The 144,179-nt window shown below is 39.3% G+C and overlaps 6 protein-coding genes across 8 annotated transcripts in view; 3 read left to right on the forward strand and 3 right to left on the reverse strand.

The window, feature by feature from the left end:
- The first annotated feature begins 38,049 nt into the window (after positions 1-38,049).
- Positions 38,050-90,923, forward strand: exoc2 (exocyst complex component 2). 2 transcript variants are annotated; one of them, XM_073476303.1, is made up of 28 exons: positions 38,050-38,104; positions 49,938-50,095; positions 52,140-52,316; positions 53,563-53,689; positions 56,265-56,378; positions 58,689-58,813; positions 64,900-64,980; positions 66,369-66,514; positions 67,793-67,874; positions 67,987-68,089; positions 70,298-70,416; positions 75,501-75,614; positions 76,363-76,487; positions 76,901-76,969; positions 77,056-77,213; positions 77,321-77,442; positions 78,905-78,966; positions 79,333-79,413; positions 80,179-80,238; positions 80,998-81,059; positions 81,144-81,213; positions 83,036-83,152; positions 83,934-84,075; positions 88,133-88,188; positions 88,298-88,420; positions 88,643-88,704; positions 90,197-90,256; positions 90,373-90,923. In XM_073476303.1, the coding sequence occupies exons 2-28, from the start codon at positions 49,978-49,980 to the stop codon at positions 90,464-90,466; spliced, it is 2,769 nt and encodes a 922-aa protein (XP_073332404.1). In that variant the 5' UTR covers positions 38,050-38,104; positions 49,938-49,977; the 3' UTR covers positions 90,467-90,923. The 2 variants fall into 2 exon arrangements, with proteins under 2 accessions (XP_073332404.1, XP_073332405.1); XM_073476304.1 differs by lacking the exon at positions 38,050-38,104 and adding an exon at positions 46,878-46,924.
- A 4,307-nt stretch (positions 90,924-95,230) lies between these two features.
- irf4b (interferon regulatory factor 4b) lies at positions 95,231-105,420 on the reverse strand. 2 transcript variants are annotated; one of them, XM_073476476.1, is made up of 9 exons: positions 105,173-105,420; positions 104,874-105,073; positions 103,560-103,746; positions 103,245-103,321; positions 101,503-101,647; positions 101,301-101,402; positions 99,617-99,994; positions 98,862-98,974; positions 95,239-96,918 (listed from the first exon to the last, which is right to left on the reverse strand). In XM_073476476.1, the coding sequence occupies exons 2-9, from the start codon at positions 105,069-105,071 to the stop codon at positions 96,757-96,759; spliced, it is 1,362 nt and encodes a 453-aa protein (XP_073332577.1). In that variant the 5' UTR covers positions 105,072-105,073; positions 105,173-105,420; the 3' UTR covers positions 95,239-96,756. The 2 variants fall into 2 exon arrangements, with proteins under 2 accessions (XP_073332579.1, XP_073332577.1); XM_073476478.1 differs by lacking the exon at positions 105,173-105,420 and having other exon boundaries at positions 95,231-96,918; positions 104,874-105,114.
- Positions 105,421-109,770: 4,350 nt separating this feature from the next.
- On the reverse strand, positions 109,771-118,639 carry LOC141004310 (dual specificity protein phosphatase 22-B-like). Its single transcript, XM_073475740.1, has 7 exons — positions 118,619-118,639; positions 118,476-118,509; positions 116,282-116,364; positions 113,807-113,856; positions 112,708-112,782; positions 111,966-112,137; positions 109,771-109,932 (listed from the first exon to the last, which is right to left on the reverse strand). Exons 1-7 carry the CDS (start codon positions 118,637-118,639, stop codon positions 109,771-109,773), a joined length of 597 nt encoding a protein of 198 aa, XP_073331841.1.
- A 4,046-nt stretch (positions 118,640-122,685) lies between these two features.
- Positions 122,686-127,376, forward strand: bphl (biphenyl hydrolase like). Its single transcript, XM_073476301.1, has 7 exons — positions 122,686-122,893; positions 125,279-125,382; positions 125,484-125,650; positions 125,843-125,996; positions 126,113-126,244; positions 126,575-126,698; positions 127,133-127,376. Exons 1-7 carry the CDS (start codon positions 122,805-122,807, stop codon positions 127,221-127,223), a joined length of 861 nt encoding a protein of 286 aa, XP_073332402.1. The 5' UTR covers positions 122,686-122,804; the 3' UTR covers positions 127,224-127,376.
- Positions 127,377-128,241: 865 nt separating this feature from the next.
- psmg4 (proteasome (prosome, macropain) assembly chaperone 4) lies at positions 128,242-133,360 on the forward strand. Its single transcript, XM_073476605.1, has 3 exons — positions 128,242-128,509; positions 131,800-131,875; positions 133,064-133,360. Exons 1-3 carry the CDS (start codon positions 128,333-128,335, stop codon positions 133,183-133,185), a joined length of 375 nt encoding a protein of 124 aa, XP_073332706.1. The 5' UTR covers positions 128,242-128,332; the 3' UTR covers positions 133,186-133,360.
- A 1,549-nt stretch (positions 133,361-134,909) lies between these two features.
- The window catches only part of LOC141005282 (solute carrier family 22 member 23), a 24,395-nt gene continuing 15,125 nt past the window's right edge, over positions 134,910-144,179 (reverse strand). The window contains exons 4-10 of the mRNA XM_073477090.1: positions 140,353-140,539; positions 139,970-140,097; positions 139,027-139,129; positions 138,577-138,803; positions 136,722-136,754; positions 136,382-136,505; positions 134,910-135,330 (exon numbers count right to left, since the gene is read on the reverse strand). Of these exons, the coding sequence (XP_073333191.1) occupies positions 134,910-135,330; positions 136,382-136,505; positions 136,722-136,754; positions 138,577-138,803; positions 139,027-139,129; positions 139,970-140,097; positions 140,353-140,539 (1,223 nt within the window). The remainder of the gene's footprint in view (positions 135,331-136,381; positions 136,506-136,721; positions 136,755-138,576; positions 138,804-139,026; positions 139,130-139,969; positions 140,098-140,352; positions 140,540-144,179) is intronic.

Below are 144,179 nucleotides of genomic sequence, written 5' to 3' on the forward strand. Positions count from 1 at the left end.
AGATCAAAGCCGAGGTGATAAAAACCTGTATCTACTGCAGAGTCAATTGACCCGGGTGTAAATGCCGATTGTACACATTCCCATTGCACGCAAAAGCCTGATCTTAGCGGGTTTAAGTGGGATTTTTGACCATTGGAAAAGGGGTATAAGTTAATTTACTTCTGATCATAGTCAGTCTTTTCCTATCAACTGAGGCTCTGCTGTTCCTCAGGCCTGATAACTCAGAGGGGGTTTAGCTTAGTGTTGAAAATACCACCTGGCTGTTGGGCCAACAACAGTATAGCACACTTAAAAACAGCAGCTCGTTCACCGACATGGAGATTCTTTCTAAAGGTCGGCATGTCAGTCTTTTAGGTACTTTGCTAAGTTTGTTGTGTTAGCGCCTTTCATTAGCACTGCTCTGTAGCATCGATTGTGTATAAGCATGCTATCCTTTGCCTTTCTTTGTTCATTTGCCTCAAAAGCAGAATGTGTGTCAACTCGCTGTCGGACAGAAGAGAGTGGAGAAGCGCAGCTGGTACTGGTGTAACTATACTGCAGAAAATGAGCATTGAACAATTCCAATATTCAGAATCCATTTGCCTCAGTAAATCAGTATTTTTGATAACACTATTAGGCACATGACTCAATCATATCAGGTAATGTGTTGCACTTTTTAAAAATAATTTGAACCTACAACTTGTCATAAAACAATAATTTTGTGAGTCTGCTAAATACTTGTTATAATATTTGGAAAAGAAATAAATGGTTCCCTGGATAGAGTAAAAATATTAAAATATCTGAGTCTCTATGTATTTGGAAATGGCCAGGACTCATGATTTGTATTTACAGAGAAAAAAATAAATAGTAAGTACGTTTAGTAAGTAATGATATCTTTAATGTTAATGCTCACTTCTTCTATTTCCTTTTCACAATGTAAACAATTACTTTCTATAGACCACTATTTCCATTATTATCATAATAACCATGGTAGTACAATAAGTTTCGAATACTGTATATATGCCTATTTGCTGTATATATAGTTACGTTGCAGAAACCTTTTAGAGTCCACATGCACTGGTGACTGAACGTCATAATAACCCTGAGTGAATCTATAATGGCTGCATTTTGAACTGTAAACTAAAGCGAGGCGAAGCTCTGTTTCACATTTCACATGTTCAATTACAAGCTGCATTTTTCATAACTCCTTGACTTAGGTTTTCCCTGGGTGTAGATGGAAATACAGAGAACAGTCCACCTAAAATGTAAACAGCAGTTTCTCATTTCTCTGCCTTAATTTCAATGTAAACCAAACCAATCGCTCCCCCTGCTCGCACTCAAACCACCAAACTTGATGGTTTCTTGGTGTTCCTTGCCCCAGGCCACCCATTTGGCACATCGTCCCACACTGTGTGGCTCATTATGGAGGTCCCAGACGAAGGGAAGAGACACACAAAAAGCACTGCAGTGTGCTCTCTTTGTCAGGTTTGCTTTTGGAAAGCAGGAAGTTCTTCAGTGATCAAGATATTTCTTTTGCATGGGTCAGATTTAGCCTGGTTAAAACTGAAGTGTTTACTGAGGGAGGATTTATACATTATATTCACACTATATTCAGATGGATTGCACAATACAAAGTTCTTATGTAGTGACTAGTTGTTACTCAATATGTACATCCTGTAACTGCCAGTGTAACTGCTGTGTGGCTGAATGAATCAACTAAGAAAACTAATGTTATTGTGCTAATATGCAGTATGACCTGTGAGTGAAGAGTCATAATGGAATATGGGCAACTTATCTGACTCGACACTTGATCAAAATGCTGTTTGATGTTCCAGCTCACAATGCTAACAGATTTCTTCTTTCCACAGTTGAGTGCTTAAGCCCAATTAATATTTTACTAGCTTAAACATTATTAAGGTTTTATGGGGCAACCCAGTTAAGTAAATCAGTTAGTAAAAAGAATCTACAAAGGACTTCACTCATGATGGATTGACGAATACCTGGTGAAACCAGATCCAGCAGAGGATGAGGGGTTCACTGAACACACTGTACTCTCACTTCTCACTTTCGACCCCTGCTTTAATTTCTTCCCTCAGCTCAGATAATAGACATCAGAGCTCTCTGGGGACAGTGTGTACTGGGTATGTGACACGTCCTGCTTCACACGGCAACACAATTAAAACAGGATGTGGTCTGTTACATAAACTGCCGTATATCACACCTTGTAATGCAACATCCTTTGTATGGATGAGTGTACAGTGAATCCAGGATGTTTATTGTGAAGCAACATTATAGTGTGATCAACTGGTGCTTGTATTGAAAGCTGCAGACTGTACCTGGAATCTTTATTGCTGTTAAAACAATCTTTATTGGTCACTAACCTTTCCATCATTTCTATTTGTACAGAATATAAGATCAATACACAATGAGAATTCATGCTCTTGTAAAAAATGATAAAATAAACATGGATGGCTGCAGTGACATTCAGCCATATTTGTACACCTAAGCTCTAAAACAAACTGTCCCTGGATTACACAGCAATAAAGCAATCAGCAGGAGATACCATGAGCTGCATTATCAGCTCATTGAGCAATTCTTCCCCTCAGCGGGTGTGTTGCCACTGTGTTGGCCTGAGCCTGTGGGTCATCTGTTGCGTTGTCAACACTGATAGCGGACGTTTTCACAAGGCCAAAAGCTGCCTGGCGCTTGTCAACCAGTCCATAATGGGAGACAGGCGGAAGAGGATTGACACTGTAAAGCCATGGCACACACACATATACAGCTACTGGGTCTGATAAGCTTATAGCAAGGCTGGTATTGATTTATGTGTGGGTTTATTGTACAGCAAATCTTAATTGATCTTAAATTACTTTTAAACTATGACAAAACAAAATAAATGTTCAGGGACACTGAATAACAGTCCCACTGAAATTATTATTGCTACTTTTAAAGGGACATAAATTGAAAGGGAAGCTATGGAAATACCTTGGTCTCTCATTGGATGACAAGCTGAGCTTCTAAGAACACATTGCTGAACTGACAAAGTTTTTTTTTGATAGAAATACGGAATGTATGAGTCTAAACTGTATTTATTGTGAATGCTGAAAGCACAAACATACAGATCTTAGATATTTTCATTTATTCAACTTTTCACTCCCAATCATAGCAAGTGACTTTGTCCCACTATTACTGCTCTTCATACTACTTCATCAGCTTGTGCATGCAAATTCAAGTCAGACATGCAGTTTAGCTCCCAGCCATTACTCAAGCCACACAGTTTAGCTCCCAGCCTATGGTACATTTTGCATCGCTTATCTCTTTCCCACTTTTCCAGCCATCTATACATTTTTTTTTATTTAAGCCAGATATACCATTTGAATATAATGTTCCCCATCTGTGAAAATGTTTTAGATTTATTCAACTTTCCAGTGCCATTCATAGTAATTGATCTGTTCCCACTGTAACAAGTCTTCAAACTCCTTCAGCTGCTTCTCTTTACAAATTCAAACCGGCAGTACAGTTTAATTTAGTTTCCATCTCAAACAATGCAGTTCAGCTCCCGGACTTTAGTATATTTTGAATCCTTCATTCTCACCCCATTATTATAACACTTAGCAGCAATGTGGTTTAGCGTCACCTTTCTTAACAACCAGCCTTCACAACCACCACTTCTTCAGAAAATGCCTTCTTTACATATCCAATCTCTTGCTTCCACTCTTAAACCTCTCATGCAGTCTGTCATTCCCCCCTCAGGTTCATAAGGGATGGCTTTATACTGCATTGTTACAGAAGGTTGGGTGGCTGTCATTGGCAGTGAGAGGAGAACATCACTGTAATTCATACATTTACAAGACATCCTTGGCCAACTACCTGAATATACTCCATGCCTTCTATAGAGCACGTAAGCACTGTACTAGATCCTAAGATTATTTAGGCTCAATCCCGTTTCTAACAACATTGAAATATGTCAAAATACGGGACCATCAAGCACAAATCAGCACTAACAATGTAAGGCTTGCTAGATTTTTAACCTTTATTTTTTTTAGAATTGGTTTGAAAGTTCAAAAGCATGAAAATACAGAATTTTAAATATTGGTGTTTCTTTTTAATTTTACTGTAAATTATATAAATCCAAAATTACATGTCAGATCAATGATGGGGAAAAGAAAAGGAGATAATTTACAGACATGTCGTACAATAAAACAAGCATGTATAGACTGTGTGGTCACGATATGTGTCAGCTTTATCGATTGTGGATGATAAATGGGTTTAATTGCTGTCTGTAAATGAATTAGCTTGAGGCCACACATGACAAAGTTCACAACTTTATCAAAAAGTGATATTACTTTACAACAGCAGTTCTTAGTCTGTGCAGACAAAAATTCAACAATACATAAAAACTCTGGTCATTTTAGGTGGTTTGAAATTTTCTATAATTTCTTTAAAAAATTTCCAAATGTAAATAAAGTTTTTTCATGTTGCATTTGACCTTAAATTTCCTCTTCCCTCTTATTGCCTCAGACACACCCAGACCTCAAAGGCACACAGTAGCTCTGTGCCAGCAGATTGATTGATAACATTCACTTTAAGAAAACTATCTTTTACCTCTTTTACCAAAGGTCAACATGCACGGAAATATATTTGGGTGGAGTTTAAAATGTACTTAATGCTACTAAGACAGTTGCAAAGGCATCAGAACTGCAGGGAAATATCTAAAGGTGGTTAAAACAGAAAAAAAACAAACTAAAATCACATTAATTTTATAGCTATTCAGCTCCAATCAGCACAAACCCTTAAACACAGATTACGTGTTTGTTGGACAAACATTCATTTCCAAACCGCAAATTGGTTTACGTGATGATAACAGGTGAAAATGGACGTGACACATTCACCATTAAAAGGTTAGCTAATGATTAAGTTAAAGCAGCTTAAACGAGCTTGATTAATCAGGGTGTGGTAGAGGTCTAATACAAATTGTAGTCAGATGTGAATCATCAGAGGTGTAGTTCACTATGGTGTGATTCACTGATGGAAAGTGCTGTTGTGTATGTCATTCTTTAATCAGATTTTTATCATTTATTAGCAACTGGATAACTAATAGTTAACTTTGCTTATTGAGCAGAGAATGGCTGCACTTATTTTTATATTATGATGTATCACTGAGTGTCAGAATCAGACAGAGGTTACAGCTCATATCGTATCCTCTAACAGTTGCAAAATTGGCCTCCTTGGTGTGAGTGTTGGCCTAGAAAATCTCAAGCAAAATTGGGTTATTATGCAACATCACAAAAATGTAAACAAAACAACTTGAGCAACGGGACGAGGTTGCAAAATTCATTCATAAGCTCGGTTGCTAGAGATCAGCAGCAAGACAAACATTAGGGAGATGATTCAAGTAACAAGAGCCTTGTGGTTCTGAGTGTCACTTCAGCTGCTGCTTAATCACACGAGGTGTGAATCACACAGCCGGTAAGATTTATGTTTTGTTACATAGTTCAAGTTTTCCAGTTTTCACTACATTAACTTTTCTTTAGGAACTCAGACATGTTGCCTGCTTTTTTAGCCGCAGGGACCAGTTTTGGTTCTGATGACCCAGGAACAGTGATGGAATTTAAGTACATTTACTCGAGTATTGTACTGAAGTACAATTTTGAGGTACTTGTGCTTTACTTGAATATTTTCCATTACCTGCCATTGTGTACTCAACTACATTTATTTGATAACTTTAGTTACAAGTTATTTTGCACATTGTGTGCTGCATCAGAGCCAAGTAGCACATTGTTATGTTAAGTAATTTAATTGGGAAATCAAGCCTCTATATGCCTCTTTCTTTCACTTGCTTCCAAAAGAAAAATGCACACACTAGCAAGATCAAGATCTTTATGAAATGAGGTGGTGGTGCTCATACTGCTTTTGTCCACAGGGGCCACCAGAATCAACAAAAATGAAAGTTCCTTGAAACTGCTTTAACTGAAGCAGCACTTATTTTCGATCTTTCAACCATCTGACGGTGGTTGAAATGAGATGTGGGTTCAATTTTGACCCCAATTACCGCCTGTTGTCATGTGAGAACGAGGTTGAAATCTCCGAAAAAGCTGGTAAATGGACCTAGATTTGTCTTTATATTTGTCCAACATGTTCTTTCTTTTTTAACTATGAACATTTTTTAAGAGGACTAGTCTAAAACTAATTGGTTAAAGTTGGAAAGTTTTCCAGCATGGTTAAGGAAGAGTTTGCTGTCATGTTCAAGACACCAAAAATTGCTGTAGGTAGGTCAAAGGACACAAAGGTCACTTTTTATTACTTTATCAGTCTGTCTGTATTCTTCACAATGTTCTTATATGTTAAGCTCCTGTTATTGTACATATTATAAAGTGAAATCTGTTTAGTGAAAAAACTGTGGAAAATCTGCTGAGTTGCTGTTTATCATCTTCTAAATGTTTTAACTGTATTTTTGATGAGGTATAAGGTCGAGGTACCGGGTGCTGTGCTGGCATTTGTTAGAACTTTTCTCTAACCTCTTGTCAAGTTGATTCTGCTCAAAACAATGAGTCAATCAGATACTTCAGTCAGCGAGTTGACTAACACAAGTGTTTCAAACGTTTGTCTTTCCATGCTGTTGTCTGGGAGCTGGATTAATGAAGATGGGATACTCCCAGGTTTCACAATGCCTGGCTAGATATTGAATATGAATGCCTGAGCAGAAGAAAACAAGAGGAAAACACACTGTAAGCATCAAGCTGCAGCCAAGCTGAATGAGTCACTGTACTCTGGAACTTTTCTGAGCCGCAGGAGCTCGACACAAACATGGGCGGTTGATTAATTGGTTAGAGTGGTTGCACACACTCATAATGTACACTCCATGTGTTGGCCCGGCGCTGCCAGTGACAGGCTGCTGTTTGACTGCACGTCGAGAGCCGAGGCTACTGTGAGGTCAGTGATCAGAAGCAGAGTTTTGCATCAGAAAACACGGACATTTTTATTTTGTGTTGCTCCTACAGAAGCACACTGGTGAAGTAAATTGGGGTAAACAATTACAGGGTAAATTCACTCAAATTATGAGAAAACATTCTCACTTAACCCAAGCAGTGTCTATCCGATACTTTGTGGTGCTCACAGAATTGAAATAATATGTGTCCTTTCAGAAACAGTCCTTGTGAGTCTGTGTAATCAACAGAACACACTGTTAGCAGCTTTCACTGGGAGTTTTCTGGTAAAAAAAACAAACAAATGTTTACATCTAGTGTTTCGCTAAAACACGCTCTACTTGACAGTATTAAAGTAGAAGTAATACCTAATGTCTTGATTAAGATATGGCTAATCAATATATTGATCAGATTGATCACAAACTGTAAACAGGCTTTGAAAGCAAAGCTAATTGTACCAAACCAAAATGAAACATATCGATGAATTCATTAAACATACAAGCTTAAATGAATGTAAATAGGAGATAAATATAATATTGGCAGAATCATTGGTCACCTGTTTGGTTTGATGGATGACCTGCAGTGTGTCTACTTAGTGATCCATTTTCAGATTTTTTCTCCATGCACTACACATCAAAAATATACATCCATGTCACAATACCACCCTGCCTCTATATAATCGTGCAAGTCACACTCACTGAGATACACTGAGATCAGAAGCACTTTTTCTCAGTTACATTCTCCCTGTGTGAACAGGGATGCTGCTGTTGATTTTTTCAAAATCATATTTTCACTGTAAGCACCAACAATTACTATATTACATTCACCTCCCAGCGGTCGCACGAGGCTAGACGAATAAAACCAAAACTATCTGTATGGTTAGATACTCCTAGAAGTTAATGTAATGTGCACAACTCTTTACTTCTTATTGATTCCCAACCACCAAGGAGGATATAAACAGAAACAGACAAGGACTTTAAAGCTTTTAAACATGAGATTTGGATCATACAAAAGGTGCAGCAACTTAATATCAACAAGAAGCTCCTGATGTTCAGCACATTCAGAGTGTACACAGCTGTAAATAGTAGTTTTTGTTGTTGGAGCACCACAATGCACTCAGTCAGTTTAAGAGGGATGAAACTTTAATGATCCCCACGAGGAAATTGCCAAAATCACATTGTAAATATGAAAGGATGTTTTTCCGACTTTATGAGGGTGCATCACGGCAACAACATAAAAAGCAAGTTTGCAGCCTTTGTCATTGTAATATGGCTTGGCGGTGTGTGTTGGGGTTTTGGAGTTTGAGAACAAATTTCACTCGTTGTCATCGCTGTTGTCTGTTTCCCCTCTCGCTGCTCCTTCGCCGCTGACTTCTGTTTATGCAGAAGCGAGGGCTCGGCTTCATCTGCCCCTCACAAAGGAGAGCGGCTCGTGTCGTTCTCTATGTTAATCGAGCCCCCTTTGTGTGTGTGCTGCACATGTCGATAACTCCCAGCTTTAATCCAAGCCTGTGTCTTGGGAGTGGAACATTCCGGGTGGCGTGCGTGCAAGGATTAGCCGCAAGGGTCGCTGTAACGGCGTTTAATCTACAGCAGGCCTGTTCTTCAGCTACTCAATGCTTTGAATGCATCTGTATAGAAAACACAATAAGGGTGCTAGACTTCCTCGCTCTGCATATGCACAGCTTTATTACCTTGCACAATAAGAGGCAGGTTTCTGAGGGACATATAGCTTGTCATGCATTCCCCAAAACCAGCAGGTATTTGTGTGTCTCTCGCACAGTTAGCTGCATGTGTTCAGGTGCTTTCTGGACTGCTGAGAGTGAGATATCAAACAAGAAGGCTGTTTATCTGCGCAAACAATCCTTCCGTGACTGGATTCAGTGATATAATGCATGAGCACATGCACATTCTCCCAGTAACAACAGCTAAGGTCAGGGCTCTTGTGTTAGCAGCAGCAGATAGGCCTGAGTAATGACTGCAGATACACTTCATATAAGCTGTGGGTGTTACCTCCAGCCTTTGTTTGCCCAGTCACTCAAACACTTGCAGGTTAAGTGGAGGTACATGTGGGTTTTGGTGCCCTGATTTCCCCCCTTCTTGACTGATCAACCCAAGAGCAGGAGTTCACAGCTGCCCTGTCCTGCAGGTGAACCATGAAAACTGCTCTTGTATGAGAGTGTTTTACATTGTAGAGATATTAGGTGTGTCTGAGGGCATCTGGAGTGTGAAAACCTCAGACTGACAGACAGAGAAAGACAGTAGAGAGAACACGTCGTCCCAGCCTTTATGCAGCTCGGTAGTTCAGCAAGTTCACCCTTTACCCTCAGGCCAGGAGTGTGAGGAGAGTGGAGCTGGAGGTCAAGAGGATCAGGGAAGGAATCAAAAAGAAGAAATAAAAGATTGTCTGTGTGTTCTACATGAACCTGATCATATTAAGAATCATTCCCCTTTTCCAAGTAAAAGTAGCAAGAATACTTCTAGTAGTCACATGTAATTAAGTTTCTCTCTATTCAATGACTTTATGAACTTGTTTTTTCATCTACAGTACATTTAAAATGCTTAGATAACATTATTAATTGTTTGGCTCTTTTTTAATGCCATTCACTGTTTCTTATAGCCAAACAAAAAGCAGCAAATTTGAGTGTTTTTCTGTAAAATTTTTAAAATTGATTGTATACAACTGTGTTTTATATGTCAATCAAATCATGAATCCATAATCATTTTAGCTTGAATTGTGGTAATTTAACTAAAATAAAGAATCAGAAGGATCTCTTTTTCTAACTGTGACTACTACAGTAAAATACACAGTAAAAAGAGTCTAAAATACTAATGGTGAAGGAGAACAGTTTGCTCTTGCTGTAACACAAAAAACTTGTTTCTACAGTTTTAGGGGATTTTTCTGCATTCAGATCAGCTGATGAAGGAAACAAACAAACAAAAGAAGGGGAAAAACAGAAGGAAATAATGCTGATATTTACAATGGTATAAACGCTGATCTAATGTTGACAGTAAAACCTGAAAGTAAAGCTGTCTGATAATTAATGTAGGAGAGTAAAAAGTACAAAGTTTCACAATGTTTGGGTAGAACACACCATGGAGGTAAACAGAGAAGCAGAAAGGCTGGAGGGGAGGGACGGAGTAAAAATGAGCAGAGAGAACTTTTCGACACCTCTAAAGCAGCTGGCTCTGCCAGACACGCCATCCTGCGTGGGTTCACTGACATGCATTACTTCACCTGCCCTGCAGTGGTTACCCAGCAGAGACCGAACACACTCACACAGTCTCAGTCTTTACTGTGTAATCCTGCTGCATTAAGAATCGGCATCAAGCGGTCAGAATCCTGGGAGATTCGCCAGAGACAAAAGATTAATTTTAAAGATCCTGAAAAGTTTTGACAGTCTTTAACAAAGCATTAGGAAAACTTAACTTTACAGTTTTTCTTACAGGATACAGGACCTACTGCCAAATGTAAGTGCCATGAGAAAGTAAGGCAGAATAACAGATTTTTTATCAAGTCAGGGCATTAAATTCTTGAAATTCTAACAGAAATTAATAAAGGTCTAGTTGTTTTCATTTATTTGAAACAAAAGTTAATTTGTATGCGAAAATAGATTTTAGATACATTTTCTCCCCATTTTTGTGTTTTTATATCCAGAAAGCACTTCGGCTTTTCTTCTGAAAATTAAATTTTAGACGTTTGCTCCATGCAGGACTCTGACTATGTAAAACATATTTTTGTACAAATTATTTGACATATTTAAGTTCCTTCAGAAGATGTTTTTGCTAGTAAAGAATTTGTAAAAGACTTTGTAAAAAATCACATCAAACAGATCACATCAATTTAATGCATTAGCATTCTTAAATTTCTAATCAAGAAACTAAAAAAGGCCTAATTGTTTGATAAATTTAGTGCAACTGTAAACCTTTTTTAAAAATTTCCATTTTTGCAAACACCAAAAATTTGAACTCTGGGCTGAAAATTGTTTTTTCCCCATTTTGGTATTTTTATGTTTAAAAAACATCACAACTCATGTCATTTATGGAGGGAGGTCCCATTGAGATACAAAATCTCTTCTTCCAGGTAGCCCTGGACACAAACATAAGCAGTTTCACATAAAAAAAACAAAAAAACTAATCACTTAAAGAACAGTTACACATTAGGAAACATACAGTACATAAAAGCAACATAAAAGAGAAGAGGAATATAGACCACAACAGCAATAACACTGACACATTCCACCTCGACTCATAGATTATTTTCCCTTAGGGCCATTTGTAAAAGACTGTCATGTGTTCAAAGACGGGCTTGTTCTCAGGTATTTTGGAATTCAATTAATTCACTTATTATTTTTAAATGTATGTTATTGAAATGCAGTAAATCTGAATACACTGCTCAATGTCACCCAGACAAATAGCATTTCCTGTCTTTGTTTCATGATGCCTGTTGGGTTTGTGGAGAAAGTGATATAAATAGAAATGGTTATTTCACAGGTGGTGGCCTCGGGACATGTGGCAGTTACACAATATACAGACACAGACACTCTCAGGAGACATTACAAGCAAAGACAGCCTCTCTGGGAACATGACAGTTACACAATCCAGCTTCTGAGTGACTCCAGAGGTGTCTGTTACATGTCATATTGTGTACACGGTTATATAAATCATCCCCATTACATAAAAAACAACACATTTGAGAACAGACTGTGTCATATACGTTACCATATCACTAACACGCTGACTTACATATATGAGCATCACCCAACTCAAACGGACTCCCAGGGGAATCAATAAGGCGTCATCAGGGTGATCTGACAGTATCATGTTCACCCTGTTCACACCATAAACACATCATGGTTTAGGTGTCAGTGATAAAGATCTGCTGCATTTTAAATATTACCATCACAAACTGTGACACAACTATACATAATGTAATACATTATGGAATTTGCACACCAATCATTATTTCCAAAAATGTTTTTTAACATTCTAACTCAACTTTTATCTGTCACTAATCAGTGAACAGTTGTTGCAAAAGCTGAAGCAGCAGGAGAACAAGAGTTTTTTATATCAGAAAAATGTTTCCCCGCGCAATATGCAGTGTAGCTGTAAATGTGATTGTGTGTCTATCTTTGGCGGCTGTTTTGGATCAATTCAGTCAAAACTTTGACCAAACTAGTGTCCTGGTATGTACAGTAGATCTAGAAGCTCTGCAGCTTGCCTTTTTTCTCATGAGGGACAGAATCATCAGTGAACCCCTGTGCTTTATTTTTTTACTATAAACTTTTACTAGAAATCTTTAAAGATGTAAGAGATTTGTCGTGCAAGGTTTATGTGCTTAACAAGTGACAGTTTTTTGGGGGGTTTTTCTCATATGAAAAAAATCACAGAGTGTGCAAAATTTCTTTAAAGAGTTTAAGGGATACGAGTTATGGTTGAATCTCCCCCCAGCTGCACCGACAGTAAATAAGTGTTCATTGTTCAGGGACATTTTGTGGCTTCCCCCATTTTTATACTTGTATATATTTTGAGTGCAACATATTGTTTCTACTGTACTCCATTACAAACCACTCAACTGGAGGGGGATCAACCAACCAGGTGTGCACCACATCTTCTGTAAGCCCCTGTGACCTACAGTTTACCCTTAATGATTTAACATCTAACATTTCTGCATAAAAAAAATGATTAGACCTGTATTTTTTTGGGTTGTGTACTTATTATCCCAAATATTTCCAACAATGTTCAAACCAAAGAAACCCACAAGTTCTTGGTGATGGTGCGTTTCATTTGGTTGCCTGTAACTTCTCAGAGAGTCAGAGAGTGAGGAAGGAAGCTGGCAAACAAGGCTGAATGTAACAAATAGAAACAATTAAAAACATCAACTTTTCTGTGAACATCTGTGCCTGAGTCACGTCACATTTTCATCAGCGATGGTGGTTTGTTAAATGGTGTGTTCACCTCTACCGCAGCAAATTCTATTTATTCGCTCGAGGTAAGCTCCGTGGATCACTGCTGTAGTCAAGTTGATAAACAGGAGTGAAGAGAAATCCACTTTATAAACCTAAAAGGTAAAAAGTAACCTCTGAGCTCTCCTCTTAAAGGGTGAACGGCTCTGGATCAGAGCAAACTCTGATCTGACTACAGGTGTTTATTCCTCCAGAGCTGGCTAGCTCTGCCCATCTGGCTTCCCCACAAGACATATTGTGCTTTTAAAATGTTTTCTGCTTAGAACCAAGGGAATATTTATGTGTCTCTTCAGATAACCATAATTCCAGCCTTAGGCCCCACTGCTGATATAGCCTGTATTTTAGCAAGGACTACAGGTCATGGAAATCAGTGACTTCCCAGCCCGCTCGTGTCCAGCCATGATACAATTAACAACAGCAAACACGGGCAGGTTAACCGAAAATATTTAATCTACAGGTTCAGGTTTTTTAATCAATTCATTGTTTCTTTCTTTCTTGCATCAATGCAACCAAATGTCTGTTTTGATAATATTAGCTAACGTGTTAAGCAGCCTTCTCATTTACATTACATGTATAAGCTGCTCTGTGTCCTTAACTGCACTACGAGTGTTTGTACATACGTGTGAATGAGGTGTAAATCATTAAATGAGAACATCAGCAGAATTATCTCCTAATGGGTATGTGGCCTTAGGGTGAGGCGGTGAACCATGAGAAAAAGGCACAGCCGTTACTGTGTAGGTTATCCCTGCCATAATGGTGACGTGTATACAATGTAGGTGTCACTATCTGAAGTACCAGGGTATGAAAACCATCCACAGACTGCTAAACTTTTCACAAATGACATTTAACCCAGAACAGGACTTTATTTTGGTAAATTCAAATAAGGTCTTTGAGATTAATGCAACACAGTTTGTGACCTATGATGGACATTTTTATTTGCTTACAATACATCTGTAATACTGCGTGTGTCAGTTTGTCTGTACAACGTTCCCAAGTATATATTTTCCAATAAAGTTGAGTATATTTTCGGTATGTCTTAAGTTCTCAAATTTTATTTTGACAGTCAGTAGGCTTAATCTAATATGTTTTTTACAGAATAGAATTACGTGATCCCTTTGATTGTTGTACTCTGACATACTAAATTGGTGTGCCACTCTCAATGTGCTTTTTATTCTTTATTGAGGTACATCAGTGCTCTGATGCAGCCCCCTCTCACTGTCTTCAGTCAGTCAGTACGTTTACATGATGTTAGAAAAAGTCAGACTATTGTGTTAGTCGAAGGTATTAATACAATATATATTATGTAATGTACAGCACCGAAAAGTCATCCATGTTTTCACCGTTCGCTGTGCAGCCTGTTTGCAGCTTCTTAACTTGTTTGGTATGTGACGTTATAGGTCAACTGGATGAAGGTCCAGTGGCAACTAGCAGAAACTGTGCATATCACCACCTACCGTGGTGAAGTCGGACATACTTCCGTCAATAAATCGATTGTCCCTTCATGCTTGTATACTGGGACAATGGCAGTGGTCCAATTAAATGGCCTAATCGAGCTGACCATAGCTCGACTTAAGTGTGCATGGAAATGTACTGAGTGATGCCACTTGCCTGCCACCTGACACAACACTAGCTGATTAGATACTAGAGGTGTGAATCTTCGCTGGCCTCACGATTTGATTCGATTAGTATTCAGCTGTCAACGATGCAAATGCAAAACGATTCTCGATGCATCGCGATGCATCTCGATGCATCTCAGTGTATGGCATCCTCAGTGATCTATATTACTGCACATGGCTACTTTTTCATCATTTAAATTCTCCTTTAATTCAGAAAGTCCTTCCAATAATCAGACTATAGCAGTCTACAAAATAAAAGCTGCATCTTTTCAGTACATAAACATTACAAAATCAATACATGTATCCATCTGCAGTGCCTTACACGTTTGTGGTAGTATATAGTACATATATTGGACAATAATATTGTTTTCACATGGCAGCTTTAAGATAAGGCATTTATTGACTCTGCTGCACACACCTCTCTCAGAGTTGGACGGCAGCGTTGACAGTGCCTCCTCAGATCTTGGCTGATTAGCTGGGCTTGCTGTAACAGTTATTATTTATGGCTGCAGAGTTAGCTCCAGGTGAAAATTTTGTTTTTAGTAATCGTTGTGAGGCAGAAGTCACGCTCAGCGTGGGTCTTGTCCAGCTTGTACTTCCTAGCAAGTTAATAAAATCAGCCATGTGCCCCGAGATGTCTGTTTAAAAAAATACTCAGCAAAGTTTTTTTTTTCACTTGCAGATGATCTCTGCCTCCCTCCAACATACCTCCTACATAAGTAACGTTAGCCTAATGTCCGCCCACAGTTCAAAGCATGGGAGCAACACCGCAACATAACTTTATTGTCCAGCTGAGGCCGGACAATCAACAATCAACATAAGCTGCAGATTCTCGATTATGCTCTGTCTCTGCATCGATGCAGAATCTTCCACGTCCGCATCGCGATGCATCTTATAATCGAGAAATTTCCGCACCTCTATTAGATACACGTCACGAGTAATAGCCTGTCAATGTTAAAAATCTGAATCTGCAAAATAACTTGTAGCCTAAATAAATTAAAAAATATAGTGGAGTAGAAGTAAAAGTAGCAAGCTATCCCAATCACCATAACAAATGTTGTCAATGTATGTTTCTGCAAAACCGCAGATACGTTCAAATGTCTTTGTGTTGCAATTTTGTAGTTTGTTAGGTTCAATTTTCAATTTCCCTCTCGTCACAATGCTGTCTTTATTATCAGGTTAGGATTAGGGTTTGGAAAAAATCATGTTTGGCTGAAAATACCTGTTTTTGTCGCCACAAACAAGGCTGGAAATTGTCCTGTTTTCTCAAAAGTATCCAGAGGAGTCGTGCTTAAAAATCTTAAAAAGCAGACTTGAACTGGGGTCACTGGTTTGGCAGCCTTGTCACCTGCAACACCACCACTCCCAACATGAAAGTCAGGTCATAAACATGTAATGTGGACATGATATCGATATGCATTTGACTCGGCTGAAAGAAGGCAAAAATGGAAATACTCAAGCACCTTAATAAAAGTAAAACTTTATTTTGATTTAGTTAAATCATCACCATCACTGTTATTCTAAATGAAGACACAAGATTTACACTTTTACTGGCAATTTAATATCAGTTCCAAAGTTCAATTATTGGTCTCCTTGTATACTAATAATCAGTATAAGCACAGTGCTTAATACAATGTACTTGTAACACTCTTTAACAAACTTTTACATTTTCAGTTTACTAATTTGTAACACATACAAGGTATCATATGGGAAGTATGAATTACTTTCAGCAAATACATGTATGTGTACTTTTTTGACATAATGGTTAACTTACCATGTTACAGACCTGTTACAATAATAATGTCATTATAATGTAATAAAAATGCCGAACTGTAATTATTCATCTGATGTTTCCTTTGGTCGTAAGCACTTTATCCTCATCTGTCAACATGTGATAAATACTGCGTTGGTTTTATAAGTTTACAAAAGCAAAGACGAATTGAAACTGAAGGTGGACCACTCAAAGAGTTTTCACCTTTTTCCAGATTGCCTGACTGCAGACTCTAGAAGTGCTCTGACTGTAAACTGAGGTCATCCTCTCTGTTCAAGGACCTGGGCCTTTGCCAAGTGGTGGAGAATTCGGCAATACCTGTGGCCAACGGCATTCGGGGCCATTATCGCAGGGTGTGTCTGCAAACTGTCCAATTTTCTGCTTTGTGTGAATGACTAAGCATTCACATTAACCTAAATTAAATGACAGCTTTATGGTTGTCGAACGGAGGGTAAAATATTGATGTAATGTGGCCGACAGCTCTCAGGTGGAATGGTTATGTAGTTCCAAAGATCACCTTTTTTGTTTGCTGTCACAGAGAACTGAACAAAGTCTGATACTGAAACTACATTTTGGATTGAGTTGAGATTACTCAAGTTTCCACTGTTGCTTTAGAACACAATGCAGAAAATAGTTTATGTGTGACTATAGTTCAAGAGAACAATGGTAGATAAGCTTTGGATCAATGTTGTTTCTTGTTTCTAGGTGTGAACATGGCTGTCTATCGACAATCAGAACTGTTTAAACGAGATAAAGCGAGTCCATTACCAACTCAGGTGTGTAACCATTCACATTCGAGGCTTCCAGTCAACATGTGTAACACCTGTACTGATAAGAGCAGCTCAAAAGTTTACCTACAAAAATCTTCAGACAAAGACTGAGAGATGAAAAAGGCGTTCTTATCAGCATGTGAAATGACATCCATTTTTATTCTAGAGGCAGTTGATACAGTCTTTTAAATACAACCAGCATTCCTTAAATAACCTTTGCCCTTGGCTAATTACTGCAGTACAGTCATTATTGCTTTGTTCCTATGGTTGTGCATTTAAGAGCATTTTACATTCCTTTCTTTTCACCTGACGTGCAGGTACATAGGAGTGCGTGCTATAGATGGACAGACAGCCTCTTCAAATAGATCTCATTCAGGAATTATGTCTGCATACTTGAGTGTTTTCCCCATAGACTGAACAGTTTTAAGTTGCTGTAAGGCCCATAGCTAATTACACCCATATGTCATCTCATCAATCAACTGTTAGCTTCATTATCTCTGCAAGTTTTTCTGATCTGAGCTGAACTTTTACATGACAGTTAATCACAGTACGTGGATTATTTGTATACGATGCACACGAACCCACTTTTAATATCAGGCATGTATTATCAGCATGAAACATCTCACTAGTACATTCAAATACATGTTTAACAGCTCATTTCAACAGGTATTACCTGCCGTTCAGGAGAACACAGACCCCCACTTTCCATCCATGCCTGAAACAAGGCAGTTAGGTGTTTAGCTCCATGGAGAGATGATTATATTCAAAGTGAGGAAGAAAGGACCTCTGAAAAATGAATAGATAGATAGATAGAAAGAAAGAAAGAAAAACAGCTAAAAAGGGAACTGCATGCGTTAAGAAGAGGGCTGGATCCTTTGATAAGAGAAACCGAAAAAGAAAGGCTCATAATGGGACATTTTAGGCGTGCTACTCGGCACTGAGGGTTTGCATACATTGTATTGAGAGACAACAGCGTTGCAGAGTGTGCCTGTGCATGCTTGTATGAGCCACTGTATCGGAATGCTGGCCTCGGGCACTCAGCAGCTCACAGCTTTAACTTCTGTAAACAAACTAATAGCAGGAGACTGGAGGACCACACAGCCTCTCTGGTGAAACTGCAGCCTGTAGTCCCACACTGCTGCTGCTGCTGCTTCTGCTGCTGGGGACACTGGTGTTTTAACTGATTTACATAACTGAAGGGGGCTTTGAGTACTCACTTTCAATATTATCCATACTTCAGCTCAATATTTATTATTGCATTTGAATGTCCATCATGTACACTAAAGGCAGTATCTGCTTACTGCTTCATGAAATTCACTTGGTCTATATTGTACAAACAAATTACCTAGTTGAATGTAGTCATTGAATCAACCCCATTGCCGATGTTGCAAACCAAGGATATGTTGCATCTTTGTGTTTCTTAAGGCTCAATTTTCAATTTTGTGTTGTGACAACACTAGGCTTATGGTCTGGTTAAGTTTAGGCCAAAAAACACTTGGTTAGGTTAGGAAAAGATCATGTTGTGGCTTTAAATACCCATTTTGTTGCCACAAACATGGCTGAAAAATTTCCAGACGGCTCGTTAAAGATATCAAATGCTTTCACATTTTGCCAAATGTTTAAATGCAATCTTGAACAGCCAACATACTCATACCTAAACAACATGACCACTGCATAGCAGCAGTTTGTCCCACAGTTGCAGTTGGTTAGGTTTAGGCAAGAAAACTACTTGGTTAGGGTCAGGAAATCATTGTGGTTTGGGTTAAAATAACTATATTGCTTATGTAAATTCAGTCAGGAATGTACCAACTTAAGTTATGTTACATATGTGACATAACTTAACTATGTTAGTAAGTTAAAACACCACCATTGACTTGTGGTGTGGTGGACTTTCACACTCTTTACTACATCACCTGACTTCCTCCTTTGCTGCTATAATAATTATTTCAGTTGCCAGAGGTCACTGCCTAACAACACAGGTCAATATGGGTCATAATAAGCTGCTTTCACAATCGACCTACAGTATATGGTCGTTTTCCTGACAAGGACAAGCTGGGATGACTGTCACTGGCTTAACAGCCTTCTCACCTGCCTGTAACACCACCAACATCCCCTCCACTTCCAAACATGAAAGTCAGCTCATATAAATGTATTACGAATGCAATATGGCATGTATTGTTGAAATCAATAGGATGCTTATGACAAAATGATGATAAAATGGTCATACTGGCCGATCAACCACATGTTGATAGTCACTGTACTTTTTGGCTATTTTTGTTTAAACACTCCACCTTAAAAATATAACTGATTTTTGTATTTTGCAGTCAGTTTGGATTTGATGATTCTCTTTGATGATTTTGAGCTGAAAGCCAGGCTGATCCCAGGTCATTGAGCGGCCCACTGAGGTGTCAGCCTGCCTCAATCCTGCCTTTGTTTGGCTCCCTGATAACAATCCAACTGTCGCCTCATTATGAGCCGAAACAGGTTGGATGACATGTTAAACATCCAAGAAACCTCCCTGTGCACTCACCTTCTGCACAGCAGTCACACGCGATGGGCAACCCATGGGTGTTGAAAGATCACAACACGGCTCTGCCTCTGTATCACCGCACGCGCGCGTGTGTGTGCGTGTGTGTGTGTGTAAACTGAATGCTCATAGTTACACCCACATTGTTCTAAGGAATTCTCTGTGCCAGTGTCTAACATTACTTATTTGATTGAGTGTGTGTTTGTGTGTATATGTTTTGCCTCCACGTGTGTGTGTGTGTGTGTGTGTGTGTGTGTAGAGCAGGATCATTGTCTACTGGCTATAGCCATGATGGATGTGCGTTGAGGAAATCGTTAATCTACAGTGATACTCTGATTGTTGCGCTTATGAAATGTATTAACCGATGCAAATGCTTCACACTCCATTTCCTGCTGCACACCGGGGGGTTGGGGGTGGGGTGTGTGGGAGCTGGAGGTAATTAAATTTGGAGTAGGAGATTGATTTTGGAGTTTCCTACCTTTCCCTTTCCATCATACGTACACTTACGTGAGTCTTAAGTGATCTTGTTCAACCCAATCACTAGAATTTCTGCAAACCACAGATTTGTTGAAACTTAATTTGATTCATTGAAACGTCATTGAAACATTTCTTTAGGTCCAATTTTGAATTCTATGTTGTGACAATGCTGTGCATATGTTCTGGTTAGGTTTTGGCAGAAAACCCACTTAGTTAGGGTTAGGAAAAGATCCCACCTGACACATGGTTCTGTCGCTGCAGGCACAGCTGGAAAATGTCCCAGTATCTCACCAAAAATACCCAGTGGTTTCATGCTTACAAATGTTGAAACGCCATCTCAAACACCACCACAGTCACCTACACCTTCTGACATTAAAGCAACACTAGGTAGTTTGGACTCATTACTACCGCCGGCTGGTTGAGAAGCGCAATTATCTGTTACTAATGTCGTAAATACTGTCACTGTATGAGCATCCCTGGGGAAAATGAATACACGTGAATTTGTTGACGGAGCCGGCGAATCACCAAGCCTCGTTTGGAAACATCAAAAACATGAAACCTCACTCGAGTGCCAACAACAAGCTAGATTCAGATATAGCAGTTGGTAGTTTGTTAGCATATAGGCTGCACAGCACATTAGCATGCTAGAATTATTCTCATACCGAGTTGGTTATAGTGATTGCACCGCCCAAGTTACTTCCAAAACACGACGCTTGGGCGTGAATGTGTTTAGTAACGTCTGAAAATATAACTATGTTTTTGGGAGTTACTAAATACAATCGCAAGTTGTGACGTTGTGTTCGGCGAAATAACTACAACCAACTCAGTACGACAACAGTAAGTAGCATGCTAACGTCACCTCCCGACCACACAGTTCAACAATTACGCTGATTATCTGCATGAACCAAGGATTCTGCAACTTTTCAAGACAAGACGTTCATAGTGTTTTAGTAAGTTAGTCATCGTTTACAGTCACTACATGAAGACATGCAAGCTGACGTTGTGTTTGGTGTAATAACTACAACCAACTCGGTACGACAACAGTAGCTAAGTAGCATGCTAACGTTACAGATAACAACAACAGCCTAACGTTACCTCCCGACCACACTGTTCAACAATTACATTGATTATCTGCATGAACTAAGGAATCTGCAACTTTTCAAGACAAGACGTTCATAGTGTTTTAGTAAGTTAGTCATCGTTTACATTCACTACATGAAGACGTGCAAGCTATCAAAATGGACAGCATTAGATTATCTCCCGGCTTTATTATGGTTATAAACTGTGGACAAATAGTGCCCCAATGAACACCACGTAACAACAAATCAACTCAAAGTAAAAGTCGGTAAGATAATAAATATGTATATATGTAATATATGACTTACAAATCCAGTAGCATCAAGGCTAGGTCGCCATCAGTCTTGAAAACCTTTTCTTCTCTCAGCTCCACCGAGTGTAAGCTGGTCTAATATTTATCCGTGTCCGGCTCTGTTCTATCACAGATAGATCATCATATTTATTTATATAGCATTTTATATATGTCTGTCAAAGATTATGATAAAACAAACAAACAGTAAAAGCCTAATGAGAGATGACAGCAAAATATAAATATTATATACCAATACCAAACTTCTATGGTAAAACAGTATAATGAACAGTATAATTAGATATAGGCCTTCTTGTAAAAATTGATTTTTAGACAATTTAGACAACACTTAACAATTAGGATATATTGATTAATATTAGTTAATGCAGTAACAAGTATCAACTAACAGTTAATTAACACTAATGTGTGTAGTTATCGTTTACCTGTGTTCATGTGACATTATTTAATAGTTTACGAAGATCATTAGCTCAAATAAACCTTTATAAACAGTTTTCTCTGATAGAAATAGCTTAGCTGTGAAGTTCAACCATATATTATTAGTAAGTACCTTAATTAACATGTAAACCCTTTAGACATTTTAACAGTTACTTAAAGCTCTGGTCTACGTTCTGAGAAAGATTTGAAAAAAGCATCCCCCCCACACACACCCCTCCCCTCTGTGCTCCTTAATCCCTCCCCTCCGAGCTCGTATCGCCCTCCCCTCGGAGCCTCCCGCGACACACCCCCTCCAGGAACAAGCAACAAGAGCAACAAGCCGGCAGAAACCAAATACAGCGCCAGCTTTGAATGCGGAGTAACGATGTCGGATTCACAGGTAAAGTTACTACAATGCACGTTGAAACTAACGTAAATCTTGTAAGTCATTACAATGTCCACAGCTAAGCTCCACAGCCAAGCTAGCGTAACGTCATTAGCATGTTACAGCTACGTTACAAGTTACAGCTAGGTAATAAGTTACTATTTATCAACAGCTAAGTTAGCTCTGGTACTGGGATAACAAGGAGAAAGCTAACAATATCAGTCATGTCGGTCACTACAGCAGGAATTAGGTAATGTCGTAAGCTTGTGTATCGGGATGACTCGTTGTATATAAATCGTTATTTTTGCTTTTTTAGAGTTCCCCTGATAGCATGCCCGAGTCTCCGGTGCCGGGTACTTCCACGGGCCGAGCTCGAGCAAGGGGGGCCAGACGGTCTGCAGCAGGCAGGGACGAGACGTGACCAGGAGCAGGGGAGTGAGCGAGGGGATCAGACGGATGGTCCGAGAGAGAGAGTGCAAATTGGAGCAAGGGGAAACTTCCATCCGGACCGGATGGCTGCTATTGGTCATATTGCAGTTTTGCAGGCGCTAGAGAGAATGGATTTATTTGGTTCCTTTTGCTCTTCACATTGTGTAGGTCGTACTATTGGGCCATAACCACCATCTAAATAATGTTAATAATAACGATCAATCTTTCACATCGTAGACCATAGCTTTAATGCTTATGATTGTGTTGGACACAAAAGCGAAGCCCAAAGGCAGGGCAAAGGTTTACAGGATTTTATTGTAGAAGCACAATTTGTTTGTGGTAGCGGAGGCTGCCGTGTGGCTGGGTTACAGACTTACCTGGGAATCCAGGTGCAGGTTCTGCACATCTTGAAGATTTCGGGAAGCAGCAATTGCAAGTGTATTTTTGGACCTCACTGCTTCCCAGAGATCCAGGGTCGCCTGTGTGACGTCAGCCAGTTGTCAGTTGGCAGCTTCGCCACGACTCCATAACAACACCACATGGAAGCGAAAAGGGAATAATGTCTTCTGAGACGGTAATTATATCACTTACTATTTACTGAATAAATAATGATTGCTATAAAGTAACGTTTTGTACATAGGGTTGGGTGATGTCTGCTGAATTGGCATATGACGATCGTTGTTTATGAATTTGAGGCAGCGTGTCCCCTTAGTGTTGTCCCCTCAGGATACAGTTGCGTATTAGCTCACCACTGTAGCAGCCGCTGTTTCCCACAGTTGCTCTGACATGAATCTCCAACTGTCTCACCCTGCAGAGGAAACTATTTCCCGTTACCACCGACATACATCCCTGTGCCAGGTTTAAAAGCGTCCTCATCTCTGCACCACATGTCTGTAACTTAGCTTTGTTCAGCCTCATATGCATAAAACAACGTTGACTAGCCAAGGAAGCTAAGCTAAGAAAACCGTGTGTAAAAACGGCACGACTGAGAGAAACAGCGGCCCGCGGGTAAAGAAACACTGCTGCCACAAATTAAACCAAGTGTCTTGGGTTCGCCTAAATGAGCTGGTTAAATAAGAAAATAATAAACGGGACATGGAGACTTAGCAGCAACATACTTCTTTTCATTTCCTCTCCCCACATATCACAAACAACAACTGTTGTCCTCAACAACTCTGAGGGGACACGCCACTTCATTGTGCTCTCTGGTGGGACGCCTTTTACATCAGGATGTTACGATGGTCAGGGATTAGTATTCCATGGCTGTCAGCCATCGCCCAACCCTAGTACATACTCATTCTTTGTCTAACATTAGGCTAACTTATTCGGGACATTACGATGCATAACTGGGCGCCACTTGTGATATTTTGCGGGAAAGTCGCCACCAACACCGAGTGTACATCTTTGCTATTACAGCAAATATAAGGGCTTTCATCAGATGTTACCTCATTCGGCGATAGATAGTGACTTAACACGTTTATTTACATGAAAATCTTATTATTAGATTATCACTTTAAGTGCCCGAATATTATGCATATACTGCGTAGTGGTTAAAATAGTCTTCTCCACCTGCTACAACATGTGTTAAGGCATATAGAGTAACTCTCTGAGAGGGCATTTCTGCACTTTGATTTGTCCGTATTGGAAAAAAAAAGAAAAGAAAAACTGTTACATAAAATGTTGACTTCAACTTTTATGTAATATTTTTGCATTGATGTTTATCTTTGTTTACTAATCCGTTGTAGAAGAACCTGTTTCTCAGTTCATTGAATAAGGTGTTTTCCTGACTGCGAAGTTGTCAGGGAAGATTAGTTTAGAGAGTCAGAGAGATCCCCAACTGTCAGATCTTGTCTCATTATGCAATACAGTGGTGATTCCATCTCCATTCTAAGAAGCGATGGCACATTAGCATCAGGGTGTGAGACGTCAACCTCCCCATCAATCAAAGCTGAGCTCTGAATTAGCACCCTGGTAAACAGCTCAGAACTATAAATCTTGTTTGCTTTCGTTTCTTGATTTGGATTGTTTATGCTAACACTAATCATGCATTGTGAAGGAGACTATTCTGAAATCACATTCCACGTGTGCATGTGTCCATACTGCATGTGACCCATCTGTACTTTGAAGGTTTGTTAAAGTTGCTTTTGTTGTATAACCAGGTTATCTAACAAGTATTTACAAAGTAATCTAAGGAGATCAGCCTCTTCTCAGAGGCTCTGTCACTGATGCACTGTGAAGATAATGTGTGTTCCCAGTGTTAATGGGTTCAGGCTGACTGGGTGGAAGATCAACTCAGTTATTCCCATCTTGTCACATCAGCACAGATTATCTCTTCAGATTTGTTTGTAGTTCCATTTTATTTCACAGACGTCATTTGCATCCTCCCACTTCTCTAATGGACCTCCACGCTGGCACGCACACTTCCCATAATGTCCTGAAATGTTATTGTACATCTGCTTTTTGTTCTATTAGTGATAAATTAACTTCAGCTCTCCAAACTCTATTTCCAGTTCATAGTTTTCCTTGTTTCTACATTTATACACTCCGCTCTGACATGAATAAATAAATGAAGAACACACTGCTCCAGTGTCAAACACAGGAAAGTGTCCCTCTATTAATCCTCTTTGTTCCTGAGCTCTATTGCATTTGAACTTATAGTTCCATCCTGTCATTTATTCTCCATGTGTGTCTGCGCTGTCCAGCGTGAAGAAACACTTTGAAGTATTTCAGCTCAGAGCAGAAATGTGAAGACAAAGAGATAATGTAAAATGGGAAACGACAACAAGCTAATTGAAAACAAGATAAGGTGAGAGCTGGACAGTTTTCATAGTTGAAGCCATCATCTCTATTGATATTCATTATAATAACATTTTATTCACTAAGTTAAAGGTACCCTTTGGAGGTTTTGATTGCTAGTTGTACTAACAGGCAATGTTTTTATGAGTGGGTCCCTGTTTTATTTGTAATGTATCACATCACCTCACCAACATCAGTGTCACTGCCCCATGTATGGCCTGCTATTAAAGTCTTCTATCCAATGAAGCTCCCACATTTCGTTTCACTTGTATTGTCTCTGCTGATTGAACTACGGTAAGTACAGTAGATCAAATTTGAAAGCTAGTCTGTAAATTGTGATGGGCGTTTTCGACAAACACTTTGGGCAATAATTTTGTCTCCAAAATAAGTTTGGGTTTATCTTCAACTTCTTCCGATCACCTGACTGCCAGGGTTGGTTTACAGATTTCATGTAAACAGGATTTTATCAAAATAGACTATAAAATTTTAATTATAATTACATTGTCAAGGATTACTTGATGAAATTTTGATTGTCTTTAAAATGTCTTTTATTAATTATATATTTATTAACTTTTATTCGTGAATATGAATCTGCCGAATATGTTCTTCTGTATATCAAAGTTAGTTACTCCGCTCAGGTCGGCAGTTTTGTTAATGGTGACTTAATTATTGTTTGTTTGTTTTCTCAAATCATGATTTCCTGATAATAGAGTTTTTATTTATTTATTTTTTTTACATTGAAAATGAAAGATGATCATTTTGAGTAGCATCTCCTCTTGTGTTACAAGAGCAAAATCGTTCATGTGGCAAAAACAAAACACAAAAGATAAAGATTCTCACATGTTGTGAAATACAAATTGTAGTTTGTGTCAGTGCTGTTTTTGTAAGGCTAATTCAATTTGACCAGCTGTATGTGCTTAATATGCAAAATGCTTTTTTTTAAGGATGCACGATATATATAGGACAGATACATTTTTGGCCTGATAATGGAAAATTTACATCATCGGTTATTGGCAGAAAAAGAAATTATAGCTGATAAATAAATCTAGCCGATAATACAAAGCCAAATTGTTTTTGTTGACTTAACAAGTGCAGCAACTACACACAAGTAGGTGGTGGTATGCACCTTTAAAGTTGTTTTGTGAGCAGCCAATAAACACAGACATGTTGTTGCGCTCATAACGCCAAACTGCTGCACCTGTGTAGAGCCACGCATTGTAGACATGAGCCACACATGTCATCACTATTGTGAACGTTTTTTTACAAGAAGAACACAACACGAGGGGAGAATCTGATCACAGCTATGGAATATCAAATAAACCATCTTTGCTGGCTACATTTTAGCCTTTCTTACACTCAGGTATGCATATAGTACAGGTTAGTGATACATTTTTCAAATATAAAGTCGTTATATTCTATATTCTATTATCGCTTATGTTATCGGTATCGGCCATGAGAGTCAGGAAGTTATCAGCTGTCGTATCAGCTGAAAAAAATCCATGTCATGCATCCCTATTTTTTCTTTTTTTTCTCCTCTTTTTTTTTTGCTCTAGAAATGTGAGATTTTTGCACACAAAAAATTAATTGTGGAACTAAATTTCTTTGGGTCCATTTTTTGTATAGGATTCAATATATTCAATGTCAGATATTAAAGTAATTAAAAATTATTCAGATAAGATTCATTTTTTTCCACAGTTGAATGGATAATGTTGCTAATTCCAAATGTCCAAACGCAAATATTGCCATGACGTTTGCATTTAGTAATTGACTACATTTCAAGTAATCTGACCCAACCCCTCTGAATGCTTCTTGCCATGTTGGTCTGTCCCTGACTTCCCTCAGAATGTATTATGTTATCTAAACTAATGAAGTCTAACTAATGATGCTCAAAACCAGAGACATAAGACCCAATATGTAATAACCTGAAATGATCCAATAGTCCACCAGATTTCTCATGAACATAACGGTTACAATGTCTCACTGGAGGCAGCAGCAATCCACAATAGAACTTTTTTCGTGCCACTATGTAACATACATTGTTGAGACACAGTAGTGACACAGTGAATCAAGTCTTAACACCATAATCCCATTAAGTAATTATTTTTTGATCACACCACAGTGAATGACATGTACTCAGGTGCTTCTGCAGCAGAAGGCCACACACACACGCAAACAGCAGATTGCTCCAGGCTTCAGGTCTGCTGTCTGACAGGCCGTGGGAGGATCAAAGTTCAGATTTTGAATGCTCTATAAAGGACAACAAGAGAAGAGAGGGAGTCAGGGAAGAACAGATAGAGAGACAAAGCATTGATAAAGCCCATCAGGATTTATATTAGCAGGAACAAGAGGGGGATGATTTAAGCTACAGAAAGGCGTGGGCGAGGACGCGACCGGAGTTTGGCAGAGGAGAGGCGAGACAGATGAAAATGAGAGATTATCTGTGTAATAGAGGAAACAGTTTATGCTGCATCAAGCCATATTTGTCAGGTGGAAAACTGAGGTCCTCCCCCAGCTCTGCTCCTCGCCTCCCCTTCCTCCCGTCCTTGGCGAGGGAAGCAGGATGTCTTTCATCCAGTTTAGCTGAGGGATCAAAGCTAAAAGGCTACTCGGCTGAAACTGACCTCAATTTGCACTGCTGCGCACTCCACACCTCTCCAACATACACAACCTATAGTTCTCCTTACATCCCCTCCACCACCTACCACTGAACTACACACAAGCTATTTCCCTTCCTGTATGCAACACTACCTCATCCACTTAACACGGGAAATCTCGCGCAGCCTCCAGCCCATTAATAGGACAATTTATAGCCTCCACATTAACACTTCGACATATTACCTTTAATCTGCACTGTTTATACAGTACTGTAGCATATATCACATATTATCAGATGTACAGATGATCAGATACGTCCCAGGATAACATATAAGTTGTGTTTGTGTTGGTTAAATAACCTGTTCACAATAGTGTTAGCCTGCTGTACTTCAAAGAGCAGCCTGTGTTTAGCTTCCTCTCTGTGTCTTCTTTCTCACTGTTTTCACTACAAACAGCCTCTCTGCTTCAACTCCCCACCCACACACACACTGTCATGTATACACATACAGTATTTGTGTACACGTATACACACACTCTAAACCATTTATATTTAGGCCCCTGATAAAAGTCAGATATTTTTATTTTTTGCTGAGTTAAAGGCAAGTGAGTGTGTTAGCATTATTTTTCTTTTGCAGACAATCTGCTTATTTTAAAATATGGATTCTGAGACCAAAAATAAGCACCTACACACCTCTAAATGTTTTACATAAGATCACGTAAAATAAAATGTAAGAATTAACGAAAAAAATACCCAAAAACATAGCATTCCTACAATTAAAAACATCTCTTTGTGTTCAGTCTCTAATGAGTCTCCATCAGAGATATGTGGTTGTTGTTTGCTCTGTATAATTATTTGACCTTTTCAGCCTGGTTTTTAAAAAATATATTTCTATTGCCGTCATTTAATTGTGTCTGAATTGTTATTGTTTTCTATTTGTTCCGCTTTTACTTTGATGCTACTCTTCCAAGTACCATGTATCTTGTTATTACCTCCGCACAGGAGGTGTCTGTTTGTTTTTGTTTATTGGTTGGTTTGTAGGTAGGATTACACAAAAACTACTCAACAGTTTTCCACAAAACTAGGATGGAGGATGGGTCTTGGCCCAGAATAAACCCCATTAACTTTTGGTACGGATTCAAATTATTTTCACTCTTTTAAACATTATGAGTTAGATAGTCTTTCAACATTTTTGTTAATATCTCAGGGAATAATGCATGGATCATGATGAAAAAAATCTGGAAAAATTAGGTGGCTGGTATCTTTGAGTGTGTACATTTTGATGTGGATCCACATAAAAATCCGGATTCTAGTAGATTTAAGTAGGTTTTTATTGAAGGTAGTCTTTTTTCCAGCCGCCTTGCGGTAACAAATAGGGGTAGTCACTTGCAACTAACAGCAATGTGCAGCTGAAATAATGGGGATTCAGAAAGGTACCAACGGTAATTGCTTGGTTGAATTAAAGGGGACTTTTGGGCCTTGGTGAAGGTAACTACTGAGTTCCACTCTAGTTGGACTTCATTTTCCCCTCCAAAGGATGGCCCTTTGTGCTCCTCGTTTGAAAGGAAGGAGGGCTGTTGGACTATAATAACTGATTCATAGGAGAGACATTCAACCAGATGCATCGGGCAGAACCCCAGTATTCATTCACTGCACTTTATTAACTTAGGCTGAAGACTCAACAATGCACAGGGCACATATCCTCAAGAAGTAACTCAGACAAGTTATGTAAAACTGTGGTTCTGTAAACAGGAAATGCAGATACAGTGTTTAAGGCACATATTAACAATAAATGAGTAGGTTTCACATACTTTGATTAACTAAGGACTATTTTATTGCATTTGGACTTTTATTTTTAACATCTTAGAGTGTTGGCTTCTTTATCAAATATTATTAGAGAGGTTTTGTCAAAAGATGTTAATATTTCTCAGTGTAAGTTATGAATAAAATAGTGTTTTGGTATCATGACAAACTGATGACATGACAAACATCTCAACAATACCCACTAAATGTCAGTGTTGTTAAATACTACTCAGTTTTTTCTTTTATCGGATTGCAGATCAGATCAATTAATTTAAAAATGTGCTATCTTGGCTGTGATGTAGCAGTAATCTGCAGAGTAACTAGTAAATAAAGTTATCACATAAATGTGTTGGAGTAAAAGAAATAAAATATTTGCCTCCAAAATGTAGTGGAGTGGAAGCATAATTGAAGTAACAGATAATGAAAAAGTATCTCAAAATTGTACAGTACTTCAGTAAATGTACTTCTATTCAATCACTGCTGATTGGCCATTTTTGAGGGTATGTTGTGGTGCTGTTGTTAGCATCCTTTATTAATTAATTTAATTAATTGTAAGGCATTTTTTTTGTCCACCCCCTTGTGTAGGCTTTTTTAAGACATTCCCACTGAGGCTACGTAACTTAATTTCATGTAACCATAATATGATATCTATAATATTAAATATTAAACACTTTATTTTTAGGAAAGATCACCACTTTTTCATTTCATACCAACCAGCTGATGTCTTGTTTCTTTAAGGCAGCTGTCTTTCATTTTAGAATGCTTTTATGAGGTTTTTATTATGTTTCTGTTTTTGAGGTAAAATGTATCTGCAAAAATAAATATATTTTCCTATTAAGAATATATATTTTATTTAAGTTAAATGTATATGTAAATACAGGGATAAAGTTCTCATCCCTACAGTCATCAGTGTCTCATTCACATTTGCCTTTTTTAACCTTTCTTTTTTCACTGCTCACCTCTAGCAACTGAACATCTGTAGCAATCCTCCTCCGCAAACAACACCACAGAGAGGCCAAATTCATAAATGACATTCTTGGGCGCCCCCTTCTGGGCTGTAGCCTCAGCTTTTTCTGTCTGGAAATATTTGGACTGCACAGACGCAGGGAAAAACTTGAGGAGACAGAAAGGCTGCCGGCCAAGGCCTGAATCCTCACTGTCATTGATTTAACAAAGGAAATGAAGACATATTATGAAATCATTTGTGGGCCAATATGCTGCAACATTAAGTCCAGTTAATATTCACTGAGGCCAAATGAGTTCCTCCTGAGTGTGTTAAATCCTTACAAACTGATCCGTGGGATCGAAAACCCATGTGTAGCATTAGAGGGGCTCATTCAAGTTAAGACCCTCTCTTCCTTTCACACAGTGGAAAATAAGATTTAATGTTATTTCAGTTTGTGACATGTGGTATTTTTAATCCATGATGTCCCCTTTAAACCCCTAATTTCTAAATAGGTCCCATATTTTTCAAATTATACTGTTCTTTGTGATTTAGTTCGAGTTTCTCGTCACTTGTTCACACTTTGTAATATTTTATTAAATCTTCCATACATGTCTTTCTCTTCTCTCAGCATTTCATTTGAATTTAACTTAAATAAAATGTATTTTCTCATAAAGGAAATGTGATTATTCTCTTTTTGGATAGGTTTTATTACTATAACACATAATTAAAACCTTTTAAAAAAATTTTTTACTAAAGACCTTAAAAACACAATCAGCAGCCAAGGTCAAACAGAAAAATAAAGTTTTAATTTTAGTATGATAAACTGTCTTTTGATGGTTATATTGTGAGGGAATGTCTCAAAACAATGATATAATCTCACTAATGAAAATGTGGCTGCATCAGACCAATAACAAAGTATCAAAACATCTGACCAATGACGACAGAAAACAGAGCGTATAACATCAGCCGGGTGAGTGTATGATTTTATTATGTTCTCTTGATTGCGATTGGCTTGGGCCCATCCTGCACACAAATAACCCCGAGCTGTAACCAACTCCACCTGTTCATAAACACAAACAGTTCTGAACACACTCTGACCTGTCTCATCTCATCAGAGACAGAACACGCAGTGCAGCACGCATCAACGGCTTCAGCTGGCCTCTGTGGACCAAAGCTGTTTCCTCTCAAAGTTATGTTACACGTTCAAGGAGGGACGAACATGTTACAGTAAAGTAAAAGGCGGTGTTACACAACAACCTTTTGGAAGATAATATGTGTCAGAGGAAGTCATTCTGGTTCTCCTTCAGCACCCTTGTGGATCTTTCCAGACTGTTCCCAGAGAGTGTTTCTCCACAGTTCTCAGGGCCGATCCTGTCTGCGCCTCCTGAGACACAGTAGCCTGTTATCTGGCCTGGGGGGCTGAAGGAGTCGTGTTATGAGAAGGCAAGGAACATGTTATGTTAACCTGGGTGGTAAAAGCCCTGACATATTTGGGAAAATGCCCCTTTATACCCTGTCACACCCACTCCTTATCCTTAGATTCTTACATCTAACTGTGGGAATTCTCGAATCTTCCCCATGTCTTCATACTTAAGGGTAAAAACATATTTGTTCTTGCGATTTTTTAGCCTTTTTAATAGTTTTGGTGAATGGAAATTCAGTTGGAGTGAAGTGTCTTTTCAGAAGCAACATCTCTGTCACTGTGTGTGTAGTCCACCCAAAGAAAGGTTTGACTTGTTATCAAAAACCTCATCAACAACTTTCATAATAATATTTTTTTTTTTGACTGTTGAATTTATCTAATCTCCACACACAATTATCTAATGCTGTTTCAGATCCATTAAATCTGCATGATGCCAGAATATACTGTAAATCTTTTATTTTAGATATATAAAATGTAACATTTCTGCATTAAAACAGGCTAGAATGACTTGACCTTTGTTATATATTCTGTTGAGTTGTGTACTTACAATGCTCAAACCCAGAGAATTGCATTATTTTATTGTAGGTATGTGTGCATTTCATTTGGTCTCCAGCTGTTATAACTTTCATGAAAAAGAAAGTGATGGAGGAAGTCAGCAAACGAGACTGAACATAACATGAATAAAACTTGAAACCATCACCGCAAACATTTCTGCTTGGGTCATGTCAGAAGACAATGAAGATAACAACGCCAATGATCCCACACTACTTACATCTTTTGTTTTGTTTTGGTTAAGAGACCACTGGTGACAGAAATTACATACTGGTCTTTTAACATATTCATTTTTTTTTCTCAAATAAATTGATTGCACTTTGGTTCAGCACAACAGGCAGTTAACATTTACACAAAGTAGACAAAGAGCAACCTTAGCAGTCACCTGAAGTCAGGTTTATGTTGGCCTGATGAATTTGTTCTCCACCAACTTCTGAGGGAAGTCTAACAACCTCTAAATACTCCACTATGTTCACCAGCTAGTTTTTATGTTTTCTGTACATTTGGTGTTGGACAGAAAATGTCCAAAGGGTTTTATAGAGCTTTTTTGCTGAAAAGAGCTGCCTAATGTGACTGAAAATTGCCATGTTGGGAGTAGCGAGACAGTAAAGTCATAACCCCTAAAACCAAACAAATGAGCTGAAAGACACTGAAACACGCTGCAGAGTTTGGTGATTAGTCTTTGTGACTTTGTTCCTACGAGTGAATCAGTTGATCCATTGTTAATATGAAAACATATTAAAATTGGTTAATATTGACTGGGACAGTTTTAGAGATTAGGCAAATATTCACCATGTGTACCTGATGCACAGGTGGTTAAAACTCTGAAATTTCCAAAGATAATACCTGGAAGATCTGTCTTGTGTTCTCATTGGTAGTAGTCTGTATGGTCTTTGTACACAGACACAGCTATAAATAGTTTTCATTGGAACTACTTTTAACAGGAGAAATGGTTCCTGTGAAAACTGTTAACAGTAACAAGGGCACTGTTTCTAGAGAATCGTTGTTACTCATAGCTCAACATCTATGAATTTGGTGATCACCTGACTTCTTCTCATGCTGCCATGAGGTAGACTGTTGTGGTTTTAAGTGACAACCATAGGATGAATCGCCATGATATTTGGTACAGATATTTATACCCTCCCTCAGAATGAATCATAATCACTTTGGTGATCCCTTAACATTTCATTTGGTTAAACTTTCAATTTGTTCAAAACTTTGGTTCATGACCAGATACCTCCAGAACTGATGACATTCTCCTCATACGTTGGGAATGTTGTGTTTAGTGCTTACTGGCAAATGTTAGCATGCTAACTTTCTAACACCTAATTTTGGTGAGCTAACCCTGAAAGCCATGGAAGAGATCATCTGAGGTGTATCAGATTGTTTTTCGCCACCTTGTAAAATCATCCCCCCCTTAATCGCTCCATCCATTTATCGGTCATGTTATCCTGCCACTGTGTCAAGCAATGTGTCAGCACTCAAACTGAAAGGATCTCTGTTCCCCTTAACTCTCCCTCTTCCATTGTGTTCATCTGGATGCTTTTCCAAGCTAAGCCTGGCACAGGCCTGGATTTCCGGATCCCAAAATGTGAGCCCCGGGAACTGGACTCCTCCGGGAAAGGGGAGCAGCGGGAGATGGAGCGCCACTCAGAAGCAAAACAAACCCAAATATCAGGGGTTTATTTAAGATCTCCCTGTCTTATATTAACAGCAGTGCTACAGGCTAGTGATTAGCCACACATGGGTCAGAGGTTGCTCTCTTAATTTCCCTTGGAATCCATATTTTGTGTACTTTATGAGATGTAAAATACAGACAGGGATTGGATTCATGCCTACTCATTCATAACATATTAGTGCTCATTTTACAGTTACAGACAGGTGTGCTTACTCTTATTCTAATGAGAAAACATGGAAATATTTTACTCCAGTTTTCTTGATAAATTGCAGCTTTTTGATGACACATGGAGCTAAATATGTAGATACTATGCTATCTGATGTACAAAGAGCCAAGACCTGCCCAGGTTATTGTAATGTCAACACTGAGCATATGATCTCACTGCAGCGATCTTTGACATTGAGGGATTCATACTTGTTTGATGTCTTACAGTTGAAATGCCCTGCGCAGGAAGGAAGTGCTCACCCACTGGTCGCCTGTTCCATCTTCAGGAGCTCTATGGGAGGGAGGGAGGATTTCAGTGCAATATTTACAGTGACCTTTTCCTCTCACTGGCCAGGGGCCCATGGGAAAAAACTGGAGAAGACAAACAATGAACAATGGGGTTCAGGGATGAGCAATGGTGCCAGCGCAGCATGTGCCATTACGGGATGTGAATTACAGGGGGTTGGGGGGTCACAGCAAGGATCAAGGAACCAGCAGTGTCCCGCAGGAGCACACCTGGGACACCTGCTCAGACAGCCTGTGCTATTTAAATCACAACATGTCTTCTCGTGTTCTCCTGCTAAATGAGAATATTTTCAGCAGTGGGTTGTTTGAAGGAAATGTTTGTCAATTTTGTTAAATCTGATTGTTTGCTCTCTTGCCAAGCATTATTTAAAAAGGTCGATACCACTCTAATATTTGTCCTTTAAATGAATGAAGCAGCAGCCAGTTAGCTTAGCTTAGCATAAAGACTGGAAACAGGGAGAGCTAGCAAGTTACTGCCACTAGCCAAGAGATTGTGCATTACATCACCCCAAGTAAAACCACTTGTTACACTTCAGTTTTTGTGCAATTTAAGCAAATAAAAGAGATGTAAAGGTGTTGATTGGTGAGCTCTAGGGATGCTGGGTGGATTTTGATGTTGTCTTTATGCTCAGTTAGACTAACTGTCTCCTGGCTTGACCTTCAAATTTAATGAACAGATTTGAAAATGTAACAACAAGTGTCTCATACTGTATAACTCTTGGCAAGAAACCAAATGAGTGCTTTTACCAAACTGTCAAGCTATTCCTTTAAAGATGTAGTATGTACCATTTCAGCATTAAAACGTCTGTAAACGAGTAGATCTTTTAGTATATTTCGTTGAGTTTTGGTCTTACATGATCTCAAATCTTTCCAACAATGTTCAAACCAGAGAAATCTGCAAGTTTTAAAGAAAGTAACAGTGTGTTTAATTTAGATGCCATAACTTCTGGAAAATCATTAGACGATATGTCAGAGAGTGAGGAAGAAAGTCAGTGAAAGTTACCATAAAGTGAATAAAACTTACAAAATTGAAGACTTAAAAATATCGACAACAGGGCGGTTACGACCCCTTGGGGGTCCTCAGAAATACTGCAGGAGTGGCACCAAATTATCCAAGAATCCAAGATATTATCAGCAAAATAAATGTACACCTTTTCTAAACAACATTTATAATAGTCTAGCGTACCACCAGAGAAATTGCAGAGGGTGAAGCTAATGGGCCTAACATTAGCCATACTACAACTGCTGCTGACTTGTTTATACATGGCACAATGTTGCATGCCGTCCCACTTGGTATTGTAGGCCCATTTAAAAATGCGACAAGAAATGTACACAATATACAGTATGTAGAAGGGGTCCCTGTTCTATCTCTCTATCAGCTATGGGATCCTTGGCCAAAAACATTGAAGACCCCTGCTTTAAAACATTACCTTCTTACATCTGCAGATCTTCATTCACAGCGATGGTTTTTTAACAATGTAGACAGCAACTCCCATGATCCAACGCTGCTCACGTCTTTTGTTTTTTTTGTTTTGATTTAGAGACCTCTTGTGGCAGAAATGACATACTGTAGATTTAACTAAAAACAAGACTCTGAGTGGCTGACTCTGCAAGAATATTCTCCTAAGCGTTACATTAATATCTCTCAAAATGACACATATAATGCTCCAGAGAACCTATTGATCTGTAGATTCACCAGTTTTTATGTGTGATACGCCACTAATGTTCTCGTTCAGTGGCAAAGGCTGTAGCACTGAGACTGAGATCAAAATCTTCCAGCGTCATTGCTGTTAGTTGATGTTTATACAGACAAACAGCCCCTGTGTTGCATCAGCATCTGTGCAAACTCCCAAGTCACAGTTTGATCCCTCAATTATCAGATTACCCCGTCTAATTGGACAATATGGTTTCCCCGGGGAGTGGGCCTTGCCTTATCACAGAAATTCTTTCTGCCCTGCACAATTTGGTGAGATAAATGTAATGGTATCGGTGTTCTAGTGTGTGCCTGGGTGGTCTCTGTTGCATTTCTAATGATGCTGCGCCTTTCCCAGAACAAGTGGAAATACCTCAGTGATGCACCGTGAAAAGGGAGATGAGGAAAGAGGCAAAGCTCCCACTGGGCCTCAGAATTCTCACACAAAGGACATCTAACACTTCAGAGGAGGATACAGGCTATTAACGCATTTTTTCTGCATATAGTCTTACATCCACTCTGAGCATAAACTAGATAGCTCATAGATCAAACTGATCATTAGATGTTGGTACAGTGCAGCAATATCTTTCATTAATTCTACCTTCAAGACAGAGGTGCACAACCAACAACACACCAAACAAGAAATTCTGTCAAGTCAGTCCTTTCAGGTAATTATCCGGCTACTGCACAGAAGGATGTCTGCTCCAGACAGGCTCCAGTAGAAAGAGTATTCAGATCTCTACCAATACCACAATGCGAAAATACACTCACAAATAAAAGCCCAATGTTCAAAATTTGCGCTCAGTAAAATGTTAATGTGCAGAAGTATTGTCATTACCAGAAAAATGCACTTTAGGTACTAATTCTGCAGAATACAGCCTTGCAATGTGTCCTTCTATAATGTATGTTGTGCTGTTGGATTATTATTTCGATGCAACAACATATAAGCAGCATTTTAATGCTGTTGCTGTTGGTAATCTATAACGGCACATCATATCTTATGAGATGATCACGTTTTGTATGTAGACCTAAATTCTTAAGCTGCAAAGTAACTATAACTGTTACACTCTGTGCTAAATAATGTACTTTTTACTCCAACTACAACTCCAACTCCAACTGTTACACAACTGTATACACTCTGTGGTAAATAATGTACTTTTTACTCCATTACACTCATGTGTAATCATAATCAATTAGTTAAAATTTTGCAAAATAACCAAATCAACATCTTTAATCACTCATTTGTTTTATTTTATTTTATTTTATTTTATTTTATTTTATTTTATTTTATTTTGTGTTGTGTTGTTTTGTTTTATTGTTTCTTATTTTTAATTATATATTATTATTATATATTTTATTTTGTATTTCATTTCATTTTATTCTGAAGGCCGTGGCTGCGAACGGAAAGCCGGAAGTAGTGACAGGATACAGGAAACGGTCGCTGCAGTCCAGCCGCTGTAAACTGTAAGTTACCCTTTTCTTTAAGATATTTTTTATCCCAAATGCTTATGGTAGAGTCAACGTAACTATGGTGGGACAAGTGATAATATAGGCGGTTTGTAAAATTGAGACGAACACAAATGACAGCTACTCCCAACCCTTCCGGAAAAAGGAATAACGTTAGCTGGCTAGCGAAAGGAGGTTAGCAAAGGCTAACTGCAGATGTCAAATTTGTCAACAAAGCGGATATTCCTTTCTCTAAAATCACTAATGGGTTGTTCTGTATCTTACAACGGTCGACTGTAACGAAGGAACGACAGTCGATGATAGAAACAGCTGAAAGACGTACTTAATGTTGGCATTTTGCACCTTTTTAACAGATTCGATTAGTTAAACCAAACTCCATTGAAATATCTGTTGATTTAAAGCTGATGTTGCCTTGTTTGTGGAGTGGAGCGTATTTAAAAACCTCTGGTTAGCCGTATACTTCTAGTTAATTCTTCTGTTTAATTATGCCCGTCATTTCCACAATGGTACTAATGTCTTGTCTAATTGTGGTCATAACTGCTTAATTTTGACCAACGTATCCAAGTCAAATCCCTCTTCATCTTTCCTTTTCTGTATTTACGTCATTGTTTTTTGTTTGTCTTCAAGTTACGAGTCATATAGAGGGTGAGAGTTTACATGTAGAGGGATAGGTCCGTTCGGGTAAGTTTATATGGAGCTATTCATATAGTAAGCATGAAATCAAACATTATCTGTGATACTCAAAGGACTACAAAATGAGCACTTGACTCAACAGCAGCTTGCGTTTCCCAAAACTATGCCCCGATCACTCTGGCTAATCCACAGACCTTTAACATTTGGTATTTTCCTAAAACTGAAATGAAGGCATTCCTTGTAACTACACCAAATCTGAATCAGAATCCTCTATCCTCTAACCAGCGTTGGGTACATGTCTCACATCAAGTGAAGCAATACAATGATATGTTTGTGATAACTTTAAACAGCACAGTTCAGTTAAGGAGTGTTGTATGCATGAGAAAACCTGCAGTAGTTACTCATTGCCAGGTGGCAAGATTTCTCTCCCAATTTCTATAAACACTGTGCAATTGATTCCAATATTTAGATTAAGTAACTGACTTTTAATGCAGAATGAGCGCCTATGAAGGGCTCTATAAAAACAAAGAAAAAGTACTCGACTTTACACCATGCTTATACTTGGAAAACATAAACTGTAATGTATACAGATGGTAATGAGCAAAAAAGAAACAAATGAGCAGCCTTCCGCTGATTGGAAAACACTTAGATAGGTAAACATTAGCCGAGAATGCTGTAAATTACGTCTAAAACAAAAGGTGTTAGTTTATAAAATCCTTTTATTGTAGATGACAAATTATTGCTTGGTATTTAAGGTCTAATCAAGCAAAGAGGTTTTCAACCTCACTGCCATGATTTTGTCATACAGAGATAAATTATTATCTGTACTGATCCATCAATTCGTTGGTTTGTTTGCAAACTGGGTATCAGTCCTCATTTCTGGAATCATCTTCTTATTTTTAAGTGTAACATTCTCTTAGTCTGCTGATTTATGCTATGTTAAGATGGAAACGATATCCCTTCTTTTCCCCTCACACAGTGTGCTTATCTTTCATGCACAACTTGAAGAGGCAGAATTAAATTTCAGTTTGATGCTTGAGTGAAAAAGCTTAGAATTGTAGAAAAAGACACTGTATTATCTCTATAGTTCTTGTTTTAAGTTCCCATTAATTCTCATTTCAGTAAATTCCTGCATCTGTAAGACTTACAGGATTTTTATGACCAACTAATGACTTTTTTGATTATTGATATTGATCAATTTGCAGATAGTTTCTTTATTACTCAGTTGATAGTTTTGTCTTTAAATGACAGAAAATAATGAAAATACCAGTTTTATTCCTTACAACTTAAGGAGGTGTAATCAAATTGCTTACTTTATTTGACCAACATATTAAGTTTGCTGTCATGTATGACAAATAAGCAACAAATCTGGAAGCTGGAACAAATTTATGGTTGGTATTTTTTGCTTGAAATGAATGGATTAAAATTTTTCCCTCCATTGTATCTTTAAAACCCACTGATAAGATTGTAGGATGAACTGAAGTGAGGGGTCGCATTTTGTGAAGCATGATTCTGATTGACCTTCATCAACAACTAACTTAATGCAAAAATGTGATATGTTAGGAAAGAATACAGTGATTCCATCATTTAGCTATGAATATTGCAATTAGATTTGAAACATCCGGGCCGACATCAGACTGTGATGGAACTGATCAGAGTCACGTTGGGCGTTTGGTCCTTAAAGTTCTTTTTGATAGAAACCAGATTTAGGTGCAGTAAACAGTCATAATGTGAGATCAGCTTCTTTAGTTTCAGAAATGTTAGATTAAGCCTACATTACTCTCACATAGGAAAGCACAATTTCTGCTCTGGTGGCTCATACAGTTGTTTTCGAGTAGGTCTTAATGTTAAGATGTTACTTACTTAAATAACTTTAAGTCTTCCTCGTTGTGACATAGATCCTTCTCTCAGCTCAGCCTCATTAAGTGGAGTGTTTTCAAACAGAACAGAGTCCAAGCCTCTTTAATCCCGACTCTTGTGTACTTTTGTCAAATATTGTTATAACACACTTTCTTTAAATAGGCTTTTTCAGGGGAAACAGTACCTTACCATGTGTGTTTGTTCAACTGATTGATTATATGAGAGAGCGAATGAGAGGAATTGATTGACAGGTGGATTGCAGACAGGACAGGCGCCATGTCGCAGGACTAAGTTTGTCATTGAGCTCCTCCATCATTTGTGTCGACATCCATGCTAGCAGGTCGTCAGGCTTTCAGTGAGAGCCTGCTGAGCTCTGTGCTGCTCCTTCTCTTCCCCAGAGTCAGCACTGCCTGGCTGGGGGATGGCGGGGGCCAGGCTACACTGATCCATTTCCTGCCCCCCTCTCAGGGCTCTAATTGAAAAATTTGGGTGGCCCTGCTTGTTTGTTTTGGTGGAATGTGGTGGGTTGTGTTTTTTGAGGCTTGTCCTCAGTGCCGCTGCTCCATAGACTTTCGGGGTGAGTCGAGCGACGGGGGTCAGGCCGAGCCTTGTTTGTGAAGCGGCACTTCTCTCTCACCCCTGTCTGCTCTCTGCAGTCTGCCCCACCTGGTAGCCTCCCCCCTGCTGACAGGCTTGCTGGACCACTGGTTTTCACAGTATGGTTTCTCTGACCCAGTCAGACCTGGACAGACAGAGGAGCGCTGAGCTGGGAAAACAGGTCGCAGCACAGCTCGAAGAGGCGAGCTCAGTACTAATGGAGTCAGTGTATGTAGTGTGGATCCTTCAAGACTTCTTAAAACTACTAGTTGATTATAAAGTGACACTATTTGAAAATTAATGTGAAGTCAATTCATTGTTTAAGTACATTTTTCCTTAATTTTCCTGCTGTTAACTTCTGTCTGATGATCGGATCTATATCTGATAATTAACTGAATATTTAAGGTTTTAGACTGTTAGGGCTGCAATTATGATTATTTTCATTATTGATTACCCTGCCGATCATTTTTTAAGATTAATTGATTTATTGTTTAATCTATGAAATGACAAAAAAAATTGTAAATTGGTCATCACAATTTCCCAGAGTGCAAAGTTACGTCTTTAGATTACTTCTTTTGTCCAACCAACAAGTCCAAAACCCAAAGATTCTTCGTATAGTATCATAAATGACTAAAAGCAAGCACCTAACATATTATAATGTAAGGTGCAAAATATTACTGTATGGAAGCCCTGATAGCCATTTGAGGAAAAAAAACATTTCTGGTGATCCACAAGTCTGATTTATGACTTAAGAACATATGAAAAAAAGTTTTGCCAGATTAATCTTTCTAAATTCCCTTAAAAAATGTTTTAACTTTTAACTAACTATCAGGGCTGTCATATTGCTATCTTTATCTTTTTATTAAGGATCCCTGTTAGCACCTGCATAAGCATTGGCTATTCTTCCTGGGGTCCACCCCACATATAGTCATACACATTTATACACAATACAGCCACATAAAAACAACACAACAAACAAACTTTTCATTTCATCAAATTAATAGTTCATACATAAGAGGAACAACATTGTCATCCTTTCAGTAAACACAGAATAATAAATCAACCACAATTCCTCAAAAGATTTGTTTCTGCATGAAGACAAATAAATGTAATAAATGGTAATAAATGTAACTCTCTCTGTGATTGACCATCTTAAAATTATATAGTTAGCATCATATGCCTTCACATATTTGATTTCAGGAAAATAATGGTCTTATATTACATTTCTCTGTCAAGAGCAATTTCACTTGATTTTACCAAGATTAACACACTAGAAGCCCAAGTTTCTTGGATTTAGGATTTGGACTGTTGGACTTTAAAATGTCACTTTTCTGTTATTATTAAATTGTACTATTTTATGGGCATTTTATAACACCTACTGTGCTGCTACTTCTTGAATGTATTGTTTGTACTTTTTGTATTGTTTGCACACTGATTGTTTCCCTTTGCTGCTGTGCCAAATTGTATTTCTCCTATGGGGGATCAGTAAAGGTACATCTTTTGTAAGATCAGATAAAATAAGTTATAAGATATCTTATCTAAATTTGTTTTTGGTCCTCAGTGATAGTAAAAAAAATATTTTGGGGTTCTGGACTGTTGGCCAGACAAAACAACTTCAGCATGGGCATTTTTATGTGTTATTGAATTAACAATTTATGATAAATTGGGAATATAATTGGCAGATTAGTTGCATACTTTGAACAGTTAAATCAGTAGATTAATTTATAGTTGAATGGTCGATTGCACGTCACAGTGTTGCTAGTATGTGACTGTGCGGATGGTTCTCACGCTGGTGATGTGTTTTCTGTGTAAAGCAGCCGGGGCAGCAGTGTTATAGCCTGGCTCATGAAGGTTCAAATCTCTCCGTTTCTCCATGTCATTGGGCAAAGCCGCCTGTCTCCAGTCTCTTAATCCTCTGAAAACATCTTCCTGCATTTGCAGGCCGATACTTCATATTTCTGTTTATTGTTGCAGGATTTTTATATGGGAAATTGGGGACTTGACTTCGTTAGGCCTTATTCTAAAAAGCACTGGAGACTGACAAACAAACAAACAGACAGGCCTAAAGATAACAAAGCCTGTGGGCAGACATCATGATGGTCGGATAGTGAGCCAGAGGCACACATCTGATCACTCTGTCCTCCTTCTCTGTCACGAAAGACTCTGTGAACGCAGGAGAAGCTGACTCATTGTGGGAGAACTGACTGGACAGTGGTCGCAGCATCTGTTTTCAAACAGAACCGGCACGGTTCATGTTATTTATGATCCATTTGTTTGAAATATGATACAGTTGACACATATTATGATTCATGTCTTCATTGCCCTCTCCACATTAGAGGCGTGTGGTGGTCTGGGTGTGAGCGAACACTGTGGAGGATTGTTCAGAGCTTCACCCAGCTCTTGTGATCAGACCACTCATCTCAGGCTGAGGCTGGCTGATGTTTGGCTCGCTCTGTCCATTCAGAGGAGCCAGGGGGGATCTTTGATGGAATCTGGTGTTTGTGTAATGTTGGGGAGCACCGAGTGAAATGGTGTTAGTGTGAGCCGCCAGCATAGCGAGTTAGCTGCTCTGATGGAAGACGGAGTGGGTGAGGGTGATGAACTGTCTAAATGGGTCTCTTTGTGCCCCCTAAACCCATTACACTCACACATATTCACACACATACAGACACACACACACACATACTTGCCAATCACTGCCATATGCGAGTCACCTTTGAGCTCAGAGCGGCATATGATCTAAGGTATGAACGCCTTATTCATGAGATAGTCATGTGACGCTGTGTGTGTTGATCTGGTGGGACAAGATTCTCATGTCTGTGGTGCTGCAGGGATTCAATTCAAAATGTCAAAATTAAAAAGCTAACCAAAGGTCAGAGTTGGAGAAACTTGGGTGTGATCAAAGTGGGGTTTACACCCGTGTCAATTGTTTTTGTTACATTATTTTAAAGACAATTAAGATTTTCGTTTTCCAGATCAGATTTTTCTTTTAGGTATACGTCCTTTCCTTTATTTGTTAGTGGAGAAAGAGGCGGTGTGAAATGCAGCAAAGCTCCCTGACTTGAACTAGGACATTGCAGTTATGTGGCTTGAGTCTTTGATGAAGTGAGGTGATAATTACCTCCGCCAAGGAGGTTATGTTTTCACCCAGGTCCGTTTGTTGGTTGGTTTGTCAGCAGAATTACACAAAAATTATTGAACAGATTTCCACAAAACTTGGATGGAGAATCAGTCTCAGCCCAGAATAAGCCCCATTAACTTTTGTACAGATCCAGATTAAGGGTTAGATCTGTGAGGGGCGATAGATATGTGACGTAGGGCATTTTTCAACATTTTGTTTATTTATAAGGAATAATGCATGGATCTTGATGATAAAAAAGCTGGCAAATTTAGGTGGCTGGTATCTGTGAGTGAGTACAATTTGATGTTGATCCACATAAAACAGATCAATTGGATTTATTTATTTGATTTTGGATTAGGCTTGATTGAATTAAAGAGGACTGTTGGGCCTTGATGGAGGTATGCGCTCTACTGGGTGCCATTCTAGTTTTAGCAACTGACAAATATTATCATTTCTGATTATCTGAAGAATATCTTTTCTGTATAACTTATTTTGTAAAAGATGTCAATTGAAATTTGTCAGAGCCCAATGTGATGCTTTCTCATGTCAGGTATTTTGTCTGGCAAGCAAAAATACTTAATTTTAACGATATAGAAGTGAGAAAAGTAGAAAATCTTGACATTGGAAAATTTGGAATCAGCAAATTCTTTGCATTTTTGCCTTTTAAATGACTAATAAATGATGATTCATTTCCTGTGTGTTTTGGGATTCTAGATAATTTAATGTTATTAATTAACTTTTAGTGGAATCATATTTTCGTGATAACGTTATTGTTTTTGTGAAATTCTGTTGTCCAAATTAATGATTTCAAACAGATTTGTAATTAAAACCCTTTACAAATGATCTAATGTGGATTTTGTCTGAAACACAATTAATGGCAATCAATGTGTTTTATATTATTTGATTTGATTTAAAATTTCCTATTGGCATTGATTTCAATTACTGATTTCAACCATAATCAGTAAATCTTTATTTGCTATTTTGTGTTTGACACAAACACTTGTGATTGGTGATTGTACCAGTGAATAGAGAACCCTTGATTTGATGCATCAGAGCATGTACTCATATCACAAGCTTAATTCATTTTTCAAGGTAAAATCATAATTGTGAATTTGAAATGATTTCGTAGCTTTTACCGATGTGTGCTGTCGCCGTATGTCTAAAAACCCCAGTAGGGGGGAAATCAACCACATATCCTAATCTGTCTCCATGACACTATCCAGTCATCAGCAAGCACAGTGGTACTGAACTCAGTTTTCCTTTTTTTTATGAAAAAGAAATCCATTGCCATCTAGCCCAGAGCACTGAACATTTTTGGGTTGTTCTGCGGTATTTGGAAATTAAATGGTTTCATGTAACAAAAAGATTTGTTTAGAGTTTTAATGAAAAGTTTTTCCTTTGTGCCCTCGTACTCCAGCTAAAAGCCAAGGAGGGGTTGTCACTTATTAGCAGTGCTGCAAGAAGATCCCCAAGCCTCAGACTTCCACAGCTACCACACAGATTAGAGCCAACCCTGCTGTTTGTTAGTCAGCCTCCAAGGAAAACAAACCTGCCTTTTTAGCCCCATTACCAGAGAGAGAGGTTGGGGTTGGGGCTGGGGGCTAACAGCATCATGGCTGGAAGACAATCGAGTGAGAAAAAAAAGGCTAAATCTGGTTGTGTGTTGTCATTGATTAAATTTAGCCTTCACAGTTCGACATGGCTCAACACATGTTGGAAGAAAGTGACCTTATGGGGATCCTCTGATGCCCCCTAGAGGTTAATACCTTTATCCCTCTTGTGGAAAATGCAGCCTACCTTGTAATTTTCCAGTTGGAGATTCAGAAACGTCTTCTTTTGTTTTCCTCTTCATGCAACTTCAAGGAAAAATTCATTCATTCAGTCTGCATAAAGTTATAGTTTCTCTTTCCTAGTTTACAGGGTATTTTTTATAGTGTGCGAGATGAAACTTGTGCAAGAGTCCCCTTAGTTTGTGCGTGACTTGGTGAATGTGTGTGTGTGCGCGCCGGTGTTATAGAGAGGGGTCTGGGCAGTGTTCCCGTGTCCATGCACAGCCCCCAGAGTAAAGTAAACACAGCGGCTCTTTTCTCATCCCAGCCGTCAGCAGGCTCTCCCCAGGCCCGCGCCAGAGACCACACACCCAGACCACACACGCACACACACACATATACACATACATACACACACACACTGCCCAGACCTCTCCGCAGATCCTTCCACATACTCGAATACACACAGACCACACAACACCAGCTCGGGCCCCTCGCACGCAACCTAGCTGAGCTGTCATTCTGCCCAGCGTGTATATGTGTGTTTGAGAGAGTGTGTGTGTGTGTGTGTGGGGGGGGCTATCTGTGTGTTTATGCACGTGTATTTCCAAGATGGGGGGGTGGGATAGGCTAGAAACACTCCTAGAAGAAGCAGAATCAGAATTGTAGAAAATAAAGATCCCTCTGCCCCTCGCCGCTCTCACTCTAAACATATGGGATTGATGAAGGATATGCCAAGCTCTTGTTTTAGGCCTGTTAACCTCTTATCTTCTTCATGTCACATACATAGGCCCTCCATTTCCTCTGACAAGCGCAGGGCTGCAGCAACAACATGAGGTAAATCCTGTTGGAGTTTTCTTGTTAACTCCGGGATGTCAGGGCGACTGAGGGGGCCCTGTGGCAGAGAAGTTTCCCAGAAAGGTTCCTCCTCTCTGAGGTTTCTAGGTCAATACATGTGCTCCTGTCCCAGTGTAGCTTTTTATGCTTCTGGGTTGTTGTTGTGCCATGTGCCACTTTTCCTTCAGTAAATTTCCACAGTTTCAAAATTGTTCAAGGAAATTGTACTGAAAATCTGAGTTCTGAAGTTTTGTGATCTTTACTTGGTGCCATGAGGCAAATATTGAGCAGCTGATCAATTGTGAGCTGATTGACCTCAGTGCTCAGGAGGTTACATGGTAACTACTGAAACTTTTCATCTCTTAAGAGAATGACAATAAGTCTGGTAACTGATTAATCCAGAGATGTTTCAAAACATTTTTACCTCTGGACACTAGTTTATTTTGTTATTTTTGTGGCCCCAGTTATTTAAAGTTAAGTTTTGTCTTTGCCTTTAGATGCAACATGTATTTTAATGAACAACATTTTAATCTAATGACCACTATGCTACCTAAGAGTCCTACAATCAGTGGCAACTTTATTAGGTACACCTATACAATCTATTGCAATTAATACGGTGATATTCTACCTTAACAAAGTTTATAATATTACATTATCTGTGATGTTAGAAAAAAATATGTAACTTCATATGTTTGTGGTGGTGCTGTTGTACTAGACTACATTATATCAAAAGATATTCCTTATTCTTTGTTTTTCCCATTTACATCTATCCATCACTAACTATGACCTCAATGTCAAAAACACATTTTTCAGTTAAAACCTCTATGACCATGTCAACCAAAACTGATTATTATAAGCATCATAAAAGTAGACTTCATAGGACAACAGTTGCATTAGGTTGTACAGGTGTATCTAATTAAGTGCCCACTAAGTGTAAAGCATAATATGTTGACAGTGTTGTTTATTTGAACTCACCATGGCAATTGAGATACTTGTGTTTTGCGTACAACGCTGCAGCCTAGTTCACTGAGGTTACATCAAAGTGCTGTCCTGTGAAATACGGTTTGCAACTGATAATTTTTTTCATTATCGAATAGAGAATAATTTGATTAATGAATTAATCATTTGGTCCATAAAATCTCAGAAAATATAGAAAGATGTCCTACAGTCCAAGATGACGTATTTAAATGTCTTGATTGTCCTACTGAACAGTTCATAACCCCAAAATATTCAAACTATAAAGAAAAGCACCGATGTGAAGCTAAAACTAGACCAAGTTAAACATTTGTGCGTCAGAAATTACTTAAACTATTAATCAAAAATGCCTAAATTAATTTTCTGTCAATAGATTAATCAATATATAATCTATAATAAAGGTGAAGGTCCATTCAACTCAAGGTTCATGCAACATATGCAATTCAAGTAAACCATGTTTTTAAATATGTTTTTTCATTTTTGTTTTAATTTTGAGTGAGACTTTGTAAAAAAAAAAAAAAAAAAAAAGAAAAGAAAAGACTTCAGTTCAAGTTAACTGAATATTTACTGCTAAAATATCTTTTCAATTATTTTCATAAAACCCTGTTTGCATATCAGGTGACCCCATGAGGGTGTTGACCCCAAGGTTGGGAAAGGACATACTAATTGTTTTAGTCACTTTTCAAAGAAAACATGCCAAACGCTACATGTCCCAGCTTCTAATATGTGATGATTATCTTCTTTTCTCTGTTTTTATGACAATCTAAACTTAAATATGTTTGGGTTTTACACTGCAAACTACCAATTTGAAGATGTACTGTGAAATTTCCAAACAATTGTTATTTAAAATCTTCATAAGATGGAGCCCTGGTTTTTAACTCTTGATGCTTACACTGGCTGCTGCAGGGGTTAAAACTGAGGTTCTTTTTCCAGGAAGGTCTCTCTAACAAGTAGACTAATCAATGTTGTGCTCTGTCAGTTTTGATTTCCTTTGATATCAGCGCCCCCGTTGGCTCTTGGAAGTCATCTTGCACCTCAGTTGTACGCCTACACGTAATTAGTGACCATATAACTGTGCGAAGGGTGAACTTGTTGCAGGTCTGGTCCGTGTGAACTCCTGCATTGTTTGTGGAGAACGTGTTTTGGCTGCGGAGCAAAAGGGCGGAAGCCTCTCTCAAACTGCTTCAGAGAGTCTCGATTGGTCAGCCTTTTTGAGACCTGGCAGTAATTTATTAGCAAACATCTGTGCTGCTGAAATCCATCCTTTCATTTTTTCATTTGGAACGATTCCCTCTCTTCCTTCTCTCAGCCCCAACATGAACTGATTTGCATGGGTGCTCCTTCGTTGGTACCATAATCTGTACAGTATTGTGTGGGCTTATGTGGAATGATTGGGGAGTCCAGGTTTATTTATCCTTCGCTGTGAGGTTTACATTCTTCCCTTCCTCCCTGCTCTCTGTCTGCTCCTTCATTCTTGGCTCCCTTCTCTATTTTTCCTATTATCTGAGAGATAACTGCTGCAATGCATACATTGTTTGGAGACCTACAGGGTGGGAAATTAACGCTAGCTGCCAGCCAAGCGCTGCTCATATTTTGCTGTCCCCATTTAATTAAAGAAATTGGAATATTAGGCTGTCTGGTAATTCAGTAAACGTGTATGGTGACTTTTAAAAAATAATTCACCATATTTATTATTCAGAGAGGTTTGTGGGTTCACCAGCTATGGTTCCATGTTGACATAAAGATTTTTTCTTCATCCCCTTTTTAAGACCTGGTGGTACTGTTTTCAGTACAGCAGCATATAAGTGTAATATGTAACTGTTTAAAAATGCTTCATTCATTTATCTGATTATAAAAACCCTTTATTAATTCTTTGTAAATAGACACATCTAATGATACTCTAATAATTTTAGGAAAAAATGCTTCATCATTAGATGTTGTTAACCTTTCTGTCAGTGCATGGAGTTTGATGAGGTTTATGTTAATTATCATGTCCTCTAACGTATACCTCTGTCTGCCCGTCTTTTTCCACATCCAGGTACAGATTGACCCAGCATTCCTGTCTGCCCTAGGCCACCATGTCTCGTGCCCGTCAGCCCCCGCTGGTCACGGGCATCTCGCCCAAGGAAGGTGCGGCTTGGACCAAAGTCACCATTCGTGGAGAAAACCTGGGCACGGGCCCAGCCGACCTCATCGGTAATATATTTATAACCACATAACTAACCGCACACGCAGCTCTGTCTCAGTAAAATGTTGTCATTTCTATGTTTGTTTAATTTTTCAAATAAATTTCTCTTTAGCAATATTAATTTTAATGGAGAATGAAGACCTCCGTATTAATCCTTTACATGTCCCCCTCTTGATATTTTTTCTGTCTTCTTTTTTCTTAAGAAAATACACGTAGGCATAAATTAATACATCAAGATAAATATACAGTATGTAGATATTTTTTACATCAGCAAACAGATAGAAATATACCGGCATAAGATGTCATCACATTATGTAATTATCATTTATTTGTTTTGTCCTTAATAATAATTCAATATGATTTATTTCTAATTTTACATCTCTCTGTGTTAGTCACCTTTGTTAAAAGAAGGAGACTGATGTTGAGTAAATGTAAATCTATTTTGTTATTTAATTTCTGCTCTTGTATGTAGAGTATTTTGTATTAACTGATTTTATTAACTCATCCATCAACAAACCACAGCGACCCCTTTTTTAAACAGGCTGGTGTAAAGTTTGTTTTTGTTTATATGATTCGTAAGTGGACGGGACGCCTGATTCTTTTCCCCCCGCTGGAGAAAGAATTGCATCACTTTTTAACCATTGAGGTTTTATATTCATGACAATTAAATAAGTTGAGTAAAAAAAAACTTGAAAAAACTGAACTCAAGCAAGTTAAATACTAAATAAGGTCAAGCATTTTGTAGAGAAAATATGTTTCACATTTCAGCAATAAAAAAAAACTTTATCTTTTACTTTACTCTAATTAACTTGACTGCATACAGAAATATTTAAAATGTTCGAGTAAGTGTTGTGTTAAAATAAGTGTTTTCTAAATAAAGGCAATTTGGTTCTTAAAAGTTACTAAAATTATTGTTGAGAAATTTCATTTTAAAATAAAACAAACAAACATTTAATATGTCCATTGTGGATTTATTGTACATGTAAATTTTATCTTTGAAGTGCTCTTTAAAGGTTACACTAAATAAAAGCCCTCCAGGACTTATTAGAGAAAAAACCAAACCAAATAAAATATTGAGATATTTTACTGCTATGCTGCTAAATTCTGCTAACTTTCTCCACAAAACACTGAAGACACAAATGTTAGTTTCTGTAAATATTTGGATTACTGTATCTCTACTTTGAGAAACTCCAAAGCTTATCAACATGTATTAGTGTGAAAATACAGTTGTTCTTGCTGTGTTTTTTTTTTTTTAAGAATTACAAGAGCCACACAGATGGACTTCCGCCATCTTGTTCTCATTATGTGTTTGAACGTCACACTTTTTCTATACTGATATTTTCCTTCATGTTGGCCAATTCCTCCTCTGTCCAATTTCTTGGACTCTCTTACTGCTCCATGGCATGCCGTGCTCTGGCCCATGATGCAGGTCTATTCCTGACTTTGAATGTCCCTGGGGCCTGGAATTAGACAATTAGATATGCACAAATGTGTGTGAGTGCTTATGTATTCAAACAAAGTGGCCAGTAGAGAACAGAGGCAGGAAATGGGGCTCTAATGGGCATATTATTCACGGTTTTATAGGCTATTTGTTGATCAGCTTTCACAAGCTTTTATGATGTTTGATTATAGACACATGAAGCTTGCTGAATCCCCTCAGCTGGAAATGTCAAAGTAATCTTTGTGTCTGTCTTCTAGTGTCCAAATAGTTTTCAAGAGGGTTTAAAAAGAAGACGACAGATGTAGAGGCAGAGTGTACATTGTGCCAGTAATGGGCCACTTAGCACTCAAGTGACACACGTTAGCTTAAAGGAGCTGAGTGAGAGGAAGGAAGGTCACGGCCACCCACACCCGGCCTGACCCCAACTTGAACTCTGACCCCAGGTGACAGTTCGACTAAACTTGCTAATAGACGCCAATTCAGTCTGAGTGAGCTCCTCTTGTTATAGATTGTCTGTGTGTGTGTCGGTGCTACAGTCTGTTTATTTGTGCTGTCACTGTGTGTCTATATCTCTCACCCTTTTCACCTTTTCCTTCTCTCTTCGGTCTCAGGTCTGTCGATCTGCGGCCATAACTGCCTGCTGACAGCCGAGTGGATGTCAGCCAGCAAGATAGTGTGCCGCGTGGGTCCTGCCAAAGATGACAAGGGCGAGATCATTGTCACCACCAAGTCTGGAGGTCTCGGCACTTCCACAGTCTCATTCAAACTGCTCCGGCCAGAGAGGATTGGTAAGACTCAGGAGAGTGAAAATATATTTTATTTGGTATCATGGATAACAAGAGCATTTTATAAAATGCATCAAATGTCAGAATATTGTGAAAGCTTCACATTACAAGTTCCTAGAGCTCAAGCTGATCTCTTCATGTTCTTTTTTTCCAACCAACAACTGAATCCAAAGATATTCTAAAAGATAGAATATTAAAAGATATTAAATTTACAGCAAACTGCAATTTCTGCAGGGTTGTGGACAAAAAAAACATATGAGGATGTCATCTTGGGCTCGGGGAAACTCTGATCAACATTTTTCACCATTTTCTGACATTTTAAACACCAAACATCTAACTGATTTAAAAGAGAAAATTATTGATGGGCAAAAAGTTGTCCAGTTGGATGTGTTTTCTGACATTACAGAAAACACATGCACTTTACCAGGACTTGCAAACGTGAAATAGGTGCTGCATGTACAGTTTCTACTAGTTTAATTACAATATGGAGAAACAGTTAAAATATTAAATAAAGATAAAATAAAGTATAATATATGGTGCTGCTTGAACGTGCAGGTTTGTTTGCACACTGTGACCTAGTCCACACATTAATGGGTATTTTGGAAAACAGGGTTCAAAAGCAGGAACGATCTCCTTCCAGAAGAGCGTTTTAGCACTGATCTATAATACAATAATCTCCATTCATACAAACGCACCTGAAACTCATAACCATTCATATTCACTCGGCATGCAACACTATGAACAATTTTAACTTTAACTTTTTTAACTTACCTACTTTTATTTTTGTTTCTGTTATATATTTTTAGCAGGTCATTTTTCCTGAAAACAGGGCAAAATGATTTGGCAGTAAAACGTGACTGCTCTTCACAGAATCTTTCCGGGTAATGCTGTTTTTATTAAAACATTGCCAAGAGCCATCTTTGTCTCCGTTAAGACACTGAGAAGACCCAATTAGGAAGCGGACATGGATGTCTCCATCATTGTTTCCAAAAACCTCAGTTTCTGCCCATCTAAATGTAAAACAGAATAAGGCATTTCTGAATATCTTCATACTGGAAAGAGTTTTCCTAAAATGGCCTTTAAGTGTGTACGCAAACCCGAAATGCCTGGAAAAGGTTCCGTTTTAAGAAATACCCGTATATGTGTGGATAGTGCCTGTTTGAGAGAGTACACGTCTGTGTGTGTGAGTGCACATCTGGGATGTGTTGTCGAGCTCAGTGACGTGTGTCTTGCCTCTCCTGTCCTGTAGGTATCCTGGACCAGTCGGCTGTGTGGGTTGATGAGATGAACTACTACGACATGAGGACCGACCGCAACAAAGGCATCTCCCCCCTCTCCCTGCGACCAAGCAATCCACTGGGCATCGAGTTAGACAAGTATGGGCCCAGAACATACGAACACACATGCAGAAAAAAATCGCTCAGCACAATCACACCACCATAAACACACGCGCTCTAGTTATTGAGTCATGTTTTACATCCCTAAACAGAAACAAACTCTCCCCATATGCAGGCATTTGAAATATTATGCCAACACAGCGATGGCTGAACTGCCTGTAACCGCTGCTCACAGGGAGTGGAAACAGAATAATTGTGTATAAAGCAGAGAGGACGACGATAGGAAGGGATTTGGAAAGAACTAAAGCAGCGACCCACACACACGTTTGTATACGGCCTGAGAGCAGGCAGCGTGGTGCTGCCTCCCACGCGCCTGGCAGGGAATGCAGAACTTGTAATATATAGTTTGTGTTGTCAGGTTCTGGCATTTCTAGCTTAGTGTTTGTTTGGTTTAGAGGGGCCGGGGGCAAGTGACCGCTCGTGGCCAGAGACGAGACCCCCATAAACAAGCTGTACCATTCACCCGTCTCTCAGGGTTGCATTAAACATCCAGCATAAGTCTACCTATTCTCTTCTATTTGAAACTAATATGTGGACACACTTTCATCTGTGCATCTTAATAGTTTGTGTTGATGTGACACAGGGAGAGTTTCAGAATAAAATACTCCTTTAAGCATTTAATCATAGGAGCGGTTTGTTAAGGATCATCACTCTGCGTGTATCTGTATGATGATCTCATTGGATGGTTATTCAGCTGTAGCTGTTTGCACCAGCTGTTTGTAACATCATATTGGTCTATATATGATGTAATTGTTCGATAAGTGGAGATTAAAAAGTTACTAGATCAACACCGGTTGTACCACACAAACTAGTTTGTATGTAGAGCTCAATTGTAACTAAATAATTCCTACAAGGTAACAATTAAGCAGCTGACAAAATAAAACAAACAAAAACACAATTTGTTGCGTTTACAATGAGCAGAGTTATCATAGATATCATATTTGAGCTGACAATCGTATTGAAATACGAATTGAAATAATAATAAATGTGTTAAATGGAGATATAATGTACAGACTCAACTCATCAAAATCAGTGAGTGATTACAGTGACTTACCTCCAGCAGTGTTAAGAAACTGTCTGAGTTCAATGTTAAGTTTTATTTTACTTGCCCAGTTGGGTTTACTTCTTTCTTTTTTTTTTACCACTTGCCTGATTGGCAGATATGGAGAAATAAATCTAATATATATAAACAATACATCCAGATAATCCTGGTTATCTTCAGTAAATTACTTGTTACAGACAGAGTTTATATTGTTGATTCCTCTGTGGACAGCGCCATAGGTGTTTCTTAGCAGCCACGCATGACTAAGGGCTTTTTCAGCTAAGAAATTGAAGTTTTACCAGTGTAACCCACTTCAGTGAATCACACCACTAGGTTAGTACTTTTTTATTTACTATAGGTATATTCTCTGTTAGAGTTACAAACCTGTCTGATTGGTGTCCTCTACAAACTGAACACTTACCGAGACAAGAGAGTAATATTAGGACGCAGGGGAGTTCCCTCAGCTACCCTCATTTACTTTCATTCTATCGCAGTACTTGAAGGTGCAGAAAAGGATCATTAAATGTAAGATTAGAGAGTTGACAGCTGTTGTTTGGTACTGTCTTCAGTAATAGTCTTAGTTTGGTATCTCCCGAGCTAAACTGAAAACAATGAGGATTACAAAGGAAACACGACAAGGAGCGTTTTATCCTGTATTTCCCTCAAAAACACTTTTTCTTGAGCATGAATTTCACCACACATAAAAAACTGAAGGGTTTTAAAACACTAATTAACAGTGTGATCTTTAATACAGATTGCAACATCTCTACCCGGTAGTAATAATATTCAGTGCCCAAAATATTATATGTTCATATACAGTGAATGTGTGTTTCTACCTGCATATATTTCCTGTAATTATGAGGAAACTTGCACTTTCACTCTTGAACTATAGTCTAATTTTACAATTTCAAGAACTCTGAAGTAATATGAATGAGTGTACAGTGTGCAGTATGTGTCGTACTTAACAACGTACTAAGTGCTTCTGGTCTGTGTTTGTGTGTGCGTACGTCACCAAGTGTTTTCTTTTATATGGATTTTCTGTTACACAGACCGTAGACCCTAATACTGTACCGTCCATGCATCAGTTTTTCTACATATGTGTGTGTAACTGCAGAGTGGGTGGTGGTGGTGGAGGGGTTAGGTTTGTGTAGGCCACGGGTCATTAGTAGAGATCAAGCTTCCCTAATGAGTGCTGGGTCCTCCAGGGGCACCCAGGCGTCACACACTGCACTTCCCACGCCAAGCTCTCTCAGTCTGGGTACTTTTTGGCTGCACACTGCCCCCTGCTGGCACATCTGACTCCAAGATGACATAAAAATTATTTTGCCATGGCCTCCTCATTCACAAGTTGTCATATAGTACAATAAATTTATACATTCATTTTTCTTAATCTTAGTGTAATTACGTAATCCTTAGTGTTCTATTGTTTACATACTGTATATCTGTACACTGTGCATCTTTTACAGTGGGGTTCTTCCTTGTGTTCATGTTTGTTTATGTGTCTTCTCCCAGAGGTAAAATCCCACAGAAAGACATGGAGCTGACATTTCCTGGAATGACTGGAGACTTCACCAGTGAGAACTTCTCTGCAACCTGGTACCTCATCGAAAACCATTCAGGCTCCAGGTACTTCCTTTGTTATCACTAAAAGATTGCTACTATCCCTTATAACTACTAGTAAGAAGAGTGAACAAAGGCAAGGCTTAAACAACTTTAAAACTTCCTTTTTCCTCAAGCTCTCCGGAAAACACTAGAGCTCAGCAGTGACTGCCCATATTTTGAACTTCTCCGGTTTATTAAGTGTATTTCCCATTCATCACTCCATTAACATTTTAGAAAATCCTTATACAGAGCCTGCAACCAAGCCAGCCAACTACGAGATGAATTCACGTGTCATAAAAGAGACATTACCTTCTACAGTGTACCCTCACCAAGATCAACAGATTATGATCCAGCATATATTTGGAGACTCTGACTCTGACTCTGACACATTCTGATGGGCTTTTTTCACAAACCAAACACCTAGTTAATAGTCAATTAATTGAGAAAACAATCAATAGATTAATTGAGCATGAAATATGATTGTTTTAGCTAGGCCTGTCATGATAATTATTTCATTGACTTATTAATAAACATGACCTCAATATTGCCAATTATGTTTTCATGCAATTTTTGTTAATAGAGCCCAAGAGTCCATGTTATTTATTGTTTTGGTTATGTTGTTTTATTTTATTTATGTTCTATTTATTTATGATATTTCAATATTTGTTTCACATTCCAATTACAGTATCTTTTTTTTTTGCCATTTGTTTTTTATTACGACAGCAGCATATTATATACAAGACATGCAATGAAGTTACTTTGTCGCAACAAAATTTTTCAATTACAGTATTTGAATATTTGTAAGAATTTAAAGTTCATTGCTCTTTTAAAGTGTACTTTTATTATGCTATTATATTGTCATTATATCAGTGGCATAAATGGTAATAAAATATTATTATTTTCTGGACAATATATAATCCAACAAGAGTAGTTATCGTGAAAGGCCTAGTTACAGCCCTACTGTATGATACATACTGTGAGAAGGAAATGACTAAATCGAAAGTCAAGATGAGTTAGATAGAATGCATGGGGGAAAGACAGTATGACGTTATGCATTCATTTTGAAGTTGTAGTTTTCTTGGCTGAATCTTCACATGGTCATTTGGTCCTTCAGAAAACAGTTCAGTATGTAGACGAGGCAGCCCGCTGACCCATCAGCCCTGAGCCCAGTTGACAGAGGAGAGTTATTTTGGACTCTCCTGGCTTCCTCTCCCCCTTCTTAGCCTTTCAATAACCCAGACCCCAGGATCCAGCATGACCAGGGGCCTCTGTTTGGACCCCGCCGGGTGACTGTTTCTTCCTGCGGAGGAAACCTCAGTCAAGACACTGACACACACGCACTCACATTGGCCAAAAATGTGTGTATGATTGTCTTTCTGAGATAGATGCTTCTGTTTGAGCTGTGCAGAAACACAAGTGTCTCCTGAGAAAGAAAAGGCCAAATATTGTGAATGTAATATTATGCTGAAATGACTTGATTAACTGATTAGACAGTTCAATCAGAAAATGTATTAACAACAACTTTAATAATACATCGCTGGTTATCTAGTAAAAATGCCAAACATTTGTGGGCTCTGGCTTTTTAGATACAATGATTTTTTTGCACTTTGTATGGCATTGTAAACTGGACTGTTGGACCAATTTGAAGACGTGATCTTGGATCCTTGTAATGGGCAGTTTTTAAAATTTTGTGACATTTATTACAGGGTGTCTCTAGGTCCTTAAAAGTCATAAAATGTCTTAAATTCAATTTTTATAAATATTGGCCTTAAACATCATTAAATATTACTACATTTGAATTTGTGAGTTCTTAATTGCCACAAACATTTTCATCTAATTTAATTTATCCATCTTTTAATTTCTTTTTCTCAAAATAAGTTAAGCTCTTCTGCAAGATAGTCCACATTTTAAAGTTACAAATCTTTACCATACCACTGAACCTAATCCTGTCTTTTTACTATATACTTGCACTTACCTGTTGGAAATGAATGAATGAATGTATGAATGAATCCACTCACTCTAATAACCATATTCCTGTGTAAAACCTACCTCTGCACAGGACCACATATATACCACATAATACTAAAATACATTTGTATTTACCTGCAATGCTTGAATAAGAAAAAGCTGATTTTTGTAATGATCTGTCTCAAATTTGGTTAAAGAATTTCTTTAAAAGGTTCAATTTAAGTGTCTAATACCTGTAGAAAACTCTGTTATAGATTAAACAATCAATCAATCAATTAACTGGACAAATAATAACACTAATAAAAGTAATCACAAGTTGCCGGCTGATTTAATGCCATTTTTTTGTTTTTGTTTTTGTTTCATCAGTTTTGAGCAGTTGAAGATGGCAGCCAGTAACCTGAAGAAGCAGGCCACTAAGAAGAATGAGGGGAGTCTGGCCTATGTGAAAGGAGGCCTCAGTACGTTCTTTGAGGCCCAGGACGCTCTGGCAGGTGAGAGGGATTAACATATTTTTGTGTGCTGTGGAACTGCACCACATGCTCCACAATTAATACACAAACTTGCAAATCATCACTCTTCATCTCTGCTCAGAAAAGGAGCTCTTGATTTTTGGAAAGTGTTCGTGTCTTGGGTATTTCTCTCCGTCTACATGCGGTTTAGCAGCGGTTGATTAAAGAGGCTCATTTGGATGCTGTGTGAAAACGCTCCACTCTCTGCTACAGTAACACCAGCCAACTACAACACGGCTAATTCACCTTCATCAAAATGAGATCAGCTCTCACCTGTCACACACAGTCTCACTTGAGTCTCTCTAGAGCCTGGAAGAAGAGGACGCACACATGCACACACTTGGCTACATTGACTCTCATAAATGTTTCAAGGTAGCAGAGACTGACTGCTGTCCCTCTGCCAGGTACCTCAAATCAATTGTTTGCTTCATCATTCATACTTTTGTCTGTTTACTCTCTCCTCCCGCCGTAGCCGCTCAGTTACTTCCCCTTACTATTTATACGTACACTTTTCTGCCTCCATCATTATTATTATTGCTTTCCGTATGTTTGTGCCCCGGTTGGGAGAGAGGCGATGTTTTCATTGTTAGTGGCTGAATCTAAATAAACGGAGCAGACCAACACAATGCAGGCCAGAGTATTAGGACTGATAGTGCTGATAACAGACCCAATATGACCAATGGGAACAATGAACAGCCATTCTCACGTTCAGGCTGAGCGTGCCTACTATGTGCCCGCTGCTCCAATGGGAAATGTACAGTCGCTACAGACGGAGGAAGCAGTACAGCATGGAAGAACTCAAGTGACCTGTGAACTTAGAGGGCATAATGATGTTTGACCTGTCCTACCAGACATGGTTAACTGTATTGAATATAAGACAACCCTTAAAATAACCCCACTTGCTTTGCGTCACTTATTTTTTGGATTAAGACTTTTAGAAAATAAAGAACACTTGTAATTATTTTTTTATTATTTATTTATTTTATGTTAAGTTTGCCACATATAGCATATTTAACAAACTTTAAATGTAGTATTGAATTTATATAAAATTCATTAAATCATTCAAAACAAAACAACCAACAAACGATAGTCAGGAGAATCGACAATAACCAGTGAAAGGTTTGTTTTTTCACCTTATTAACAGCTCTGCAAATAAGCAATGTTTTGAAAAGGTTTGCTCATTATACATGTGTCAAAGTCATCAGTTAGTCCTCATCCTTACAGCCATTTCCCCTTCAAAAGTGAAAATGAAATACTTCAATTAAGGCTGCACTAATATATTATTTATCATTTTTAAAACTGAGCTTAAAAGGAGAGTTAATATTTTGCCTTAAACATGACTCCAAATTAATAGTAACATTGCTTTGTGTCGGCTGGATGAACAGTTATAAATACATCAGCATAACAATAGTATATAGAAATATATGCAATCGTACACCAATAAAACTTCATATGGTGTTTACAGCAACCAAAGAATCATTTTATCCTGCTTTAAACATTAATATTACACGTAGGGCTGCACTATTTGATAAAAGAAATAATTTTGCCATTATTTTTGGCAGCTATCGCTATAGCAATATGATTCATGATTAGAGGGAATGATCATTTTTTCATCAAAATGTTCATATTTACTGAAAATAACATAGATGTTGACGTTAAAAATCATGATGATGTAACATTTGTTAGGGTCTGTAGCAACACGCACATTCAAACCGACCTGAATCTGTAATTACAATAAGTAGTTCCAAACAATCAATATTAAGCACATGATCAAATCATTTCAGCAGATATCTTCGTTACAACATTGAGCTACAAGGGCAGTTGTGTTTATATGAGTGGTATTTATTCAGTTTGGGAAATCCCACGATCTCTGGAAAGCATTAACGTCAGCACAGGGCTGACTCAACATGGACCAGAAATCAACTCTGCTGCTAGGTCGTTATTAAGGGTCAGCCTACTTGCTGGAGTAGTAAACTAGGTTTCATTACGTTGGAGTCTACTGATGTGACTGATGTTATTAGTCAGACCGCTAAATTTCCAGGGAAATGGCGATAACACTTACAAAGTTTTAAAGTTAAGAGTGAATTGCCCCACAGTAAGAATACGTTTTGATTATATCTTTTATTATGTTGGTAACCGTTGTTATAATCACAATCACATATAATATATTACACTCGAAGGTGAGCTTTATTGTCATTATTTGTACTTCAATGATGTGATCTGTAAGCAGCACACCATCTTGCTTAAATGTTTACTCTTTAAGAGTCGTACCACTGCCCTTTTTAAATGGAATTTTCATTTTAAAAAAAGCACATTCTCGTGTTCGGAGCAGCAACTTGGCTTAAAAGTTCATTTTTAAACTTCCTGACTCCCGTCTTCTCACCATGACTCATTACAGCACTAAAACATCCTTTCTCGGCCAACATTTGGCTCCCAGTCATAGAAAATGAAGTGGTAGCCCAGAATGGATAGCTCAAGTGGAGATATTCTGTACACTCGGGATGGTCAGCCAAACCGACATACCAGCCGGCATGCCGCCAGCAGCCAGCCAGCTCAAGACAGCTCTGCAATAGCTCACTGCCAGGCCTAGTTAGTACAGCTGTCTGAGCGACCGTGAATCCTTTCTTTGTCCCTTAGCAGCATTTGGCAGATCTCTGTTGTTCTGACTCGTTCCAAATGAACCTCACCTGAGATGTAGCTGTGAAAGTTTAAAAGAAATGAGCTGTGGAAAAAACAGAAATTAACAGGCTGGTGTGTTCTCCTTGTTCAGAATTAGCCTTGTTGGACGTTGCTGTAGTGCTTCCAGCCCTCTCAATCATCATCAAGTCAGTTTTGTCTCCTCTTGTGTTTATTTTCAGTTCTGCTTGCATGTGAGATTTTTATTGATGACTTTAATAGAAGTCTGGAGTTATTTTTAATGCAAGTGTACTGCTGAAGGCAAGGTGGAAACATTGAAGAGAAGCCAAATCTGGGAAAAGAAATGAGGCGGACAGAAAATATTTAGAGCAAACAGCAGGACTTTGACTTCAGTATCCGTGGGGTTTCTCTCTCTCCCTCTTTTTCTTGCCCCTGCTAATTGCCTCTTAATTGCTCTCTAGTATAGCAAACTGTCTCTGACAGAAATAGAAAAACAAAATCCCATGTCTCTTTTTGATGAACTATGAACTCAGTGCTTAAGAACACAGTTTAGACTTTTGCATCTGCAAACCACAAATCTTGTTAATTACGGTGCTGTTTGGGTTCGTTAGCTAATGTTGGCTTTCGGCAAATGAAGACTGGGGAGTTGAGCCAGTTTTATACGTTGTATGAAGGTTGTATTCTCAAGGCTGGATTAGAAGTGCATCATCAAGTTACATGGCCTCAAATGTTGGTAATAGTAATGTTCTGCATGCAAATCATTTTTTTATTAACACGATAAAAGATCTCGACAGGGTTCATTCACATGATGGATGTACGTGTCTCGTTACTGGGGGTAGAAAGTCGGAAGTAAAACCCTGATTCCAGTAAAGTTGGGAAGCTGTGTTAAACATAAATAAAAACAGAATGCAATCATTTGCAAATGAGTGGTGTTTAATGACAACAGTTTTCCAAAGTGTTCCTGAGCCCATGTAATAATATCCTTTATACAGGCATGGGTTTCACAAAATGGTTAACCTTGCCCCATCCTTGCTTGTCAATGACTGAGCCTTTCAAGGATGCCGCTTCTATGCCCAATCATAATACTATGACCTGTTACCAATGAACCTGTTTACCTGTGGAATGTACCAAACAGGTGTTTTTGGAGCATTCCACAACTTTCACAGTCTTTTGTTGCCCCTGTCCCAACTTATCTGAAACATGTTGCTGGCATGGAATTCAGAATAAGCAGATATTTACAAAAATCAATGAAGTTGATGAGTTAAAGCATTACATAATTTGTACTGGTTTCAACTGAGTATAGGTCAAGAAGGATTAGCAAATTATCACATTCTGATTTATTTATGTTTGTCACTGCGTCCCAACGTTTTTGGAGTTGAGGTTGTATATTTTGAGGCCACATGGGCATTTAATCCAATAATGTAGTTTAAATCAAGTGTCATGGCTTACATCAAGTCCTTCTAGTTTTGAGATCAGACATTTGCAGTGGGTCTAATTCTTTTTATGTAAGTTTCAAGAAATCCCATCAAGTCATTTTTTCCGTTCGCCAAATTTTTAGTTTGTTATAATATTTTAATTGTTTGCAGAAAGGAATTTTTTGCAGTGTGGTCGTGTAAACAGTCCATGTGAACCACCACAGACTGGTGAAAGAAATGGAAGATTTTGGGCATGGAGACTGAGGTCATGAAGCCTCTGTGACGAATCGAGCCACGCTGCTGAGACCGAGATGCTCCGGCTGATTGACTGACTGACGGTCAGTCAGGGAGTCCGGGGTTTGTTTCTTCTAAAATGTTGAAATTTGTGGTTTTTCATTGTTGTGTGAAAAGGAAGTCTCCCAGTGATGCAGGAAACGGAACGGCTACCGTGTTCCAAAAATGCCAGATTCCCAGGGCCTATTCCCTGAGCCCCCAGCCCCGGCAGGAGTCAAAACATCTCCAGCTTTAGAATCCAGGGACACTGTATTTTTATTCTTATTCATTTTTTTCCCCTCCTCGATGGTTCCAGGAAGTGAAGCGGGAGCTGCAGCTCTTCCTCAGGTCCTGACTGCGTGTGTTATCCGGACTCTGACCTGATGTTTAGGTTAGCTGTTGCGTCATCAGCCCTTCAGTGTGTGACAGATGCAGAGGACACACAGATGGCAACAGGGCAAAGGGGGAGCGTGGAGACGTGAAGCAGACCTGCAGTGTGTGTGTGTGCGTGTGCGTGTGAGACTTAGTCTTCCTGTGTGTTCAGCCCTATCAATCCTGTGCTCTCCCATATACACTCCCACGTCTACGTGCCTTTGTCCAAACCTGCATCGGCGAGCAGTGAGAGGTCCTCGTAAGGGCCGGTGACGTCAAAGCATGTTTGAACAGTGTGTTTTAGGAATACCTCAATCTCTGCCTTGAGGCTTCTGTCTGTCAAAATGGACCCACATATTTATTTACAGAACTCTCCCCCTTCACTTTGCCTCCCTCTGCTGTGTCCGAGCTCTGCTAACAGCCAGAATTTGTAGCGGGAGAAGAGAGAAGGCAGGCAAGTGGAGAGAGTAGAAGAGAGAGGATTGTTATCCTTTTTTTCCCATGTTTCTGTCTCTTGACTTCATTCTTGAGATGTCTGCTTGTTGCATATTTGAATCGCTCCACAAGTATGTATGAGAAGGTCTGCTAAGCCTTCTCCACCTCTCCTCCACTCTGTCAATAAACCCACACTGCAGCTCTCAGCACCCAGCTGCCCACTACCCCACACCATTTATTTATTCACTGGGGCAGCCACACCGCTCACTCTGCCTCTCTTTCTCTTTCTCTGTTTTCTCCCCTCATTCCCTCTTTTCAAATTCCCTCTCCCGCGTAAAGCTCTTCACGCTAAGTGATGGATACAAGCCATCAGAGAGTTCCTCCCACTTCCCCCTCAGCAACAGTAATTTTTGGCATCCAGACCTCCTGCTCCGCTCTCCCAACTGTTATTTTTCAGAGAGTTGAAACATTTTAGATTCGCATTACCTCCAGGTCAGAGGGCTCCAAATGTCCCAAGACCACAAAACTGTGCTGCTAATGGCTTTGCTGAGGTGAATTGATCCAGTACAGTCACCGCTGAACCAGGTCAGGTCCTCTGTTGCGTGGGAACCAGCACATGGGGGGTGGGGGTGGGGGGCTTCAATAGCAGCATCTGTGGGCGGAGATCAGCAAGGTTATCTCCCATCTACCACTGGGGTAGGGCCTGTTTATTGTTTTACCTTCAGTTCCTGAAATTGAAAATGTTCCTGTCTCAGGGGAGTGCACGTTGGTTTCTCCACAATTAAGAGAACCTTTTTATGTTTTTTTTTTCTTTTCCCACATTTCTTCCCACTTCAACATTTATACTTATATTTGTGATTTATCTGATTTTATTTCAGTGGATTTCTCCATCACAGTCTTTTACAGTACTTATTAATTCTGACTTTTGTGTTACAGCCATCCACCAGAAGCTGGAGTCTGATGGTACAGAGAGAGTGGAGGGATCAATGACCCAAAGATTAGAAAACATCCTCAACAGTAAGAATCTTTTCATTTAACAACAGTCCAACAACAAGAGAAACTGCAGATGGTGTGTTTTTATTGCATGTTATTGTACGGGTTGAGTTTTTGTTCTCTCAGCACATAAAAGCCCCATTTCATGTGTCATTTCATACACTGACAGATGATGACAAAGACATCTTATTGAATCCCAAGTTGGTTTGAGAAATCAGGATTGAATTTGGACACAACGCTAAATACTGCCATCTTGGGTGCAGTTAGATTTTTACTAGTTTGAAAGCTTTCCAGTAGAGGAAGAAAAAAAGAAGCCAATTTTCACTGATAAGAGCAAATTATGTCAGTTGAAAAGTAACTAAATCTATCAATCTTTGATTTATGTTTGCAATTCATACTGCAACATAGAATGGACGAGCACATTTTCATACCATACATATTAAAAAACTTTTAAACTCTGTCACTCAATATTGACACAAATTCAGCGTTTTTAGGTAGATGTAATAAAAAGCCCATTTTGGCTTGTTTTCGCTCCCTGCACATTACCTTGAATTGTTATATTTTACAGTATGTCCTTATCTTGATTTTAAAATGAAAATAAAACTTGAAGAGCAAACTAGTCGAAGAGACAGTCTGATGCTGTGCTATCTAATTTCACCATTCACCAGTCATCACATACTGATACGCCATCAATTGACCAAACACACTGTGTACATTCAGTCGCCTTTGTAGATCTTCCCCTTTTTAGCGAGCAGATCTCTAAGCAGATTCTGTGTTCCCACCCTCTCATCTCATACATGATAATGTGACTTTTCTAATGGAGGGTCAATAAGCAGGTCCTTTTCCCGGAGTCTAGAGTAAATAAACCCTTCAGCCGGACGTAGCTTTCATCCCCACAGCCCCAGACTTGTGGGCCCATGGCCCAGTGGGCCCAGGCCACCGTTTACCCCCAAAAACCCATGCGTCAAACATGCAACACTAATCAGCCAATCACAAAATAGGAATATTGCTCTCATGACAACTCAGATTTGCGAGTGAAAAATGTGAACTATTCCTCTGTTCAGTCCCATGCTGGTTTTCCTTCAGGGATTTTGTTTTGGGGGTGGGGTTTTGTTTTGATTAGAGGAACTTTTTTTTCCTATTTGACGGCACATCCAGGGCCACCCACGAAGCCAGTTAGCTGTGCAAAGGTTCCACGAAGCTGTCTCAGTAAGAGATAGCTGTCACTTTCTCCTTAGCAGGAGAAGGAGCTCTACTGTGTCAGATAGCAGACAGAGCAGGAAGAAAACCAGAGACCGACATTAAAAGGGAAATGTGGTATCAACATTTATTTTTATAGTATCCCAGTTTCTCATTTTCTCCTGCCTCTCTCCCTCTCACTCACTCTCTGTCTCTCTCCGTCCTTCTCACAGGAGCGAGTGATACTGCAGATACTCTTTTCCAGGAGGTCTTGGGTCGGAAAGACAAAGCCGACTCCACACGCAATGCACTCAATGTCCTGCAGCGTTTCAAGTTTCTCTTCAACCTGCCACTCAACATTGAACGCAACATCCAAAAGGTACTGAATAACAATAGAAACACCAGCACATGTATGACTATTAAGTACCCAATACAAAATAAATATAGCTTCCCTTTGCCCCCACACCAGCATACTTGTAATGCTGTCATTTGAGTCCTAAGCTGTGTGTAGTGAGACTTTGGATCATTCATCAACAGGGAAAGCCTTCAGCTCTCTGTGAGGTGACAGAGGAGGTGAAAATGTGTTTTGCTGTTTAACTCTCAGAACTTTTCTCAGGATAGTGTTTAGGTCTTCTTATTTGTGAGGCTGTTGTCTTTAACTTGGTGTACATGAAACTAATCTTGAGTTCATTTTGCTGTCATAACAGAACATTGTCATTGCAAATTATGGTAATATTGTCAGAGAACAGTGTTGCACTGTCGGGTACACGGAATGTGTGGGTTAATATTCCTGAGTTAGGATAAAACACCGCAGAGCAATCAGAAAACCTAATGGCCCCCATGAGAAACAATTACAGGTCCATGAGTGTGTTTACTTTCACCTCATTTCACTTTACTTCAGTTTATTGTCCCTCCACAGGGAAACTTTGCTGTCCAAACAGCAGCCTTTAAAAATACAACAGCAAAAAAGTAGCACATAAATACATAATATAACCCAAGAAAAGCAGCAACCATAAAACACTTATAAACAAAGATCCTAGCTACAACTACTTAACAAATTTAGAAATCATAGAATCTCTAGTAATTGTTTTTGCCACTTTTTTGTCTTAGAATTTACTGGTTGGGGGAAGTGAGCAAGGCCCGTAACTCCAACCACTCCTGGTGTGAATGTGATTGGAGCGTTCCTGAAAAAGAGAGTATTGCTCTTAGTGAAACAAATAAATAAAGGTTAAAACACACTTCATGTGTCTCTGTTTGTGAGCTTTAACTTATTACATTATATTGCTGTCAGCCCATGTAGCTGTTGTTTGTAGCATAGTTGATTCATGCAATGCTCCTATAGCAAAAACTGTTCGAAAATATGCTGGTCTCTTGGTTGAGCACACTGTCTGAAAATCTCACAGCCCTACGACCAAAAGAACATTCAACTTTGTGGGGTTCTTGTGAAGTTTAATTATTAATTGTTACTTCAAAGTTAAAGTCTTCTTTAATGCAGTGTTTCCTAGTATTTATATTTAAGTATATTTGTTTTATGGCATATGTTGAATTGCTGTGATCCAGAGGATCGACCTAGAGAGGCTTAAATATTTAGTGTCTGTCATGACTGATCAGTTATTTTAAATTTAAATAATTAACCTAGCTGACTTCTCTCTCTCAGGGAGATTACGACGTGGTGATCAATGACTATGAAAAAGCCAAGTCTCTTTTTGGCAATACCGAGGTCCCTGTTTTCAAAAAAGGTAAAATAATTTTTTTATTGTTCTTATTTTAAAAAATAAATGAAATTAAGTAAAATCTAATGTTTTTTCAGTTATTTTTGAATAAAACTGTTTTCCCGTTACTCCACTTTAGTGTATGCCGAGGTTGAGACGAGGATCGGAGCTCTGAGGAGTCTCTTATTGGAGAAACTGCTGCAGACCCCATCAACACTGCACGACCAGAAGAGATACATCAGGTCTCTTTACAGTTATTTCATCTGTATTCCTTCCAGCCATCATTTTGTTTGCTGTACACAGCCCATACTCTTTGATAACCGTAATCTACATGTTAAGCAGTGTTTTCCACATTTCACAGTCTTTACACGTGTCACACGCTCCCTACACGTTGCGAACAGTCCGTGTACATTAAATATAAAGTCTGATACTCCTTCATTAGACTCGTTTTGGTTTCTTTGATGTCTGTCTGTGTCATCGTTTACCAGAACTTCATCCTCCAACTTCTTTCGTCTGTCTGCCTCTCACTTTTCTCTGAATGTTCACTCTCCTTCTCAGCTTTCCGTTGTCCCGTTCTCTTCTTTCTGTTTCTATTTTTCTCTCTTTTCTTGCCTTTCTTTCCCTCTTTTTGCCCTCTATCCATCTGTCCATTCATACTTGTGGTCTCTCCCGATTTATTATTGTTAAGACCGACCCGTCAGGATCACAGAGACCAGTTCTCAACCACACGGCAACATCTTTCATCCTGCTGCATTAGGCACGGCTCTGAACGCCCACTCAGCTCCTGTTTACTCTTGCCAAAGGATGGTGAATGGTGGGAGCTGTGTGCGTGTGTGTGTGTATGTTTTGTGCCCTTGAGTGCTCAGACCTCTGAAAGATGCCACCTAATAAGAAACAAATGAGCAGTCAGTTCAGAGGATGACAGTAGAGGGAGCCAGCCCACAGCTCAGAGAGTGAGTCATCTGTCACCCCACAGGTCACTGACTGATGCCCAGGAAGTAAAGGGTAAGGAGAGACGTTAGATGGATGAGAAGGTGACGTGTTCAAGAGGAGGGCAAGAGGATTGAAATGGCCTTTTTTACAACATTCATGCAGAGAGCAAAAACATTCAATTGTGCTTTGAGTTTGTTAGCATCTATATTTACACACTGACTTAAAACGCCTATGGAATTCTTATGCGATTATGTCATGAATTCAAAAAACACATCCACACACTCGAAATCCTGCACATATTTGGTGTGTACATGCTTTTTTTCATTCAGTTTGACCCCAGCAAAGTCTGATACTGAGTGAGCAGTGATTTCTCTATGTGATTATAACATCACACACATACCAGGCCAGTACAGGTGTTGAAGATCAATAAAATAAGCAAACATTTTATTCACATTTTACAACTAATTACCTCAATCGTAGGAGTTGTGATTCTATGATAAGCTAAAGTTGTCAAAAAGTAACAGCCCAACTAAAAGTATTGATGGTTCTGTTTTTTTTGTTCTGCTTCCACTTCCGGGAACCAAAGATAGAAAACTTTAAAAGTGGCTTTAAAGGCGCATTGCAGAGTTTTTATTTGCCTTCAGTTCTACTCACCAAAATACACTCTGTGTGTCTTGGAGATCTGACAAAAATTTTTTGATTGAGTGGATTTACTTCCTTATTTGCTCTGCTGATTTCTAAATTATTTTCAATCTTGAACATGCTAGTTTTCTTCTTCTTCACTGCTTTGATATGTGCTTTGCCACATATCTTTGCACTTTACCGGCACGTGTAGATCATCCGTGTTGCTTGTGTGCCAGCATGATAACATACAAAACAGCCTAACTCCTGCTCAAAAACTTGACAGGGTACCTTTTTTAAATGATTTTTTTAATCTTCTTTTTGTAATTTCAATGTAAGCGTCCATGTTTTTCTACTTCTTGATCTTTACTTTACTTGGTTTAACCTTTTCAGTTATCCAAAATGTGGATAAGTGGATGCTGAAAGCCTTTTTCGGCTATGATTGACCTCTCTATGAAATTTATATCTGAGCTAATTGTGAATTAATGCACTCTATACAGATTGAGGACAAATTAAATGAATATAAATGAATGTGGACATATAGCAAATGCAGATGCCACGAGGTATCTCTGATGAGTGATGAGCTTGGAGAGCAGAGTTTCCAAGACTTGGAGAATCTTTGCCAATGAGCATGAAGCTGTCCTAGTGTCTTGCGGTGGAATACCATACTAAGACACATTATATGCTGTATTAAATTATTTATTTGCCTTTATCCTTCAAGAGTCGATAGTCAAATGTTGCTTCATTGAATTCTGAGTGTTCTGCTCCCTCCTCTTTCCTCTGATATCTACTGTACCTGCAAGCCAGCACCTCACCACAATAGGAGTATGTTTTCCTATTTTTTTTCTTCTTCAACTGTAAATTTAACACACCTGTGTGCTTTGTACGTTGTGTAGGTACCTGTCTGACCTGCATGCTCCAGGCGACCCAGCATGGCTGTGCATCTACGCTCAGCACAAGTGGATCCTGCAGCTGATGCAGAACTGCAGAGATGAGTTCATCGGTGGCCAGAGAGGTGACTAACTCACACAAGCACGCACATGTCTGAGCTAACTCGCTTTACACATGAAGTGAAAAGCCTCTATTTAGCGTTTCCAATCAAGCGGCTGGTGGATGTCATGTGAGTCTGAAGGTAGCTGAGGGAAGAGAGAGAGCCAGCTGCCTCTCCGTCGTACCAGCTCTCTGCCTGCGCCCCCCCCTCCATCACCGCCCGCCCCTGCCTGAGGCCCAACTGTTTATTTTTTCATGAATGTATGAATAAGATGAAAGTGAGGGAGCATTGGCTTTGGATTTGGATTTCAGGGCTTGACATGTTACTGCACACGCACACATACAAACTCTATTTCTCACTCACACACAGCTTCACAGATGGATTGGAACAATTAACCCCAATTAAGCTGTTTCTCTGTTAAATCAGCCAGCAGAAAAATGTGAACGTGAAACCGTCCGCTCAGGAAGAACAGCGATTCACCAGACGCACACGCACACTCACACTCACACTCCTACACCCATACTTACACAAAGGCACCCATACAGATACATTGTGAGTGGGTGGCTGCTTCACATAGTGCAGCTGGAACATAAACATGTCTAATGCTAAGGGTAACAGTGGTTTCCGGGGCTCAGGCTTGATGGATCTGGGGGTTGGTTTGCTCCCTGCCTCTCCACAGTTAAATATCATCTTGATTATCATGTCAGGGATGGCCCCTTTTCACTCCACACGTGCATTCCACAGCAGAGCAACATGTGGCAGGGAGTGAAGCTGCAATTGCATGCAAATCATATGCAACCCAGGTATTTGAAAATTGCTGCTTTGCAAAAATGCACTGAAACACAGTGAGAAATGCACATTTACAGTTAGTTTATTTACTTTAGTATAACAGTAAAAGCCATATAAAATGCAACTTTTTAGTTCAAGAGGAACATTAGGTCAAACAATATTCTATATACTATACAATGCTGACAATATATAAATAAACAAAATAAACATTTGTCAGTGTCTTCCAAAATGACTTCTCCAAACAAGTCTCCTGAACTGCCACATCTCTGGGTAAGCTCATTTAGGTTTAGCCAACTAAAGCTTCTTGGTTAAGATGAGAGAAAGATCACCTTCATATTTAAAAGAAACCAAACTTGACTGTTTCTAGCAGTCAGGACCTGAGTTTGAGTTTGCTAAGGCTTTTCTGCGGTGGTGTTAATAACATCACACTACCTCCGCCTCTGCCACCAAGAGAGGACAGACATCATCCGCACAACCACATGAGTTCACTTGTAATGAAAATGTAAATGAAGGTTGTTTTAAAGGTACCCTGTGAAGTTTTCTCCTAAATAAACACAATTCTGTTTACTTTTGGTGTTTCTCATCAAAACATTTGCAAAACAGAATTTTTTGAGAGTGACACAGAAGGTTTTTCAGGCTTCCAACTTTTGGGGCACATAGAGCATGCTCAGCAGAGTCGTTCTCTTGGAAACGTTTTCATTTTTATTGGACCAAATATAACTTCTAATAACACAAAAAGTCATGTTGAAGTGTTTGTAAGCTCTGAAAATTGAATTCAATGTTTGCCAGCTGTTTCTTTTGGGGGAAAAAGTATTTTCGGTCCAGTGGTCATCAGGGCTGCAACTCATTTATTATGATTATTTTGATTTTTGATTAATCTGTTGATTATTTTAATGATTATTGGTTTAGCCTATGAAATATCAAAAAACTGAAAAATGCTCATCTTCAAAATTCCTCTTTTGTCCAACTAACAGTCCAAATCCCAAAAACTGTTCATTCACTATCATAGATGAAAAAGACAAGCAGCAAATCCTCACATTTAAGGAGCTGGAACCAGCAAATATTTTATGCTTTTGCTTGAAAACTACTTAAAAGATGAATTGATTATGAATATATCTGACAACAAATTTTCTTTCATTTGACTAGTCAATTAATCTGCTAATCAACTATTCCACTAATCATTGCAGCTCTAGTAATTGTCATGTGGTCTGCAATTCTGACTGTGGCCACTAGGCTAGAAACACCTTATAGCCCAGTGTTGTTCCTGGGATGGTGGCCTGGGTGCTAGTAAGGGCACACAATCCAAACACAATGGGGACCTCATCTAAACAGCATGACTACTAGTCAAAAACTCCAAGGGTACCCTGACATATTTCAGCAGTTGACCAACAATGTCATCTTTCTGTGAAAATAGCACACAATCCTTCTCTTTTTCTGTCATTTCCTCTCTTTTTGTTTGCCACAGCCTGCTGTCTCCTGTCCCCTCTGCTGTCACACTTTACAGAGAGCCCCTCTATCCCCACCTCTTCCCCTCACGCACACACACACACACCTGGTAGCTATTTACCATCCCCGCTCTTTGCTGCTCACCTCTCGCCCATCTACGAAACCTGTGCCTCTTGAAACATCCCTCCACCCAGGCAGCCCTTGAACAGCCACCATCATGAAACCACATCCACTACATTCCCCCAACCCCAGTCTTCCTCCCCCTCCCTCCCACCCTCATCCCCCTCTCTCAAATAGCCAGAATCCCCCTTACGGGTACCTCACAGCCTCCCCCTCTGCAGGCGGCCTCCTGCTCTTCCTCCTCGTATCACATGTACCAGCTCAGTGTATTTATAAACCTTCTTTTATGCTATTGTCAGCTTCACACGTGGCAGGGATTATTCCTCTGTGATGGATCACTCATGTTTGCACAAACTAATGTCATATTATGTCTCTTGTGTTTCTCAGTCCAGAATATGAGGTCATCAGTCGTTCTGGTGTAGTTACGATTCCATTAACTACCATATAAATTGTCTTAAATGTGAAATAGACCCATCCGTCTCTGTTGGAACAAAAGCCTGAAGTTTTCTGGTGAGGAAGCAAAGCAGCGCAAGTTGCTTCCGTATGTCTAAACACTCCCGTCGCGCCCCGGTGCTGCAATCTGACTCTGCCCGATTCAATTACAAACTGCAGTGCTCTTACTTCCTGAACAGCGCTTCTTCTGCCAATATCAATACAATTATCAGGAAATTTTGTTCATAGGAAAATAGGTTTGTCAGTGAACAATTAGAGGGGTTTGAGTGTTCGTATATGAAACATGCGGTTGTGATTTTAGGCTCAGTCAGTACCATTCTAGGAGAAACGTGTTAATTATTATACTTAAATTAGAATTGTAATCATGTGTTTGCATGTGTATTGGAGCAGGCAGGTATATTTAATTTTTCAGACTTTTTTTTCTCCTCAAAGAGCAAAAAAGCTGGTGAAAGAAAGCAGTAAAAAAAACAAGCTGAAATAAAATGCTAACACAGTTTGTAGGGTAAAACTGATAGTTATCCCCTTTTATGTCTTTACTTTTGTTTACCAGACACATCTTCTCAGCTGTCAATGCTTCAAAGGAACTTTAATTGCCATTTAATCTGGTGGTTCTCTAGTATTTAGCAGCAGGAAGCATAAAAACTTTTGGCTCTGTGAGGACAAAAAAATATGAATGGGAAGTTTAGTTTTATTTTTGCGTAAATTACAAAATAAACAAATTACAAGAATAACAAATGATATACAGTGCAAGAAGAGGCAGAAGAGCCTGAATCATATGAAAAATGTGAAAAATGATGTGTGTTCTATTTTCGTTTGCGTGGGTAGTAAGCTAAATTTAAACAGGAGTCAGTAAGGTGTGTGTGTGTGTGTGTGTGTGTGTGTGTGTGTGTGTGTGTGTGTGTGTGTGTGTGTGTGTGTTTAGAGAGAAGCATGCATGTGTGTGGTCAGGGTAAGTGACCCCTCGAGGAACAGGAACTCCTCCGACCTGCGGAGAAGCATCAGACCTGATGAGGAAGTGAGCAGGTGACACACATTGTCTCAGTGTCTTCAACACACGCACACACAGCGGTTCCTGTATTTTAACCTTCAGACTTTTAGTGAGAAACAACACAGCAGCATGAATATTAGTTTGAACACGTAAAGCTGCCCTGCACACACATAAACACTCACACCTAAACTGTCACACACACACATACACATTCTAAGACCGGCGGGGGTTCAGCTGACACCTGGATCAACAGCAGCTCTCATCCCTGTAAAAAGAGAGGAAAACATCACAGAGACAGACGGCACAGCTCTATAAGGGCTGTGTGTGTGTGTGTGTGTGTGTGTGCGCCCGTGTGTGCATGTGTGTGTGTGTGTGTGTGCCCATCTGCATGTGTCGGAGTGTGTGTGTCTGTGTGTGTGTGTGTGTGTGTGTGTGTGTGTAACGTGAGAACGCTTAGTGTGTTTACAGATTCAAATGACTCAAATGAAAATTTCCTTACATTTTCTTGTCTGGAGGTCTGTGTTGTGTGCACAGCCGGCTCAACCACATTTGCTCCTTTGCTTGGGGATTTCTCAATACTTGCTTACACACTGCGTTCAGTCTGTGACTCACCAGAACGCTCTTCTCCGTGTGTGTCAGACACATGTTTTGGAAATGTGGCCATCCGTTTCTCTTCGTTCAGACAAACAACATGTAGGCGTATTGCAGTGTTGCACGAACTCGTCTGCAGAGTTTCATTTTCATTGTAGTAAGTTTGACCCCCTCTCTGTGCTGCACTGTTTCACTTTCATTCCTCTTTGTCGACTTTCACCCCCTCTTCAGTTATCTTAAAGTCATCTCATGGAGTCATTGCACTGTAGTTATCATCTCACTTGCCGAGATAGGAGTGTGTGGTTGCAGAACGACTCGCTCATTCGTCGCTGCTGCAAAGCTCCCTGTTGCCATCTAGTGGAGCTCTGGTTTTTGCCTGAGGATCAGACGCAACTGAGCCCAGTGTGGCCGACGTAAACCCACTTAACCCCGTTGCTCACAAAGCCCAGAGCTCTGTTTCCTCACCCTGGAAACAACGGGACATTCTCTCAGCTGCGGGCCACGGCAGAGACAGATCAGAACACAAATAAAGAAAGGCCGAGAGGGGCGAGGGAGGATTGTTTGGTGTGAAAGCCTGCTGAGCTTATTGAGGAATGTGGAATTATGAAAATGGCTTATTTGATTATTTGATATCTCAAGTATGTGTTTCTCTTTCCTCCGAGTTCATTTCTCATATCTCGCCCCCTCCCTCCCTTTCTCCTCCTTTCGTTCTGTCTGTCAGTGGGTGTCGGAGCCGTGGACTCGGAGGGGGATACCCGTCCGTCGGCCCTAGGCAGGCTCAGCCACACGGCGTCTCTGAAGAGAGGGGGCAGTCTACGAACACCTCGACCCAGCAGTGAGCACCACAATCATCCTACACCTCACCAACACATACAGTGCTGAGGAGGGGCTTCCCTGTTTTAGGCTCCCTCTGACTGTGCCTTTGTTTGTTTGTGTGTGTAACACTTCTTGTCATATACAGTGCTTAGGGGAATCACAGTAAATGAGTCGTGCGTAAGGGAGCTGCAGTAAACGTACAAACATAAACAAAGCTGTTGTACCTGGAAGTTAAATATTTCCTCCTGCGATTCTTTGAAGCACTCTGACATTTTAAGTCAGTGCGGTTTGCTGGTTCATCCTTTAAAACCCCTAGCACCTTCCAGTACATCATAGATGAGTATTTAGTGTCAGTGGATTTGTGTTAGGGTTGGGCAATATGACCTTGAAATAATCCTGCAGTATTTTTAGGCTTGTTGTGTTTACAGTACAGTATATATTTTGATATTCTGAAATCTCCTCAAAGGCACTTCATAAATGCTAGGAATGGATGACCAAATCAAGTATCTTAATGTTTTTGAACAAATACCTCATTTTCGATTTTGCGACAATATTGTAAAGATGGCTATTGGTACTAAAATATTAACACAATAAGATTTTTGATAAATACTCATCAGTAATGTGGATATAATGATTAGTGGGTAAAGACAAGTATTAGAACAAGAAGACAGATGATGTATAGCCTCACATCAGAGTAACGATATAATATTGTATATATTGCCCAGCCCTTGTTTGTGTAATACAGTATGTTGCTGTCTTTGTTGCAGCCTGGCGTTTTGAAACCCCGCAGCAGGTGCAGTTTGTGGAGAAGCTGTCGGATGTGGTGATCGGTCAGTTGCCCAACTTCTGGAAGCTTTGGATCTCTTATGTTAACGGAAGTCTTTTTAGTGAGGTAAATACTAGTGACAATGTTTACCAGTGACAAAAAACACATAAAGGCTGTTCATACCTGACATTAACATGCATCCTTGGTGATCCGATCACAAGTGGACAGCTCTGAGTCCACTTCAGATGGATTCACCCTAATCACAAACAATTTTTTCCCCCTTACCTCTCGAGGTACATAACCCTTCAGATACAGGGTTTGTACATGCAAGTCGAACATTGAGGGGATAGTCTGTCTCTATACTGGGTTCTCGTTTCTGGAACTTTAATTTGATCGGTCTCACAAAAGTACTAACAATAGTGCGGTGTCAGCTTTGGAATGAAGGCAAAAAAACATATTTACAAAATAGAAACATTTAGGGATGATGTGCCTGGATGATTTGTTTGAATTGCGGATGATAATATTTTTTTCTTCTGCAGACTGGAGAGAAATCTGGGCAGGTGGAAAAATCCAAGAAGAATGCCAGACAGAGACAGAACGACTTTAAAGTATGAATCATTGGGACTGTCATACTCACTTTAGTTTTTAAAATAAACATCACATTTAGTTTGTATGTATGCTGTGTGTTTTATAGAAAATGATCGAGGAGATGACTCATAGGCTGGTGAAGCTCGTTCGGGGGGCTCTTCTCCCGACCACCCTGCCACAGACGGAGCTGAATCTTTACGGAGGCTGGGAGAACAAGACAGAGCTCACTGGAGCCTGGCTGACACAAATCATCCACACCGTCAGGTTGAACATGTGTCTCATTGATTATGTGCAGTTCTGATATCACTCCAATCCTACCATACCATTTAATGACCTATCTCTCTCTGCTGCCTCTGCTGTTTCTCATCCAGGGGTTGCCATGATGCTCTGTCTGCTCTGGAGATCCCAAATGATTTGCTGCAGGTGATCCAGGATCTGCTGCTGGAGATGAGAGTTCACTGCCTCATGGTGACTCTGCTGCACACTACAGAAGGTGAGGGAGGACTATGTGAGATGGAACAGTCACGCAGGGAAGAGGGCATAAGTACAGCTTAGACATTTAAAGGCTAAGTTCTCCCAAAAATGAAAATGTAATCATTATGTACACACCCCCACACGGACTTTCCATCTCAACTGTTCCTTTAAGCTCTGAGTGCGAGTGATCATCTAAAATTAACAAGATTTTCGAATGATTAGTTTCTTTCGAAGTTCATGGATTTTGTCCCCAGGCACGTTATGATATGTTTTGTCATGTCATGTCATTTTATGAACAAAATACAGATGAGCTGCTGATTATGCACCGCAGTCATCTTAAACACTTCATGGCAACAACAGAATTTTTGCTGCCAATAATATTTTTATCATCCATTATCACCTCGATTTTGGTATTTTAGATTTTTGAATATGTTTTCTCTTTCCATCTATTATTTTAAATACTAAAAAGAAATTGAGTAAATGCTAAATAACATAGTAGTAAAATTAAGCAGAATATTGTTTTTACGACTTGTTCACACTGAAAAACTAAAGAATAAATGTTAAACTTTTGAAGCACCGTATATGTTTCTACTGTTGAATTTAATGATGCAGAGAACAATATTCACACTAAACAATATTTTAAATTCCGAAACTACTTTTTCCACCATACGATATGGTGGAAAAAGTAGTTTCGGAATTTAAAATCAAAGATTCAAAAGTAAAATGGTGGCGTATATATTTAAGATTGACAAATGACATGGAATGATAAAAAACATAAATAACAAACACCATATGCAAAGGCTGGCCCCATGAATGTTTTTCAGGGCAAGTTTGGAGAGGATTGAAGAAATGTGGACTGCAAGCATTATATCAATTCTTGTTAGCACAGAATGGTCAAGTATATTAGTTTCTTGTGTACTACTACTGTAACAATTGGTGTATATTAGTATATAATACACACTGTATACAAGCAGTATGTCTTGTGGAATTGGAACACAGTCACAGATCATAAGTGCAGATTTATAACAACACCATTCTTAAATGCAAGCACAGCACAGGGAGTAAAGAGACGTACCTGTTTTGGCTGCATTCCTTTTTTGAGTATTTTGCGGTCAGTGTCCTCAACTGTCACCTTTTACCTCTTACAACTTCCAGGGAAGTAATGGAGAAAGTGTTATGAGACTAAAACCAGACATGCCAGTTTCACTTGTGGTTAGTCATGGTCATTTTTAGAAGAGTGACTGGTTTTCACTTAACTTTCCACCTCACTCGCATCAAATTGTGGTCTCGACACAAAGAGTTTGATTTTATATCCTGTTGGTGCTTTCCCTCAGAAATCCTTAATTCTGCTTAATTTCAATTCATTGTAACAAGCCTGTATGAAAGTGATCACACTTCAAATGTTGAAAGGCTTCGGTAAACTGCAGAAAGGTTTCAGGTAATTGTCTCTTGATTTATTTTTGTGCTTTTTACACACTCAGATGTCAAGAGGCTCGCTGAGAAGGAGGACTGGGTGGTTGATAATGAGGGAATCACCAGCCTGGTAAGGATGTGTTATCATATCAAGAAGCATGTCATATCATAATGAGAAATGATAGCTACTCCAGCAAACTGTCAGTCCCATGTCAGATATTCCCTCAGAGACACACATCCATATCAGTATTGCACTTTAAATGATTGTTTTTGTAGCTAGGTCTCTTTCTATCCAAAAACAAGAAAGAAAATATTTTAAAAAAAAGATTTCAATTGATTTTTGTGTCGTAGAGCATTCCCTCTGACCTTTAAAGATAAAGTATAATGTGTTTGTGTTGCTGTCAAGATTGAGGTTGCCAACCTCATATGAAGAAGTTGAAATGGATATCTTCAGAAGGCAGTTTTCATAATCTGTGTGTTCTTGTTTTATGTACAGCCTTCACAGTTTGAACAGTGCATGGTCCAGATGCTGCAGTCACTCAAAGAGCCTCTGGAGATCAAACCAGGAGAAATAAATGTGAGAAAATCGCCTGCAGTCATCAATACAAATAACTAGAGTAGCAGAAGAATCTGTTGGATCATAACCACAACTTGCCTTGTGACGCTTCATGGTTTAAGGGCTTGCTCTGCTACGTCAGTGTCTGTCATCTGTTTGGCCAGTCACAAACATTTGTTTCTAACACACTTTGAATATCCCATACTTGAACATCTTCCATTGCAAAGGGCACTGGTGTCAAAACGTGCACTGTCAGTACATACTGCTTCCTTTTAGGATGTGTCAAAGCTGAGAACGAATAACTAACATTTTTAAAAATTGGTCAAATTAATTCTTTATTCTCATCATTTGCATAAAGCAAGCATATTTGTCCACTCCCATGTTGATAACAGTATTAAAAACTTGAAAAATATCCCTTTTAGGTAAATTTAGAACAGATAAAAAATGTGTGATTAATTTGTGATTAATTGCAAGTTAATGAAAGACAATAATGTGATTAATCGTGATTTAATATTTTAATCAGTTGACAGACCTAGGTATAATATAAATTCAGAAATACTTATTTATTTATTTCCATTACTGAATAAACAAGCCATTCTCAGAGGAGAGTAAGGTCCCCAGAACACATGGTGCACCTTTCATAAAGAAACTGGAAAGAAATCGATGAGATCGTGCTCAATAAACACAACATATCATTGCAATAAAAACACACACCATTTAATACCAGGTTGACTTGAACAGGATAGTGGGACTTTTCTGATGTTGTTTCACTGTGTTTTTGATCAGGTGCTGCAGTTGGATCAGGTCCAGGATCAGGCCACAGAGCTCAGTGTGAGCATCATGAAGGTAAGATCTATCAGCCTGCAGCCAAACTGACAGATATGGTCACATTGTGGATGCTTTGAACAGCACACTAAAAGCATGGAAAGCAGTATTTACATTCACGTTTTTATTATGGGACGTCTTTCCTTACTTGAATCGAGGTCTAAGAACAGAGGAGGTCCTTCACCGTTCACTGTACAGATTGTGAAGCCCACTGAGGCAATGTGACTGTGATCTTGGGTTATGAAAATGAAATTGATTTGATTTGACAAACTAACTTGCACACAGTTGAATCATCTTTTTCCATGATGTTTTTTTAAAGTGTGCATATGTCAGTCATGTAAAATGCATGTTTGATGCTCTCATATCTCGATTATAACAACACTTTCACTAACATTAGGTTGGAGACCTAATTTCCCTGTCGGACCACAGACTACAAAAAAAAAATATTTTGCCTAATAAAATAAGCACACCAGGAATGTCAGCTATGTCGAAGCTACATGTTTCTAAATGTTACAGTTACAGCTGAAAATGAAAACAGAAATAAACAAATTTGCAGATTTCACATAGCTCCGCAACGCAAATCAACCAGTTGTCTACCCAGAAGTGACTGCTGCTGTTAGTGCAACATCGTACTGATTTGTCCTTTCATAAAGGAATAAACGCTCCACTGAAGCACTGACTCACCTTTTGTTACCTAACATCTAAATCTGCCCTGAGCTGACAGAGTTCATCATATAGAATAAGATGAGGTCATGATCTGTTTTCATTTGTTTGACTCAGGTTTTCATAAACTGCTTGGAGCAGCTGAGCACTAAAACAGATGGAGACATTGATACATCTCAGTAAGTATTTTCACTGTATGATGTCTTTGGTTCTAATGTGCTCAACTGTGAAAATATGTTAAAATCTCTTATGTTTGTGTGCAGCAACATTTCAGTGGACCTGTCCTCTCCAGATCGGTTTCCTGGCGTTCAAGAAGGCTTCAGTCCAACATCTGTAAGCGTGATGTTTTTTTAATATTATTTCCTCTAAACTGTTTGGCGTTTATGCACCTGAAATCCTCCATGTGGCGTCAACAAAGCGTGGGCTCTCTCCTCCACACAGCCAGACAAACACGTGTGTCACTCATTCAAACCACAAAATGTTATCAGGCTGTTTCCTGGTTGTGGACAAGAAGCAGATACATCCTCATTTCCTGTAACTTGTATGAGATGCTAGAGAAGGGGGTTAAGCGCAGGGGAGGAGGACGAGGAGGACGATGAGGAGGAGGAAGAGCAGGGTGTAGAGTGCTTCTGGTAAAGGGAAATGGAGCAAGATGCAGACGGGGTTTCCCCAGCCTGAATATCTGTAGCTGGGTTAGGCAGCCCGACTCGAGTGAGTGCAGCTGACCAGAGTTAAAACTGGTGTCAGTTATGATATAACTGTTTGTGTTTGTCCATTTGTCAAGCTAGAGACCACCACATACAAATGAGGACAGTGGTACCTGTCTGCCATGACTTCATCAGCCCTCTAAAGTCTCCTATCTTGTCTGTAGGTCTGCCATCTTTGTTAGACCAAGTGTGAAAATTGCTGCCGATGATGACATCATTTGTGGTTGTCAATATGTAGGCTAACCATTCTGTCATCACTCTTCAGTGTTTGTGTTTGTTCATTTGTATGAAGTGTTGTGTGTTTGTGCTCTTCTGTGTATTGTTTGGGAGCACCAATTTTAGTATAAGACTTTGAGAGCGAGGACATTTTAGAAAATGAGGACATTTCATTTTCAGAACATTTAAGATTAAATTTAGAGATTCATTTTGAAGATTTGTGGTAAATTTTGACATTTTAGAAAGTTGGGCATTTTTGCAAAGGGTATTTTAGGACATGAAGAATGTTTGAGGAAAGTGAGGACATATTTGCAAAGAAGTAAAGACACTTGCCAAGAAATATTATAAAATGTCCCTTTTTAAGAAAATTAAGATGTTTTGGGAAAAGGAGGACAGTGGAATAGAGAGAACAATTTTGAGGACTGAAAATAATTATAAGTGAGGACAAGTTTGAAAATGTGAGCCATTTCAGGAAACTGAGAACATTTCATTGAAGTATTTTAGTTAACTAAAGACATTCAGAAAAGTGAGGACATTTTGGGAAAGGGGGTTTGTTATGAAAAGTGCAGATATTTCAGAAAAATTAAAGACAGTTTCAGAATGTGAGGACATTTGTGGAAAGAGAACACATATTAAGAAGATGTGGACAAGTTTAAGATGTGAAGACACTTGCAAAGATAGAGCCTTTTAGAAGGTGAAGTATTTTTGGAAAGGACATTTTAAGAAAGTGAAGAAGTTTTTTACGAAGTGAATGCAATAGTGGAAAGGAGGGGACAATTTTGGAGAGTGAAAATATTTAGAAAGTGTGGACAAGTTTGGATATTGGAGCTATTTTTGGAATTCTGCAAGAGACAGAAAGGCAAAGGTATTTCTCCAAGTGATAAAAGTTTTAATTGAGGACATTTTTTGGTAAGTGAACTAATGTATGGACATTTTACATAGTGGAGAGTGTGGACATTTAGAAAAGTAAAGACAAGTTTGGAAGTGAGGAAAATGAGAACATTTTAGTTGAAATGGGATATTCAGAAAAGCTCATAGGTATTTGAGAACAGGGGACATTTTAGGACAATGAGGACATTTTGTGCAGTCTTCACTTCTTCTAATAATGTTGTAGCCAGGTTAAAGGTAAGGTTTGGTGTCAGGCCTGTAGTTGTGATGGTCAAGGTCAGGGACTGGTGAACACATTCAGTCTCTGAGAGTCCTCACAAGTTTAAACCTGTTTTTGTGTACAGGAGCAGCGTCTACTGATCATCCTCAGTAACTGCCAATACCTAGAGAGACGCACCTTCCTGAACCTGGCCGATCACTTTGAGAAACACGGCTTCATGGGGACCGAGAAGATCACACAGGTCAGCGCCACACTATGTTAATTATCATGTCACATTTACAGCTGTGTTTTAAAATAACTGTGGAGACTTCAGGTAAAGAAAGAAGTACTCTGTGTCACTCTGCTGATGAGAAGTGTGTTGTGTTGTCATTTAAAATAAAGCTGATGAGAGATGCTCACTCTCTTCTGAGCAGAGATATGACTCCTCTTTAAAAAGAAAGTAAAGGTCATGGATGTATTAGAAGCTCAGCTCAACTTCTTCACCCCTTTCTCTTCTTCACACATACACTGACACACACTCACACAACCGAACACAATGACTAATGGCTGAATCACAAAGAAGTGTTCAGTTGGTTTTCCTGTAAAAACAAGTGAACATCATTTTCTTTGAAAGATTGATTTTGACTTTTACTTATCTTGTGTTTCTCTTTTTTTTTTCTTTTTAATTTGATTTTAATCTTCAGATATCAACTCCGCTGTTAATAGAGCTTTGAATTCCCGTTATGTCTGTACCATACAACACAGTGAAAACTGTGAAAGATTGCAAATTTTAGAAAATAAAGTCACAAATGCTACAAACAGGTTTTTTTCATTAAAAGTTCTCCCATCACATATAGGCCTGCCTGACAACTGAGTATTAGCATTTATTTATCATTTGACTTTAATCAGAAAAACATATTGATGACGCATCATGAGACACAAAATTATTTTTTAAAAAACAGTTAATATTTCTAGGAAAGTGATTACGTTCATTTAAAAAAATCATTTACTTGTGGTAACATTATGTGTCATTGACCTGCCAGGTGAGTGTGGACGCTGTACGACAGCTGGACAGAAATCTCTTCGAGGCCTACATTGAGAGACGAGCCGACCCAATCGCAGGCTCTCTGGAGCCGGGCATCTACGCTGGATACTTTGATTGGAGAGACTGTCAAACACCTACAGGTACTGTTCACCACACTCACTGAGAGCTTCTGAGTCTGCATACTGTCCTTGTGATAAAACCTGGGATATATGTCTGAGATGATGAAGGGAAATCACCTGCAGCAACCACTAACTGACCCTGGTATTATCAGACATTAGCCTGTGGCATGGGAACTTGACATATCTGGTGTGATCTGTGTTGTTGTGGTTCTCATGTGTCATGTGTGGAGTACAGCTCTTTGATGGCTTACTGTCAACACCCCTGCCAACATCGCTCTTTTGGTCCCCCCAAGAGTCTCGTGGCCTTTGTGTTCAGCTGTGGGTGTGCAGCGATATGTGTGTGTGTGTACACATGAGTTTAATTTGACTTTTTGCTCACCAGATGCACTCCAAACCCAGGTGAAACTTAAATGTGTATATGTGGTTTACCTTCGCACAGGATGTGAAGCAACATGTCAGAGTGTGTGTGAGAGCTCTGGGTGAGTCCTCAGATGGGCAGCAGCTTGTTACACAGCTTTAAGATGCAGCATTGATCGAAAGTCAGGCCTTGCTCTGGTTTGTTCCTGTCGCTGTGAGTTTGTGTGTTTGGGCTGCATGTGAAAGAGGAACATTTTGGACACTAAACCACAGATCTAGGATATGAGACTTTCACTTGTTGCTCTTGTGTGTGGGACTGATGTTGGTGTGTGGGTGCTGCAAGGCATTAGAAATCCAGTTTCAGTACTTTCAGTCTGTTGTTGTCTCTTTTTGTTTCACTGTTTGATGCAACACATTAACTTTAGTCTGTCCTTTATATCTTTATCTCATCACAGAACTGAGTAAAGTAAAAAATAATATTGATCTTAATAAGAAAACTCATGCATAGTCACACTTCCAGCTCCATCTATTTACATTATTTTGATCATTGGGGGCACCTTATTGGTAATCATTTTAGAGACAAACATGTCATGAAGCAAGAATGAAGGAATTAAGTTGTCTCGCACACATTTCTATCACAAATGACAGTGGTCCAGATATTTTTTAAAGGAGCAGTTCCACCAAAAATGATAATTCAGTCATAACTTACTCACCCCCATGCTGATGGAAAGTCAGGTGAAGTTTTATAGTCCACAAAACATTTCTGGAGCTTCATAGCCAAACAGTGTTTCAGCATTCTCCTAAACAACTGAAGTAGCTGGGGAATTTTTTTAAACTTAAAAACAACTGACAAAACAAAAAATCTCTACGTACAGCTCATCCCAAATCGATAAGAAAAAACATAATTTACACCCATTTTCAACCCAGAATCTTCACTGTAGTGCTAAAAGCGCCAGCACGCACCCTGTCTGGTTGGTGCACAAGCTCAACCGTGTGTCGAGAGTGTAAATAAAGTCTTTTCGAATCAGTTCCAGAGACTTGGATTACACCAGACTAGCTGTATGGAGCCATTTTTTATATTTTTTTGCTGTGAAGCTCCAGAAATGTTTTGTGGACTAAGAAACTTCACCTGACTTTCCATCAGCATGAGGTTGAAGACATAAAGACTGAACTTTCATTTTTGGGTGAATTGTTCTTCCCTCATTAAAACTTTGAAGATTTCACTGAATAGCCTCTTAAATTCATCCATTTGTCTTTGTATATACAGTTCAATCAATAAAGTATTTCTGATTCATGTATGCTTGGAACAATGTGTGTCTGACTTGTTATTTTCCACATGAAAAGTATCATTTCCACATTAAAATGATCATAAATCTATTCGTAACTCATTAAAAATTCCAGAATATATGCAAATGCCAATTTTTTTCATTTATTAAGTTTTCCTGCTGGACACAAGGGGCTCTATCTTACGCTTGGCACAAAGCGGTGCACAGCACAGCGCAAGTGTCATTTTCAAGCCCAGCACCCACGTTGTGTAAATAGCAAATGTACCTGCACCTAGATGTGCGCCCCTGGGTGTGTTGGTCTTAAAGTGAGGTGTGGTCAGGTGCACTGATGGCCGATTGGCTATCTTGAGACACCAGATAGTGACAGCGCCATAGACTGACAAAAAGCTGGTCTAAAGTCAAAAGAGCACGGTCTGTTTCCTGGTATTTAAAGGTCGCATTAGATGCGCCTACACAGGTGGGTTCACACCGTTCATACACTCTGATTTTATGATTTGAGAGGTTGCTTTCAATTAATTTAAACATTTCTATGAACAGTCATGTCACTGTAACAAATGTCGTGGCTCATTTAATCAGCAAAACTAAAAGCTGCAGTTATAAACTCTCCAAAGGAAACGAGTCAGGAGTTTTAAATAATCAATGAAGTTCATCAGCTGTTCCTCGTGCACAAATACGCATGTTAATGTAGAGATACACATATTATTTCTGCTGCTAGAGGCTTGCTGCAGGTAATGTCATTAATATTTTCCTCATTAAGGACGTATTTCTCCCCTCATCCCACCTCTTAGTGATCAGGACTTTTTATGACCCGTCCCATGTAAAGGAAATTCTCCTTTTTGAGGTAGATAGTTGCTAATTCGCCAAAGAATTTTAGACTCAGCATGTGAATCAGATCTCTTTAATACATGCAGCATGGAGAGAAGACCCAAAGAGTTCTCTCCAGTCTTCCAAATGTTTCAGACTTGACCCATCTGATCCACGGACTGAGATCTGCATACAGAGGGACGCAGCAGCTCCTCCTCCTCCTCAGTTAAATATCAGTGTATTTTTTCATATGCAGTCAAACAGAGTTGTTGATGTGACTGATGATTGTGAAATGGCGGGGCAGAGGGTCCAGCAGCCGAGGATCACATCCCTTTCCCTCAGCGAAGACGAGTGCCACTGTTTAATATGTGTCAGGTCCTGGCGCACCTGGCTCTTAAAGGGAATGGGAGCCGACACTCGGATTGGTTTTGTTTATGTTCCACCCAAAACACACCCACAACTAATTCAGTTTTAAATACAACCCCTTTGTGCTGCACTAGCACAATGGACTTAGACACACCCTAAACGCACTTGCGCTTTGTGTTATAGACCATGTGCTATAGACCTTCTAAATAATGTCTCCCACTTCAGCCCATTCTCAGTGTTTGTGGACTGGAGGCTTCAAGTTTCCATATCACACTTGTGTTTGCTGAGTATTGGAACAGGATTGGCTTCTAAACTTTTTGTGATGTCACAAACCATGGTTTTATATCCGCCTCGTAAAATCTTTTGGATTATCAGTGAGCTCAGAGAAAATGTACGCTTCGAGCAGTGAATGTGAAAACAGCCTTCTAATGGTGTCAAATGGTGAACATAAATCATTCCATACAGTGAAGCTCAAACATTCAACTGTAGGAACAAGAAGAAAAACACAGTTTTGACTGGAGGTGGACACAATACTGGTGTTAGCAGAGCCCATTAAGACCTACACTATAATACCTTTACATTATTTACCTTCACTGTGGACAACTACTTGTCTTCTCCCTGGATCAATACAACTCACAACTACAACAAAGATTAGATTTTTCTTAATCATGAATAATCAGAGATGGCTCTTTTTTTTTATCCTGTGATTTTTAAAGACTATAAAGATTTGTTTTTTGCTGTATACCAAAACTCTTGGTATCAATAGAAACAACTACTACAACTTCGATCATTTTCATCTAGAGATTCTATAATGTATAAAATCTGTTCACCAAAAGAAGCAAAAGGCCATGTGTGTCAGAGCAGACCTTACACTGCAAATTTCTTTAAATCTTCTCAAAACACATTGGCAGCTTATGATGCACATCGAAACACCCTCACCCGTTGTTTCCCGTACAGGCCCACATACCAGCGGCAGGGTTCACCACTGTCCTATTTCACACTGCAGTCACACAAGTGTGTTCTCTGGGCATCAGTCGAGTCAAATGACGCAACTATGCGTGATGCAGCTGGTGTGTTTTACACTCCTGACCTGCCTGCAGTTTCACACACTTTCTGTTATTTCACATTTTCTTCTCAACAAATGTTGAAAGTGTCCGCGTGGTGAAGGAAAATGTATTAATTATTTGGTTTGATTTAGCTTTCTCAGCATCTCATCATCACATTTATTTTTATTTTTGTTCATGTTGTTCCTTCCTCTCCCTCAGGTGTGAGGAACTACCTGAAGGAAGCTCTGGTCAACATCATCACAGTTCATGCTGAGGTACAAAAAGCCTACACACCATGAACACTACTGTGTGCTCCTTTTTATCCAACCCTGCATTAACCAGGTGTGTTTCTGTCTCCTCTGTCTTCTCGTTCATGTGTCTCAGGTCTTTACAGTCTCTAAGGACCTGGTTCCTCGGGTTTTGTCTAGGATTGTTGAGTCAGTTGCAGACGAGATGTGTCGCCTTATGCAGTGTGTGTCCTCCTTCAGCAAAAACGGAGCGCTGCAGGTACTCACTGACACGAACACAGAGCAGTTTCTCACTCATACTAAGACCCTGACTCATAAGTCGACCCCCACACTTGTCGGGGATTTACCTGTTGTTTCTGATAAGGCCAGATTTCAGTTCAAGCTGCCAACTGCTGACAGTTGAAGATGTTCATTTGATTTCATCTGCTCCTTTTTTTTTTTTTTAAACCCCCCTCCCCCCATCACCCTGCATTGTCCTCAGGCTCGACTTGAACTCTGTGCACTGAGAGATGCCATAGCTGCATACCTAAATTCTGAAAGCAAGTAAGTTCAGCACACAAACACGCATTCGCATTGTGGCACAGACGGGAACTCACATACGTGCCTGGTGATTTATGGCAGCGAGTGTCACAAACATAAATCTTAGCAGTCGCACATCCCTCACTACAATCCCTATTTATGTTACTTGGTGGGTTTTGGAAAGGAAGTGAAAGTAATCTGGTTCTGCTGTGTGCATGCACTGTGGTGTGTGTGTGTGTGTGTGTGTGTGTGTGCGTGTGTGTGTGCATGTATGTGTGTGTACATGTATGTGTTCATGTGGGGAGGTCAGTGTTGAAGCCTGGAAACACACTCAGACGTAAGGCCTTTACACACAAGGACGAGACGAATAAACGTTGCATATATGTGAAATACTCGCCTGTGAATATGCCGAAACAAACAAATATCAAACTGTGCACACCAGCAGCGACATGAATTTGCAGCACTGGTTTTATCACTATAAACTGATACTTACCACAGACCAAACAGGACAGGGACTGGGGTCGCACTACAGCACTGATCAGCTCGCTGACAGTTTGAGAGAGGACTCTTTCAGCGGGTTCATCTCAGCTGACTGTCCCGGGGCTCCACTCTGGTCCGTAATGAAGTATTAATACATTAAAACATCAAAGTTACAAACCAACCAACCCTTCGAAGCAGCGGTAGATTTTTTTTTTTTTTTAACCATTGTTGTAGCAGGAATATTCCCATTGATGTTCAGAATCTCTTTTACATGGGAGTCCTGGCCAAGACAGCAGCACAAAAAGTTTCGCATAAAAGAAACAAGCGACTGACTTGAAACAATCAGCAGATTACATCAAGACAATGAGCTCAGCAGCTCCTATGTTCTGTGGGCTAAAAGTGCTGTTATCAAAGCAGTCTGTTGGATTTGAAGAGAGCACAGGTAGTCATAACTTTAGTTCCTCTTTTGTAAATCCCACATATGTAGCAGCAATCGAGGTCACCTTTGTCACATTTCCTTTATAATTTTGTGTCCTTTGTCATAGAATACACGTTGATGACGAATATAAACAATCAACAGGACTGCCGTTGTCATCAGTTGAGACGTGACGTCCATTTCCCACAACACAATTGATGTTGATGCCTTCAGTCATTGTGCAAATGTGCAGAAGAACTGACCTCACTCCTAAGAAAAACTATGCTGCTTTTTGATGAAGGATCTCAGTCATCCAGGTCATGGTAAATCTAGGTGCTGTATCGTAGGCAACTGGACTTGTTTCAGTTTCTTGAAGACGTACTGAAACAAGTCCATTTGCCTACGATACAGCACCTAGATATGCTGCTATTTCACCGTGTACGATTCGCTTTCTGTGTGACACTACTTGAGATAAAAACACCAGATCAAAATGTTGAAATGTGAATTAATGGCAAGAAAAAAAAGTGTGTAAAGGCCTTTACTCTGAACTGTATTTTCTGATTTCCACTGTTAATAAACGTGTTTTTTAAGATAAGTTTTAACTGAGTTTCTTGTTTCTAGCGCCAGCTTCAAACTGGCTTTGGACGCCCTTCCTCAGCTGCACAGCGGAGGCGATAAGAAGTGAGTCTCATACTAATCAGTGTTACTAATAAAACTGGCTGTGACCTTTTACTGTTTGTTTCATGATGTAAAGATTAATTTCACATGATTCATGTTTGTTTTTATCTCTCCTGCAGGTTATTGGAGGAGCTGTTGAACAAGTTCAAAAGCAGCATGCAGCTCCAGCTCACCTGCTTCCAGCCCGCCTGCATCCAACCTGTGAAGAGATAAACTCAATCTACCGCTACACTGCACTGTCTTTGTCTCTTATCTAGGTGCAATCACCTCAACTCTATCTCTTCAGTTAACACTTTATTGTTTACTCATCTCTTTTTCCAGTGTCACTTTCAATTCCTGCTGCACCAGATTGGACACAAACTGCTCTTCATCTAATCTCAACGACACTAAATAGGTGATTTCATTGTTACTGTGCAGGACAGTCCCAGACATGTCATTATGCTAATCACATACAGCCAGTCATGCAGCTTACAGACAATGTGCAAATGGCTTACAGGCTTTTTTAAAGAAAGTGTAGGGTCAGCAGGAGGATGAAGGCTGTAACTGAGCTGGAGTCTCTGCTGTCTCTGCTCAGACTGAACTAATCTGTCCTAAGAATGTGTTGATGTTGATTCTCTGTACTGTGCCATCTCTGTAGCCAATAAAGTCAGAGAGCTTACTGTTAAACTGATGTGTTTTGACCGTGTCACAGCAGATCAAGTTTGTGTGGTTGTCACAGAACTGTGCGTGTTGAATCTTTCTGTTATTCTGAGCTCTTTTTACTTAAAAAGCTGAGCTATATGTTCACTTTTTATTTGATTTTTCCAGCACTACTATTACTATTGCTTTTCAGCAATAGTAATAGTTTTTTTTAAATGGCCACTTGATAAACGGTAATAACTGAGTTGTTGTTAGTCACATTATTTCCCAAATTGGCAACGCACCTTCATACCTAAATGACTGAATAGGTAAATTGCCGACATATATCACCATTTCCAAAACAACGTGACCGTTGCAGCGTAGTAATGACAGATGTTCCGGAACTTTGGCGTACGGTCACAGTTGGGTTTAGGCAACAAAATGACTTGGTTAGGTTTAGAAAAACATTTATTTGGCATGTGGGTGTCCGGGGCGTTTTGGGCAGATTCGACCGTGTACACCCAAGATACAAACCACTTCTTGTTTTGTGGTGAACAACGAAATTTGCCACGCTGTTCGACCTGTTGATCATATTGATCTCCAAGGAGGAGCTTGTTCTAGTATAATCCTTGTTAATGGCCAAAATTACACTCAAATTACAAAATAAATCTTTAACGGTTGACTTCCTGATAGATAAGTTGTTAGTTATATTGTGAAAATATCTGCAGAATCATCACTTCTCAGTCTTCCTGTCTAGTCTTTAAACTTGTCTACAGATTAATAAGTCACACACAGTTTTGCATTAGTTTGCAGACAGTTGGTGTGTGTGCATTATGGTTTTAACCAGTGAGGTCTAGCCATTCATCTCTGGAGCTCCAGCTTCACTCACACTGTCTGGCTCATCAGAGTCTATCTCTCTGGGAGGAGAGTGCTTGCAGGGCGTATGCAGGGTGGGGACGGTGCAAGCCGTTATTATTAATCAGGGTTGTGAACAGAAGAAGCTGTAACTGGATCCCAGAGGAAGATGGTGACAGCAGAAAGTGTGATTATGGCCGTGGGTGTAGGGACATAGAGAGTGAGCGGTAGGCTTGTGGCAGAGCAGACAGTCAGAGTCACACCCACAGCTCACATGAGAAAGTATGACAAGACACGAAGGTTATCTGAGGACAGCGTGGATGTGTGGTGGTGAAGCAGCAGTTGACCCATTCAATCAAGTTATGAATGTACACCTGTACTTGACAGTTAACTTTTGGTTACAACTTTCTGTTATTCTACATCGACACACCTCAGACCTTTACTCTGTTTCTGTTTCCCCATTGACGTTTAGGGGAAAGCCATGCAGGGCAGGCGGGAGTTGTTTTGATTCTCTGTGTTCTAAACTTAGCTCTCCGTCCTCCCACGAATTCATTCACAAAATAGGTTCAAAGCCTCAAGCCTTATCCGTTCTCTCTGTTTACAGTAACAGAGGTGAAGAAGGGGGAGTTTTTTTTTGTTTTTGGTTATATTTATTCGCCTGAACTCTGTTCCATTCAGGATACGTGATGACACAACCTGCAAAACACATTCACACTTTGATCTGATACCGTGAGTGGGTAATTAGAGAGATGGAGAAATTTGACACATCTGAGAAGATTCGATAGAACTCAATGAGAAGTTTTTCAGCAGAAACCAACCTGATAAGCAAGAAACAGAGAATTCACAATAACAGTATGTTGACAGGGTTGTCCTATATTAACATCAGCATTTATTAGAACTATACAAACTAAGGTTGTACTGATTTATTGGCCAAACATTGGTATCAGCTGATATTTGCCTTGATGTTTGGTAAAAAAGATGACATTCACTGATGGCAGTGGTCGATGTTTATCTGTTGTGTCACGTCAGTTTTGCACTTCACATTCACGAGTTGCTGGCTCATGACATCCTGCTGTCAGATTGTAATTCTTCTCATTGAGTAGGTGGCTGTATAGCTGAGCTAAAAAGGCTTTAAAACAGTTAGTTTTCAGCAAAAAAAAAAAAAGAATCTTGTGAAAAAGTAATATTATAGCTTGTTTTCAGGAATGTATGTGGTCTCCAAAGAGAGTGTAATGAAGAGCTGAATGACTTTAAACCACTCCTGTTATTTTTCAATAATGAACATGATGGAACATTTCGGACATGATATTGACACGAGTACAAGCATGATAATCTTACCTGTTACAGCTCACATCTGACTTTTTCATCGTGTAAAACTTCAGGGACATCCAAGGCAAGCAGGTTTCCCCCTTTTATGAAATGTACAAAAACATGTTTTCATTTGAGGTAATTGGTGGCGTTCAAGTACCCACCTGTCGTAGGAAAGCATTTTATAATGTTCTGTTAAGAAAGGTTACATGGTTCTACATTTGAGTTAACAACGTTTGGGTCGTTCCACAAAAGATCAGGACAGTTACTGACATCTGTAAGCATCACAGTGAGCTTTAAACTTTACTTGTTGAAACTTTCCGCATGCGCTCAAACAGCGGTTGACGGTTGACAAACAGTAAATATAATTTAACGGTGTGTTTAACAACGAGACTAGCTAGCTAACCAGCCATGTCACTGTCCCCAAATCAATATCAAAATGTTCCTGAACAAATGATGACGACAGCTTGTGTTCAGAGGGACAGTTTACTTTGGTAAATGTTCATTTTTGATACTGGCTATAGCACATTAGAGCGCTGAACAGAAAGTTTCAGTGAAACTACTTGAGTAGTTCCATAAAGGTCTGTATATCAGAAGGTATTTGACACCCCGCAGCCAATCAAAATCGAGTATTCACGTAGACCAATGCATAATGTAAGTTAAAGGGCAAGTCCAGTGGATACACAGGAGGAGTCGTCACAACATTTTCTCAATCAGATGACCAAACCAAGAACCAGCAGATCCACAGAGGATGCCGTATTAACTGCCTTCCACTCAGTCTTCACACATCTGAAAATAACAACCGCTACATCAGAATGACCTCCGCACAAACAGACCCCAGGCAGTTCAGATTGGCAGTCACACCTTCTTTACTTATGTGCTCAACACCGGAGCCCCCCAGGGCTGTGTGCTCAGCCTCCTCCTGTTCACACTGTACACCCATGAATGCACTCCCAGACATCAAGAGAACTCTATTGTGAGTATGTGGACGACACCACCATCATCAGCCGCATTACAAGCAACGATGAGTTCATACCTGGAGGAAATCAACAGTCTTGCAGAATGGTGCACACAGAACAATCTGCTACTCATCGTCAGCAAAACCAAGGAGCTGATAGTTGAATTTAGAAAAGAAAAAGGAGGCAAAGACACACACCCCTGTCTACATCAGTGGAGCTGAGGCGGACAGGTGAACAGTTTTAGGTTCCTGGGAATCAACACAGGGACATGGGAGGCTGAATCTGGAGCCAAATTCTTGTCAGCTTTTCCAGAGGAGCAATGGAAAGCATCCTGACTGGAAACATCACAAACTGGTGTGGTTCGTGCAAGGCCCAGGACAGTGATGTGAGATGTCTGCACAGAAACCAAAGGATACCAAAAGATTTTCACAAATTGAATAAAGGTTTCATAAATTTGAAGGTGGGTCTCAAACAGCAGTAAAGCTGTAGACTAATGTCTAACGCTTTCACAACAGTAACAGATGCAAAAAAAAAAAGGATCAGTCGCTCAACATTGTAATTTATATTTCCCTTAAGTTTCCCCTTAACTGCTGAAACAAAAGCTGCAGACTGCAGCACAGAATTTTCTGCTTTTCTGTAGTTTTGATTGTAATTTATAGTAGTTTTCAGGAAAAACAAACATTTTGAAGATGTCTCCTCAGTGGCTGGAAAGAAAAAACATATTTTATTTTATTTTTTTTTACTATTTTTTGACATTTTATGGATTTAACAATCAATCTGCCAATCAAAACCATGATGAACACATTAATGGATACTGAAAACCATTAGCTTCAGCTCTGATGGACTGTTCAGAAAAAGCTTCCTGAAAAGGCAGTGGCTTTCAAAGTAAAATGACTAAATTGTTTTTCACAAGCGCCCTCATCAGCGATGACATCTTCCTTGCTCTTTTCGTGGCAGTGACAAATGTGTTTGTGGGTTTTTGTGATTGTTTTCCATGGAAGTGGAAACAGACTGATCTGCGAGCTGAAGCCAGGAAGGCCTTTTTTTCTCCAGCGCAGCGCGGAAAGCGTTGCCGACCTCTTCCTCCCCCTCCTCCCCTTCGTGATGTCATCACATTGTTTGTGATAATGAAGTGTTTGATTAACCAGCCTCATCCTGCATGTGAACCACACTTCCTGTTCAGACACGCACACATAGTACTGACAATACCAGAGGAGCTCACACAGCCATGAAGAGACGTCTTTGCACTGAAGCTTTTTATTGTTTTTTACAACACAAACATGCTCATTCAGGACTAAAAAGCTCAAAACATTCACTCCAACTCTTTCTCAGATTTGACATATTTTTAATTTATAATGATATTTAAAAATGTACTATGTAAGTAAAATATTTGATACAAAATTGAGTTGAACAAGCTTACCTAAAATCAGCTCCCTGAGTATTTCTCACACAAACAAAGCAGGCACAAAACTCATTCATAATTTATAAAATGGTGGTGATAGTGTCTCCTCGCAACAAAATGCCACTCTCATGTCTGTCCAGCAAATATGAAGCTACAGCCATCTTAGCATAGCTTAGCTTAGCATAAAGACTGCTAAGCTAACAGCTAACGTAGCTCATTCCAAAGGTAAAACACCTGCCTCCCAGCGCCTTTGAAGCTCCCGTATGACATATTGTGTCTCGTCGGGTTTTTGCACAGATTAAACAATTTGCTCTTTTATGAACTGTTGTCACTGACGGTATAAAATATGGACAACATTGAGTTTCTGGGTCTAAATTATTGAAATCACTACCTCGTTCCTGCATTATTTCTAATAGCCAGCAGGGGGCGACTCAACTGGTTTCAAGGTGAGGTTCGCCCAGGGCGTCATGCAAGCTAGGACCGCCACTGCTTCTGGCTTGAAAAACCAAGATGGCGACGGCTGTTACACCAAATATAATTCTTCAAAACAGTTGTCCACAAACCAGCAGGTTATTATATGTGCTGGACTATTTACTGGATCTGAGAAATTTAAAAGGGAAAATTGTAATTGCTGTTCTTCAGTTTTTGTGCACATTTAACAAACAAAATATAACGTCTTAATTTGTGAGCTTTAAATGTGCTGGTAGGCAGATGTTGTTACTTTTGGATATAGCTAAGCTAGCAGTTTCCCTGTTTCCAGTCTTTTTAAATTCTACGTTTCTTCAGGAAACAACAACCTCTGAGCTAGCAAACCACACGCTGAAAATGGCAAGTTACCCTAACTTGGCTGTAGCAGTATGAACATAAACAAGCTAGCCTTTTCTTTTCTTCTGTGGGCAATTCCACCATTTTAAAATGCCTCCCTGTGTGCAAATGTTCCATCAAAATAATATTTTGCAGGCTGCAGCTTCATGTGCACTGTACAGATGTGAGAGTAGCATCGATCTTCTCATCTAACTCTCGGCCACAAAGTGAATGAGCGTATTTCCCAAAATGTCAAACCATCCCCATAAGGCACTACAATCCCCTGCACAGTTTTCTATAGTACAATCACCTAAGCTGTCAGTTTTATTTGCATAGTCAGTATAGAAAATATTCATGGTGCCCTAGAACTACTGTAAGGAAAGAAAATAACACTAGAACTTTCGTTCCGGCCACACACACTGACAAACACACACACAGCCCCACAGGGCGATGAGTAACTGTCACTAAATGTCCATATGTTTAACACTGTCCAGGTTTGTCCTCTTGTCTCACAGCTGTGTCTTGAAGTTTCCAACAGTCACTTGAAGCTGCTGAGATCACTCCTGCAGGCTGCTGCTGTGGTGGTGTGTGATGGCCCTCTGGTAGTCCTCAGAGGTGTTTATGTGCTCTGTGACTCCCGGGTGCTCATAGCTGCGGTAGTAGTGGCCACCCATCTGCTGGGCGTAGTACAGGAGCTGCCGGGCAAACAGCGGCTCCACCTGAAACACACGGAGGACAGACAGGTCACTGAAAAGGCTTCAAACTGTCAACATTTTTCACTGTAGATGGTTTGTATGAGCTCAAATTGGTAATAAAATATCACAACTAATCTCAAAGCCTAAAAAAAGATTTTTAGAACGGAAAACAACAAAAATCTGCAAGAACTGCTTTGCTCTTTAAAATTTGGAAGTGTTACATAACTTTAAAGTCAGATTTGACAAAACATCTTCATATAAAGTCAATTTACTAGCTTTTTCCAGAGATTTCAGCTGTAACAGGGGGTCTTCCTCCTGGTGTTTGCTCTGTTGTCATAGAGATAGTATGGGCCTGAGGAACTTTGGTAACTGTTATCATGCATGCTCTAACCATTGACGAGGACCCGGAGTTGCTGTTGAAAGCTCTGGAGAAAAGTCAGTAACTGGACCTGAAGTAGAGACTCTTTTTTTTTTTTTTTTGAGATTTTGAACCTGTCCAGCAAAATTAACACATTTGTTTCAGTTCATAAAATCTGCTCTTTCTGTTGTGTGCTCTAAAGAAATACAACAGTATTAATGGAACTAATGATAAGAGCCTGAATCATAGTTCAGGCCACTGAATAACTGCCCACATTTTCAGAGACTCAGTGGGTCTGGTTTTGTGCTCATTGACCATTGTACCCCTGGTTGGAAAACCAAAAAGCCTTTGTTGGTGGGATCAGCAAAGGGGACGTTGCTAAAAAATAGGCAACAGAAAATTTCCACAGAAATGACGTCAAGCGTGATGTGATTGTTAGTCAGTTGTTGTATGTTGACCTACTCTTGGGCTACCACTACTGACTATTATCATGATTATTTAATTTGCCAATCATTTTCTTTTATTACGTTAAAAATGTTAAAGCTATAAAATTCTGCGACATAGACATCAAGCTGTTTTCCCTGACTCACACCAAAACCTATAAAAATGTAGAAGCTGAAACAAGGGAAGGTTTGATATTTTTACCGACCAGTCGTTTAAGTTTTAATCTGCATTGAAAACATTAAAGGTGAAATATGTAGCAATTTGCCAACTGTCAAATTCATACTCATTATTCACATTCATACTAGAACAAATAAGAGGTAACATACGAGCAGAGTTATGCTGCTGTAGGTGCCGTTAGATAGTTAGCTGTGCAGCTAGTGGTTCAGACTGGGAGCTCGGGGACCAGGGGAGCGTCAGTGTTTACACCGCTACCACAAGAGACAACCAGGGCTAGCTGGTTAGCATGCTAGCAGCTAACTTCACTAGATATATCTGCAACGTGATACGCAGACATCATATTGTCAAAACTGCTGTTTCTTCTCATTCTGTTGGCAATTTTAATTAGTTTTGGACTGTTTCAACTAAAATTCTGACATATTGCCTTTAAAACAGCTTCTTTGGACAAACTGTGACTACGGCTTTTGTGTTGGCTGTAGACAGTGGGACAAATACATCACTTGCTGCTGATCCCTTAGGACAAGATAACAACCCAGCCCAAACAGAAATCACAACAGTAACGCCACCAAGCTAAGAAGGGCTGGAGCACAATTGGTTGAACCTTTGTCTTTTTTCTGGGTTTCAGATCTTCCCAGGTTGACACAATGTCAAAAATCCCATTATCTGATGCTGAAATGTCAGATCTCTGCCACTGAAAAGAAACAATTACGTGGGCAGTGATTCAGTCGAGGTTTGGAACCAGGCGAGAGCTAAATCTCTGCCAGACTCCCTCAGAAACTGACTTTAAGTTCTGAACTAAACATTATGACTGGGAGAAGTTCTTACAGACTTTCAAATCCTATGTTTCACTTTTCAAACCACACTTTAAACTTTCAAGACTTGACTTTCAACCCAGTAAATATTATGTTTCCTTAAGTACAATGACAAAAAAGGAAGTCTACTAAAGAGGAGAGATGACGCAGGGCTAATATTAAGTATTGACAATCACCTGCACAGTGAGGGTCCGTCTTTGTCTCTGTGGGTTCAGACACTCGTCTCCAAAACTCAGCAGGACCTGGAAACGAGGCGGCGGCCGACCATGGAGCCCATAACTCTGGATCTCTGATAGACAAGATCAAATAATCATTGTCAGCTTTGATATCAAAAATAATCTCCACTGGTAAAATTCAAATGAATTCAGAAGAACTTCACTTGAAGTGATGTGACCTTTGGGGTGATTCGAATGGAAAGTCCTGGTCACACAGTGTATGCAAATACTATTAGCTATCAGGCTTCTGACACAGCTGGGGCTGCCGTAGCATGTGGGTGGGGATGATGTGGCTGTGAAGAAGTCATGTGACTGTTCCTCATCATTAAATACACTTTACAAAGTGGTCTACCACAGTTCTGAGTTGATTCTGACTTGTAAGGGGGTTTATTTCTCTTGAGTTTTGTTCTTAGATGGAACTCATCCAAAGAGACTTACAGTAAATGAGCTGGACTTTTTCTCAAGGAAAGTTCAGACCCAAAATCTGCAGCTGATTTACTGTTTAGCCCCAGTTTCTGTCTTGTATGTATTACCTTTACACTCAAATCACAGAGCTATGCATCCCATTTTATAAGAAATACAACCACAATAAACCTATAAAGACCCAGATCCAGGTTGATTAACAACATGTTCCACTTTCTGAAGGTTTTTCCAGAATCCTCAGACTCCTCCAGACATCTGGATGACACATGTGCAGCCCTTCCCTGCTGTCTCACCTGTCAGGTAGTCCTGTGTGGGGAGGAGTCTACAGTTGACCTCTCTCTCCAGTTTGTTGGGCTTGTCTCCGTACTGGGACAGTCCTCCCTGCCAGTACACTCGGCTCTGACACAGCCTCCGGGCGTAGAGTCCGTCTGCGCTCATCCACAGTAACACTCCCCTCTCCAGGGTGGACGGGGGACTCGGGGGACAATCCTCTGCCCTCCCGTGGGTGGACAGACTGTCCACAGGCAAGGGAACCACCTCAGGACTCCCAGGCTGAGGGTAATGCTTCTCCTCCGGGGAGCATGGAGTGATGAGGCACCCCTCCGGGCTGGAGGTGGTGACCTCCCTCACCAGACTGTCTCGGAAATAAACACTCACGTGCAGGCGGAAGTCTGATTGGAGGAGGAGAGGACACAGATAGAGGTCAATGAACATGTTTTCTGATGCTTTTAGCTTTTTTCACGTGACTTATATTTCTATTTTTATTTATCTGCCAAAAGTTTGTAGTTCTCCAGCAGCAAAGAGGTAATGAACAGTTATATGGAAGTGAGGTGTTAGCACTTGAACTAATTGCTTTTGTGGAGGAACTGTGCGGCGAGATTTGTGTCAGACTTCAGCCTTTGAAATGTTAAACTTTAATTAGGATAACCTTCCAAAATAAGAAGAAAAATAAAAATAAAAACAAAATATGACTAAAAGGAGAAACATTTTAAATTTTACTGGTTCAGGTTTGTGTCTCACATCACTATTTCATTTCGAAAACCGTTCCATTTTGGGTCACTACGTACGTCTGAGGTAATGGCAAAACATGATGTGATATATACATTTAGATATCAAAACAACCAACTTTATAAATTACCAAAAAAAACACCTTATTTGGCAGTATCACTGCCTCAGACAGCCACTAGATGGCGCTCTGATGTCCACCGTTGCCTTATTCACACCTTCAACATGAGTTAATTTGAGCTTACTGTATGGTCTTAAATACAGTTTCATTAAAGCTGCATTAATTAGTAATAAGGTTTCTCACCACTAGGGGGCAGTAAAAAATCAGAGCTAGCTGACCGATACCTTCAGGCTTTGTGCTGGGTAGGCAGCCTACGATGGATTCATCAAAACACCGGCTTACAGGTTTGATGAGAACTGTGTTTTTGAATCATCCACTAAATGAAAAAATCCAAAATATTTATGATTTTTTTTCAGTGTGTTAATTACAGCGTAAATCCTTTGCACCACAATGGAGCCAGTTTCGTTTCTGTTCGCGCACCTAATTTTTAACCATCGAGGCATTTCGAACTAGTTTGGAACGTGCCCAAAATTAGGTCACAGCTACAACCAAAAACTATCAGATTTTCCTTGACGTGAAGTGCGAATCGAAGGGGGCGTGTCACATTCTACAGGTCACTGTGCCATGTTCTGCTCAGAACTGGAGGAAACGTGGGCTGGTTCACTAGATAGCACCAAGGGTCCAAGAATCTTAAACTGACAAGTTTAGGAACCAGAGCTGATTTTGTATTACGGGTAACAGTGTATTTTTTTCAGGTTTTTAAAACAATGTGCAGTTTATTTAACCTTCTCCAGATATCAGAGCAGTGTGATTCAAGTCCTCACAACAGTTTTGCATTGATTAGCCTTTTAACAGTTGGACATACATGTTACATTATGATATTTCAAAGGTGAAATTAAAGTATTATTTACCTGAGAGCGCCTCCGCTGATCTGATGCTGGCGTCCAGTGTGAACGGCGAGGGCTGACTGTCAGCAGGACCATACGAGTAGATCGAGGCTCTGAGCTGATATCCTGCACACACAGACAAGCAGAGAACAACATTTACTGTAAGTGTGCAATACTTAATCTACCAAGGATGCTAAGGCTTCTATATGAGTACTGAGTACAGTACCATTCTCCATGGACGAGCCCTGCCACGGCAAGCTGCGGGGGGGACAGGGACACTGAGAGAAGGGCAGCTCAGGCAGCGAGGCCGGCTCCTGACAGTACTCTCTCCAGCTACATTCAGCTGTGGGCATGTACTGTGAGTGTGACATCTACAGACAGAGACAAAGACACTCAGTTAAACACACTACTGGACACGTGTGCACTCTGGCTTTTAAATTAAAGCTGTAGATATGATGATGCAGCTTTTTTCAGTGATTAACATTCATGTATAATCCTTTTTCAGGGAGCATTAAAGGAATAGTTCACCCAAAAAATGAAAATTCAGTCATTATCTACTTACCTGATAGTAAGTCAGGTGACGTTTCGTGGAGCGTCACAGCAAAACAGCATTGCAGCATTCTCCTAAACAACCAAAGTAGCTTGGGACTTGTATAAATACAACAGAAAGAAGCACAAAATGGCTCCATACAGCTCGTCCGGCATAATCCAAGATCCCAAATTGATCTGAAAAGTCATTATTCACACCCTTTTTTAAGCTGAATTATTCACTGTAGCCGCCAAGCTAAAAACATTAGCTTCCCTCCCGTCTGAAGTGGGTGCACAGGCTTGACAGCACATCAAGGGTGTAAATAATGTCTTTTAAAATTGATTTTCAGTTGTTGTTTTTTTTACATAACATACAAGTCTCCAGCTACTTCATTTGTTTAGGAGAATGCTGCAACGCTGTTTTGCTGTGAAGCTCCAGAAATGTTTTGTGGACTACAAAACTTCACCCGACTTTACAGCAGCGTGGGGGGGGGGGGGGAGAAAGACTGAATTTTCATTTCAAGTGAACTGCTCCTTTAAGGGAGCTCCACATCAGGATTTAATGGTGGGTTAATACATTTTAAAACCTACTGAATATGTTTCCATTGTTTATAATTTGTTAGTCTTTGTTAGTAATTAGTAAAGTTAGTAGTTTACATGTGATATTTTTCAAGTCACTAAGTTAAAATTCGACTAAAATGATTTTTAAAAGTAATTAAATAAAATCAAAGAATTTATTATTTATCAGAATTATATTCCTGAAAGTGTGCTGAATTAATTGAAGGAGCTAAACATTTATAAAAATATCATTTAAAGCAACATTGTGTAGAAATTGGCATTTTGTGTGATTTGGTGCCCCCTAGAGTTTCTGAGTGCAACACCACAGTCGTAAATACAAATCTGTAACAATCAGTCAGATGTGATGTAGGTGCTAACTGTAACAAGTGACAGAGACACCACTCCCCCTGCTACAACACACTGTACCATCAACATGAAGCTGATAGTTTCAGGTCGAAAAGTTACATAATGTTGCTTTAAAGTAGGCTCATTATTTTGGTGACTCCTCAAACATTTGCATAGTTGCATTTCACTGGTGGATTTTCAAACTCCTGAGTCCTGACAGAAACATTCTCAACACAAACATGCATTAAATACTGTCTAACACATTAAAGGCACCTGTTATTAACATGGTTTTTACATGATGTGTGCCACCTGAATGTCACATCTTTGTATCTGTGTGATGGTGTTGTTTTCTTCTTCAGCACTTGAAGGCATCAGTGAGACTTGTGACTCATAAACCTGTGACTGTATTCGAGCTCGTCCATGCATGCACAGTCTGTCTCCTCATCCACTGTTTCTGTTTCACATTCAGCCCCTCTCTCTCACTCTCATACTCTCTCTGAAGCCCACCCGTCTCATTTCCATGTGTATGAAAATCACCTGAGTCTGCAGCGCAGGGTAGGACGGGTGCACCTGATAGCCCATCGGACTCAGAGGACTGTCCTCCTGTCGGGGTCCTGCATGCAAGACGGAGGAACAAAATGTGAAGTCTAAGCGCAAAAGGCCCATCATGCAGTGTGACCTTCACTGGTGGTTTTCACTGCACTGAACAGTCATTGACCTTTATTTATCACCAGATGTGTATTCAGAGAATTTCCAGACAAGTTCCCCCACTTTGGTTAACTTTAATGCTGTAAAATCACCAGTTTAAATCTGTCATTGTGTGCTGTGTGGGGTGTTTGGTGTGTGACTGACTTTTCTTGGCGCCCTCAGGGACGATGCGGTACACTTTGTACGGGTCTGAGATGTCCAGCTGACTTCTCTCCACCAGTTCCTCAAAGTCGTTGCTCTTGTTGAGGGCGCAGCGGAGGCGAGTCTTCCAGGTCGGCGGGTCCGGCTTGTCGATCCCCTCCCGAAACTTGCCTTTGAACAGCGCCCAGGCCTGCACACAAGTCACCGGTAAAAACCCTTTTCAGAGAGGATGAGACACGCAGCTCTCCAAACTGAACCACAGCATCCATCATACAGCCTGCACGAGTGACATTATCCAGGGTGCTAACTAAAGTTTATTAAGAGAGCTAAAAACAAAGGTTAGGGTCTTTATTTAGACAACACACGAATTTTAAAGAAGTGATCTCTGGCTGTGGGAACTTGTGTCGGACATTTTAAACTTTGAACTCATCAATAATGAGAGAGAGGACGAGACGAGCTGAGCTCCAGGATGTACCGCAGCACATGCAGAAGTGAGATTGTCCAGGTAGCAAGTTTTTAAAGACAGCTAAAACACTACAGTCGATTACCTGAGTCGTGCATCTATACAAATTACTCAGCAACAGTTTTCAGTGTCTTAAATGTGAAGAGTTCCTAAACTTATTTAATATTAAACTGGTAATCTTTCGGTATAGAACTTTTTTTTGGACCAAACATGAATTTTAAAGAATAAATATTCGGTTCTGGGAACATGTGTTAGACATTTTTAACCATTTTCTGACATTAAATCTGGCAAACATGAATCCACAAAGCAATCAGCAGACTAATCGATCATGGGAGAGAGTTTGGTCCAGGCTGAGCTGCAGGATGTGAGGCAGCACATGCAGAAGTGAGATCTCCCAGGTAGCACAAGTTAATAAAGTCAGCTAAAACAATTAGTCGATTAATTGAGTCGTGCATCAACATAAAATTCATCAGCAACAATTTCAAATGTGAAATTATTCAAATGATTTAATATTAAACTGATTGAAGTGACTGTTGTGTGGCTCTGGGAACATGTGTCGGACATGGTAAACTATTTTCAGACATGAAACAGACCAGACATGATCCACAAAGTCATCAGCACATGAGTTAATGAAAATAATTCGTTGCCGATCTGTTTTTATTGCACATTTCGTGCACAACTGAAATGCGATTATTATTGAGTTATTATCGGCAACTTTGTGAAAAGCATCATAAAGGAAAAAAATATAAATTATAATATTTGTCATTGTTTCCACTTTCCCGATGCTTTTCTGCACCTTTTATTCTGAAAGTCCACATGTGTTACTCTGGCCTGGAGGATGCGGGGTGTTTTACCTTGAAAAGCGCGGCATCCTCGTCCCGGTTGTAGTCCTGCTTCCCGGCGTGTTTCCACGGTATCCTGAAGATGCTCTTCTCGTCGTTCTCCCACACCAGCCCGGGGTATTTGCCGCAGTCCACCTGCTCGATGAGCCACTGGCGCAGCTTGCCGTTGCCGCTGCTGCCGGAGCCTCCGTAATCCAACTCTGCGTTCATCTCTGCGCAAACACAAGTCCACTGTCAGCTCCTGTAATGCACTGATGGTATTTGTTGTGAAAGTAAGTTAAACAGAGAAAGCCAAGAGCAGTAAAACTCACTAAAGGTTAAGGTTAACCCACTGGTCTCCCACGCACAGGTCGCTTTGGATGCCTTGGGGTGGTCTTACCTGCGAGACTCGAAACCCGTCAAGTTTTGAAATCAATCAGCCTCAGAAAGCCCTCATCATTACCGCGGGCCCGCTTAAATCCTCAGCCTATAGCGAGCAGAAGCGGGAGGGCGGAGACTGAGCCGGGGGATGCTGCGCTGAGGAGGACGCACCTGCCGCTGCCGCTGCTGCTGCTACTCTCCTGCGAAGCTTATCAGCGCGCACAGCGGCCGATCTCCAGGAAGACACCGGGGGAAACCCTGCCGGCGTCAGTCAGAAGTGTCACACACCCGCACACGTGGAAAACCATGGCACGGAGACAAAAACAATTCTGTGAAATGATAAAGCTTTACGAAAAGTTACAGGAGAGTGGTCCTGCAGAAGCTTCAGCTTGTTCCCAGCGGAAGGTTTAAATAGAGCAGCTGTGATAACACTGACAAGAAGAGCCGGACAGATCAGATTATTGTAAACATGAGGTCATGTCCTCGGTATTTTGTCTCGGTCTAATATCTATCGTATCATTACAATAATCAATTATATATGATTTAAAAAAGGCAAAATCATAGTTAACTAAACTGTAATAGTTATTTCACTGTAACAAGCAATGAAATGCTTCATAAACTGTTTAATAGCAAATGTATAGTGGAACGTTGCAATCGATGTTCATAATACTTTAATAAATACTGTGTAGTTCATTTATAAACATGTGGAGGAGCTGCAGCTGATGTTTTTACTCTGTAAAAAGTCTTTACAGAATTTAGTCGAATCAAATTATCTTTTCTAATTAACATTCAAGTTTTATTTGTTTCAAGTTGATGAAACTTAAAGTTTATAGTTTTTGTTTTCAGACTCATAAACATGAGTTCTTTTAACTTGAAGTCTTTTGACTTTAAATGATGAGTTGGATGAATTTCTTGATGAGTTTCTAAAGAAACGTGATCAGCATGTTGGCAGACTTCCCAGCATGCATTGAGGTAAAAGTCCTGAGATCCATCTTTTTTATACTTTGAAGAAAACATATGTTATGGAAACTTTAATACATTTTTTTTCACAATAACAAAAAACTAACACGCTAACCATGATAAAGGTTAGTATAATCAGTCTTTACTAACTTTTACCCTTTTTATCATGAGTTGGTTAACATAATGTCTTTGTGCAAATGCTGGAACAGAGTAGCAGCATTAGGAGCAGCTGCTGCTGTTTCTTGTGTGAAATGAAGAATTGACTCTTCAAATGTGAGGAAATCAAATGTCATTGTGATGATTGACAGTGTCACTGAGCGGTCGTTGATTCAGCTTAATATCTTAAGTTAACTGAAGATGTATTATCAAGTGCAGTCCACGAAAAAGAAAACTTAAAAGAAGATTTTAATCAAACTATTCAGAATTAACTTAACTCAAATATTTAAGGCAGCATTTGAACTTAGACTTTTAAGTTGAAACAGCTGAAAATGATTTACAGTGTAAACTTTACAATTGATTTATGAACCACTTCATTGTCTCTTAACAGTGAAATCACTTAACTAAATCTAATGAACTGTAAATGTACCATTTATTAGTGATGGTTATTATAAAGCGTTACCCATGTCAGTAAGTTATTTTTGGCAAAGAAATAAATTTAGCACATTTAAGTCAAAATTCTTCCTTTTCTGTTGGAATCCAATTTTCATCTATTTGCTGGCACTGGTATTATTTCCTAAGTGATTACTGGTCCTGTCAAAATGCAGAGAAATGCACAGGTTTGTACTATAGTCTTCAAAATGTTCTCGATGGATGGGTGTGAATGGGGGGCATGACCTAAGTATTTCTAAAATCTTTGCTACAGCCCTGATTATAAACTGTCATTTTTGTATTGAATGTCAATTACAAAGAAACAAATACACTAAAACAGGTCGCTGAGTGAGCGTAATGTCTGCTGGTCATCAACCTATGACCGCACAAGTTACACAAAAAGTTCCAACAACAACTTTAGAACCTCTAAATCAGTCATTTCCAACCTGCCAAACTTCAGTAAAAGTCTACAGAAAGCAGTGTTGGGATGTAACCAAGAACATTTACTCAAATAAACTACTATACTCCAGTAAAAGTTTGAGGTTTGAGTATTTCCTTTTTGTGCAAATTTATACTTCCACTCCACCACATTTAGGTGTCAAATATTGTACTTCTACTCCACTACTTTTAATTGTCAACTATAGTAACTAGTTACTATGCAGATTGCATCCTGCTTCAGAGCCAGTGCAGCTCATTTTTTAATTAATTTATTTGATTGAATTGGATTAAAAACAAACTGATTCTTGATCCAGAACATCTGATCCGGTAGTCCAGGCCGATAATCAGTTGTAGTATTGCCAAGAAATATACTTACATTTTGATATTTTAGTATATTTAATGACAGATAATTCAACACTTCAACACAAGTATGGCTTTGAGGTACTTCTTTACTCCACTACATTTATTTGTTAAATCAAGTTACTTGGAGATTACATGTTGCATCAGAGCTGAGGTAGCACTTTTGAAAATTTTATTGGCAATCAGATGATAAAAAAATAAATAAAAATAAAACACTGATTCCAGTAATCAAAAAAATGCTGAATATCAGATCTGATTATTGTCCAGGCTGGTAATCGGTCAACCCGTAGTATACAATATAAACAAGTTGCTGTAAGTTGCAGGTAGTTGAGGAGGAGCTCGCTTGAAATGCTTCATACGCTGTTGTAGTTCAGTGTAGTATATCTACAACAACTTGTCATTTTTCATAAACAGATCAAATGTTTTGTTCTTGATATCTTCATCTGCACAGTCACTGCTTCTGTCAGAGGAATGCAGTGGAGTGAAAAGCACCATTTGAGAGCCGTTAGGAGTCGATGTAGAAAGTAAGATAAAATAGGAATTTTCAAGTAAAGCACAGCTACCTCAAAACTGTACTTACTCTAAGTACAGTACTTGAGTAAATGTACTTAGTTACCCTTCTTCCACTGACCTTTGACTTGGAACCCCTTCAGACAAGACAAATGTTCTGATCTCTGCCACCAGCTGCAGTCGTGGGATGTTACTGTACTATATTACTATTAGTAAATGTACTCAAAATTTGTACGTGAACAGTTTGGTGGTATTTATTGTACTAATAACTCTATTTGTGTAATATCTTTAATGCAAAGATTCAGCCTAAATAGCTTCATAAAACAAGACAATTTTAAGCAGAAAAGTTGATAAAAACAAAAATGAATAAACGTTTGTTAACAATAAGAACACTCACAAAAAAAGTTGAATCAGAATAAATATGACAGTGTCAGTGTCAGAGCCTACACTACATTTATTTAACCGCTTAGCAATTTATCTTTCAAAATATAATGAATTGTTATAGATTAAGTAAATGTTCTGGAGCTTTCAATCGAATTACACAGTTTTCCACTTTGGTTTAAATATTACTCATTGTAAACATCGTAGGCTTAAAAGAATAGTTAGAATAAGTTGATACAGAATATGGTACTGTTAGACTTTGTGTAGATTTTTCCAAACATAAAGCTACTTAAGAGGAAGTAACAGTTGAAAACTGGTGTTAAAGGGTTAAAATACCCAGCAGTATATAAAGTAGTTCAATTTCCACCTCAACCAACCACAACATTAAAATATCTTTACTTTCTAGTTTTGCTACTTTTAGTTAAGCAAAGGAACTAAATCTTTCCTCCAGCAGTTGTAATCAATTCAACCAACATCTGTTATTTCCCTGTTTTGTCTGAATATTTTTTTAAAAAGCCCTGAAATGCCTGAAATTATCCACCAATTCACAAGAAAGTCTAAACATATTGAGCTGTTTTGTAGCGGAAATGTGTCACTTTGCTTTCCAATCCTTTTAAGGGTCCCAGCCACCAGGTCAGGAACCACTGCTCTAAACAGACACAGAAACGCACCTGTCAGATTATGTTTCGTTTTAACAGATATTTAATTCAATAAAATGTGAATGCACATAGTAGAGGTACAAGTACAGGGAAGCATTAACCCCACATGCAAAATACAACACAAACAAAATAAACATTCATTAAGGAATTACATAAACAAATAGCGCCTGTGATTCAGTGTTACTGGAAGATAACAGTGTTCTCAGCTCTCTCACCGTCTACAGAAAGTCATACTCATATTTCAAGTGGAAGACACAGCATAACGTAACTGACGGGGAGTGCACGCAGCTAAATGTGTGTTCACACTGTGGACTGTATGTACATATTTCCTTGGTGTCGTGCTTGACTGCCCTTGCATGTTGTTTTGACAGTTAGAGGCAGGGACATGACATGACGAGGTGGACTGAGATAGCGACATAAAAAACCCCTCCTGTCACATGACTTCTTAGCTGTTCTGCAGACATGAGATTCGACATATCATATCGATAACAAGACAAAGTTCCTGCTGTAACTATCTCTGCAGGATCAACGATGAAAGCCGAGGTTTTTCAAACAGCTGCTCTGGCCTCAGTGGCTTTAACAGTCCGAGCAGAAGCCCACAGTCCTCGGCTGCTTTCAGTTCAGGAAAGACGAAACAGACAGGAGACATTTTTTCAGGTGCTTCTTGTGCCCAGTGCAGGAGTGATGCTGGATGTTATGGCACTGCTGCTGCTGCTGCTGCTGCTGCTGTTAGATTTCTTCTTTAAAAGGGTTTCCACCTCCTCTTCATCATTGAACGAGTTCTTCCCGTATCGGTCCTTCCACCAGGCCTGGTACTGGAAGGGGAGAGCAGAGGGAGAGTCAGAGTGAGTCAGATGAATTACAGAATCAAAGAGAGGAGGGAATTGAGGGAAAATAAAGTTTCATTTCGTATGCTTCAAATGACGTCATTCTTACTTCAACTGAAACCCCCTCCTGAGTCCCAACACACTTTAAGATGTCCAAAATCTAACTTTCCAAAGCCGACCATCAAGATAAAGATATGTGGTCTGAACTTTTCTCTCAAACTTTTTATTCATCTTCAAGCTCATCCTCACTCCTGTGTGCAAACATGTGTAACCCTGTCCCAAAGAAGAACACTCCCACACAGAGTTTATAAGACTGCAACTCCCCTCCAGTTAGTTAGAGCTGAAGAAGTCTCTTGGATGAGAGGTGAACCGCCTTCAAGAAACTGAAACAAGTCCAGTTGCCTACAATACAGCACATAGATTTACCATGACCTGGATGACTGAGAACCTTCATCAACATGTGCCAAAGTATGTACTCTCACCTGCCTTTGAATGTAGACGATCAGAATAAGTTCCTGTTTGAGCATACCCTGTGATAAAGCCAATGTTATATTCAAAATAATGCGTTTATCGTCCTCGGGCAGCAGTAGGAAGTCTAATAATAATCCTTGTTGGTGACTTCGACAGTCAAAATACGTCCACTCAAAGTGTCTGACATTACAGACCTCTACAGAGAATCAGGAGTAAAATCCTTTTTGTTTAACCAGAAACAGCTGCTATATCACTCCTGCCAAATCCACCAGACTTCATTTGAAACAGTAATTTTATCATCATCAAGCATACGTAATTCAAGTGTCACCAAAACTGTCTTAGTTTGTCTTTCAGTTCCAACAACCATCAACTCTGGTTTGGTCAAAATAAACCCTTAACTCACCGCATTAGCTGTGAAAATACTGGGAGAGGAAGAAGAGCGAGGTCAGACAGCAGAGAAGCATCGGGGGAAAACAGAAGTAGAGCCACGATCTTTTCACATCTAACGTGGTCAGTTAAGAGTTACCAGAGTTAGCGATTGTTTGAAAAGTGAAAATGCTAACCAAGATGGTTTTATTTTGTTTCTGTCAAACTTTTTGGAGCTATTAGTCATTTACACACCAACATATTTAAACATACTATAGGGTCCAGGTTTTAAAGTACCAGAATTCCCCTTTAAAAACCCCTTCCTGCAATGATATGTAAGTGTGCACCAGGGTGCATCAGTACTGTACACAGTGACATCATTGTTGGATGTGGTTACAGGTGCACACTTGTGCCCCCCCCCCAAAAAAAAGTCTTAAAAAAGAAGTGAGGGTGATGGAACGCTGGTGTTAAGTGACTCTTTTAGCAGCTACAGCAACAGAAGAAGAGCGATACCTGTTAACAATTTGTTGGCCAACAGCGTTTAGTGTGAGGCCACACTAAAGAAGACGTGAACAATGTCGTCCTACACAGTAATACTGAAATCATAACTGGATGTTGTCTTCCACCTGCACTGACTTCAGTGGTCCAACTATGTGTCCAATATGTGTTTCTACGGAAGCCCAGGACGGCCGTGCTTTCAATTATTTTTGAATGCCATTATCCCAAGGTAACAAAGCTCATTTTCTCATGATGACGAGTTAATTTATCTTGTTATCTTAAGAAAATGAAAGGCCGAATTCTTGGGAAAATTGTAATTTATCATGACAGAACGACTGAAGAGAGGACCATACATACACACACTTCTCTGCGGGGAAGGTTTGGGAGTTTTAAAGCAAACTATATGAACTTTTTTTTCATTTTTGCCATTTGTTATAAGAATAGTTTGGCTAAATAAATAAATAAGTATAGACTTACATTCAGTGGTCAACTTAAAGCAGATGTGGTGCAGCCTAAAAAAATCTCAAAAAAATGAAAATGTAAATGAAAACTGTTCTTGACTTCCACATGTTTCTTGTGAATCCCTTGTGATAAACAGTTTGAATCCCACATACTGGAGAAAAGGTTTGACATAATGACAATTTAATGATCCTTACTTCAAGTCAGATCAGTGGATCGTCACTCACTTCTGTCAGCTCTGTGTTTTCAAACTCCTCCAGCTGGCGCAGGAAGCCCAGATTGGGCCCTGCACACGGCCGAGCCGCCCGCACCGCCGCCAGAGACTCCACCCAGCCGCGCCCCGTCACCGTCATGATGTAAGCCACCACCAGAGTCACGCTACGGGACACTCCTGCAACACTGAGAGCACAGAGCCTCACAGTATGATGCTAGTTAATCACCACATATTCAGATTCTCTTATTTAGTGTACAAAGAAGTGAAACCCCTTTTTTCTAAAGATGTGGTTAAATAATGATTCTGCAAGTTTGATATGTGAAAAGATGAAAGGTGATGAGATTTATGATGAAAGTATGAACCAAACTTCAGTCCTGTTCGGTGACAGTGATGTGGCTGAAAATGAAAATTGGGTTAATAAAATAAGACGACCCCCAGATGAGCCAAATACTCATTATTATAGACAGAAATCAACCAAACCTGAAAATGTATGCTCCTTCCTTTCAACATCCTCACATGCAAATTACACCAGTTTCAGTTGTTCTCATGTACAGGATATTATGCACTAATGTCAAAGACGTTTTTAATTTGTTATTTGTAAAAATAGTTGAAGAGCACAACGCAGTGAATAACCAAAGACATAAGAGGAGTATTTTGTTTGCAAAAATAAGAAAGAAAATCTCTGCATGTTATATTAAGATAAAGTACATTAATACAGGAAAAAAACAACCATCTGTAATTTTATTTTCACTCACCAGTGGACGAGGCAGCCCTCTCCTTTCAGCCGGGACTCGTGGATAAACATGATGCTGTCTCTGAAGTACTGAGTCCTGGTAAGATTCAACACACTGAATTAAAATGCAGATCTTGATGACAGAGACCTGAAAAAGATATATTTAACCACCAGCTAGGAAATATTTTACTATGTTCAACATAGTATCATGGCAGTTTATGAAGATTTGTCTAAAAAGACATGAATTAAAAAAAAAAATGTGTGACTGCAGCATTACTATTTTCTGTGCCAGCACCACGTGTCTTGATGAATGGCTGAATGAAACACAACATTTATGAACCATAATTCAAGGTTCGTATCCAGTCTGTAGTTGGGTTTAAGTAATAAAAGCACTTTGGTTAATGTGAGGAAAGGATATTTTGTTGTTTTGTTTTTGTTTTGTTGTTTGATATTTGTTTTAGTTAAAAGCTGTTGGACTGTGGATTTCTTTGTGAAGGACTCGGGTCGGGTTTTCCACTTCAGTCCAAAGGATGCGGCTTCATATACATTATCAAGTGCCTCGTCTCAGTGCCTGTCTCCACTCCGCTAACAGAGAGCAACCGTAGCTAACGTTTGTTTACAAATGGAGTCCAGCACAACACAGAAGTTCTACAGAGCCCCTTTAAATTCCATCACTATTTCACGAACTGCTGTGATACTGGGTTGCACTTTTAATAACAATATCTCTTAAAACTCTTGGAATTATTCCATGTATTTACTTAATGTTATTTGATTCAACTTTATAAAGTCCTGATGTTGTAGTCTGCAGTGTTTATTCAATCAAATATGGATTGCTGAATCAGTCCTACAGCCAGAGAAAAGGGCACATTTTTGTAAAATGGTATGAACTGTTGGATCATATTAATCAGTTATTAATGGGATTGTTCCTACATGTGATCTTTTTCAAATGACTATTCTGTAACTAATAAACTATTCTGCATGGTTAATCTCTAAAATTAGACTCTTATCTGACTTTTATCCCCTCTTTTTTGCAACTACACTTGCCACGGATCATCAGATGGTTGGTACATCAGTTACTGAAGAACTCTCAAACACTGTATATATGCAGTAAAAGTACTCACAGGTTCTGCTTGGAGTGGTCTGCAGCAGATATACACAGGTACGTCATGTCCTAGAGGGTGAAGGAGGGAGCATTTTTTGCATATGAATATAATGAATTAATTAATGTACAGCAGTTAACAAAGTGTCATAAGATCTTTCATCCTGTCAGGTCATCTGGGTCTTAACCACTTCCTGTTTCTCGGTAGATGGGACGGCCCCTGAAACCTTGCCCCTCTGACCCTGCCGATGTGGCAGGTCATAACATAACGAAGTTCGTGTGTGTGTGTGTTTGTGTGTGTGTTTCTATACTGTGCACCTGGCAGCTGATGGTACATGCATGTGGACAGAAACTACCCCGTCCCGTTATGACTGCACGGCTGCAAAAACCCCTGAGCCCTCTGGGACACGCTGAGCTCTGGAAGTGCTCCAGACAGGTTAGCTCGCACACACCAGCCACAGATGAACTACTCACGCACACACACTTCAACACAAACACTAACTACACATATCTAAGGAGCATGTGTCATTCGTGTCATTAATATTGTAATTGTTGACAGAAAAAGTCATGTCATGCAAACAAATACTGAGAAGTCTTATATCTTTGTACAATCGCTCTTAAAACTCCTCATGACCATGACTCAGTGATTTGTAATATACACCATAGACTGACAGGAAGCATGCATATACTCCCAGTCTACATGCAAACTGTAGATAAGTGCTGAATTAATTTTATTGACTTGCAAAAAGGCTCCAGTTTTGTTCTGTAAAACTAAACGTGTCATTTTATCCTGCAGTATGTTAATTAGAGCCACATTCTGTACAGTAAATGTCACATCAGACCTCTGAGATTTGGTGGTTGCAAATTCTACCTTCCTCTCTCAGGACCCATCGTGCTGTCTTCCAAGAAATCAATCAGTCAACAGTTTGACTGTTAGGTATGCAAATAAATCATCCCATCTGGCCATTCGGGCTAAACAGACCTGAGTCATCATTCACGCCACAGAACTCAAATAGCTGCATCATCCATATCAAATCATCCTGCGATTAAGATGAAACATTTGTGCAGCAGCTGGGATGAAAGAGCTGCTGGGTGAAGGGAAGTCAGACATAAAATCAGGCCCAAAACCCTTTTTAAAAGTTTTGGTGGTTGACCAGTTTTGGTAGCGATACTGTAATACACAAGTTGCTGTTTCTCTTCAGCGTTCAATGAAACATACATGGATGGAGAAAGTGCAGAGAAATGTCTGAGCACTTTTCATGCTCGCTTTCAACAAGAAAAGATGAAAGTTGTGAAAGCGGACGCTGAAGATCAAGATTTTCAAAAACAAGTCAGACGGACTCGGAGACGGAGAATTTCACTGGAATAAAATGACGATTCAATTCAAATTTATATGGATCATTCATTATTACTCTGAAAGGATAATACATTTTAATTCTCCACTAACAGATTTTGCAGTGAGAAGCTATATTCTTACATCTGATACCAAATGGAAATCTACTTTCAACCTACCAGGTTCTCACAGTAGAATCACCTCTTTCTCTGCTTCTCACACTCACTTGCTCACGTACACCCGAAAAAACACCTTTTGCCTCTCTTTCATACACAAACTGACACGTCTAAATGCAGCCATGAAAAGCCAGAAACCTCTTTTTTAATGTAGTTCCACTTTCAATACTTTATGGACTTCAAGCTGAGCTGAGCTAAAATCATCTTGTGGGGAAAATATCTTGTCGTGAACCGGCCTGCATCTGTATCACAGCTGCATCTGAGACTGAAAACTACATTCACATTTTCAGATACTGAACGATATTGAAGCATCACGGTCAGTCAGAAGACTGCTTACTTGGTAAAACCTGGGTGAATTCCAGGTGAAGACAAAAGGACTTTCTATCAGAACATCTGACTTTCACACCGACTGAAGTGGTCTATTTCAGAAGCCTTTGATAAAAATCTATTTGACTTTGGTATAAGGGATATTACTTTACACCCTTTTATCCTTTCAAGATGAAATTACACTGACCTCATGACCCTCAGATAATAAATAGATTGTTGAGGATTAAACCTCAGAGAATAACTTCATGTAGAGCTGAAACTATTAGCTGATTATTCAATTGGGTAGAAAATTAGAGGTTTAGATAAATGATCGCTTGTTTAAGTTTTCTAGCACAAATTCTGAAAAGTTTCTGGTTCCAGCTTCTCAAATATGTTCTGATACTTTTCAGACTAAACAATGAATCAGTTGATTGGAAAATAAATCAACAGTTTAATCAATGATGACAGTAGAGTTAGTTGCAACGCTGATGAAGATATTAAATCAGAAAAGACAGTGTAGAACTTCAGGTTTGCTGCCAACTTTTCACACTTTCAGAACGAGTACAAAGCAGCAGGGACACTGAGGGGGGAAACAACAGCGGTGAATTCAGGGGAAGTTGTGTACTTTGTGGGTGGTTTAATGTTGGCCAAGAGGGTCACACAGGTCAACATAAGAGCTCACCTCAAGGATGGGTGCAGCTGTGTCATGGATGGACAGGATGTGGGTGATGTTGTGCTGCGCCAACAGCTCCTTGTCTCGTGCATCTGCGGATCACAAAGAAAATCAAGAAATGTCATATTTCTTCCCATCCAATCACAAAGCACCCCATATGAGGTCTAACCTAAATTAAGCATTTTCTCCCCAACAACAGCCCCCCTCCTCTGAAGTCTCCCAAGCAAATGTGGTCTTATGGCTTAAAAGTGTTGCTCTTGTTTTGAACTGAAAGAAAAACCGGAAAACCAGTGTTTCTAAAACAGTGCAGCAGCTTGGGCCAAAAGCAAGAAACAGTAATTGTTTTAATCAAATTTTGTTCTTTAAAAGGAAGCCAAATGTTTTCTACCTTGGACAGATGTGTCTTCAGCACTTTTTTCTCATGCTTTGCAAGTGTGCAGGATGCTGAGGCCACCTAAGACAAAGATGAGTCTGTAGCCACTGAACCCTCCTGCTACCCAAATCAATTAAACTAACCCCAATTTCACAGTCTGTATAAAAAACTTCATAAAATATAAATTGGAACATATTCACTGTATATATTTATATGTATGTGTACATATAAATCAAAGATACTTGCAGAGGAAACACAATCTGTTTAGGCAGGTGTACTATAAGCCAGTGACTTGAAGGTCATAAACTGAAATGATTCTTGAGTGTGTCTGTCATGAAGAAAATATTTTTATGGGGTGTCAAGCGGCAGACACAACGTTACATGTTGTAACACAGTGTTCTCTTGAGCATAGACCAGTGAAACTGCCCTACAAAGCCAATATGCAGTCACTAGGCATACATATTTGGTCAAACTAGAATTAAGACTGGAATCTAAATGATTTGGCCATAGAAATGTATAATTTATGTTAAAATGAATGTAAAATTAGCAATAAATACAAAAAGATTAAAACAGACAGCCAACTATCAGCTAAACCAAGAGAGCTACAACAAGCTAGCTGGTGAGATATCCACAGCTAAAGCTGAAAGTAAAGTTAGACTTCTTAAATACACATTTTAAATAAACTGACATCTTGTTAATTCAATTTCATTCAACATAACAAAGTGCGGTCGTAGGTAAATTCAACTGTGTAGGCCAACAACAAAAACCTGGCCAATGCCAAAGCTAAGCCACGGCTACATATGTGGTCAAAACTGAATTCTGTTTTCCCATATACAAATTATTATGCCATATAAGTGTATAATTTCTGTATGTAAATACCCATTTTTGATAAAATCATATCTTGGTAAGTCAGTTTAATAACAAACTATGGCAGCAGTTAAATTCAAACATTATGTTCAATGAAAACCCAGCTAAACTCCTTTTAAAGCTAACGTAATTAGCTTAGCAGAGTAGCAGTATCTGCCATCTCAGTTTCTGGTGCAAATGGAATCTGTTGAAAAGCTCACACATTTGAATCTATGAGAGAGTGAATTTATTTAGGCCTACTGTCTTATTACTTTATATTGCCTTAAATGCCATAACATTCAGACATTACTCAGTATGCTGCCCAGCCCGAAAAACCTTTCATTTGAATGTTTACTCAACTCCACTGCTTCTGTAGTTACTGTTCTGCCTTGCATTGTAAAAGAATTAAGAGGTTTACTCTTCCTTGTAAAAAATAAAACATACTGAGCAAAATGGATAAAAGAAGATTAAGGCATGATTAATATGAAGAGTGTCAGATTTCTATTTGGCAATGATTCCTTGAACATGTCATGGTAACAGAAAGTGATCCATATTTATTAAACGTGTTCCTGTAACGTCACCAATTCATGTATGCACTCAAAAAACAGCCTAATCATTGCTTTCGCTGCTTTATGGAAAGATGTGCAGTAGGCCTGTAGTACACACCAGGGACACCCCCACACTGCGGGGCATCCCCTCCCACACCAACCCTCGTGTGGCCTTCCTCTAGCTGCTGACAGAAAGCTGCATACCAACCCCCACACACTCACATAGAAGCAAAAAACACAGTGTGATAGTGTTTTTTTAACACCAAAATACACTACTTCAATCATTCTGCTGTGCACTGTGACTTCTTCACTCTATAGAAACTGAGCTCAGTGTAGCATCTCACCACATGCACACCCATATGAGGAACTGAAACATACTCTGTTACATTATCCTGAAAATAAATCAATTCAAATGGCAAGAAGCAGGACATCTTACCTTTAATATTTCCTAGATAAAGATTAGGCAGGACCTAAAGAAAATTAGAAATGCAGTCAAAAGAAGGACGCAGAGGTTGTGAACATACAACAAGGTAATTACAATTTGTTTAATTGTTTAATTGTGGAGATTTGATACTGTACCTTGTTTATTCCATTACCCATGTCAGCAAATAATGTCAAGAAAATCAACTTTAGGACACAAATTGATTTTTTTCACCAGGTTATTAAAGCTGCTCAAGCTGTTTAGCTCCAGTTGAATCCTCTCCCCAGAAAGACAATCGGTCACTGGCTGTTACTTCGTCAAATCACCCTGACGGCTTTTTTCTGTGACCCAGGATATCATAAAGCCCTCGACGCGTCCGCAGCTCATGTGCTGAGTGCCACTTGATTGAGAATATGCTGCTTGGGATGATGTAATGTGACCTTAACAGTGGAACACCCTGCTTGGATATTTATATTTAGACCAAGGGTCGGTCATGGGACTGTAGATAGGCACATACCAGGCAGACAAAGATGGTTGAGAGCCAGCGGGCAGAGGAGAACAGATCCAGCAGTGAGTGACGTCTGGCTATCACTATCTGCTGAGACGTTACACCATATAAGGAGCTCCTCTGAATAAGGCTCAATTTAGATTATATTCCCAAGTTTTAAGACAAATTGCAATATTACATTTTTTTAAATGAGCTTCTTAGTTTGACTGTACATTTTCCATTATTTAACATGAAACATCTTCAGTGTTTTTCATTTTGTCTGTGCTCCTCTTGGTTGGTTTGAAGTGGGCAGGAAGAGGTTGGAAATAAAGTGATGTCACATATTTCTATGAACCAATCAGAATTTAGCAATATTTGAAATTCAATATTTCAATATCAAAATACGATGACAGTTGTAGGGGTGTTTCCTGAAGGTGCGAGGCCATAGTCGATCAAATCTGATCAAACACAATCCTGATGAAGCAGAGAGTTTGTTTTTGAGCACTACACAGATAATACAAAATAACTTAATGTGTTTTTTTCCTAAATTTAACTTTGATTGTTTCATATTTTATAATGAATATTTTAATTTATAGAGAAATACTTTTGAGATCATGTTTTCAGGGGAATTTACTTGCACAGCCTGAAATTCAGTCACTGTCTAGTAAACTCTGCTTCACATCAGACACATAATTGAGGTGTTTCTTCCTCTGTACCATGTTCTAAATTCACTGAATTTAATGTTAATGAATAAGTAATAACTTTGACCCACTGGTGGGTCCAGAGGAAAGGTCAGGGGATCACCAAAGTGAGTCGGATTCACCTCAGGGGACCACGAATATCTGTACCAAATGTCAAGGAAATCAATCTGTCATCTGTCACAGTAATTCTCTCCAAACCAAAAATGTTGACCTGCTGGTGGCGCTAAAGTTACAGTGAGGGGATCACCAAAGTCAGCACAATTGATCTTCAGCGGACCGTGAATGTCTTCACCAAATTTCATGAAAGTCTATATAACAGTTTCCAATATATTTCCATCTGAACCAAGCCAACATATCTAGAGCCACTTTGCTGACATGGCTAAAACACGAAGATATTCACTTTGTTTTATAAATGATAATTCATTATCATAAACATTGTTTTATCAGCTTGATACTTAATTACTTTCCCTAATTGTATAAGGATTTCGTATAAAATATAACTATATTCTGTCTGGCGAACAAAGAATCTCCTCCCATTTATTTTAAATTCGAGTCGACTCTCAGTGGACATTTGCTTGAATCTGCATCCGTCACTGCATTTCCAGTAAATTCTGCTTCATCTTCAGCACATTGCTCTGAGGCGATTGGGGTATTTTTAGCCCGGCTTTGTCGTCTTGTCTTGTGTTCCTGTGTGTGGCACAGCTCAGACACTCTGACAAGCAGAGGAGAGTGGAGGCGTTTACAAAAAGCAGCCTACCTGCCTGCCTCAGAGAATTAGGTCTGAACAGCTCATAGCAAGCGGCAAGTCAAACCCATTGATAAACAGACGCATCACAAAAAGCTGTTTTGAATAAAAGGTGAATAAAAAAACACCTTTGTCAGAGCAGCGCTGTGTGTAGGTGTGTGTCTGTGTGTGTGGGAGGAGGAGGTGGGGGCTGTGTTGTATAGACTAAAGGAAGTGAGACAGTGATGATTAAATTGATCTTTCAAAACAGAAAGAGAAAAAGTTAACTCAGAAGTTACTTACAACGCCTTACAGACAGTTACTCTAACGCCACATCTAACTATTATTTTCACCGTGGATTAATCTACTTAAAAAGCCTACTGTAATCTCCCAGAATCCAAGGTTATGTCTTTGAATTGTTTGTTTTACTTAGTTGACAGTCCAAAACCCAAAATGTAATAAAATTATGGTGACATAACACAAAGAACAGTAGTAGATCCTCAAATTTAAGAAGCTTGAACCAGAGAATGTTTGGTGTTTTGGCAGTCCGTCCGTCTGTTGGTTGAAAAATCCATCACTTTGATCCAGACAGAATATCTCAACAGCTATTTGATTGCTATGAAATTTTGCACAAATATTCATGGTCCCCAGAGGATGAAGTCTTTTGCCGTTAGTGATCCTCTGACTTTTCCTCTAGCACCACCATGAGGTTAACATTTGTGATTGTGAGAGAAATGTTTCAAAATCTATTTGAATGGATTACCATCAGATTTGGATCATCATTCATGGTCCCATCAGGATGGACCGGTGACCCCTCATCTGTCACCATCATGAGGTCAAATCTTGAATTTATCCAATACTTTGATTTATGACTGATTCCTGGCAAAATTTGTGATATTTCCATCAGCCTCAACTTTTGTGTTTAGTGCTCATCAACAAATGTAAGCATGATACCATAAACTAAGATGGAGAAACTATATCTGCTAAATATGAGAATAATAATAATAATTATTATTATTATTATTATTATTATTATTATTGTTTTTATTATTATTATTATTGTTATTATTATTATCATCATGTTGTTATTATTATCATCATTATTATTCATATATTATTCATCATTATTATCCAATTTGGACTGACATGAAAAAGCAGTCCAAATTGGATTGCTATAAAATGTTGCACAAATAATAATAATAATAATAATTATTATTATTATTATTGTTATTATTATTATTGTTATTATTATTGTTATGATTATTATTATTATCATTATTATTATAGTAGCAGTGGTAGTTACAAAGACCCTTAATGGCATGGAAATAGAAGACTTCTGGTTGGACAAACACTTAATTATAATTTCACAAAATATCATGTACTGACAGACATGAAACTTGATATAAACTTAAAATATAGTATATTAAAAGATACATAAGATAAGATTATGAAAGACACAGAGGAAGGTCCATAGCACACTAGAAACAACAGACAGTATAGACAAATAAAAATTAATATTGCTGCAACCCTACTCTGGACCAAGGTGGTAGACCAACCAACATCAGCCTCCAGAGAGCCACGCTGCATGTGAAGTGGTGTTTGTTTATAAGAAGTAAGGAAAATTTGAACTCTGGGGTCTAACTGACCCTATAAGTAGTGTCACTATAGAAAAGACAGAGCTCATTTCATTTTGTGAACCAAAAGGAATTTATATTTATTAATGAATATGCCAAATAAAGTAGAGCCTTATTTCACAGGTCCCATAGTTTCCTGTACAACCTGTACTTAGAGGTTTGGTTTGTGTAGAGTGGAGAAACTGTCTGTTGGTACATTTCCAATAAATCCATATAAATATTATATTTACAAGTGTAACGAAGGAGTCATCTAAACAGCTATACATGCAAAAATGTGAACTGCGCTGTCTGTCTGCTAGAAAACAAGTGACAATACATGAAGAACAGAGCTGATTCCAACATTAACTGAATGATGATAAATATTTAGCTGGCTTTATATGTGACCTAACTGTACCTGCAGGGGAACTCCTGTGGAAACACACTTACAGTGAAGTACAGTGTTTAATGTGTCACAGTGTTTATTTCCTCTGTTCCAAATCACACAGATCTTTCCCTCGGAAATTGTTAGAAAACCAAAGCGGGTAAGTTACTGAAAATACATTTATTTATAGGGTATTTTAATACTCTATAATAACCTTGATGTGAATGCTGCCTTTCGGTTCTCCTCCGTACTTTCGCCTTCGTTTTTTTTTTTTTTTTTTTTTTGTCTTTGTCAATAGAGACGACGTGGAAAGTGCCAAAGTGACTGCAGCTTCCTGGAATCCTAAAAGAACCGAGCAGTTCAGGATGACATGAGACCTGTTCAATCTTTAACCACACAGAAGCAGACAGAAGTCAGTCGGTGTGGATCTCTACACAATGTCGCTGTTTGTACTGGGAGTCGGAGGACGTTTCTTGAAATGCAGAACTGAACTGAGAACAGCCATGACAGCGATCCAGCAGCACTGGTAACTGTTTGCATGTAAACTGGCACATTTGCATGGTTGTTTGCGCATTTCTCCACATCTGGACTTTGACCACGAAGCTCTGCAGTTAAACAGGAAATGCCTGCCCTGTTTCTGGTCATGTTTTCGTCTTTAGGCAGAGTTTCTCTGAAGGCTTGTGTGATTTATATCCACTAGATGGCGTAACATGTCCAGGCAGCGCACCATGAACAGTGTTGTTGAAATACAGCATGAGTTCGGGATATTTTAGTGTTTCACTTGATTGTTCATTATGTGACAGGTCTGAATATTTATTTTGTGTTTTGAGAATATTTTTGGTCTCCAAAAATAATGCGACACATTTATTTTAACTCTTATTGCATATGCATATATAAGCACGAATATCTTAATATCTCAAACTAATTTATAGTAGTGTATCTATAGTCTAAAGGGAAACATACAACAAGTTCCGCTGTATCACTGTTAGTATTTCATATTATTAGTAATAAAACAAATTATTATGAGTGGAAGTAACAGTAGTATTTTAGTGGCTGCTATTAGTAGGCTATTTTATGGTTTATTTTGTTTAACATCTGTACAATGTAAGTTGTCACACATACAATTAACTGAAAGCCTACATTTTGGAAAATCCCAAAATTGAAGCATCCCCTCTACAATCAGGTAAATCTACAGTCCTCACAACTGGAATTTTTCCAATTTTCCAGAAATCTTTAAATATAGGCTACTATACCCAAAGTCTTACTTTTCAAAGGTTAATTTCTTCATTGAAACTAATTGTGATGAATGTCTTGCAAAGTGTCATGATAGTTGTTTAGTTTATTTAATGTCAATGTAAATTAATAAAACACATGGTAATGCGTAAAAAATGACAGAATAAGTCAAAAAGCTAAGGCACAAACCAAAATAACATGGGGCATGCAGTTAAATAAAAGAAAAACAAAAGGCAGACGGTTGTTAGAAATAGTTAAACCAGTTGTGACATATATACAGAATGGCAGTGCAAACAAGCAAAACACACACATAGCAGGCAAGTTTAGTGTTGACACGTATATCTATTATTCATCCATTGTCATTGTTATTATTAGTATTTTACATTTTCAATCATATACAATATAGATATAATATAGAAAAATGTAATTAAGATAATAAAGATATCTATTTGTGTAGGGACAAGTATGTAGTATAAACTGCTGCCACAAACCACAGCATTTATAGCCAAAGCTATATATGGGCCTGTAAAATACATACAACTCAACCATATATAAGTACAAATAAGAACACAGCAAAAAATCTGTAGAAGAATAGACAAAACAATAGAGAACACAAACTGCAATACGATACAATAAGACATTATAAAACAAGAAGCACCAGATTATTCATGACTACATGACTGTTTCAATTTGAGTTTGAAATGATCTCAGTCAGGATCCAGTTTGAGTTCTGCAGGTGAGGACTTCCACGTTGATCCCCTGAACAGAAAAAGCTGTTTGTCCAGTTGAGGATGTACGTAAAAGGCACCTGACAATTCCTCTTGGTTACTCCACCTGTTACTGAGCCTGAAACTCTGAGTGGAAGAACCACGAGGTCAATGAGTAGCGAGGAGCCTGATCATGTCAACATTTATAGATGAGTTTACGATTAGCACATTTGATAAAATGATCAAAACTTAACATAGTTAACATAATTTCTTAAGAACATCACAATGATGTGATCTTATTGGCTTTCCTTCCAAATTTAATTAAACTTGAAGGAAATATAAAAATCCTCCAGGATCTTATCCTTCAGGACGATTTTAATACCAGACCTCACTGAGGCATTTTCCTGTGTGACTTTTTCAGTTTAGGTGGCACTCTATCAGAGCTTAATGTTTATTAATGTGTTGTTGAGTGTCCTTGCTGACATGTTCCAGGTCAGAAGCCCTCCTCACAGCATGTGTTATGTTCAACAGCAGGTCACAATGACCTGGAGCTGCAAACTGAAACTGTCACATGGTGCAGAAATAAAGGACAAAATGCCATTACATCGAAAGTACAGTGGATCCAAGCAAAATGGATTTAACAATTTCATACATTAAGATTCAGTCGAAATTACAAGAATGTTTAAACAGCAGCTGTCACTGAGGACTATGGGGGTCATGTTCTCGAGCATGTTTTACCTTCAATGATCAAACTTACATTTAAAGGCTGATGTAACACAATAAAGATGCAGAATGGTCATGTTATTATTTCTTATTTGTACAGATTTACTATATAACAGTTCTTAAGAATTGTTTTGTCATTCTTGGTTTTACTGTGTCGAATGAAATATTTTTCACTAGACAGAGCTTTTCTATTCGTTTCCATCACTATGACCGTCACTGCCACAGTCTACCTGTCTGTCCCCCTGCAGCTCCTCAGTGGCCTCAGGCAGGCAGCATGTTAATGGAGTGGATCTGTACTACGAACAGACAGGCAGAGGGAAACACGCTGTGCTGTTGATTCCTGGTGCTCTGGGTAAATATAACACAACACACCTCTTCTCAATGGTGAAGAAGAGCTCATGTCATGTATGTGTACGTCCTTTAAGCTTGTAAATTTGGTCTCTTCTCCCACAGGAAGCACTCGGACTGATTTTGGACCTCAGCTCAAGTCGCTGAATAAAGAGCGCTTCACTGTAGTTGGCTGGGACCCCCGTGGTTACGGACAATCCCGCCCCCCAGACAGAGACTTCCCGGTTGACTTCTTTGAGAGAGACGCAAAGGATGCTGTGGATCTGATGAAGGTCTAATACATCTGTTGATTATAATTATATAGAATTATTACCAATCTGAATAATGTTGAAGTTTATCTAAAAGAACATGGGTGTGTAAATCTGGGAGCTCAATACATTTTAGGCTCAGTTAAGTAAAACTTTGAAGCAAGATGGTGTCATTCAAAAGAAAAATTATTATAATATTAACCATTTTATTGGCAGTCTTTGGGCTTTGGAAAGTTCTCTCTGCTGGGGTGGAGCGACGGAGGAATCACAGCTCTGATCGCTGCAGCGAAGAACCCCGATCTGATCAGCAAGATGGTTGTTTGGGGATCCAACGCCTTTGTCTCCCAGGACGACCTCACGCTTTACGATGGTACTCCTACTCCTACTTTTTATTGTCTTGGGTAACTGCCAATGTAGTCCTGAACTCTCTCTCTCTGTGCTTGATGTAGTCTTTCTTAACTCTTTATTGCGTGTTCTTGTGTGTAGCGGTTCGTGACGTCTCCAAGTGGAGTGCGAGGATGAGGCAGCCCATGGAGGAGGTGTATGGAGCAGAAGTCTTTGCTAAAACCTGGGAGGGCTGGGTCGATGGGATCGCACAGTTTGCAAAAAGACCAGAAGGTAGTGAATTCATACAGACTCATTACACAAGTGGAGCAATCTAAAACTGAAAACCATCAGCAACAAGACAGTCAAGAGATGGAGGGGAAATGTTTTGGAGTCATGATGCAATAACAAAGGTAGTTGCTATGTGGATGATGGTGGTAAAGTATTGATAGAAAGGGGATGTGCAGTAAAAAACACAAGACTTGGAATTTAAGATGGAAGATAGGTATTTCTGTTACAAGATCTCTACAAGGAACTTATGGGCAAACATCCTTACTTTTGTGGTGTTCTAATAAATGTCATCTGAAAAGAGTAAAACCAAAATGTTTAACTTCCTCTGTTCAGGGAGTATCTGCATGGAGCTTCTGCCCTCAATCAGCTGCCCATCCCTCATCATTCACGGAGAGAAAGACCCCATGGTGCCCAGCTTCCACCCACAGTACCTCCTTAAAAACATCAAGGGCTCAAGGTGAGACCACACATTTATTTTTTATGCAACAATATAGCCAATAAATAGAGCAGATAATATTTTACCAAATTGCTTTCATTGACTTAATAAGTGCAGCAACATAACACAGTAGAAGAAGAAAAAGAAGTCAACGCAAGTGCAGTTTGCAATGTTTTATAATGTCAACACAACAAATCTTATAAGAGCTATGAAAATATTAAATCTTATTCGCTCATTACATCTAAGCCATTTTTACCCTCAGGTGTGCAAAAACTACGGGTTATGAACTTCTTTTTAAAATATAAGAATGTGAATTAATCTGTAATGTAGTTGGTATCTGCCATGAAAAATGAGGTAATTATTGGTTGTTGTATCGTATCTATGTTGTGCATTTCTAATTACATTGATGTAAAATTCAGGAATTGACATGTGACTCCTTTTTGTCCCAAATCTAGATTACACCTGATGCCAGAGGGCAAACACAATCTCCACCTGAGATATGCAGATGAATTCAACAAACTGGTTGAAGACTTTCTGGAAGACTGAGTGATTAATTAACAACATTTAAATAACATGGAGAAGAACCAATGTGAAATATTGACACTAAGAGACTTAATTTAGTTAATCTTGTACTTGTACTTCACGAGGATCAACTGTAAACTGCTTCAAAATGTAATTAAAATTACTTTTATAAATGGGTGACCTATTTCCCATTATTTATTGTAAATGTGGCTGCTGTTACTCTCTTACCAGGGAGTAGCTGTATATGTTATCTGTTATTCTCTTTATATATTATATAGTAAATTGGTGACTTATTTTCCATATTATGTAACATTTGTTGTAAATGTGGCTAATACAAGGCTAATAGTACACTTGAATTATGTTTTTTAAAGGTAGCAACATTAGCTAATTTTGGGGATTACAGATGTACTGTGAGTGATTTCACATTGAAAATGATTTCTTAGCTTTCGCAAATCCATTACTTACACCTTGTAAGCCCTTTATTACGGGGCCAGGTAACTTATTTACTGTATATGTTGATTTATACAGTATATAATGTACACTGTGTTTTTTGAAGACTAAGATCGGTTGTGCTGGTGCTTCACGTCTGAGCATAGGTGATCGATTGCTTTGGACTGCCATCACTCTCTTACCAAAAAGTAGCTCTCATGTCTTATTTTATAGTCTCTTTATATATCATTAAGTAAACTGGTGACTTATTTCCCATATTATGTAACATTTGTTGTAAATGTGGCTAATACAAGGCAATGGTACACAAAAAAATAATGTCTGAATAATTGCTAAAGTTAGCAATTAACTTTGGTGATTACAGGTCTACTGTAATAGGTCCATGATAATTTCATATTGAAAATGATGTATTAGCTGTCATGAATCCATTACTTACAACTTTTAAGCTCTTTATTAAGGGGCCAGGTACCTTAGTTACTTTATATGTTGATTTATATTTAATGTACACGGTGTTTTTTGAAGGCTAAGATCGGTTGTGCTGGTGCTGCACGGCGCGGCATAGATGATCGATTGCTTTAGGCTGCCGTTCTTCTCTAACCAGGAAGTGGCTCTTTCTGTTTCTGTTTACAGCTAGCACGAGTTCAAATGGTCGCTAGCCACAGCTAGTTCAGTTAGAGTTAAACAAGATGACCGACACACAGAACGGAGCGGTGGTTGATGCCATTACGGTGCACAATTTCTCGGAGAAGATTTTGGAGCAGGTCGTTCACTTTCACGTCATGAAGCTCAGCGGCGGGTTTTTCCTGTGGGTCGGTTCGACTCCGGTGCTGTCCAACCTGGCGGTGTCAATGAGCAGCAAATATGTGAGTAAAGTAAACGCAAGTTAACTAAATGAGTGAACAAGTAGTTGGACCAGGTTTACGTTGGAATGAATATGAGCTCTATACGGTTTCCAACTTTGAGCCCCAAGACGGGTATCCTGAGCAGGTACAGATTTTTTGCGACTAAATGTCTAAATTGATAAAGATATACAGGGTTAGTTGGCTCAAATCAGAGTAATGACAATTATGAACGTATATAGCAACTTTTACAGACAGGATACTGTTTTATATATGCTAAAATTACGTTGAAAAGCTTTAAACAGATTTAAATGTTGCAAACAATCTGAGATACAATTAAAACTGTTAAAAAAAAAAAATTCAATAAGCAATAGCAATTCAACACAATAAACTACAACTGAACAACAAGATTAGAAAGATAAGTGTAAAGATGTTTCTTGAGGGAATTTTCTTTGGAAGTTACTTGTTGGATATAAATGGACATGTCATCAGTTCTGGTCCAAACAGTGATGATTAAAAGCAGGGCTGCACAGTTAATAAACATTGTTTATGAAGAAACACGTATGGAATTATGTAGTAAACAAAAAAGTGTTAAACAAACCAGAATATGTTTTATATTTTATATTCTTCAGAGTAGCCACCTTTTGCTTTGATGACAGCTTTGCTCACTCTTGGCGTTCTCTCAGTCAGATTCATGAGGTAGTCACCTGGAATGGCTTTCCAACAGTCTTGAAGGAGTTCCCAGAGGTGCTGAGCACTTGTTGGCTGCTTTGCCTTCACTCTGCGGTCCAACTCATCCCAAACCATCTCATTTGGGTTCAGGTTGGGTGATTGTGGAGGCCAGGTCGTCTGACGCAGCACTCCATCACTCTCCTTCTGGGTCAGATAGCCATTACAAAGCCTGGAGGTGTGTTTGGGGTCGTTGTCCTGTTGAAAAACAAATGATGGTCCCACTAAGCGCAAACCAGATGGGATGGCATGTCGCTGCAGAATGCTGTGGTAGCCATGCTGGTTAATTGTGCCTTAAATTTTGAATAAATCACCAACAGTGTCACCAGCAAAGCACCTGACACCATCACACCTCCTCCTCCATGCTTCACGGTGGGAACCACACATGTAGAAACCATCTGCTCACCTTTTCTGCGTCCCACAAAGACACAGGGTGGAACCAAAAATCTCAAATTTGGACTCATCAGACCAAAGTTCAGATTTCCACTGGTCTAATGTCCATTCCTTGTGTTTCTTGGCCCAAACGCCTCTCTTCTTCTTTTGTTCTTCCTCAGTAGTGGCTTCTTTGCAGCAGTTCGACCATGAAGGCCTGATTCACGCAGTCTCCTCTGAACAGTTGATGTTGAGATGTGTCTGCTACTTGAACTCTGTGAAGCATTTATGTGGGCTCTAATCTGAGGTGCTGTTGATTTGCAGTTTCTGAGTCTGGTAACTCTAATGAACTTATCCTCTGTAGCAGAGGTAACTCTTGGTCTTCCTTTCCTGGGGTGGTCCTCATGAGAGCCAGTTTCATCATGTGTTTGATGGTTTTCGCGACTGCACTTGCACAGGATACATTCAAAGTTCTTGATATTTTCCGGATTGACTGACCTTCATGTCTTAAAGTGATGATGGACTGTCGTTTCTCTTTACTTAGCTGAGTGGTTCTTGCATAATATGGATTAGAACAGTAGTCAAATAGGGCTATTCACTGTATTGAACTGTGTACCAACCCTAGCTCTGCACAACACAACTGATGGTCTCAAAAACATTAAGAAGGCAAGAAATTCCACAAATTAACTCTTGACAAGGCGCAGCTGTTAATGAAAACCATCCAGGTGACTACCTCATGAATCTGACTGAGAGAACGCCAGAAGTGAGCAAAGCTGTCATCAAAGCAAAAGGTGGCTACTCTGAAGAATATAAAATATAAATCATATTCTGGTTTGTTTGACACTTTTTTGTTTACTGCATAATTCCACATGTGTTATTTCATAGTTTGGATGTCAGTATTAATCTACAATGTAGAAAATAATAAAAATAAAGAAAAACCATTGAATGAGAAGGTGTGTCCAAACTTTTGACTGGTAGTGTGTATATATACATGTGTATATGTGTGTGTGTGTATATATGTGTATATGTGTAATATATATATATATATATATATATATATATATATATATATATATATACATATATATATATATATATATATACATATATATATATATATATATATATATACATATATATATATATATATATATATATATATATATATATGTATATATGTATGCATGCATGCATATATATATATATATATATATATATATATGCATGCATGCATGCATGCATAATAAGTATTATGCAGAGATGTCCTGATCTACAAATGTTGTTCTCTAGATGTAAGAAAACATGTTTGTTTGTTAGCCCCCAACATAAGTACTATCATCATGATTTTAATTGTTTTTCAGTAATTTGATATAAGTTGTGATTCAAAAAACTGTTTTTCCCATTAATCATTAATCGCATCGCAATTGTAATATCTGTCAAAATATTCACAATGTGTTTATTGGAGTAGAGTGATGCCAGTAATACAGATGTCAAACCAAAACGACTTGCCTCATTTAGGAGAGGAAGATGTTACCATACAGCATAAATAAAGTCAATGTATCAACCACCAGAAAAAAAGTGTGCCATGTTTTTAGTGATGGATTTTTGAATTTCTTAAAAATAGATACTTCTGTCTGATTATTTTCAGTAACATTATTACATCACATTATTCCAGTAACACTCAAATTGGTATATATCAACACTTGATATAAAATAACATACACCATGATAGAGAAATGTATCCATATTGTCTCATCTCAGGCAGCCATTGCTAAATACTACAAGGAAAACATGGGTGAGTTCACCCTTTCAGAGGAAGCCATTGTCATGTGTTCTTGAAGCTCTGTGGTGGGTGATAACTTAATCTTAAGGTCCATGTGATTCAGTACTATTCCAGCACAGGGCCACTTCTTGGTTAATTGGTCCTTAGAGGTAAAAAAATATAAATCTGCTGCACAAAGTACAGTACAGATTTTCCTTGACATTCTCTTGAATAAACCACAAACCAGAGACGACAAAGCTGTCCTCTATCAGGAGCCACTCTGAGAAAAGATGACCAAGATTTGCATTTAGTTTGAAAATCTTTGGGAACAGCTGGACTGACAAACAGATATCAAGAAAATAAAACATTATTTTGGATGATGTTAGAGAGAAAGATGTTGTCCTTGCAGAGGGTTTAACCACTGTTCTACTTATTGTTTGTTTGTCTGCAGGATTCAATGCCTTTATCTACATTAGTCATGGGAGACCCATCCAACACTGCTCCAAATTCCTTGGCACAGAGATTAGGTAATGATTCATGACTTAATATATGTGTCTTACTGTTGCTGCTAATGTAGAAAGTTATTAAGTTATTAATTAAGCCATAAATCTCTTTTCAGATATCGTGGTCCTCTTTTGTCGATAAGGACACATTTTTAGAAACTTTACTGTTAACAATTCTCTAAATCCTGCTGTTGTGTTTTTAGATTATTTCAATGGGTTCAGCTGGCTTTTAAGGCAGTCTGGAAACTTCACATTAAACATGTCTGTTTTTAGTGTTGTCACATTGTGTGTTGATGCAGTTATGAGTGCAAATTGATTGAAATAGTCTAGACAAAAAGGAAACCTCAAATGATAACACGAGTTTGACAAGAATGAAAGTGATAATGAGGTTCACTGCCACACGTTAAGTCTTCACAAGTTGATATTCATACCACCACAAATTGAATTAAAAATTCTGCCTGTGGAAAAACACACAATAATCCTATGACTCTGTGGAAAATGGTTGCTAATGAAAAACAGACACAGTCCATTAATCTACAAAAGGTGACAGAGGGGAAACATTTATCTTCGGTCTCCACAACTTCCAAGACTGATAACTTTAGTGTAATTGTTTACTAAAGCAAAATATTTTATGTTTTATCTGAACTAAAAGTGAAATAATTGTCTTAGAGCTGCACAGATTAATTGATTAGTTGCTAATTATTAAATTAAATCGACAACTATTTTGATAATCAATAGGCTTGACACATTTTTTTCTGAGAAATAAAGTCAGAATTCTGTGTTCCAGCCTTTTAAATGTGACTTATTTCTGGTTTCTTTACTCCCGTATGAAAGTAAACTGAATATCTTAGGGTTGTGGACAAAACATGACATTTGAGGACGTCTTCTTGGCCTTTGGGGAACACCAATCCACATTTTTCACCATTTTCGGACATTTAATAGACCAAACTACAAATCAATTGTTCATGAAAATAATCAACGGATTAATCAGCATTGATAATTATTGTTAGTTGGAGCCGTACTATATTGTATTGTATTAATCAGTTAACAAATGATGATGATTACAAGTTGCAGGCCTGATGTAGTGATGTGATTATTTTGTTCTTGTCTTCTCAGTTTTGAGCAGATTGAGAAAATATTTGACAGATGAATCAACAATGTAAATAATTGTTAGTGAGAGCCCTAAATTCTTCATTTCTGTCTGTTTTGCAGCAAAGAAGACCAAAAAGCAAGTATATGTGAGTTACAGTCTTCCTATGACAGACTCCAGCCTCAGTCTGCTGGTGGAGAACAGGATCAAAAAGGAGCTGGAGCTTCACCCTGAACACTTTTAAACACACTTTTGTGTTGAACTGAGGACGTGTAGGGCAACATAAAGGAGCAGGTGCTTCTCATCTCTGTTCTGTGGACTTTCTTACTTCTTCATACTGTAATCAGCACAATAACCACAAACAGCCACATCAAGTGTTCTTTTATTGACATAATAAATTAAGTGGTTTATTATCAAAACATGTAGGCCTATGGCTTTTTGTACAAATGCATCATATTAAAAAAATAACACTTAGAAAACAGCATTAGTGGTTGAGTTCTTTTTTTCTCCTCAGAGTGTTTAACTGTTGAAAACATAGAAACTAGCAAACCATACAGGGTGTTCAAAGTACGTGCTGTGTATTAAATATGATGTAAAAAATGGAGGATGTTTGGATTCAGGTACATTTGGACATAAATGGTTTATGGGATGGTTGATCTATTCACTGTGCTTATATCCTATAAAAGTAAGGTTGACGGTCCATACATTATAAATGAATGGCACATGTATACATACCTTAACATTTGTATGCAGTCCTAAGGGATACTTAACGTAGTACAGTGTATAAATGTACACTAATCACAACTATGCCAGTTCTATGCAGACAACTCTGCTCTATTCTAATCGTCACAAACGTTTATTTCAAAAAACTGTAAAATATTGTGCTTTCTGGCTAGAGTTACACATCCTAGGAGAAGGATTACAACATTACCACAGTACAGAGAACAAGGTGTGAGACTTCGAGTGGAAATATTTGCTAATTAAGGAGGTATTTCAAGCAACAAATTGCCCTTGGCAGCATGACAAAATAAATACTGGTTATCTTAAATTACATTCTCTGTTTTGTTAAAAGAACAGAGCCTTCATGATAAAGCCATTTAAATGCTGAGATGCATCATAAGACATACAGAAGCACACTCACTCTCTAATGTCCGTTCAACTCTCAGATTTGTTTAGCATTGACCCACAGTCTCTACAGGCTACACATACAGTCTGCCAAGGTCTCCGGCTGTTCATCGCATCAGACAACCATCATACACCCACAACATCAGAAGTAATGCCTTGTTTAAAAATCAGTGTCTACACTGACCTCACCTCTGAGGATAAAGTGCCACATTGGACTTCTAGTAGAGGGACCACAAATAAGAAGAAGAAACATGTAAAACTATTTGTGCCCTTTCATGCAAAGAGTGGTAGTGGTTTAGCCAATCCCTGGATCTCCAATGTGTTGGCTGAAAATCACAAACACTTGATTGTGTCTCTGACATTTAGTGCAAAATAACTTATAAAGAATTATAAGATGCAGTGAAATCCTCTCTCAACAAGTCAAAGCTACAAACAGAAAACTCACAGAGCACACATTATTGAAAGCTAGTCTGCTCTACTTTGTCTCTTCACTTGCCCGTGTCCGCTTCTTCTACCTGTAAATCGTTCTCCACTGAGCGGATGGCAGGGCAAGAAAATCACCAACACCACTGAAAACTTTCATATTATTTAACACACACTGACTTCAGGTAAACTTAGTCCAGTACAATATTTTTTGGCAACTCCTGAATGAATCATAGTCACTACAAACTACACAAATTAACTATCGTCACCATCTCAAATCTCGCCATTACAAGAGTTCATCTGGTTCATCCGAACGATTCTTTTATCCCTTAAAAAGTGTTTTTCACAAGTTCAACAACCATTCAGTCAGGTTAATGCTAGAGCAATTAATAGCACAGTAGCAGGCTGTTGCTATGATGCTCACACTCCATTGGCTATGGCACGATTTCCAATCACCTCCCCACCAGTCGCCAGGGCGTATGAAGCCGGTACCGCTGCCAGAGCGGTCGCTACTGCCACTGTCGCGCCCCCAGTGGCTGAGAGGTGTAACGGCGTGTCGTGGACGCGGGAGTAGTCCCCGTCAGCCTTGGCGAGAAGGAGGTGTTGCTCTCCCGGATGGAGCAGGGTCTGACGGGTGAAGGTCTCTCCGTCAGCCAGGCTCTCCGGCAGGGGCTGGCCCCGCGGCTCCGGCAGCAGCAGCAGGCAGATGATGCACAACAAGGTGCAGCAGGCGAAGATCACGTGATGCAGGAAGTAGCCCTTCTGGTTGTGGAGCTCCATGATAGGTGCGGTGAGCATGCCGAAACCGGCGCTAGCCAGGACCAGGCCCAGCCCTCCACCCCTGCACAGACGGAGAGGAAGTGAAGGAGATCAATCACCAAGGTAATCTGTCATGACTTTATTGTGTGTCGACATGTAAATTAAACCTAACAAAGGGACAGAAAAATTAGTTCCAAAGTCTTAATTCCTTTTTTGGGGGGATACACCTATTCAACTTGTTTCTCCCACTAAGAATTCCAGTGCCTCAACTCAGGGTATCTGCTGATGTTCCCCTACTGAAGTCTGTTATCCTTCACAGTGTGGAATTCTTTAGGATGTTGGCTATTTAAAGCTACATTATGTTACTTTTTTACCTAAAAATATTAGTTTCAAAATCATGTTGATGGTACATTGTCTTGTAATATGGTGAATGGTGTCACTGTCACTTGCTTCTGCATTATGTAACTTCAGTGAGAGGGTGGCATCACAACATTACATACATGTTTACTTCAACATACAAGTTTTTAACACGTAACATTGTGATGACACATAACACATAACATTGTGATGACATAATGAGTTTGTTTGTAGTTAGCACCTACAGGCGTAATGTTATAACCTACATTACGTCTGACAAATTGTTACAGACCTGGGATTTGTAGTTTTGAAAAATGGCGTTGCACTCAGAAACTGTGGGGGGCGCCAAATCACACAAAATGCCAGTTCTCCATAATGTTGCTTTTAGGGTAAATAAAAATGACTCCTCATGCACATTTTTTTTCTGACTACAATGGAAACTCTACACGTCTGTAAGTTCAACAAAACAAATGCTTAAACCTACTTAAAATTAATACTTATAATGTAGTACGATATTGGGACACAGAGTAGGCCTATGTCTGAACTCACTCAGTCACTCAGTCACTCACTCACTCACTATTCCTTTTGTAATAAATATTCATCACATTTTTTGTTCCGTTGTGACCTTGTAGCTCACTGTGGTGTGCAAATTTTTCATTTCCATAGTGATTTAGGACAAAGCCTGAAGGACACCGATTGTGCTTCCTCAGCTTTATGGGTGTAATGAAAAGGCTGAAGAGATGTTTCATTATGTGTTTATGACCATCCAGGCTCACCTGATGACAGTCGGAGTGATTTCAGCACAAAAAAATATGCTGAGTATGCTGACTGCGTGAGAGGAGAACATGCCGATGATGGAGAACGCCACTGAGAATTTCCTGTTCAGAGAGTCCCGCAGCACTACGCAGAGGAGGACAAGAAAATATAAGTCAACCAGAAACACCAAACATGAAATACTGACAACAGCTAATTCAACATTAAAATGGGGGGTATACATTAGAGTGCTTATATGGCACAGGGACCTTAAAATTAGAATACAATACAGAATATAAATGCCAAAGTCCAGCTATTTTAACAAATCACTATATATTTCAAATCACCAAACTGTTGCTGTACCTGTATCATGGCGAAGGCTGTACTTCCCAATCACTGGATCCCATTAGCGAGCATTGGAGAGTAGAAAAGAGAACATGCCATTAGTAAGCACAAAGGGCAGCAGCAGCAGCACAGTGCTGACTCAAAACAAGCTGAATAAGAAAAGCCTTCAGGAGAACTCTGAACAGTCTGAAATAATGACTTCTGTTCTGCATATGTAGGTCAAAAAAAGGGAGAACGAGCGAGAGCTGCTATTAGACGGCAGTCTGCATAGTTTTAATGCCGCAGGGACGGGATGCAAAATGTGAGCGTGACTTCATCTACTGTTGAATTTCAACCTTCAGTTTTTCATAACTTTCAGAACTGATTTTTCTGACTTGAACTCTGGATAAACCTCTCCCGAGACAGCAGTTGTGCAATAATAGCTTAGCAACCGTAACTATGCACAGCAGGTCTGTCAAAGCTTTGAAGTATTCTCAACACGCCAAATAAATGAAGTGCACATGGCACCAGTAAGAAAGATAATTAAAATTCATCATGTAAACAGTCTGGAGGTTGTTTTTTATTGCCTTCTCAAAACAAAAATACTCAAGCAAAAGTGTAATGGATGGATGGACTACAGTGTTCTCAATAAAGTGTTTGTGTTTTCATAAAGCTTGTTACCTCACATTGCTTCCAAGGCCAACAGATAGCATGACATGTGGTAAGTGAATTATTTGGTGGTGTAACAGGTTTTATTAAAAAAAGCCAAGTTCAGGACAGACAACCCACTGAAAGACAGTCCTGGATGATGCTAATGTTATGTTAGCATATAGGCTAACTTCAGCAGCTCTGTCCTGCAAGAGGCTTCAGATATATTGTAAACTCACTGGTTTCTCCTCGTGCTTGAAATATTTCTCTTGTAAAAGAAATACTGTTTGAAATACAACAAATTATTATAAGCGAAAGAGGACACACTACAGCCCAACTTTCATTTTAATGTAGCGATTCAGATTGGATTTATGAACGCAGCCTAAATCTCATATTTGTATCTTACCCAAGTGTGTTTTTTCTATGGTATTCACGTTACGTTAGCAAGAAATGACAATCTGATCTTGCACACGTTTCCCTGTAATACCACAGAACAAAGCTAAGGCTAAACTAGCTTAACCGTATGAAAAACAACAATGCTGGTTCTTTATTTTTAAGTCTTTAACATGGATTAATGATGAAAATGCTGACATTTTAACAAGAAATATTTAGCATTATTAGGGTGCTAAATTAGCATGATATGATCAATAACAAGGGCTCAACATTCACTTTTTTCATTGGCCCAGTTGGGCAAGTAGATCTCTGACCCCGTCCCCCAGTGGGCAAGTGAAAAAAGTCAATTTTTACTTGCACCTATACAAATTGTTTTCAAAAAATAAACCACCACAGTTAATTGTCATGTTTAATCTTTAAGTAAATTAACTAGAACAAGGACAGTGTGTCATAGATGCAAAGCAACAGAGATTCATGCATATCGAAAATGTGAATAATGTTCAAAATTGAAATTTCCGCTTGTATTTCAGCTCATACACCTCTTCACCTGCCGCCATGTTTTTGAGAGCGCTCTCTCGGTACAGCACATGTGCAACTCTCAAGAGAGGGGAGGAGGAAGATGAGAAGGCTCAGTCCTTAGCTACTTCTATAATCAGCACCAGAAAAAAACTGCATTTAACATTACAATTAACTTGCCCCGGGCAAATATTATTAAAAAATAAATAGCATTATGTCTATGCCGTTCAGTCCTTTCCGGTGTTAAATCAATGATCAACAGCTTAAAATGAGAGCAGCACTTGTCTGAAATCAAAGACCCAATATTTCTAAATTACATAAAGTTTGTGTTACTCACAGTTGAGTAAGCCCAGCTGTAGTAGCGATGCCAGCGCCGTTATGATCATGAAGGTGAGCAGCCCTCCACGCCGACCCATCAACCCCACCGCGGGGCAAAGCGCCAGGCAGGTTGCGACGGCGATGCCAGCCATAGTGTAATAATCCGCATGGCACAAAGCAGTGGGCTGAGCCTCTGGGTCCATCATACTGCGAGCGAAGCAGTGGTGGATCCCATAACCTGTCAGCCTGCACAAACAACACACAAAGAGACAATAAGAAAGCGGACAGCGAGGTGGCACCTGAGACATGCGTCTGCCACGGGGCGAGTGAGCGTTACACTCACATACATGTCTTCATTTCTCCCTGGGGGACGCGCTCATGTGTAATTCATGCTCTCTCAACACAACGGATGTTGGCTTTGATTAGAAAAGGAACTGTGCAAGCCCGGCCACAAACACGACACACTTACGAGTTGACACACAGCACCACAATGTTTTTCCACAGGTTCCTGGTGCTCATCATCTTGACAATGCAGGTCCTCTGGGGTTTCTTGTGCAGCTCCTGCTCCAGTTCTGGTAGGAAACATGAAACGCACACCTTGAGACCTTTCCTTTCAGAAGGTAATGAGAGACCAGCCACTAAGGGACCTTTAGCGCAGACAAGCTATGTGCTGTGGGGACTTGTGATAGATATAGCACATCCCTTTGCCCACTCTTATCATCTATCTGTCAGCTTGGCCACTGGGAAAGGCAGAAACAATGAATCAGTCACCAAGGCAGGGGAGGAAGAGGTGTTGGTGGCAGGGAGACGAGCGATGTGAGTGAAGGAAATCACTATCATGTCACTCTAAGGCTGCAAGACAGTCAGTTATCAACTTTTTGATCAGTTATTAATCACTAAAAGTTAATTACATTTTATTTTGTGATAATTTACTCTGGCTAGTTTTATTGTAAACGTAATATTTTGGGGTTTTGCTCTGTTGATATAAAATCAATCAGTCTGAAGACGTGACATGGGGCATTTTTCACCACTTTCCGCCATTTTATAATAAAATGATAAATCACATCAGCAACTGACAGATTTACCTCAAGTGTAAGTAATAGTTAGGGATTTCATTGATCTTACATTGAGAAGATCTGAAGGAGTATGTATGTGTTCGTCTGATTGCAAGTGCGTTTCATCATAAAGAGTTGGGGAATGCTGCTACTTCAACATGTTTGCTTCATGAAAAGGAGTCTTTGTATGTGAGTGAGTGTCTTTGTGTTCGTTGCATGTTCATTTCATCACACACCAAGAAGCAGCTGCAACATAACATAAAGAGATGAATTAAAATAATTTGCATAATGAAATGAGTAAAGCAAAAGAAGGAGAGATGGATTTCAGATCATATTCATCTTGTTGAATGTCATCACCTGCGAGAACTCCGCTCGGCTCGGTTGTCATGTCAACCTGGTTCTTCTTGGCGATGCGCAGCATCATGGCTTTGGACCGCCTGTAGTGCTGGGTGGCCAGCAACCAGCGCAGCGACTCGGGAAAAATCCTGCAGAGAGGCAGAAAGAGGATATGGAGGCAGCGGACAAAGAAGGATGAGAACAGAATATGTTATGAAAGCAAGAAGAAGAAACACAAGGGGAAAGAAGACGAACGCAAAGAGAAAGAGAGTATTGTTTGTTGGTAGAAGCATAGTGTGCTCAGTACTGTGTAGTGCAGTGTGTACTGTACAAGCCATCGCCTGGCTCAGCACGGGAAGAATCTGCCCCCCCTGCTGTGGAATTCCTCAGAGGGTGGGACTCACCAGACGTAGGGCAGCATCAGAACGAAAGGGCTGATTATGACGATCTGCAGGACCTGCCAGTCATCGCGGTCCGGCCAATTGCGGCACAGAGCGGCCACCCCTGGCATCAGTAGCTGCCCGCCCACCGTCAGAAAACTGGCCACCATGGTCATGGAGAAGCGCCAACCTGGCAAACAAAGCTCGATCCCTAAAATAAAGAGACGGAGAGAAGGAGGGCGATTTAGTTTCACATATTCTTGCATTGTTGGTGCTCCAGTGGAGACATGTAAATTATTTATAGGCTGTATGTGTGTGGATGTGTCTTTGTGATGTGATTACTATCTTAAACTCAGCGTAATGGCCTTGAAGAGTTTGATGTGTGTTTGTTTAATGGCGAGGCCAGCGTTGAATTTCATCTCTGAATTATTAAGGACTCTTCTTACTGATCCTCCCCCTGAGAACACACTAGTTAACACCAGACCTCTTTATGAACTTAGAATGGACTGCACGTCAAAGCTTTTAAAAGGGTTCAGCTGTAACCGTCCCTTAATTTCCCTCCGACTGGGCTCCCATCCCCTCCCATCCTGCCTGTAACATGGTACAGTCCAGATGGCCTGGGCCATATGGCAAGGTCTTTTTGAAGGTGACCATTGTGAGTGGGTGAGGAGGGAGGAGGGGGGGGACTCACTAACCTGGCCTCATGTAGCGTCACTTCTTATTATGGAGAAGAAGTGAAAAGGGGGGAGGAAAGGGAACAAGAGGGAGAGGAGAAAGTAGGAAGAGAGGGCCAGAATACAAATTACTTTCCCCCCAAAGGACACGGAAAAGTCCCTTTCTTTATTCACCAGTGGAATCACCAGAGGAATGGTAATAAAGAGGGAGGCACAGAGACACATGAAGAAAGGTGGAGGGAAGGAAAGAAAAACAAAGAAAGATGAGAAAGATATTAAGATAAGAGAAAGAGAGGAAAATGATGAAGTTAGAGCACTATGCAGGAGGGCTGAGAAAGAGAAAATAAAGGTATTACTGTAAATCCCTTCATCTCTGTTCTCTGCAGCCCCAGACGGACAGTTTTAGAGCTAATGTCTCCAAAAGCCCTCCCTGCAGAAACCAAAACAGATGAAGGAAATTACAGTGACCTGTAATCCTTAACCTGCCTGTCTGCTTCTCTGTCTTCAGCCTGTCTTTGAGCATCAAGGGCAGAGAGACAGATTCTGTCCGTCTGTCAGCTATTCGTGTAAAAAGTATTTAGACTTTTTGCTCGGGTGAAAGTATGAATCCAACCATCTAAAAAAGTCTCACGCTGAAATGTTTAATTTAAGAACAATTCTGGTTTGTTACAATTACAAACATGGGTGGTCACAAACCATTTTGTTTGGGATAAATCTGATCCCTCATCGCACATAAAATCTGTGTGTAGCACAAAATATGGGAGGTCGTAATCGACCAAGGAACTGGGTTTGTTGACTGTGATGGATGTTTGAGTTATAATGTCACACTTTATCTTTGCTTTCCCTTGAAATTCCCAATTTGAATGAATCAAAATGATCATTTAAAGCTTCAGTAATCATTATTATTGTATAAACAATAAAAAGAAAGGGGGAACTCTTAGTAACAAACCCCCAAATAATTAGGGTCTGACTCTGCAGTTCCCCTCTACAGAGCTCATTGTTTTGGTTCCCAACTCTAACTCGGCTCTCACCAACAGACAGAAACCAGGCAGCCAGCGCATGAAAACTGTTGAGCATTCAGCAGTTAAGACTCAGATATTTCAGTGGAAAAACAGCTAAAAGGAGGAGAGTGGATATTTGACTTTAATCATCATCAAACTTCAAAACATTGAATCTGAATCTTGAAACAGTTTTGACAATAATTTTTCGCAGTAGCGGTAGTAACTCGATACTAGCCGCGTTCTTTGGCTCTCCTCTCAACAGTGAGTTGACACATGTACAGCTGCAGTGCTCACACATCCCAGCTCCTGATGCCCAGATGCTGTTGTGCTTAACGCACAGTACACAAGCCTTGTTATATTTATCTTTTAATCAAAATATACAATTTTATGCCCCGCAGTATCAAACATGGTTGTCGTAGTTAATAATTCCAGTATCACGACAACACTACATCAAACAAGAGTCCAATAGGATGATAATGTTGCAACTGTAAGCTAACATATTAATGTGTCAGTGTTTTCAACTTGTTCCACTGCCCCCAAGTGGCCAGAGTTACTACACATAGTAGCATTACCTATAATAATAATAATACGAATAAGTATGTAGTTAAAAAATTCTTCATATATTATGTGATCATGATTTATGTTTTGCATGTGAAACCTTTATCTGCATAGTAACTGTAAAGCTGTAAGATTGCTGTAGGGCAGTAAAATGTCCCATACATATATTTAATATTTACAACATTAATGAGGTGATACTACAAACTCAGAAATATGTATTTTTCCCTGAGTGAATAAACAAGCCGTTCTCAGAGGAAAATAAGGTCCCAAAATACTGTTTGAAGCTAGAAAGGTGGCAGGGTCCGCCACATATAAACAAAGTGAAACAGTATAAATTGTGTTGTCCTTTAAGGTCAGTTTGTTTATTCAGTTTATTCAGTCATGAAAACAAAGAGAGTTTGATTATTTAGTTTGTCAGTGAAAATCTTTCTCTTCTCAGCGTGGGGTTACTGTTGGCACCACCGTCGCAAAGAGAACTGGATCGTTTCAGTCGTCAGAGTGGCAGCTACCAACAACACAGGACAGAATGTGAGTTTAGTCATTCATTTAGTCTCTAATGAGACCTGAGAGCAGATAGAAATGGTGCCAGTGCTGCCAGCCAGCCTGGATCACCAGTCAGGCTTCTTTTTCCTGGGAGATTTCTTCCCCGGTGGCAGATAAAACCGCATACTGAACGCGAGGTTTAAGGGAACTAATCTTAACGTCATAGGTGTTTATTCTGTCCATTACATTCTGCAATCAACATTTACTTGATAATGATAAATAAAAGCAGGACTCTTGTTTAAGTTCAGTGTTTGTTTACGAGAACTGTATTTAGTTACTTTGCACCACTGCTGGCTCCCCGTCTGTCTGTTCTGACAAACACAGCACTGTGTCTCTGTGGTACACTGCAGCCAACCGGCATGGATCTCACATGCGCACACACACGCTCACACGCACGTGCGCACACACACACACACACGCACACAGACTAGAGAAATCATCTGTACCTTGGCAAAGATAATGCATCCCTAAACCTACCACGCAAAACAAAAAAACACTCCTCAACTCTCTGGGGAGGTTTATGATCCCGTCGACTCTGCTGGGATGTCAACACACGCACACACACACACACACACACACACAGACACACACACAGACACTGGCAGGGACCTTTTGTTCCAGCTGGAGGAGAGTTCTCCTTGTGCTGATTATCTCACTGCCCCCCCTGTGGGCTGATCCTCCCTCACCCCCCTCCTGCCCACTCTTCCCTCTTGCTCATCAGGGCTCAAGTGGCTCTCTCACCCTTTGTAAAGCCACCATCCCCCACCTCTACCCTCCCTCCTCACCCCCTTCCTCTCCCTCCTCCTCTTTTCACCAGCCAGCTTCTCCACTGTCTTTACATCTGAAAGTGAACAGTTGCAGATGGTGTGGAAAACAAAAACTATAATGGAAGAAAGGAAGGCTTAAAACAAAGAGAGGGCAACAAAAAGCAGCTGATCTAATGTCCTAAGTAATCTGTGATGACAATGGCTGACAGCACCACCACACACACTTTCTGTTGCCTGCTGCTCCCATGCTAACCTTGCCTGGGGCAGGAGAACAGAGCAGAGAGACAATTGGCTTGCTAACAGCATGA

The sequence above is a fragment of the Pagrus major genome, chromosome 11, assembly GCF_040436345.1.
Source record: "Pagrus major chromosome 11, Pma_NU_1.0".
Taxonomy (NCBI): domain Eukaryota; kingdom Metazoa; phylum Chordata; class Actinopteri; order Spariformes; family Sparidae; genus Pagrus; species Pagrus major.

Excerpts from the sequence above, each read along its gene's own strand:
- exoc2 (XM_073476303.1), top strand. The coding sequence starts at position 49,978 with ATGTCTCGTGCCCGTCAGCCCCCGCTGGTCACGGGCATCTCGCCCAAG. Across the intron at positions 75,615-76,362 it reads ACGAACACCTCGACCCAGCA|CCTGGCGTTTTGAAACCCCG; the intron begins GTGAGCACCACA and ends TCTTTGTTGCAG. Across the intron at positions 81,060-81,143 it reads GGAGACATTGATACATCTCA|CAACATTTCAGTGGACCTGT; the intron begins GTAAGTATTTTC and ends GTTTGTGTGCAG.
- irf4b (XM_073476478.1), bottom strand. The coding sequence starts at position 105,071 with ATGAACGCAGAGTTGGATTACGGAGGCTCCGGCAGCAGCGGCAACGGC. Across the intron at positions 103,322-103,559 it reads CCCTGAGGGCGCCAAGAAAA|GACCCCGACAGGAGGACAGT; the intron begins GTCAGTCACACA and ends TCTTGCATGCAG. Across the intron at positions 98,975-99,616 it reads CACACAGGACTACCTGACAG|AGATCCAGAGTTATGGGCTC; the intron begins GTGAGACAGCAG and ends CTTGTCTATCAG.
- LOC141004310 (XM_073475740.1), bottom strand. The coding sequence starts at position 118,639 with ATGGGTAATGGAATAAACAAG. Across the intron at positions 113,857-116,281 it reads CAGCTGCACCCATCCTTGAG|GACATGACGTACCTGTGTAT; the intron begins GTGAGCTCTTAT and ends TTCACCCTCTAG. Across the intron at positions 112,138-112,707 it reads GAGGGCTGCCTCGTCCACTG|TGTTGCAGGAGTGTCCCGTA; the intron begins GTGAGTGAAAAT and ends CTGTGCTCTCAG.
- bphl (XM_073476301.1), top strand. The coding sequence starts at position 122,805 with ATGTCGCTGTTTGTACTGGGAGTCGGAGGACGTTTCTTGAAATGCAGA. Across the intron at positions 122,894-125,278 it reads ACAGCGATCCAGCAGCACTG|CTCCTCAGTGGCCTCAGGCA; the intron begins GTAACTGTTTGC and ends GTCCCCCTGCAG. Across the intron at positions 126,699-127,132 it reads AAAAACATCAAGGGCTCAAG|ATTACACCTGATGCCAGAGG; the intron begins GTGAGACCACAC and ends TCCCAAATCTAG.
- psmg4 (XM_073476605.1), top strand. The coding sequence starts at position 128,333 with ATGACCGACACACAGAACGGAGCGGTGGTTGATGCCATTACGGTGCAC. Across the intron at positions 128,510-131,799 it reads TGTCAATGAGCAGCAAATAT|GATTCAATGCCTTTATCTAC; the intron begins GTGAGTAAAGTA and ends GTTTGTCTGCAG. Across the intron at positions 131,876-133,063 it reads TTCCTTGGCACAGAGATTAG|CAAAGAAGACCAAAAAGCAA; the intron begins GTAATGATTCAT and ends TCTGTTTTGCAG.